This window comes from Chelonoidis abingdonii, chromosome 24 (assembly GCF_003597395.2).
Source record: "Chelonoidis abingdonii isolate Lonesome George chromosome 24, CheloAbing_2.0, whole genome shotgun sequence".
Classification (NCBI taxonomy): domain Eukaryota; kingdom Metazoa; phylum Chordata; order Testudines; family Testudinidae; genus Chelonoidis; species Chelonoidis abingdonii.
In genome coordinates, this window is record NC_133792.1 from 21,486,425 (window position 1) to 21,620,470 (window position 134,046).

Here is a 134,046-nt window from a genome sequence, read left to right on the forward strand (position 1 = left end):
TCAGACACCAGGAGGAAGGTCCTGTGGTGAGGATAAAGAAGGTGTTTGGAGGAGGCCATGGGGAAGTAGCCCAGGGAGGTGTAGCTGTCATGCAGCTGTTACAGGAGGGACTATAGACAGCTGCAATCCACAGGGCCTGGTCTGGAACCTGGAGTAGAGGGCGGGCCCGGACTCCCCCCAAACCTCCCAACTCCTGATCAGACACAGAAGTTGACCCAGACTGTGGGGAAGATCACTGAGGTGAGCAAATCTGCCAATAAGCGCAGGACCCACCAAGATAGAGGAGGAACTTTGTCACACCATCTTAATTGATTAGTCTCGTTATAGTTGGTATGGCAACCCATATTTTCATGTTTGCTGTGTATGTATATCTTCCTACTGTATTTTCCACTGCATCCATCCAATGAAGTAGGTTTTAGCACACAAAAGCTTATGCCCAGGTAAATTTGTTAGTCTTTAAGGTGCCACAAATACTCCTCATTCTTTTGACTATTTAATGTATGTGCCAGTATTTGTGAAAGATGTGGCATTGAAATGTGTGGAGATTGAAGATCCCTACTTATCCAAAGAACATTTACAAGGGAAGAGGCACGGGAAACCTTCCTCATGCTGCCGTGTTACTGTGCCTGAACCCCAAACAGAAGGACTACCCCAGTGGAGAAAGAATAGTTTACTTTCTGTAGTTTATTCAATCCTTGCCAAATTCTGCTGTCAGTGATACCAATGCAACTCAGTGAAAGGCAAAAGGATTGCCTGGATGCTACTGAGAGCAAAGTTCAGTCCTTTGATTTCATGCAGTCGACCCTAGTAGGTGCAGAAGTCCACCTTCTGTAGCTAGAGGAGATGCAATGCAGTGCATATTTCACACTCTTATTCCTGATGAGATGTGAGGAGAAGGGCCATGCCTTTTTTCAGGATTCCAGTGCTTCTCTTGAAGGCTGGCTCAGAGAATTCTTCCTGCTAAAGAGTAAGGGAGAATGCAAATGGAAATTGCGGGAGGTGGCCAGCATTCCACATTGGATTTAAATGTAAATAGAATTTAAAACAATTGCACTCCCAAATAAACTGCTTTATCAACCATATCCCTTAGTTCTTCAGGAAGTAGATGCTGCAGGCTTCCAAGACAGAAAAGAACCACAATGTCTGTTTCATACCAACCCCCAAGAGCAATATTTAATGACCCCTTGGAACAAAAGGCTTTCAAATAAGCCAAACAACTAAATCCTTTCTGTTGAGATCTGCTGACTGTCACATTGCTAATGATACAACCAACCAACAAGATTTAATTTTAATCTTGCAAGGAGTTCAGTTCCTGGAGTTCCTCTTTAACTTGCTGAGGTATCATGCTTTGATCTCTCTGAAAATGTAACAACAATTATTTTATTTACACCTTAGTTCAGAAAAAGATGATAATATTTTTCTGCTTTACACCACAGTTAACATATTCCTCTGTAATTATAATATACATTATAGCTAGACACATTCAAGGATCTCAAAGTGCTTTTAAAACATGATGTAATCCTCACAACCTCCCTGTGAAGCATGGAAGCATTAATTAATCCCCTTCTGTAGAGTGCACAGAGTTGGACCCAGGATTCCTGATACTAGCTGCCTGTTCTCATTAACTTGCTACCATTTGAAAGCAATAAAAATGGACAACACCGCGGGGAAAATTAGGGGGACATTCCTTTTGACTACATGGAAACATGGAGTAGGAAGGCCTTGAGAAACAGGTAGATAGGAACAATTTGCAGATTTTCAGTCACCATTCTCCTGAGACTTGTCCACATGCATATGAGTCCTCCCAGCAGGGGTGACCTTATAGTTTGCAGGCCCCAAGTAAGAGACAGGCCTCAAGGTGGGCAAAGGATTGGTCAGCGGAGATGCCTTCTCTTCCAGTTTCACTGGCCCAGGGACTGTTAGTCTATGCTGAGGCACCCCAAAGCACAGGGCCCTAAGCTGTTGTTTGTGATTAAGGTTGATCCTGTCTCCCTCACCCAATACAGGTTGCACTCAATCTGCTAGGAAAACCTGCACACACAGACCTAGCATCATGGCTGGCTTTGTCTCTCACGCCAGGAGTAGCTGAAGCTACCATTTAAACAACAGCACCATCTACTGATTATAAAACATTACAGAACATTATATAACACAGATATTATTTAGATTAGCTATCTTTTTGGCATGTCCTGACACTTCATGAAGAAGCTGTAATATTTGCTGGCAGTAGTTCTTTGCCTCAGGAAGGAAATCTCTTGGCTGTAGAAGAGACACTGTTTTCCTTTGGAAAACTGTATCAGAGTTTGTGAAAACAAGACAAAAGTAGGCAATGACATTTTAGGCACTTTAACCTTTAGGAGATGCCTGTTCTGCTTCTGTACAGATCTTGGTGCTATTAACTACTGAGCAGTGCATGTGCAATTTTTCCATTTCACAGCTTTTTTCAATCAAGGGAATAAACTTTAAACTGTCTTTTGAGCTAACATAGTTATTATTAATTTCTCATAATTTCCGTAGAGAAACCTCTTTCTATCTTAAATGAGAACACTTCTCACTTCCCTCAGTTATAGCAGTCCCTTATAATGACCATATCCCATCAGTTGACTTCCAGCAAAGCGTTGTCCGGGACACTCATGGCTTGATCAATGGGGAAAAATCTGTGTGAATAAGTGAGTCTTTCACCACACTCCTGAGGTTGTAAAATTAGGGCTTAGCCTGATCTCTAACAGCAGTCAATTCCTTAGCCATAGCTCCTCTACTGACAACACTCTAAACCTGAGGTGCCAACACAGTCTTCGTCAGCTAAAGCATCCTATTTGCTGACTGGGGACAGAAAGAGAAGTAGACCCTAAGATATCTGAGTCTCAAGATTTCTGAAGGGCTCTGTGATCTTCTGCACAATAGAGACTAAAGCATGGTGGATCTTCTTGCAAAAAGCAGCTTTTTCCCACTTCCCTTTCCTTTGGTTTTGTAGGATTTTTTAATGGTCTTTGATATGTCTGCCTTTTCTTACTCAAAGGGATCTGATTTGTTTGGATACAAATTTTGTTGCCCAAAAATCCACACACCAAAACAGCAGTAGGAAGATAGCCCCATTGAGGTATAAGAAGAAATCACATCCAAATGCCCCTCCTATTGGAAAATTTTTATTGGTGTGCTGCAAAAGTAGGGCTTGAGCTTCCATTCCTCATGAACACATAATTCCTACCAAAGTCTATGGATATTCCATATGAAAAATGGTTGTGGGCTGTGGCACTGGAAATGTACAAAGGATTTATCAACAATTAGTGCAACAAAGGATCTGTTATAGTGTTTACCTAAGACTAAGTAATGCTGATACTAAATTATACTTTGCTCACAGTAGGGAAGAAAGATGGATTTATGGTTAAAGCACAAAACTAGGATCAGATGAGCTGTTCTACCTCAGCTTAGTGACATACTTGCTGTATGTCGGTCAGCAAGTTACTTAAACTCTCTGCAGAACAGTTTACTCAATTATAAAACTGGGATAAAATATTTCTTTGAGGTGTTGGGAAACTTATTTAATATTTATAAAGTGCTTTGAGATCCTAGAATGAAAGATGATATAAAAGTGCAAAGCATTATTATAGTTTGGAGAACGATGTTTCATTATTTAGTTAATTCCATTTGGAGTGAGGTTGTCTGAATATGTACTAACATCACCCATTTCCTCTGATGGCACCAGCTCTAATCCCAATAATAGCAGCTGTATGGCCATAACACAGATATCCAATATTAATAACACAGTATTGCTTATTCCACATGAAGCATCCATTTTCTAGGTGAAAGTGTTAGAGTGTAACCTGTTGTTAACATAGGATACTTACTCCTCCCTTTCCTTGTTGTAATACAAGTGATCCAAAAGGAGAGCTACAGAAAACTTGACCATTTTTGACATTTGTGGAGCAATAGAGGATTCTCATTGCCATTAATACACTCATTATCAGTTAACATAAAAGGAAAATTAACCTACATTAATAAAAGCTTGGAGATAGTTGTAGTTATTAACTTGCTTCTGTTAAAAATCATGAATGAAAAAAGTAAAAATATTTTGAAATTTTATGTTTGTTGAAACTGTCTCTCTACTTCCATCCTTGTCTTTTTCTTTTTCTCCCTGTGATTTTGTGCATATATGTACTGTATATGTATATACTGCTAAGCAACAAGGAAGAACTACATGATATTTCAGGAACTATTTAGAAATAGTAAATGTGGAAGTTACTTCTGCAAGAGTTAATCATTTATTTCTTTCACTCTTTTATACCTTTGAATCACTGAAATGACTAATTGTTTGGCATTTCCTTCTTTTCTATTTTAAGTTGCTGAGCTTTTCCACCACTGTTTTGCCATTTCAGTTTTGCGGTTTCTGTAGGAATTTTCTTCTGTAGCTAGTTTTTATTTTGTTCCTCTTTCTTGGTGTAATAGCTTATTCTCCTTTCTAGTTCTTTCATTGGTGTACAGTATGTGGGCCAAATTGTGTCCCCATTTATGCCTATGCAATCGATAGACTTCAAATGATAGTAAATAATGGTGTGAACATATATGGACCAATTTCACTCCTGGGTAAGCAGATGCAAATCCACTGAATTCTCTCAGTGAATGTTGCTGCTCCACTGAAATCAGTGAAATAACTCAGGGCAGATTTTGGCATTCTCTCTCTCAGCATTGGCTAACTTTTCAACTCTACCTTTGGATACATACAGCAAATTGGTTTCAAATGATCTCCCTTGAGGGCAGGAGAAGGAGTATGCGCTACCAGTATCTAGCTGTCTCCTCTATTCATTTACCTGCATGTCTATGAATACCTCAGTATATTCCTGTGTCTATTATTATTGTGTCCATTGCTTTTCTAGATCACTAGTTCAAATCAAATATGCTTGGCCTATGGAGATTCAGGGTTATTCTGGGGAGAAGTGGGGAAGGTAGTATATACTGTCTCTACCCCTGCATGGCCATCCATCCCCCATGGCCAGTGCATAAGGGGGATGGAACCATGGCTTTGCTTACTCTTTGCCCCTCTCCACCATCATGGTTTTGTTTTTGTAATGAAATTTGTTTCTCACATGGCAGAGCTTCTGGGTCAAATGAACCCTCATGAACCTCACAAAGCCTTACAGGGCTCATGTAATGACAGCTTTTAAGGCAACTCCAGTTTTATTTTGGGTCTCCCTTATCACACTGGATTTGGATAAAACTGAATCTCAAAGCCAAACTCCAGGCATACAAAACCATACAACCCACACTGACTCTAAATTCCCCATGAACCCGATCATTAAAAGTGTTTGTCTTTGAGACCAATGTATTCCTACTTTAGCTTAAAACCTCAATACTACAGTTATGCTCTCATGCATTATTAAGGAAGTAGCACAGGTCTGTATGACACCACAAAAAAGACCACTGTAGCACTAGAACTATCTGCAAAATACCACAGTGTCTTCCTTTCAGACTTTAAGAGAATTTCATCATCTTCCTGAATGATATGACAACACCTCTGCACACCAGACCTTCTCAACATCTGTGACAGAACATATGAGTCAGATTATCTTGCATGAAATAAGACAAGATTGGTGTAGTGTTTTCCAACCTATCAAAGGCCACAGTGGAGATAAACAGTGATGCTGACAGCTGTCTGTAATTTAATTATTCCTTCTTATGATTTATTTTAAATATGCAAACTATCTCCATCAGCACCTGTACCTGATATTTCACATAATATTAGTCTTCTCTCTGAATACCACTGACAGGAAATGTATGTGTGTGCACGGATTTGGAAGTGTTAGCTACTTCCTTGGCAACAAACAAAGATATAATAATAATTATATACAGTGTTGTAGCTTATTAGAGAGACACAGTGAATGAGATATCTTTTATTGGATCAACTTCTGCTGGTGAGAGAAGCTTTTAAGCTTACACAGAGCTTTTATAGAGATTCATATTTTCAAAGCACTTTACAGATGTTAAGTAATTAACATCACCAAATTCCTTTCCTCTTTCATTTTGAAACTTTGCCCTCTTCCTGACACTAGCTGCTGGATTTGATGGTTAGTTATAAATCCATATCACATACCTTTTGTCAACATAACCCTTTGGGAAGGGTTCTTCCTGGCAAGTAAGTGATTCAGCTCCTTTAGTGTTCAAGGTGCAGTTGTTTGCCTCATCAGAATTAGAGCTGGTTGAAAATTTTACAACACAAGGTTTTTCTGTAGGAAAAGGCTGTTGCATCAAAATTGAAACTTTCTGCCTGAACATGTCAATTTCAACAAAATTTCATTAAAAAAATGAAAATGAAGCATTTCAATAAGGATCTTCTCAGAATGGAACATTTCAATTTTTCATTTTAAAACAACATATCATTAAGAAATTTTTGGTTTGTTCTGATTTGGAACTAAAATTTTGAAATTGTGGAATTTCCCACAGAATTAAAATTCTGGTTTCCATAAAGCTCCAGTCAGGAGACTTTTTTACAGCCAGTCCTTTTACTTCTTACTCAGGTATAACTCCTAGAACTGTCTGTTTGATAGGACTAAGGAATGTAGGATATAGCCTTGCTTTTCCAAGTGTTCCAATAAGTGAAAATCCAAAATTCACCACTTTTCATTTTTCAGTATGAGTCCAGCCAAAACACCATTGGTGATTCCTGGGTTTTCAGTAGAGTTTGAGACTTTCAGATGAAGAAGAAATAGGTGGAGCAAACCAGCATCACAGAGAGGGGGTTTGCAGTTATCTATTGGAGCTGGGCTATGTGGATCTGGCATCTAGATGAATAGCAAGGTAAATGAGATAGGAATGAAGTCTCCCCTCACAAAATAAATAAATGAAAGTCCCATACTATGAAAGCAGAAATTTGCTTGTGTAGTTCTGTAACAGCATTAGTACCTGACCTTATACCATACGATACTGATTACTGATAATGGCAAAGAGCCCTCCTACTGCTCTGGTTCATACACCATTATATACCGGTTGTAAAATCAAAATGAAATGAAACTTTCTGCTCCCTGAAAATATTCTGGCTAAAACCTTTTTGCTTAGAATATGAATAGAACCTTTTTTCTTTAGCTTCAATGATCACCCAGGAGAAACACAATGACAATTGGTTTTGAACATTACCCATGGCGTTACTACAGTTTTCTACAACTCCAGCAGTTATCGAAGGCATTGTTAATGGAATAGGAATTGTTTTGTAAAGTGCCACACCCTGGTGGCATTGGGTCAGTTTATCACAGTACAATGCTTCTGTCAGGGTGGGAAGGCACACTCCTCTGATGCAAGGTGTAGAGAAAGAAAGAAAGAACACAGCCAGCTGTGTGGGTGTCTGTCTATTTGCCATTGCACGGCTGTGGTAGGTAAGAAAAGCTTTGCAAAAAATGTAATTAATTAGAACGTAAACTGTTTTTGAGAAATATTGAAAATGGATCAATAGATCTCATAGATGTTGCTATGTTAAACGTGTCACAAAACTCAGATTAGAACTAATGAATTTCAATAGGCCACATTCATCTCTAGGGCATCAATGGAGTTTCATGAAGGATGAATCTAGCCCTGTTTGATTTATAACACAGTACAGAAGAATAATAAAGCAATGATTCCCTTTGGATACAACACAACAGAACTAACCAACCATTTAGATCAGGAAGTGGAAAATAATTTTGCCATTTGAAACTCCATGGGGAATGCAGAATGTAAGTACCCAAAGCCTGGCAACTGAGGTTAAAACCTCTGTTCTTGCGGCAAGTTGCAAACTGATTCTTTTCCTGGTGCTACAGTGGAAGCAAACCTTTTATTTTCAATCTATCTAGCTTGTGTTTAAAGCTTTCAACCTTGTACTGCAGCAGAAAAACACACACAGTCATAATCATTGAGTATAGAAGAATGAAACAGTTCACTCAGAAACGGCTTTGTAGGGGTGACAAAACGAGCTGCTGTTTCTTTACCACTGGTTAGAATTACCACTGGCATCACCATTACCACAAGTAAGTCAAATGTCTGCCTTTGATTTTTAACATGACAGTGTTTGAGAGTTTGTTTTAGATTAAGCTAGAGTTCTAAAGTTTTGAGGTAAAGTGTAGTGCTTTTTCATGATAACAGTAACTATACTTATCATTTATAAAGGAATTTACATACAGTACCCACAATTATTGTCCCCATTTTAACTATTATTATTAATCCCTTATTAAACTGACCCAGAAAGATTATGTAACTTGCCCAAAATCACATAGTCACTCAGTGGCAGTCTCTCTTCTTCAGTGCTTAGCCGAACAGTTGGCTATAGCGATAGTTTGCCATTTGTTCCGTTCCTGCGTGGCTACAAGGACTTAATGGCCCAAGAGTCCAACATCGGAACAGACTTGATGAACCCATGTAATAGGGGTTTGACTCAGTGGCAGTGCTCAGATGAAAACTATAGACACTCTGACTCCAAAGCCAATGCTCAGAAACTGCCTCCAATGTAGGATACTTAAAAAGGTCACTGCCAGGTTGGTAGGCTTCAGACTGAACCTATATTGATAGTCTGCCCCTTTTATAAAATTTTCCCATAAGCACAGAAGGATTTTTTAAAAACTGTTTTGAATTGCTCTCTTAACACGGATATAACTGTACAGATCTACTACAGATTAGGTGGTGTATTTTAAACATACAATCTGTCCCGTGATCTCTGATTGATTTTTTTTTTTAAATCAAGCAATTTCTCGAATTGAACACCAAAGTCTCATTGCTTTTGCTGAAAGAAACATCTTCATGCTAACTCTTGTAGTAGGTATGCTTGGTGTGGGGCGTGGCAGGCCAGGAGTGATATGCATTGATGGAGGACTAGAATAATATATGGAATTGATGTCTAAGGAGTCTTTTAGAGCTGTGCACATGTGACTATTGTAAAGCGTCTATCTACTTTATGCCTGGGTTGTGTTATTTCTATTGTACCTTCATTTACATCAAAATAAAACGTTATTTAGGAGAATGCATTTTCATCCAAAAATGTTTACAAATTCCCCGTAAAGATTAATAATTTTTATGCAGGATAAGTCTGTTCTGTTAATTTAACATTTTGGAACATGGGGGAGGGGAGGAAAATTCTCTAATGGCTGAGATGTAGAAGTAAAAAGAGGAGCCATCCATTGTATACAAAATAATCATATGTCATGCATTGGCAATACAACTTCTCATGCAGCTTACCCAGAATTGTTATGACATCATTACACAATATATTTACAGAATGATGTGATGATCTAACAATCTTAACTGTATAAATCTATGCTATCACTATATTATTTGACAGGATTTCTGTATGTATAGATCCAATGATTAAAAGTTACTTAACATCAAAACACAACAAAAAACTAATAAAACAAATTCCACATTAAGAGAAAGTTAAACAGTATTTGAAATTAGTAATTTGCAGTAGTAGGAAGATGTGGCAGAAATAAATTCTTTTTAGAAGGGTCTAGGGGAATAGATTGAGAAATATTTATAAAATATCTGCCATCCAGTGCAATCTGGCTCACGTCACAGGAAAAATAAAATAAAATATAGAAATAATATTGTTCTTTATAAGTATTTTTATGAGTCAGAGATAAAAGTAATCATTGATGGAGCAATGTTCTAATCTGGAGCTGGAGTACGGAGAAGCAAGGTTCAGGCATTATTAAAGAGAAAAATTGCTTAATACTTTCCTTACATGATAACTGCATCCATACTAGATACATTCTTCCTGGTATAGAAGACATCAGGTATCCACATAACCCAAACACCATATAAAATACTTGAGTCAGATCAGGATGGAATTTCCAGGAACTAGACCAATTACATGCCATCTCTATCAGTGCTTAATTTGTAATGAAAGAGTTGCCGCAGCTCAAGCAATTATGTGCTGGAATTCAAGCAATTTTTTTAGATTCATAACTGATGCAGCCAGCCCAGAGGTGCCGAGGCTACAAACTGCCAAGCCTAGAGGTGCCAGAGCTCAGCTCTGGCAAGCCTGACACAAATTAAGCACTGCTTTCAATGTAAGCTTACTTTGCCTAGCTTGATTACTTGCCACTTTCTTTGTATTTGTTGGTTGATCTCCCAACCCTAGCATTCTTTTAATGTAATTTTGTACTGAGAATTTAGAACGCATGAAGAGCTAAATGTAAACCCTAGAACAGAGACACTGACTCCATTTTAGCAACTGAGCAACACAGATAAAAAAGAAATGGATGTCTGATTTGTTTCTCATACTTTATGTGTACATTTTCTTTCATTCAGGAGAAGAGATGAGATACAATACAGCTGGAAAGTGTGTGTGTGTGGAGGGTTTTTTTTAAATTTTCCAGGCTAGCAGCCAAAAATCAAAATTGTGTAACTTTTATATTGCAGCTGTTGCATCATATTTATCCATAACTGCTATTTAACTTCTTGGGCTTTTATATGATATATGAACAAGAGAATGTAGAAGCCACATTTTTTTTCTGCCAGTAATCTTCAGATTGAGAAAAGATAGTAGCCATATGAGGGATAGCACCCACTTAAGAATGGGAACCAAGCCCTACGTGAATCAGGAGGGCTGTTAGGCTCAGTCACTTATTTGTAAAAGCTGAGGTGTTGTAGGAAGCCATGCAAAAGTTAGTAAGCTGCAGACTGAGCTAAAGAAGAGTATGTAATAAGATATTAAGCAAATGATAATGCAAACTACAGATAAACAAGTGGCAAAAGAAAACCATATTCCCTGAGTGAGAAGTTATTTAAATTATAATTATTAATCTAGCACCACCAATATCCACACAGCTTTACAGGAAATGCCATATAGCCCCATGATCCATTCATTCCTTGGACTCTCTGGTGATGTTGCCAACAAGGCTGCCAATTGAAGCCCCTGATCCTGCCACTGACTCTGCATGAGCGGACCCCATAACCAGTTCAAAGCCCCACTGACTTCAGATACATGTTTTGGGCTACTACAACACGCAGGACAACAGCTCAAATGTGATAAGATGGAGAGGGAACATTAGGAGATGCCATCAGGAAGGAGATCAAAATAGAAAGGCTTCAGGAAAGAATTAGAGGGGGTTAAAGGAGAGGAAGAAAGGAACTGGCATTCTGCATGTTGGAAATTATTCCAACCATGAAGTGGTAGGCATGAAAAAAGACAGGGAAGATAGACAGTTGTTCAACATCAGAGTATTTCCATGTCTTCCCCACCTCCCCATCCCCCACAAATAAATCCCTAGGCTGATACACTATACCAGTCAGAAAATGAAGAGTTGGTCACTATGCTCCTCAGTTCTTTTGCAAAATCTGTCAGACTATTTAGTTTCAGTTGCTGACCTTGAAAAACAGCTGAGGCTGAATTTAACTGGCTCAGTCTGCTACTTGAAATGATCAAGGTTCTTTGGATTCTGTAGTCAGTCTGTTACTGTCTAACATAGGTGTGCTCAGAGTCACACTCAGATCTCATCTCAAGGGTTTCGTGTCCTAACAGAGTAATGCATCTTAGTGTTCATGTTTATATTTAATTGTTTTTAATTTTTGCTCAAATTTGGCAAAAGAAAGATTAATTGCTGATATTGTTGGATCACCTGTACAAAAAGTTCAATAAAGGTCATGTTATACAGGTGCTTTAGAAATGCCAAGTGATTGTGAGTATTAATTGTTACTGTTAGACACAACCCTGTGGAATGAAATCCTCACTAAATACATAGAACAGATGGAGCATGAAGACCAGTAATGTACATTTCTCCTACTGACATAAAAACAGCCATACTCGGTCAGATCAGTGGTCCATCTCACCCAATATCCTGTCCTCCAACAGTGGCTAGTGCCAGGTGCTTCAGAAGGAATGAACAGGACACTTTACTGAGTGATCCAGACCTGTCAGCCAGTCCAAGCTTCTGGCAGTCAGAGGTTTAGGGACACCCAGAGCATGGGGTTGTGTCCCTGACCATCTTGGCTATTAGCCACTGATGGACCTATCCTCCAAGAATTTATCTTTTTTTAACCCTGTTATACTTTTGGCCTTCACAACATCCCCTGGCAATGAGTTCCACAGGTTGACTGTGCATTATTGTGTGAAGAAGTACTTTCTCTTGTTTTAAACCTGTTGCCTATTAATTTAATTGGGTGACCACTGGTTCTTGTGTTACATGAAAGGGTAGATAAGACTTCCTGATTCACTTTCTCCATGCCATTGCCTTTCGTGATTTTATACATCTCTATCATATATCCCCGAGTCGTCTCTTTTCTAAGCTGAACAGTTCCAGTCTTTTTAATCTCTTCTTATATGGAAGCTGTTCTGTACCCCTAATTTTTGCTGCCCTTTTCTATACTTTTTCCAATTCTAAAATATCTTTTTTGAGATGGGGTGACCACATTTGCATGCAGTATTGAAGGTGTGGGCGTACCATGGATTTATACAGTGGCAAATATGATATTTTCTGTCTTCTTATCTATCCCTTTCCTAATGGTTCCTACCATTCTGTTTGCTTTTTTGACTGTCATTGCACACTGAACAGATGTTTTCAGAGAATTATCCACAATGATCTCAAGATCTCTTTCTTTTTACACATAGTTGGAATTATGTTTTCCAATGTGCATTACTTTGCATTTTTCAACACTGAATTTCATTTCCCATTTTGTTCCACAGTCACCCAGTTTTGTGAGATCCCCTTGTAACTCTTTGCGGTCTGTGTTGGACCTAACTATCTTGAGTAATTTTGCAGCAAACTTTGCCATCTCACTGTTTACCCCTTTTTGCAGCTCATTTATTAATATGTTGAACAACACTGGTTCCAGCAGAACTCCTTGGGGGTCACCACTAATTACCTTTCTCCACTGTGAAAATTGACCATTTATGCCTACTCTTTGATTCCTATCTTTTAAACAGGTACTGATATATGAGAGTTCCTCCCCTCTTATCCCATGACAGCTTAGATTGCTTAACAGCTTTAGGTGAGAGTCCTTGCCAAAAGTTTTCTGAAAATCCAGGTACACTATATCTACTGGATCACCCTTGCCTGCATTTGTTGACCCCCTCAAAGACTTCTAATAGATTGGTAAGGCATGATTTCCCTTTACAAAAGCCATGTTGATGCTTCCCCAATTCATCACATCCATCTATGTGTCTGATAATTCTGTTCTTTACTGTAGCTTCAACCAATTTGCCGGGTACTGAAGTTAAGCTTACTGGCCTGTAATTGCCAGATTGCCTCTAGAGCCTTTTAAAAAAAAATTGGTGTTACATTAGCTATCCTCCAGTCATCTGGTACAGAGGTTGATTTCCAGTGATAGGTTACACACCATAGTTTAGTAGTTCTGCAATTTCATATTTGAGTTCTTTCAGAGTTCTCTTGAGTGATTACCATCTGGGCCTGGAGATGTATTACTGCTTAATTTATCAATTTGTTCCAAAGCCTCCTCTCTTGACACCACAGTCAGGGACATTCCTCAGATTTGTCACCTAAAAGGAATGGCTCAGGTATGAGAATCTCCCTCACATCCTTGGCAGTGAAGACCGATGCAAAGAATTCATTTAGCTTCTCCACAATGGCCTTGTCTTCTTTGAGCGCTCTTTTAGCACCTCTGTCATCCAGTGGCCCCACTGATTGTTTGGCAGGCTTCCTGCTTCTGATGGACTTAAAAAAAAATTGCAGTTAGTTTCTGTGTCTTTTCCTAGGAGCTCTTCAAATTCTTTTTTAACCTGCCTAACTAGACTTTTACACTTGACTTGCCAGAGTTTTTGTTCCTTTCTATTTTCCTCAGCAGGATTTGACTTCCAGTTTTTAAAAGACATCTTTTTTTCCCTCTAACTGCCTTTTTAACCCATGCTCATGTGCTTCATCCTTGACCTGGATGGTCCATCAATCCCCATGGTCCATTCAGTTCTTGGCCACTGCTGATGATTCTAATAAGGCAGCCAATTACTTCCAAGTGTAGCGATGGTTTTAGTGGAGTCTGGGACCTGTAAAAAAAGTTTGTCAGTTGTTTCTAATTTGTATATAGTTCTCCAAAATTACAGCTCCTGACAGGACCATGATGAAAGAGCATGTGCCAGGCAGGCAGCTGGGCTGTTGGGCATATGAGGACTCCAGAGACAACTTCAGCAGGTCACACAACCCAGTTCTCCCTCCTGTAGCGGAATCAGCCAAGGCCCCATCAATGTTAAGGCTGGCCCTGGATCCAAAAGCCCTTAGGAACCTAGATTAAGCTCATTAATTTATCTACTTACACCACTAGCACTACTTGCTAATGCAAATCATCCTCAGCAGATGAGATTACACTGAAATGAAATGGGCTCGAATAGTTCACATCCAATTAGCGCGGTTGTTGTGTCCATTTGTTTCTAGGACCACAGGAAAGGGCTGCTGCACAAGGAGGTGGATACACCCTCTCTCTCCTTATGCACCTAACCTCACCGGCTTCCTCCTGTTGCTTCTGCCTCCGTCCTGGCTGCTACACAGACACAGCGCAGCCCGGCTGCTGGCCCAGCCCCACGCCAGGATCCTCCTCCTGCGAGACGCGGCTGCTCACTGGAGAACCGAGCCGCGAATCAGTCGGTGCCCACGTGCAAGGCCCTGCCCAGTCCCGCCCTAGTCCTGCCTGCCCATTGCCAGCCCTTCTGCGCCAGCTTCCTTCAGCCAGCCGGGCGGTGCAGTAACTCGTCAAGTCGCCTCCTGCCTTTAAGCAACAGCTGCAGGTAGGTCCGAGACGAGAGCCCCACTGCGGGGATCGGGGGGTGCTTCGGGCAAGGTGGAGGCGGGTGCCTGCGCTTGCTCCGGGCTCGTCTCCATCGGCCGCTCCCTGCTGGAGACAGCCCCGGGCGCAGCAGCTGCCCTGTTCCAGCAGGGCAGAGCGCGGACGTGTCGGTCCCTCCTCCCCAGCTGCTGGGGGCGGAGGAAAGAGTCTTCGCAGTCCCGTCTGGGAGGTTGGGGGGACAAGGACCCAATCCCGCCTCCGGTGGGGACAATGGGAAGCTCCGCCTGGACGCCAGCGACTCAGGATGGAGCCCTCCAGCTTCCACAGAAGGGCAGGAGCTGGGATGCAGCCGAGCCCCGGGGAGCCCGTGTGGCCCCGGCACATGAGAGCCCTGGAGTCCGGAGCTGGGGTTCCGTCCCTGGGTAGCAGGGAGCCGCCGTGCGCCCTGGGTTACGCGCCTGAGCGCAGCCAGTAGGGACCCACCCAGTCCAATCCTGATGCGCTGCTGGAGAGTGCGGGGGGCGATCGCTGCTGTCCTTCACCCTTGGCTGCTTTGATGTATCTAATAAAAACCCGCCACGTAAGATATTCCACGGGTGTCCGTCCAGCACCGGATAGTACCAGATCCTGGCGAGGAGCTGGGTGCCCTCCACTCTCCCTGACTCCCCTGGGAGGGAAAGGTGCGCAGCAGCCTGCAGGACCGAGCCCAGATTCTATTCGGAGGCATCGTGAAATCTTACTCATTAACCAAGAAAGGAGGTATATGTTGTTATTTAAATAAACTCTCCTTCCTGAGGCGCTGGCACTATTTCAAAATCTGTAATAAAGTAAGCTCATATGCAAAAAGTTCAAAACTGCCCCAAGTTACTAATGGTACTTTCTGGATAGCTAACTTTTCTTTTTGGTACACCAGTTTTCACTTAATGGTGAAACTTAGGTGGTGTATCTACACTTAAACAGAGCCACTCATTGGAATTGAAAGAATATTTACATATAATTTTAAATAGCCAGTGAGCAAACCTTTCATGAGTAAAGGGACACTTAAAATGTAATCAGTTGTACAACTGTTAACAGATAACATTTTGTTTTCAGTCTTAGCAGCAGAATGGACCCGGCTGCTTTTTCGATGCATATTTGGGGGGTTCTTTTTGGTAATTATGTAGTAGCTTAAGGGTAATAGCTGCTGCTGTGAATTTTATATGGTTGTAAATTCTAGCAGACAAGATGGAAGGTCACTGTGAGTCATTGCTTGCATATGCACACACCCACATCAATGGGCATTACTGAAGTGGTTTTGGATGGCAAACCATAGTGGAAATGGAAATAAAAGCCTGCAGCAGTTTTTCTGTGTGCCTTAAAAACAAACAAGCAAATAGAATGTTCTCCTTTTGAGAAAATATAGTAATATCGCACAGCTGATTGAGTAGCTATGGTATCATTTCACTTATTTATTGATATTAATGGCTGACCAGTGAGATTATTTCAGAGGCACAATAAGGTATTTCCTATTACTACAGTGAGTATAAGTACCTAGACAGATAGACTGAGGAGAGCTCGAAGAAATTATTAACTGTAGAAATGCGAGCTGATTCAAAATAGAAATTACTTTTTTGTAGCCTGCTGAAAATGTACACGGCCCTGTACAGTACATGAAGTAGACAAGCTCCCTGTCCATAGAATCTTGCAATCAAAGAGCAAAGAGAATATATTTGCTTAGGTAAAACATCCCCTGGCGTGAACAGAAAATGAATGTTAAAAACCCCTGTGTTTTGTGTGGTATGTGAGATTAATGACAGGGCACCTGCTATGTGATTTGGCATTACATAGTCCAGCAACACATCATCATATATTTTGCGATGTAGCTACATGATAGTTTCTGTATTTCAAGGAATTTAACTTTGTTTTTTTAAATTCTCATAAAATCACTGATGTTACAATTTTTTTCAAAATACTGAAGATGTATGTTCTTGTTGCCCAGAGGCAAAAATAGCCTGGTGTAATCTGGTACAGAAATCCTGGAGAAGCTTCTACTCCATAACATCCCACTGCTGTTATCGGATATCTTAATAAGAAACCTGTGAAGATTGTATTGGTGGATTTGCAGAGGAGATCAGCGGGTAAAGGGTCATCTTCCTCTGCTTTACAGCTGATTTAGGATAGATGCCAAACACTGGTAAAAATAGCACAAGTCTGTTCACATTGGTGCGGGGAATACTGGGGGCTTTGTGTTTGTTTTATGCCTGGAGTAAGTATGTTTTGAAAACACTATTTGAATAGAAATTTCAAAGATGTATACACTTAAATGTATTTAAAATGTTTCCTAGGAAGAGAGTTAAAAAAGTTATGGGGATGACTTGTTTCAAGGAGGCCTCATTAGTAAGTAGATCCTCTTTGAATAAACTGCTTTGAATGTTAACTTGCTTTTGGATGTAAAAATCCAACTTTGCTAACAAGGATCCTACCATCATTCTTTTTCCTGAGTCTGTTATTTCTCTAACTGATAATTGCAGTTCTTTCCACCCTCCATAGCCAGCTTCATGCATGATGCAAGTTTATTGGCAAAAAAACTTCCCTTTGCTGGGGCGTGGCATGGCTCAGCACAGGGTATTCCTACTTTAGGATAAAAAGGGGAGCTTTTATAGCATCTTTCCTCCTCTAGGTTTCTCAAACTACTCTACAAAGTACACCTCTACCCCGATATAACGCAACCCAATATAACACAAATTTGGATTTAATGTGGTAAAGCAGTGCTCCGGGGGGGCGGGGCTGCGCACTCCGGCAGATCAAAGCAAGTTCGATATAATGCAGTTTCACCTATAACGTGGTAAGATTTTTTGGCTCTCGAGGACAGCGTTATATCGGGGTAGAGGTGTAATGAGTTAAATACTGTTTACAATGACTGCTGAGGCAAGTGAAGCCACATTTTTGTGACCTGGAATAGTTCTCACACAACCTTAGACTTTGCAGCCAGGTTTATTAATTTTTATCTATGGGAAAGTTTACACTATAGTCCCTTTGATAATGAGCAGAAGAGATCTCAATTTAACATGCCCTTAGCTTCTAGCATTTCAGCAGGCATCTTGCAGAGCACTGCAACGTATGTAGTGGCTACAGTCTTAAATTTTAGAATGGACTCCACACTGTGACCTCTGTACCTGGTGGTGAGAATGCTGGCCACTGTGTCAGAGTGACCCTATAGTGAGTGTGAGCCATTTAAAATACTTAGTTTATCTCAACCATCTATTGGCTTGATCATCCTGTTACTAAAGTCAGTGGGAGCATTACCATGGATTTCAGTGGTACTCAGCCTGAAGACAGTCTGGTTTATCTGGAAGCACCTGTAGTCCCAGGAGAGTGGGGATGTAGTTATACCTCATTGAACAGCAATGATCAATCAGTGAGTTTGAAGGTGAATATTTTCATATGCATCTAAAAGTTACTGGGGAGATTTTCAGAGACACAGCTGGCGTTGAATTTCAGTGGGAGCTAGGTCCCTATGTGCCACTTGTGTTGTTGAAAAACTCCCCCATAATAAAGTTTAACTTGTAAAACAAACATGGCACAATGAGTGGCTATTTCCCACAGCCTGATGACAATCAATGTGTTGGGAGGGAAGAGGGAGAAACTGAATCAGAAATCAAGACTTGCCTATTTCTAAATGACTAAAGAGTAGCAAGGCAGAAATGACAGAGAGTTCTGTTTGTTTCAGCTTTAATCTTAACGTAACCTAAATTCAACCCTTGATCATCATGATGTTTTAGCCTGGGACTTTCATTACCAAAGCACAGACCTCTACCAGTTGAGCTGAAGGAGGGGCAGCATTAGCCAACTGCAGTAGTGGGAAGTTGTCCTCTATGGACTAATTCCTAGAAGGGGGGGGCAGCATCTAGTTTCAGTCATGGTACAGGCTAGTTTAATAATATAGAGATGTTGCTCTCAGTTCCAGCTATAATACAGGTTGTCTAGCACTTTCCATTATAAAACCTTGTTTTATAAATATTTTGTGTAATATATAAGCAAATCTCACAACTCACAAATGATTAGTGTGTCTGCCAACATCACAAAGTTGGATGTGACTGCTGCAAAAAGAGAAAAGCTAACAAGATGATAATATAGAAAGCAGTACTAATATTTTAAAGAACCACCTCGACTAACTGCTTTATATGGATTTGAATACAACTTTTTTTTCCCTCTGGTGCAGGAAAGTGATCTGATCTAGGGACTTTTGGTGGGAACCATGCCATTCCTAAAATAGCTGCCATGTATTTGGTGGTTACATTTGTTTTTTCCATTCTCTTCACAAGTATGATCTTTCTGGTTTATAATCCGAGTTTGAACATCAATGCAGCTAATCAATAGCTGTCAGATGGAGGAGCATGCTGGGTAGGGATGTGCCACAACACACCAGTGTATCCCCACTTTTACTTCTGCCTCAAGAAACAGCTGTTTTTGAAAGGGGGCAAGAGTTAACCAAATTGCATTTAAGCCAGTGGAACTTTGAGTCCTTCATTCAAGTCAAATGCAAATCACCGTTAAGCTTAACTATCAAGTAACTTTTGTAAGACACTGAGTAACACTGGACAGCAAAAAGCAGATGTTCTAAGTTAGTTTTTGTTCATTCATACAGCATTTAGGAATATAGGAATTGCCATGTGAACTGTCTAGTCCAGTATCCTCTCTCTCAGCTTGGCCAGTATCAGATGCTCCACAGGAAGAGTGAAGAAACACAGAGTGTGGATGTTCTCATTTTCTATATACATTTCTAATCCTATTTTGAATCCTGCCGAACTCCTGATTCAGTGATGTCTAGTGCCACTGAGTTCCACAAGCATCAGCTGGAGTACTGTCTCCAGTTTTGGGCACCACACTTTGAGAAAGATGTGAACAAATTGGGGAGATTTCATAGAAGAGCAACAAAATGATATGACATTTGGCAAACATGACCTATGAGGACAGGCTGAAAGAACTGGGCATGTTTAGTCTAAAGAAGAGAGGAAGGGGGGGGGGGGACGTAATCTTCAAATAGGTAAAAAGCTGTTATAAAGAGGACTTTCTAATTATAAAGATAGTTAAACACTGGAACAGGTTACCTAAGGAGTTTGTGGAACCCCCATCACTGGAGGTTTTTTAAGACAAGACTAGACAAACACCTGTCAGAGATGGTCTAGGTTTACTTAATCCTGCTTCAGCATGGTGGGGCTGGACTAGATGACCTTTTGAGGTCTCTTCTATCCCTGCATTTCAATGATTATGTTCTACATAATCTCTATTTGTAAATTTGCTGCTTTTCAATGTCATTGGCTGTCCCCTTTTTCCTGTGTTATGAGAAAGGATAAGTGGAAGTACCTGATTATCTTTCCTGTGCAATTAATTATTTTGTATATTTCTGTCATGTCTCCTTTTATTCTTCTCCTCCACATAAAATTAAAGTCCCAGTCTTTTCAAGCTCATCATGCGTTTATCACTCCAAACAAAAGTACGAACAAACAATGTTAGGAGGCTGAGGGATAGAGAAAGAGCTTAAAATGGTTATCAGCTTCTCCATAAAGAGATGTATTTGCATTTGGGTCCTGTGTTAATTGAAAGGATTCCAGAGACTAGATTTAAAAAAAGAAAACTCCTTGAATGGGGATGGCACACAGCACACAGCCCATGTGTTGTTTTAGGATGTCAAGGATTTTCACAAATATGACATGGTTTTGATGCAGAAGGGTCCACAGGACAGTGATCATGTTAAAAGTTAAACACTTAATGCTCAGGACAAGATGTAGCTACTTGGACAAGTGCAGCATATAGTTCAAATACATAGTATTAGCAGCCTTGCTATTTCAAAACAGATCCTGCAACCTGTGTCATGCCCTCTACCCTGACCAAGACCTCAGAGAGGGGGATTTATATTTGTTAGATCCCAATTCTGCTTCCTCCAAGACCCATTTCAGAGCAGCATCCCCTTGGAACTTATTGGACATGTCCACTAGGAATGCTGCCACCTTAAAATGCAGCCTAGGTAACTTATTTTCCCTCTCACATGGTCCACAATGGAGGAGTCAGGCTACTGCTCAGCAATCAGGCAGCACAGACTGTGGAGTTTATCTGAGCAAAAAATATCTGTCTTCCCAAAATAGTTCTCTGAGCAGAAAATAGCTTTTAATGTAGCACTCTGAAAAAGAAAATGGAGGGTAAGACAGAAAGGAGGAGATCTGAAATGCAGCGTGTTACCCATTGTACCCACTCTGCTTCCCAGGGCCGTCCTTACCCATATGCAAAGCACGCAGCTGCGTAGGGCTCCAGGGAATTTAAGGCATCACATTTTCTGGTGCCCTGTGCAGCTGCATGCTGCTCCAGCCCCTGCTCTGCCGCTTCCCACCCCTGCTCTGCCCCAGCCCTGCCCCTACTCCCCTGAGGGCTGCTGCAGGGGATGGGCCTGCACTCACTGCGTGGTAAATGGAGCGACCCGGCCTCAGCCTGCTGTGCCCCCCTGGCTCCCAGCCACACTGCTTGTGAGTATTGGGGGGTGGTTCCTCCCTGCCCCCCAAGCCTGGAGCCAGGGGAGTAGAGCGGAGCAGGTTGGGACCGGGGGACAGTTTTTCCCCTTCCCCTCAGCCCTCTCCCCTTGGAGGCCTGGGGCAGCCCCCCACAGAGGCCTGGGGCTCCCCACAGCCCTCTCACTGGGGGCTGCGTAGGGTACCAAAATAGCTAGGGACAGCCCTGCTGCTTCCTACACTGATTTGCTGCTCACCTCTCCATTCAAGGCACAGTCCTAGAAAAGGTGGAGGAGGAATGTTTTTTTGCAGGAAAACGAAAAGCAAAAGCAAAAGAAGTCAGTGGGACAAGCCACTGCACAGAGTCCATGCGAGCAGGACTTGGATTCCAGAGAACGTCCTCCTGCTTCACCCCTGCTTCCTGAAAGGTCATGTTGGCAAGCATATGTTATTTACACCACATCGTGCAATCTCAGATTTCCTGACTGGAAGAGTACGTTAGTCAGGCTTTTTGTTAGCACGCTGCTCGATCACTTTGTCTACTATCACTGCACCACTATGTTTGTGTGCACTCTTCCATTTGTACCTGTTCAGCTGGTAGCTGTTCCAGCATACATTATTTATTTAATTTTTGTATTGCACCAGAGGCTACAGTCAGGACCATTGTGTAAAGTGCTGTACAAACACACATGAAGATGTGAACCCCGCCCAAAAGAGTTTACCATCTTGTACCTCTTCTGCCAGTACAAATCTGTACCTGTTCTGTTTGCAGAGTACTGTTTATTTACTGGTACCTGTTTTATTGAGATAAGAACCCACCCTGAAAAATAATTAACTGGTTTCCCAGTGCCCTCTAGCAGCATTGTCAGGCACTCAAAATCCTAGAGCACCTGTCTCAAGGGTACCTAGGCTATGAACATTTTTAAGCACCTGTCTCTAGAATTTAACTGCCTGTTCTTTGACCTGATTCATTCAGATGTTGAAGGTGTGCCTAGTAATGGTATTAAGTAATAGCAGCCACCTTGGGCGTTATGGGTATTCTGCATCCAGCTAGGGAAGGCAACAGATTGGCTAGTATCTGTACAAACATTAAAGTCCTAGGGACATGCCTTACCTAGGTAAATAACTTACGAACCTAGCACAATGCTAGGCTGAGGGGAAAGGAAGCTCTAGCATTTGGCTGTCTTCCACAGGGACTAATCTGCCTAATTGCTGTTCTGCCAGCATCTCTTAGGGGGATTCATTGTAGCATATGTCACAAGGTTATGCTGGAAGGGCTTTGTGAAGCAATATGGGAACTCAAAACATCCCATCAGTCCATAGCTAGTCAATATCACACCATGAATGTGAATGGTAGCTTGCTGTGGTATTGTATATAATTCTGGCTAGACACAGTTCTCTCCATTTGGAACTGCACTGAGATGCATCCAGTTAAATGTGTGTGAAGGATATTCAGAGTAGGAGTCAGTGATCCTGAGAGGACTCAGAGAAGTGATGGGGGGAGAAAAGAACTTGCTTCTGTGGATTCTCAAGAAAACTGGTTCCTTCCTACCTAGCTGGAAAGATAGCCACCCCTCCTGCCCCAGTCTATAGGACAATCTGGATTTTTGATCACCCTCCTCCCCCAGGAGGAGCCTGGAGAATCCCAATTGATCTCAGCCATGGAGGTTTCTATTCTGTGCACAGCCATCACTGGAGAGAGACTTGCTTGTCTATATTAGGAGCTAGTCGGTGAGTCAGTGGGAAATCATCCAACAATGTTTAAATATATGGGCTTAGTAAATGTTTTCACACAAAAAATGATAGCTACAATTCAAAACAAAATATATAAAATGCAGAAGGAAGTGAATCATGCAAAAGAAGCAAGATCTTTCAGATTGGACAGAGCCCCAAATACTACCTGAAATCAAAATCGTTAGGGCTTTCTTCTCTCTCGCTTTCTGATCCGAGTAACACTTTGGTTCCCCAACACGAAAAGTCTGAATCATGTTAATAAAAACCAACCAACCCTCCAGAGCTATCTGTGTAATCACCATGAAGAGAACTTTACACACCTTAATATGAAGAGGAACTAGGTCAGGGGAGGCAACCTATGGCACGGGTGCTGAAGGTGGCACTCACACTGCCTGTGTCCTGGCCACCGGCCTGGGGGGCTCTGCATTTTAAATTTAATTTTACATGAAGCTTCTTAAACTTTTTAAAAACCTTATTAACTTTACATACAACAATAGTTTAGTTATATATTATAGACTTAGAGAGAGAGACTGTCTAAAAATGTTAAAAATGTATTATTGGCACACGGAACCTTAAATTAGAGTGAATAAATGAAGACTCGGCACAGCACTTCTGAAAGGTTGCTGACCCCTGAATGGGGTGGTATACTGTCTATGTATTAATGATATTGCCTTCTAGTGACTGGCTGGCAGAGATGATCAGCTAGCTGGTAAGCACTACCTTAGCTCAGGTTCTGATGGACTTCTTTTTGCAACTAAACAAGGGTTCCAGTCCTGGCTGCTCAAATATGTATGATGAATGCAGTAGTTGTGTCTAGGTTTGTTATATCAGGGGAGAGAATTGATAGAATATACTCATATAGTCCTTTGTATTTTCAGAGCAGCATGAAACATCAACTTTATAAATCACCGCAACAGTTCAATGATGTTTGACTGTCCAAACTGAATGAAATGCAAGAAGTAAACAAATAGCATAAAGGCTGAAAAATAAATTAGAATGTTTCTTTATCTTTTAATAATGTCGGCTGCTGCTAACAAAAGTTCAAATGTGAACATGATTATTTAAAAGGTTATAGTCTAACAAAGCCAAGATTTTGGTGCAAGTAATATGACGGAGATAAACAATAGACTTGTCATATATGTCAGAATGTTTTGTTAGTAAAACACACCCAGTTACTGTCACAGGAACTCAAGAGTCCGCAGAGCATTTAGTTTTTGTATCTCATTGTAGGATGATGATTTTGCCCTGTTAGCCAGCTATAATCTGGGGATATTAAGTGGAAAGATAAAATTGGTTTACATGCAGTGGATTGGAATCCACTAATCCTCTTTCTGAAAGACCAGGCTATTTAATACCATGTCTACACTGCAGAAATAATCAGGTCTAAAAATGTTACCCAGCTGTATTGCAAGAGTGTTATTACTAGTGTGGAGAGAAAAAACTCCAAACGTGTTCAGGAGCACAATTTTCATCAACTTAATGTCAGCAAATTAGTATCATTTTTTCAGAGGCTAAAACATGTTTTTCCTTTCCACTCAGGGTGAGAAAACTGTGCTATACCATGTTTGGAACACAACCCTGGATCTCATTTGTGATTGAGCTGATTTTGTAGGTTAGAAGGGTTTGGAAAAGAGCAGAGTGACCTTCGAGTTTTCATTTGTAGAAGAGTCTTCAGCTCTTTCTAAATGCACATCCGACCTCTTTTAAAGTTCTGAGCGTGATTGTTCAGCAAGGTCCCCGGCTGTGAACGGGGGTAGAACTCAGAATGTGGGCTGAATGGTCACCTCTGATGCTCCTGCCATTCACCATTGTCCCAGCCATTGCAGTGAGTGGAAAAAGTGCTGACAGATGAGCACTGTTAGCACTGAGGAGCCAGCATAACCACATTCCCTTGATGGAGAGGCGGTAATTTAGCTTCTTCCCCACAAAGGCCTAAAAATGTTTACTTTTAACTTTGTTTCAGAAGTGATGAGCCACCTGTTATAAGGATTAACAAAAGCTAACCTGCAGCGTCTGGTTTACAACAAAAGTTTGTGTGAGGCACTGAACAAAAACAGTAAGAAAATCCCTGCTCCAAATTGCTTACCATCGAAACAGAGGAAAAAAAGAGGCACAAAGAACTAAATTGACTCACCTCAGGTCAGTGGCAAGCCAGGCATAAAACCCAGAGTATCTGAGGCACAGCCCATATTCTGTTCAGTGGACTACACTGCCTCTCTAGTTACACTGATTACACTCGTCCAGAATAACTCCATGTGGAGACAAACCCTGAAAAGCAACTGATTAAATCCTAGCCCACTTTTCAAATGCTGCTTTTGAGGAAGGAAGATACTGCAGCAAAAGCAGGGATGATGAACTAAAAGGATCACATGGGGCTTGGCTACACTCGAAACTCCAAAGCGCTGCCGCGGGAGCGCTCCCGCGGCAGCGCTTTGAAGTGCAAGTGTGGTCGCGGCGCCACCCAGCACTGCACGTTCTCCACCTCCCCGTGGGGATTAGCTTGCAGCGCTGGGAGCCGCGCTTCCAGCGCTGGGGCACTGTTTACACTGGCACTTTGCAGTGCTGTAACTTGCTGCGCTCAGGGGTATGTTTTTTCACACCCTTGAGCGAGAAAGTTGCAGCGCTGTAAAGTGCCAGTGTAGCCAAGGCCTTGTGCTTGTGTGCCCGGGGGATAAGGACTTGAGAAATGTTTGATTGGTAGGCAGTCTGTCCGTTTAGCTTATCTTTAGAGCAGTGGTTCTCAACCTGATTACTGTTGTGGGCTGCATATACACCTCTCTATGTGTTATGTAGGCTGCATCTTATGTATGTGCTACCTGTATGGCCCTGAGGATGTCACATGAATCACAGTTGTGTGCTGATTGGACTGCAGGCAGCCTGCAGATTGAGAACCACTGATTTAGATGAATAAACCAAAAACTAAATGCAAGCACTGAGCACTTATATAGTGGTTGTTTTAATTCTTACTACCTGCTCCCTGCTCAGATCAACCCCCAGCCCGCCACTACAAGAAACTTATTATGGGTTTTTAACATATATAGGTTTGAGCTTTTTTAAGTTAAGAGACTGAATACGTTCAGTGCTGCTTTATATATTGTAAAGGTCTTTACGAGGAGGGAAGCAGAACATTGGATGGGGATGGTTTGGGGCCCGGTTGCTAGCTGGAGAGGTGGGAGCCGATTAGCGAGGTCATGGCCTTCACCTTGAGTGTCTGCTACTGGCAGTACGGCAGCTTAAGGTGCAGGCACAATAGGGACCAGGCACTAGCGCTCAGAGCTGGGCTTCTGCTGGGATACGACAAAATAACAGCTAAATGTGTTTAATCACAAATAGATCTTCTACAAACATAACAATTGGTTATACCCCTCTCTCCCTTGATAAGCCGATAGCAGTGGTTTGTTGTGAGAGCTCACAAGTCTGAACCACGTGCATCCATCAGCTTTGTGTTTTATGCTACAGTTACTGTGAAGAGCCCTATTTTGGGCCTCTGCAATTGCATTTCATCTCACTCCTCATTCTGGGCACTTCTGCAATGGTGTCCAGTTCCTTTTTTCCTTAGAATCATTTATTACTTGTTCATTGATTTGGTCGGGAGGTTCGTGAATTGAACAATAATGTCTGTGTTGCTGGGGGGGTGTACAGCTTTGCCAGCTCTACCATGCCAGGAGAGCAAGTAGTCGCCTGAGGCTGCAAAACATTGCTCATGTTTGTTTGTGTTGTGTGACTGGGGGTTGGTGGGATGAACATGTGCCAGTTTCCCTCCAGTGGATGCTGTGTAGAGCCTTGGCACATGTGTCCTCCTCCTATATCAACACTCAGGCGCTTTTGTTTTTTTGCTATTGCCACCTGATCTAAGAGTGGTTTATAACATGGCAAGATTGTTGGCTTAACATGGAGAATTGTATCTCACTGGGTACTTATGTCTTCCTCTAAGATGTGAGCTATTCTCAGCATGTTGGCAATGTGAATATCTAGGTCATTTGTGCATAATCTGGCTGCAGTGCAAAGTCATCCTGAGCTACCAAACCAAAGACAGATTCTTGTTTACATACTTAACACAGCAGGAAGCATGTAAAAAAAAAAAATAGCTTGGGTGATGTAGAATAAATAACCAGGTCTTCTGTCCTTTGGAGAAGATGCTCTGGACAGATTCCAGTAAGATGTGTTTACACCTGTAATCAGGGACAAAAACTTAAATGGATTTGTGTGTGTGCGCACTTTTGCAGAATAACTGTTCAGCGGGTGTGTGGTCTAGGATCTTTGAGTGAACACAGATCCAAAGCTGTTTTTCCTTTATTAAACGTATTGACAAGTGTGTGCTTCATGAGTAAAGAGGAGGTAGGATTTAATATTCACAGCTAAAGCAATCACTGATCACATAAGCGATTGATGAGGCACTAGTGCCTGCTTGAAAGCTGGAATTCAGCAAGTGATGCGAAGGAAGGGAAAGAAGTTCTTGAGGCCAATGTACAGGTCTTTGAGATCAAGTCAGGAGGTCCAGCCTCTCTTCCTGGTTCTGCCACACACACTCCCTTTGTGACCTAGGACAAGTCTCTTGGGCCAAAAATGGCCACTGATTTTTAGAACCTCAGCTTTTGAGATGAATTTTCAGAGATGCTCAGGAGCCCTGCCCTCAACACTCATTTTAGTGACACTCCTTTAGTAACATGGGCTCTGTGTCAGAGCCCTTCTCTTAGCTGACTGAACTTCTGGTCCTGTGGGAAATCATCTGCATTCAGATAAAAGGCAGCATTAAAATTTCACTGTCTGGGCACAGGATCAGCTCATGTGATAATGTTTAGAAAGTATCATGGAGAGTCTAAAAAATTGCTGAACAGAGAACCTTTCAAGTGGGGAGTCTCTTTGAATTTGGAGGACAGTATGGAAAACAATGGGTCTGATTCTCCATGGACTTGCATGTTGTGTCACCATTTACATTATGCCACAATAGGGTAAATGTCACAATTCTGACTTGGGAGCTTCATACTCTTCCCTTTGCATACATTCAAGTGACCACACAAGATGCAAAGTAGTGGACAATGAGGACCTCCATCTCTGTCAGCTCTCCTAAAAGAAAAGTTACAGGCTAAGTGCAGATCGAGAACACCTGTTTACCTCAAGCCTCTGCTTTGGCGAGATCCAGACTTGCACAAAAATGTTCCTTTCTTCTCTGAAGGAAGAGCCAGCTCTCCTCTGACAGATTGCACAATGCCTCAGCCACTATTGTTGGGACAGGCAAGAGCACTAAAGCAGGTTGCAGCCTCTTCTCATTGCTCATCTTATACTAAGGAGATTTGACGTTCCCGTTTCTGTATACTTGCACCAGGCTGGTCACACCTATTGGCCTATAGGCCACATACCATGTCATGCCTTTTGTGTATCGCTTAGTGATTCTTTATGCAGAACTAGAACACCTAGTCAGCATTTTAGCACTGATTTGCATTTGAATACAATTTAGGATTTGTTTGGTCACAAATAAAAGAAAGCAGCTGGCTTTCTGAGATCCTGAGGTGGTGTGTGTACTGTGCATTTAAGAGCACGACTGAACTCCTACTTATTGTGTTCACTAGGGTAGGGCTTTGTGGTTGAGTCAGTAGATTCTCAGCTGGATGTGACTGTCTCTCATCCTAGATGTGGTCCTAGAATGGTCACAGAGGGTCTAGTTCTTTTCTCCCATGCCAGTTTGAGCCTGGTGTAACTTCAGTGGAGTTGCTCCTAATTTACAACATGCAAGTGGGAAGAGAATCAGGCTCTTAAGTTGAGATTTTAAACGTTAGCACTTCCTCCTGAACCCTTGTGTTTAATAGGTGGGTCTTACTTAAGTGACTAAAAGCTAGCAGCAAAAAACTAGTAGTTGTTGGAAATATCGGAATAGAGTTGGAATTGTTAATCATGAGGCAAAGAACATAAGAATGGCCATACTGGTCAGACCAAAGGTCTGTCTAGCCCAGTATCCTGTCATCTGACAGTGGCCCAGTGCCAAGTGCCCCAGAGGGAATTAGCAGAACAGGTAATCATCCAGTGATCCATCCTGTCACCCATGCCCAACTTCTGGCAAACAGACACTAGGGACGCCATCCCTGCCCGTCCTAGCTAATAGCCATTGATGGACCTATCCTCCATGAATTTATCTAGTTTTTTTTTAACCCTGTTATAGTCTTGGTCTTCACAACATCCTCTAACAAGATTTCCACAGGTTGACTGTGCCCAGACTATGCATATAATAATTTGGCCTGTTTCACCTGGCTATTCTCATTTGTTAAAAGGATTCCACGGGAATGTTAATCTGTGAATGCAAAAAACAACTTTGCCTACAACAAAGATATTGCTATACTTTGGGGGAAGGAAATTTTAACTTGTTCTCTACAGGATTTAGTTTTTAAAGTTGACGGAAGAGCTGTTAAAAGGACACCGTCGACTTGAACGATGTGAGCTTCTGATAAAGCCGCCTTTAGTCGGTGTCCTGAATTTTGTTTTAAATGTACATTTGTACCATTCATTTTATGTATCTCACTAGTGTGTTGGTTTTCATTAGTATGAATTTTTTCAAATGTGAAAAAAAATACAACAAAAAAGTTTTGGACTGTGTGTGCAAAAGGAAAAAGGTAGCATTGGACTTACCCACCTAGAAGGGTGGGTGCAGCAGTTAACTACTGCTAGCATGCATAAGCAGCAGCCAGTCCTAGAAACACCATTAGCAATGCTGTTCCTCAGACAGCAAGAGACAAAACTAAAACAGATTATGGGGTCACTGTGGTTGTCCTAAAGATGCTTTCTTTACAAGTTTCTCAGCGTGGAGATTGTTTTTAGTTGTGTGTGTGTGTATGAATTGAGTGCTGCCTGGAGACCAGAGACAGATCTAATCTACTGTTTTAGATATTTTTCAGTGCTTGTCACCTTGGTGATAAAGCTGAAAGAGACCATGCGGCCTTTTCAGTGTCTGACTTAAGACTTAGTCACTCATGCTATATGCAAATTTTGCAAAGAGCTAAAAAAAATAAAGACAAATATTTGACTGTTTCCAAGGTGCGGTGTCATCAGATGTTAATATTGTACTGAATTGCTCTCTTCCACTATACTGTCTTGTGTAGAGTGACCAGATGTTCCTATTTTATAGGGACAGTCCTGATATTTGGGGCTTTTTCTTCTATATGCGCCTGTTTCCCCCCCACCCCATCCTGATGTTTCACACTGGCTGTCTGGTCACCCTAATCTTGTAGGATGTCACAGGGTTTCTTTAAAGCTGCAGAGATGCTTCACTGATCCCACAAATTCCCTCAGTTTGTGCAAATTCATCAAGGCTTTTCACCAATCACAGGTGTAGAACAGAGATGAAGAAAAGTGAGAATTTTTAGTATCTCAGTGATTACTATGCTATGTATCTAGAGTCTTGAACCTACCTAGAGGCTGGATTATGGAAAATAAGCCAGGCTCAATGCCTATCAAAATGCTTGCCAAAGAGTTTCCTCTTATGCCTTCCAAACCAACTTGTCAGTTGCAGCTGGAAGTACTGAGCTAGCCTGCTGGTGCTTTTTGTTCTTGATGCCTTTTATCTAAATAACTATTTATAGCCATGCAAAGCAGCATTAGTTGGTAGACAATAAGTCTGTGAAGCCAGCCAGGGGTTATTCCCAATAATGGTGCCACGCAACACTGCCCTCCTGTCTTTCTAGAGGAACAATACTCTTGTGAAGCATGTATGTAAACCTGCAAGCTGAGTAGAAACCAATGTGCAAAGTATGGACTTTTCAAATAGAAGGCAAAAATCAGAATGCAGCAGAGGAATTACTACAAGCAAGGGTTACTAGTAGGAAATTAGGTAATGTAAAATAATATAGGATCCGAGTGTCCATGCAACAACAGGCTCCATAGACATTTTATTAAAAGAAAACACACTGCTGATCATAAGTAATTATACCTGTGACTCTGATGGCTTTTCAAGAGCTTTTCTGGTCCCTTTGGATAAAGTGGATCAGCCAGATTGTACAAGTGTTTACTAAGCCAAAAGGAAAAAAAAAATAAAACTTCTAGAATATTAGCAAAGCCATTCATGCAAATGTGTAATTAAGGCTTTTATTTTCCAATGGGTAGAACGTGTATAGGACAGACAAGAACATTGCAGCTATTACATCTCCTGTGTAACTAGTTTGGAAAAAACCTCTCTCTTTTAAGGAAACATTATTCTATGAGCATTTGTCAGGCAGGACTTTCGGACATGTCTGTTCGTTGGTGCAAGTCACCTTTTTATTCTTGAGCCCAGTGTTGTTATTGTAATAATTCGCAGTGCCAGTTACCGTTATTTTAACCAGGTAGTTAATTGTATTCTTCACAATGCAAAGTTTTAAGTGATGAAAGAAAAATGTGATACATGATTAACTCACGGTCAGAGCTCTGTAAAATGTTCTCGCCAGGCTCAAGTCATTGTGGTTTCAGCTTTCATTACAAACTCAGACCAGGTTCCTTAAAAAGTTTCTAGCAAACCTGGTAACAGCTTATGAGCTTGTGTTAACACCATGCCGATATCACTGGTTCCTTGATTCAGTGCAAAGACAGGAGGAAGTCAGGGGGGTTGGCTGAATTTTGAGTTGGTTTTAGGGTTTGTTCTAACATGCAACTTGGGGCAGAATTTTCTGAACTGAAAAGCCTTATTTTAGTACAGGTCTACTTGTCCTGGCCACTGACTCATTGCTTCCCGTCAGATGGGATGCATGCTGGGAAGTCTCCACTTCTGGTGGAAAAGGATTATACACTCAGAGCCCATACCAGTTACGATAGATGGATTCAGGATATGTGGCAGAGAGAGAATGCAGTGAGTGACTGGTAAATGGGAAACAGAGTGGCTCTCCAAGAGACTTTCCAATGCACTGACATGGGAAGTGTCACCCTGAAGGTGCACAGTGCCCCAAAGGGGGTGAAGAGGAGGTGGGGCCATGACTCTGCCTCCCCTGCACATAAGCTGCATGGAGGGGTTTGTGTTGCACTCCAGAAAGGCATATGTGCACCCAGGAGCTCCCTGAGACAGAGCAGCCCCTAAGGCTTCCTTTGGAGTATGCATCTCTGCACTGCATCCAACCCAGGGCTGTACAAACGTGGCCGTCTGAATCTGTGGTGCTATAATGCAGGGGAGCGAGAGAACTGGCTGACTGCAAAGGCAGGTGTGGGCCTTCAGGGTGCAATGTGAGCCGGTTCCTAAGGGAAGTTACTGCAGCAGGAATGCTGGTTGTACACTTACTGGAGTAAGGCTTGCTATTCACTACTGTAGAGGTTAAATCTCTAGCCTGCTGCCTGCCTCCCTCCCGGCTTGGGCTTGTGCAAATCCCAGTTTGACAGTCTGCCCCAGGGAGGGTCCTTTTCTGCTAGAAGCAGTCAGGTGTCTCCTGTAGCTTAGGGTAAAGAGAAGCCACAGACCCAAATGAAGTGCACAAGAGTGCAGATGTGACAGTGTAATTCACTTCTGTGCCGGCTGCAAATTCCCTGCGATTCAGCTTTCTTCCAGCAGTGATCGAGGCCTCCTTTATCATCTCGATTTAGCCAGTTGTGATTTCTTGTGGTCCCACTTTGCCTAGGGGAGTTCAGTCTGCATTTGTCTACATTAGAGCCAGACAGTGGCCTTGTTTGCATTGCTTATAGCACAGCTTTGTTTAACAAAACAACTCCCCCCAAACCCTCAGTTTCCTTGTTATTGTAAATAGAATTCCTTTCACTGCAGAAGCTAAGGGCTTGTGGGCAAAGTGTGCTGGTTTCTTTGGGATATTAAAGGAGAAGCTGGCTGCTTAGCAATGAGTTAATTTCTCTTTTTAAAATGCAAAGCAGTCAGCTTAGCTAGACTGCAGCCTTCCCTCTGCCTGCCGGACAGACTGTACATGGGTCCCATGTTTGAAAGAGGATGACACTCCAGTTAAAGAAGCAGGCAGCATAAAGCAAAAAGAACAGCATATTGTAGCTGGTCTTGTACAGACTGGACAGGATGCCTGATGCAGCCCAACAAAGCCAGCTAAAAAGAGGTTTCAGATTTACCTACTTCCAGGTTCTTCACTGCAAATGGGTAGGTGCCAAAATTTCTGATATCAGCCAATTACTTAGCTTCATGAAAGGGAAGTAATTTATAGCACTTACTCCTTGCTAATGAGACACAGCAATAAAGCTCAGATGGAAATAAATTAAGTGGCTGGTTAGCCCGGTTACTTTTCAGATTTACATAAAGCTTGCTAGGACCAGTACAGAGTAGCGTTTTCAAAGTCTAGAAACAGTTAAAATCCAAGTAAAGAATAATAAAAAAACCTCAAGTGTTTTTTTAAAGTTATTTGTATTTTTGTTTTAAATATTGTGGGCTGGCCTGTGCTGCCCTCACCTGGTGAGCTTTTACTGACATGGGTAGTCCTATTGACTTGCCACAGCAGAAATGGTGTGGTAATTTACTCTATCTTCAGCTGCTTGGAGTAACCAACCATGAGAGTTGGGTCTCCCCTTTCTTAAGGGGATGCATCCAAACAATGAATCACTGTGTATTATATAAAGAGGGCACTGTAGCACCTGGCAGAGCAGTTATTATGCATAGTCCATATGTACTAAAGAAATACAATCTGTACTAGAACTGAAATTTCATTTCAGTGCTCATACCAAAAAAGTTTAGAGGCTTTAAAAAAAAAAATTCCCTACAGTCCTAGAAATGTAAAGAACTAAGAAGCAGACATTTTAGAGGTTTTGTGATATGATGGGGATGTGGGTGTACACTAGTCCAGTTTGACTGGACACCCTAAAAATCCTGCCTTCTTCAAATACATGTTTCTCTCATAAAAAATGTCTAACAATAGTGGTGCCCACTGGAATAGAAACGTAAACTGTTGCACAAAGCATTTTAACTCTAAAGGAATGTTGGCCCCCTCCCTTTCCAGTTTATTGTTTAAGAAACAATCAACTGTTTTCCTACATGTTTGGGAAAACTAATTTTGTTGCTCATACCACCACTTCCAACTTTGTCTACCCCCCTCCCCCCAAACACATACACTCTTTCTCTTTCTGAAACACAGACACTTCTCTCAGCTAAATCTATACACCAAACAGATGTGCTCTCCCTCCCTGTTTCACAACATTTTTACCAATAATGTAATTTATAAGCAGATGTGGAACAGTAGTTTTCCACCTCTGCCCCCTCCCTCACCATGTATTATCCATAAATAAAGGCAGTGAAAAGCCTTAATCTGTGGAATGGCTGAGCTGTAGAAGTACCATCCTTTTAGTCTTACTGCTTTCATAGCCGCAGCTGTTCTGAGGAAAGATCTGTGTGCAAATATTTGTTTCTTCATAAACTTGACTGTTTGGCTCTTTGAATAGCCAGTCCCCTTATTCCAGTGTAATTAAGAAACTGGAATCTCACTTTAGTGAATTTTAATTTGGAAACCGTTAGAATATTTTTATTATTTTGCACATATTGTGCTGTGGCAATACCACCAATCAGTTGATGTTTTGGTAGAATTTGTGCATTCCTTAAGCTTTGGTGAGCCTGCTGGAATGTTTGTGGTCAAATGTAGATCAGAAGCTTGTGTCTAGCAGAAAACTATCTTGTTTCATGCATTGGCTGCAACATTTTCCCCTTTCTCACTAAGCACCAGCTGATTCTCCAGCGCCTGTTGCCACCTTTCAAAAGGAGGTTTTGGATAGCAGCAGTAGGAGTTGTAGGTGGTGTTTGCGGTGAGGCAGTAGGGAAGTGTTTGAATTAGAGGTGCCGGGATAGGTCAGACTAGAGTCATCGGAAAGTCTATTCCCTGTAATTGACATTGCAATGGGATACAGCAGGGAAAGTGAGCAGATGTGAGTCTGGACTATACATGTCCAGAGATCATGTCATGGGCTTGGGCAGTGGTAGCGCTTCTCTATCCATTTTGTTTTTATTTGCATAACTGAAGCACTTAAGAGCTCTGGTGAGACTATGTCTGGAATGTCACATTCAGCTCCAGATGTGTTACCAGAAACATAGAGACGAGTTAGAAAGAATTCAGAGAAGAGCAACAAAATGAATAAGATGCAGAAAGATCAGATTTGTGGGGGTAGTATGAGAGTATCCTCAATGGAGGATAGATCCACCAATTACTATTAGCCAGGAATGCAACCCCATGGTCTGGGTGTCCCTAAACCTCTGACTGTCAGAAGCTGGGAGTGGACCAAATGGGGATGGATCACTTAATAAATTGCCCTGTACTGTTCATTCCGTCTGAAACATCTGGGACCGGCCACTGTTGGAAGGCAGGATACTGGGCTAGATGAACCATTGGTCTGATCCAGTATGGCCATTCTTATGTAGCTTGGCTGAATGAAAGCTGAGTGTGAAGCATGCCAGTCTACAAATATATGAAAGACTTAAATGCCCAGAGAGAATTATTGAGGGAGGTAAAAAGCAGGGTATCATTAAGAGTAGTGGGGTGGACTTAAGAAAAGGAACTTTTCAGTTGGATACTAGGAAAAAAAACAACAACCACAAACACATTGTGGAATTGTCTCCAGAGAGAAGTGGTGGGAGCTGCATCCCATAAGAGTTTTGAAAGGAGACTGGACAGCATGCCAGAGAAGATATATAGTAGGGGGACATTGAGCCCATCCCCAACAGCCAATGAGCTAATAAGCGTTCGTTACATCAACTTCTCGGATAGGTCACATTTTTTACCAGCCGTAACATTGTAACCGAAGTCCTGCATTTCCGGTCCAGTCGCTAGTGCGCAGACATCCACCTCAGAATGCCCCACTGCAACTGGCCCCTGGTTCCTAGCCACTAGGAGTGGCCAAGAATTAAGTAGGCCCAGGAGACTGAATGCCCCTTCCTTGGAGGGAGTGTGTTCAGAAGAGAATTGGGGCATGCTGGCAACGGCTGTATCGGGGTGGGGCAGAAAGGAGCCTAACCTGGATCACTCTGGTGCTCAGCGGAAGTCCTCAGTACCCAGGGCAGCCAGCCTACCTTTCAAGGGCAATCACATACTGTGGAAGAGTGGCCTCACCACTAGCATACCCCGTCTCACAGCTGGGTGTAGCATAGCAGTTCTTTCCTCTCTAGTGCCCCAGGCAATGGCGGCTGCAGTGGTCTGCCTCTTCTTGCAGCTCAGCCAGGTCACATTTTAGTTCCATCCCTCCTGGGGTAACAGCAAGTCCAACGCAAATCCAGTGTCCTCACATTGGGGCCTCAGACCCACAGTCCGTACCTGAGGGCTTTAAAGCACCTTATCCCTCTGTGTCAGGGGCTTCACACCACCTTCCCAGTGGTGGAAGGAGAAATCCAGGCCCACCCTGCACAGTGGGTTGCAATCCAGGGATCCTGGAAACAGCCACAGTCTGCTCTATCAGACACCTTGCCTCGGCCTTCCTGGACCCCATCCTACCCTGAGCCTTTCTTCAGGCCCTTTCCCCAGCCCCTTGCTGGGCTATCTGTACTTAGCAGAGCCTCCCAGGCTTTTCACCAGAGGTCTGCTTTCTGCCCCTGTATCAGCATCAGCTATAGGAGCTTGCTCCAGTCCTGTGCCTTCAGGTATCTTTCCCCACACAGGGCTTCCTCCTTACCCTGCAGGGGTGTTTCCCTCAGCTCTTGCCTGTCCCAGAGAGCACCTGCACAATTCTTCCCTTACAACCCCTTCTGCGCCAGACCTTCTGTCTTTGTAGCTCCACCCAGCTCCTCTCCAGCAGGGCTTCATCTTTCATTAGGCCTGGGGCACCCTCCAGGTTCAACCAGATGGGTTAATTGGCCTTTTGGGCCCACATTAACCCTTTCACCACTTGTGCAGGGTGAATACCTCACCACAGTTCACTGAAAACTTCTTTTGAAAAAGCAAACTCCAAACTGGAAGACTGATGTACCCTGCCACTGAGCAATCAGACAATTCAAGCTTCCTTGTAGATGTTACTTTTCAGTTGCTATGTGTCTAGGGCACTGTGTGCTGTAATTAGTGAGCATATCCCCATAATTATCTCAGTAGGAAGGTACACATTTATAAGATGTTCTTGAATAGACCTTTCATGCTTACTGAGATGTTAATCACACAGCTGGCTTCCATAATAAGCAGTTGTCTTCTGCTGTTTGTTCAAAACACAGGGGCTTCTTTCCTTAAAAGCTTTTGTTTTCATCCCTGAGCAGCCAAGCCTCCTCCAGATAATTCCCCAGCACTGAAACTGTGTATTCAATGCCATGTGTTTATGGAGCTTTGCTGTCCTTGAATGCATTTTCTGTGTGTAAGATGTTGGGTTTACTCTGCATCAGTTGTGAGGGTGATTTGGATGGTTATACTAGTATTTGCTTCATACCACTTCTTTGCCAGGCTTTCCACCAGTGACATCTTCTCTATAATCTATGCACTGACTTCTGCCACATGTCAGCAACAAGCTTTGAACCCGTCACACCAAAGCTCAGTTTTCTGCCAGTGAAAGGCATAACTACATTTGCTGACAGCTGTAGTAGGCTGGACCAGCCACGTGAATATTACATGTACTCCTCACCTTATGTCCTAAGAGCACCATAAATTATTTGCTCACTATGTGCGTCACATTATTTTTGTTTCATTCTCCTTTCCTTACCCATTTCCTTTGTCTACCTTTATGCTTTCCACTTGTCTAATTGATATTGTAAGCTCTGCAGGATAGGGGTTGGGACTAACATTTTCAATCACACCTAAGTGACTTAGGAGCCTCAGTCTATGGGAAATAGGACCCTATGTCACTTTTGAAAATGGGATGTAGGCTTCTGAATTACTTAGGCACTTTGCCTTGGATCTTTTTCCCTCAGTCTCAGTGGAGTTGCATGCAAAGTTCTGGCACTGTATAAATGTTTATGAATAAATACTTGAAACTCTCTTTCCATCTGCAAGGGACTTGTCTCTCTTTCCAACATTGTTGCTCATTTGTTTTTCAGTGTAGTCCTCTGGATTTGGGCGAACCACAGATGGAACAGCTGTAAGAGCCATTCACTGATGGCTTCCCAGCACTGCTCAACTTGCCTTGGCCAACACTTATGATTCCAGCAAAATGTTTGCTGCCTTTCAGACCCTTGATGCTCTGTGTGAGCTCCCTCCCCAGGGACTGGAAAAAAATCAGTCCAAGCCCAGCCAGATGAAGAAATTGTTTTTATTCTCTGTTAAAAATTGAGAACTTCCAAGGAAATTTTGTTTTGATACTTACTGTCAAAGTCTATTAACTGAGCAGAAGCTTGCCAAGATCTGAAATACTTAATAGCCAAATGTCCAGACACAGAGCACCAGCTCGGAAACTATGGAACAAAAAAACATAGTGTTCTAGCAAAACAGAGAGAGATTGAAAATGATTTTCATGAGGAGAGGAGAAAGCTTTCCTATGTTACGGAGTGTGTGTGTGCCCCTCATCTTGATCCCATTGAGGTCAATGGAAGTTTGGCCACTGACTTCAGTGGGGGTGGGAGGAGCAACAGATCCTTGTTTAAGTATCTTCCCAGAAAGTTGGGTAATGAATCTGAAGATTCCACTCAGTTCTGCTCTAGATACATGTAGCCTCAATATAAACACATAGAGAGATTCATTTCCTCCCTGATCTAGGGTAGACATGCCGTCCCAGACTCTATAGCATGGTTACAACAAACCTCTGCATAGGTTTTCAGTAGTGGTTGAACCCAGAACCTTCAGCACCACAGCATCACCCGTAGCGCTTGGAACTGTAGGAGTAACTCCATCATGTGGTAGTGGTAGTAGGCTATTATATTTTAATGGACTAGCCACTTGAGGGGCATATGACACACACAGTTCTAATGTGGCCCAGCAGTGCAATCAGTGAGAAATCTTATTATAGGGCACTTATTGTTTTGTACACTACTTGGATGAAGCAGGCTTATTGCTGGCACTGTTCACCTCATGCAGGAGACAGTAGGCCTGGTTCTCGAGTCTTTTGACGTCAGCTCTACACTGTTATTGTTGAACTCAATAAGCCCAAAGACTGCTGGATGCATGTCACAGTTATCTTGCTCAATCCCGAAAAGCATACGGTGTGAAATTATTGAGCTAACTTTGCTCTCCCATCTTGTCTGGCAAGGGAAGTCCTTTTGCCAGCAGACGAGTGGTCCTTCGTTGTTGTACCTAGAACCCCTCTGCTTCACACCAGTTTCATTGTAGCTGGTTTCAGAGTAGCAGCAGTGTTAGTCTGTATCCGCAAAAAGAACAGGAGGGTGCCAAAGTACTCCTGTTCTTATCGTAGCTTGTGTAGAGGCTTAAATCCATGTGCAAGAGACCAAAGCATTTGTCAAATGTTGCTTCTTCCTTATCTATATGTACAGGGAAATATGAACACATCATCCTCATCCTCCAACCCCTCAGCCGGCTCCCTTTAGCACTCTCTGTCCTTTCCCACAGTTCACTGACGCTGGTATGAGAATCTTTTCCTCCACAGGCCTTGCCATCTGGAACGACCTTTTTGTTCCTCAGCATCTCATCAACTCTCTGTCTATTTCCAATTCTCAGCCGATACATTCTTGTCTCCATTGCTGATGCCTCTCTCTGTTATTGGCCTTTTGATGAAATATTTAGCTTATTTGTCCATTATTGCACCGCCCACTGTAATGAATACCATATTGCCTGTATTACTGTCTTTTGGATTGAGCCTCCATAAATGACTGCACAGAATAAATCTGTGTAGCCTCCAAGTGGACCGTGTGCATAGGCATGTTACACCCTTATATTTCAGAGGGAGCTGGGGGTGTTTCCTTGTGATAAAGCACCAGCTTATGCAGCACATCTTTATTGACAGGGAAAGAAAGAAGGGACTGGGGCTCCTCAGTTCCTCTTCTGTTGGAGCTGAAAGAGTGAAGAACCCCTTTGCTGTTAAAAACGCTTCTTAAATTCCAGTGCAAACACCGCTAGAGTTGCATTCTTCTCACAGCTTTTTGTACAATGGCTCTGAGGTTAAGCTACGCAAGCTCTGTATCTGTCGCAGAGCTTGGCTGTCTCATTACAGCAGCTGTTCTTCTTTCAGCTGTGGTAAGTGACCAATCGTATAATTAAACACCGTAAAACTTTTCCTCTGCTAAGAAAATATTTGCAAGGGTCATGTTCTCCTGCGTGGTTTTAAGCTTTCCTAAAAGGCTTCCCTAACTAAGCTGTGCAGCCTATGGAGTGGAAACTGTAAGAGGGCACTGTTTTAAATATCCGTTGGATGACAGGGTTCAGTTTAGATATGGATTCAGCAGCTAACTTGCTGTATTGCTTTCCAGCCTGCAGCATTTTGTATTTCTGCCTTGTGAGCTGAGCATAAATTTTATTTTTGTCCATTAACTGCTGTGAACTTTCCTCTTTGTTGATGTAGTGGATGCTTATGATGTAATCTTACTTCTTTCTTCTTCGCCTTCTAGGCCTGCCCTGGTAGAGGGATACAGACCCTTCTTTAATCTAAAATACATCAGGATTGGTTTATTTCTTTTTAATATTGCTATCCTGAATTCTTTCTAGTTGTAGCCATAGAACTTTATTGTCTCAAAAGAATTGATAACACATTGTCTGTGCTTAATAAATAATAATAATAATGTAGAGGCAGCAATGGCAAGTTCGAATTGCAAAGTTTGCTAGGGACAGGGTAGTCTGAAGGGAGTCAACAGCCATCAGGAGTAGTGATTTATTAGTGTAATTCCTAGAAGCCATATAAGAGCGTTGGAATAAATAGTGGATCATAATATCATAGAAGCATAGACATTAGGGATGTAAAAGTCCTGTTAGATCACCTATCCACCTCCCTGCCAATGTCAGATTGTTCTCTGTCACGTTTTTTCCAACCTAGCAATGATGGGACTTCCAGTGTTTGCCTGTGAGAGACTAATAGATCACACATGTTATAGGGAAATATAACAGTGACCTTGCAAACCATGTAAAATATATAGATGAAAGGAAAATATATATAAATTCCCTGGAGCCTTCCAACTTATGGAATGTTTCTATAAAGGAACGGATAGAAAGGGAACTTCCGTGTCCTTTGCCTCCACCCTTCCATACAAAGAAACTAATCAGCAGAGAAGAAAGAACTGCAAAACTGAACGGATAGGGAGAAAGTAATCAGATAACAGGGAATAGAGACAAAAAGAGGCTAGGAAGGAAGTCAGGAAATGGAGGTGGGTGGACATGGAAAGTAATAAAGGTCAAGCAGGATTTTCCTTAGATGATTTCAGTGCAAGAGCCAATGGAAACTTCCCAATCGTTGTTTGGAACCGCAGTAATTAGGAGTCCAGAAGCAGTCTTAGTTCAACAAGAGCTTCATTGTACTGCACAAGCCTAAGAGAATTCTCTGTTTCATTTCCCTCTCCCAGCCTGTCAGCATGGTGGAACACGCTGAGTTTCTGAAGGCTGGAAAGGAGCCGGGCCTACAGATCTGGCGGATTGAGAAATTTGATTTGGTACCTGTCCCAAAAAACCTGTATGGAGACTTCTTCACTGGAGATGCTTATCTGGTTCTGAACACCATCAAACAGCGGAGTGGGAACCTGCAGTATGACCTGCATTTCTGGTTAGGTAAGGTCCGAGGGGCTTGTCTCTGTCTTAATGGAAACTGTCAGTTCTTCCAACTCCTGGAGCTAAACCCGGGAAGGTGAATGTTCTTGAACTGTGTTCCTCTCACTGGTCCAGGACTCTTGGGTAAACTTGTCCTGCCACGAGGGAAAAGGAGGCAAAACTGGCACTGTTAAGGCCATTTAATTTTATATTCCCATAGCGCCTCTCATCCTAAAGTGTTTCACACTTTCCCTGAACAATGCACTACTGACATGCAGCCACCTCTGGGGTGGAGGGCAGCAACTAATCATTGCCCTGCACAACCACAAGAAGGGAAAATGTTGTTCAGTCTCTACAACAAACCTTTACACTTTTGTAAAGTGCCATGGGGTCTTTAATGCCCACATAGAGACCTCAATTGAGCTCTCATACAAAACAGGCTTCCCCGCCGCAGCTCTGCAGTGCTGTAAAGTGGAGTAGCCTGCTAATGATCAATGGGGTTCTATTGTAGTTCAGTGCGTTGTCATATCTATGTTGTAGCAATGCCAGATCTCCTGAGAGAGGGATTCTCAAGGGTTCCTGACAGTCTGCAGAGCCAGGCCGCCGATGCACTAGTGCCCCCTAAGGGTATGCTAGATTGCCTGACTTTTGGGCAGACTGAATGCATCTTCTTGCCAAGTCAGCTGATGAGACTGTCAGTGGTAGTAGCGCCTAGCTCTTATCCAGAGCTTTTCATCTTTAGATCTTTACAAAGGAGGTCAGTGTTGCTATAGCTGGTTTACAGATGGAGAAACTGAGACTCAGTCCCTGCCTGGCTGTAATCAAATACCTGTCAATAAAAGTTTTCCAGAAACTCGCCCTCCAGGGAATTGTTTGCACAGTGTGAAACAGCTGAATGAGAAGGCGCAGACCCTGCATTCACTCTGTGGTGTCTTCCTTCGATTTCTAGGGGATTTCTGTAGTCAGGATGAAAGCGGTGCAGCTGCCATATTCACTGTCCAGATGGATGATTATCTTCACGGGAAGGCTATCCAGCATCGGGAGGTTCAAGGGCACGAGTCTTCAACTTTTCTGGGATACTTCAAATCCGGCCTGAAGTACAAAGTATGTATTTGCTGGACATCCAGCCTAGCAGGTCTGAATCTGAGTAGGACAGTTTCCCAGCCTGTCCACGTCACCGAGGAGAAGTAAGGATTGCCCTCTTGTCGATCACCAGCTGTTTTCAATGACAGGGCACAGAACAGCATCTCGTAGTAAGAGAGCCCGGGCTGGATTCAGTGAGACAGAAGTGAAAGCCCCAGGCAATTGTAGGGATTGGAGTTTTGTTTTTCTTGGAAGAAGGGAGCTGCCGCGAGGTGTCTGCAACTGATTTGGGAAATAGAAATCTGAGTTAATGGCAGATGCCTGGCCCTGTGCATTGATTGTACCCTTCCCCAGCTACTCAACTAGCTATGGCCTTTCCAATGTCTCTTTTTCTATGCCCAGCATATTTGCTCTGCTAGCTCTCTTGGCAGCGATCATCGGTAGTATTATGGGAAGGTGGGGGAAAGCATTGGGGAATCATTCTTCCATAGTGGTGCAAAATGGTGGGATAGGAGAAGGGTGGAATTAGATTGTCCAGAAATAGTCATCCATATTAGCTATCCAGTGGCACAAACAAAGCAACATTACGCCAGACTCTTCCACAGTTGGCTATTTTTTTCCTTGTCCTGGATTTTCCTACCATTTTTTGTATTTGCTTATTCATAACCCTAGTATTTTCTATTCCTTTTTCCTTTTAATTTGGTTTCACTTTTGGGTGAATGGCTTAAACCTACTGCCTAAATTATCCAAGAATAGAACAGAAGCTTCTGCCAGATACAGACCTTTAATCTGTGGATGTATCAGTTTTGAAAGTGTTTTAAACCTCCCCTTGGGCAAATGCAGTGAAAAGGACAGGTAGCAAAAAAAGTGAGTTTTCTCTTATTGCGTGAAAGAATATGTGAAAGGCAGTTGTCCATAGACAGACTGCTCAAAGGGAGGCAGCGTGTTTTAGTGGTTAGAGCAATGGGCTGGGTGGTCAGGAAGTGTGAGTACTATTCTCAGCTCGGCGCTGATATGGTCTTTGTAACTTCCTCTTTTGAATTCACTTTGTTTTCTGTTCACTCTTTCTCTTTGCAGTCCTGAGTGTGAATGGTGGAGTCTGGGTAACCGGAATAGCCGAAGGGGCATGTTACTCTAATACACACAGTGCAATAAAAAGCCCAACGTAGACCTAGCTTCCTCCACTTTCCGCTCACCCCCTTTATATTCATACTGTGAGTAGGAGTTACCTTCTTCTTTGTTCTTTTAGGCTGGTGGAGTTGCTTCTGGCTTCAAGCATGTGGTTCCCAATGAGGTGACTGTCCAAAGAGTCCTTCAGATCAAAGGCAGGCGAGTGGTTCGAGCTACTGAGGTCCCTGTGAGCTGGGACAGTTTCAACAATGGAGATTGTTTCATCCTTGATCTGGGCAGTGTAAGTCTGCTCATTAAACACATGTTCGGCAAATCTTCGGGGAATGGGAAATGTCTTGGTGGGACATTTGTTTTTCTTCCTAGTCTGTGTTAAGCTGTGTGAGGCTCCCCAAGATCACCAGTGATTTCACAAACTGCACAGCCGATCTATTAACTCTCCTATTGCCACGGTGGAAAGTGAGCTGTATTTTCCTAGTCTGATGAACTTTGGGACTCCAGGCCCCTAGATCTACGTTTCTCAACCCTTCACCAACTGTTGCTGCAGGCTGCCCCTTCCTACCTGCATGAAAAGGCCCTAATGCACCACTGCTGCTTAGGTCAGGCCTGTTAACCCAGCCATTGATGTGTTCTTTGCATTATGCTGCCTAAAGAAGCCTCGTGTTCCTGAGATGGGGCTCTCTGAAATGCCATACTCTTTATCTGTACCCTGCAGGACATCCACCAGTGGTGCGGCTCCAAGAGCAATCGGTTTGAGAGGCTGAAGGCCACCCAGGTGGCTAAGGGGATCCGGGATAATGAGCGGAGTGGCCGTGGCAATGTCTACGTGGTGGAGGAAGGGTCAGAGCGGGAGCAAATGCTGCAGGTCACTTTCTTTGTATTTCACTGAACATCACAGCAAAGTCCTGTCTGTGCAATCAGCTGCAGGGATGATGAGTGTGGCGTCTGGATGAAAGGACGGCCTGCACAGACATGTGCAGTACAGAATGTGTGTTTTGATATACAATATCAGCAGGAGAAGTGCTGTCGAATGGCTACAGCACAAGATTGTGAGTCACAATATCTAGGTCTAACTCTGGCCTTGCCACTGACTTGCTGGATGGCCTTGGACAAATTGTATAGCCTGTCTGTGCCTCAGTTTCCCCATCTGTTTCCTGCATCATAGTGTAGGAATTAATGAATGTGTGTGAAGTGCTTTGAGATCCTCAGAGGGAGGGGACTATTCAAATGCTCAGTACTAGTGTTGTTTCTGCTGGCCATTCTCTTGTGCAAGGGACAGAAAACAGTTGGAGATCGGAACATACCAGTTTTGATGTAGTTGACCTACATTTTCTCTTGTGTTTTTTTTTTTTTTTTTTGTGGTCAGAGCATCTGGGGAGCAGAAATTCTCTTGGATCAACACACATAGCTAGCAGATTGTTTTCCTCTCTCTCAGGTTCTGGGACCTAAGCCCGATCTGCCAGAAGGAGTCGCTGATGACCTCAAAGCTGACGCATCCAATAGAAAGCTGGCTAAGCTGTATAAGGTAACAAGAAGCAGATGGCTCCTGACAGAGGAGCCCTGCAAAGGGTGGAATCATAGAATCATTGAAATGTAGGGCTGGAAGGGACCGTGAGAGTCCAGCCCCCTGTGCTAAGACAGAATCAAGTAAACCTTGAAGGGTGTTTGTCTAACTTGTTCTAGCTAGACAGAGCTGACGTGGAGCAGAGGGGCTCTGATTCTCACTTGTGTCGCTAGCTATTTATGAAGTGTTAGCAGAGAAAGTTTATGCAAGACTATCTCAGTAGCCACCATTGCTTTGTTGCCTTGCCCAGGCCTTACTGACTCCCATGTGAGAGCTGGAATTGTCAGGAATGGAGGTGAAATGTCACACATGCCAGCCTGCTGGGAGAGCTTGCAGTTGCTGTCCATGAGAGAAGGAAGTAATGTGAAATGAATCAGCCTAGCAGCTGTATTTAGTGGGGGAAGAGGGAGCCCTCCTCTGTCCTGTCAGGAATGAACTAGAATCAAGGAGCTTGGGACCCCAACTCTGTTAACTCCTCTGCCCTGTCATGCAGGCTGGCTTGACAGCTAATATATATATATGGAGATATACCTATCTCATAGAACTGGAAGGGACCCTGAAAGGTTATTGAGTCCAGCCCCCTGCCTTCCCTAGCAGGACCATGTACTGATTTTGCTCCAGATCCCTAAGTGGTCCCCTGAAGGATTGAACTCACAATCCTGGGGTTAGCAGGCCAATGCGCATACCACTGAGCTATCCCTCCCCCCCGGAGGTTTAGTGCTCTGGCTAGCCACAGTGTGGGCAACAGCAGGGAAGACTGGTCCACAGGGACCTGCCAGTGTCCCTCAGCCCTGCCCTGCAGAGCCCACTTCAAGGGGCGAGAAGAGAGTTTAGTGTCAACCCGCTGGCAGGTGATTTAGTAAACAAGTATGACGTGGTTTTGTGATGTCCACACTTGTCCATTAGTAACTCTAGAGTCTGAGTCCCCCAGATGCATTTAATGTGGACCAGCAAGCCCGCCAGTGGCTTTTCCTCGGGATAGTTATCAGGATGCTGAAATAGCCCTTTCCAGTCTTTAGGAAACAGGACAGTTCTGCTGGCAAGGCCCCTTTGGCTGCATTGGCACTGAGGACATTGGAGAGATGTGCTGGCATTTCTGTAGTCTCATAGGAAGCTGCAGTCATGGGAGAAATCCCTGAAATCCTTGGGGCAGACCACCACTTTGTATCACATCACTGCTGTGCCAAGAACATCATGTTTGAAGGACAGGAGGCGTGAAGGAAACCAATGCACCCAAGTCCCAATGTCCACCTCCAACTGCTACATGTAGCTGTGGAACGTTGAGAGGAGAGGGACTCCAGGTTCTTCCACAGAGTGCCTCTGAACTGATCCTCATGTTGCATTATCCCAGGTCTCCAATGGTGCAGGGAACATGGCTGTCTCTCTGGTAGCAGACGAGAATCCGTTCTCCCAGGCTGCACTGGACTCCAACGACTGTTTCATTCTGGACCATGGCTCTGATGGGAAAATCTTCATTTGGAAAGGTACCCTGGGGAGGGAGGAGTAGATAAAGGCAGCTGTGCATGGGATCTATATTCAATTCTTGGTGCCAGCTTTCTGCAAGTAGGGAGTGAGGAGGGAGTGCATGGTGCTGGTCAATTGCAGTGTCTCCAGGGAATTAAGGAACAGCGCACGGCTCAGAAGGGCATCTCGGGAGACTTCGCAGAAAAAGTTAAGAAGTTCTGAGTGGAAGAGAAGATCATTTAAATTCATGGATACCCGTGCAGGGATCTTTGTGTAGGGCGCCCTGGCAGGGATGCGGGTCTGCATGTGGCAGTGAGGATGCTCATGTGGAAATGGTTCCCCCATTAGCTGTGCCAGTCTCTCTCCCTCTGCGCGATCGTGATGCCTGAGCACCAGGGGAGAGGGTCTCGCTGACTGTCTCTCTCTTGGAGCCTGCCAGGCAGGGTGTAGCCAGTGCAGGATCTCCGGCTGTTGATCATGGATGACTGGGATGGTGCAGGGCAGGGGAGAGGGTTTTAGACTGTGTCACTGGACCATATGCTACAGTACTTGACACATACAACTATAGAGTCGTAGAATTCAAGGCCAGAAGGGACCATGAGCCCTCTAGTTTGACCTTACATCACAGGCCACCAACACCGTTCACCCTGCTCCACATGCAAACCAGCCACCAGAATCTGACCAAAGTGTTACAGCTGTCAGAAGACTAAACTAGCCTGTGCCACAGCCAGAGAACAGGAGGGACCGAGGAGCTCCAGTGCCAGAGGCCCCCAGAAATGGCAGAGAATTGATTTAATGAGCTATTCCAGGTGATCCTAATCATTCACTACATGACAGATGGTGGTTGTTTTCTCCGTGATGTCACCTGCAGGTGGAGTCCTTCTGCAGTGCAGGGGATTTAACTTGTGGACTGGGTGACTCGCTTTCCCCTCTGGGCATGAAGGAAATCAGGGGGAGTGTTTTGTTTTTAAATCAGAGTGTATTATTTAACAATCATCAGCACTGCCCTTTTCGTTCTTATTAAAGGCAAGAAGGCCAACTCTGAAGAGAAGAAGGCAGCCCTGAAAACTGCTTCCGAGTTCATCTCTAAGATGCGGTACCCCAAACACACCCAGGTAAGCAGTGCCAGCGGGGGCTTGGGTGGCTTCATGCCTTGTCCTTGGGCTGACGCTCAGACACCACTAAGGGTGCACCTCAAACTCTCCTCAGCCAGACACCTTGGGTCCAGGAAGGACTCAGAATGACTCCCATTGGGCATGAAGAGAGGCTGACTAACCTGTCCCATGGGGATGACTTGTCTCATGGCTTCTCCAGCATTTTCTCAAGAGAGATGCCTCCTCTCCCAGCCCCACTGTGCGGTGGTAACCAGTGGAACACACTCTTGAGGTCCATGGTTTTATTGCGGTAGCACAGACTTTCCAGGTATATTTGTGCTTAAAACAGGCTTGAGCAGACACATGGGCGGGGTGAAAACTAATACTTCTCAGCCAGTGGTTACTTTGCTGGTGGAAAGGCTGTGGGAGCCAAGCAGTGGGGTGTGTAGAACAGCACCTCTCTCCTGGGCCTAGTGGGAGGGAATGATTGCCAAGTCTCCCCTTATGGGGCCAGTGAGACCAGCGGGCACCTCAGAGGCTGCGGGTTTGCAATTATCAATTCAGGCTGCCCTGGGATTGCTCTTTGTGGCTGAATCCCTCTCTGGGGCATCTGCTGTGGAGTCGCCCTAGGGATTTATATGGCCCCGTGTCATCCTGAAGCCAGTGCCTGTGTTACAGCTGGGATTGGCTAGAACTGCAGCCCAGCCAGGCTCAGGGCAAGACTCCCCCTGACGGGCTGGCTCCCTCGTTTCAGATCCAAGTCCTGCCCGAGAGCGGCGAGACCCCCTTGTTCAAGCAGTTCTTCAAGAACTGGCGGGACAGGGACCAGACGGAGGGGCTGGGCACGGCCTACATCTCCAGCCACATCGCCCGGGTCGAGAAGGTGCCCTTCGATGCTGCCACGCTGCACAACTCCACAGCCATGGCTGCCCAGCATGGCATGGAGGACGATGGCTCTGGCAAGAAACAGGTAGGGGGGTGACACGAAGAGAGAATGGCGGCACCAGCACCCCCAGGGGCCAGTTTGTGTCCCCTCTTGATTATTCCATTATCTGCCTCCTGGCAGGGGAGGAGGGGAGGGTGACGGTCCAGGAGTGCATTAGGGGCAGGGGGACTGCCCAAGGGAGCGTCTCCCCTCTCCATCTGGACTCCTGGGTTTGTGCAAAGAACCCATGCTGAGGTTGTGCTCAGAAGGGCTAAACGCTGAGGCATCCTCTTCTCTCTGCTGTGCAATCCCAGTTCCGAGCTGAAAACAGGTTCTGGCCAATGCTTGCTCCTTTGGAAATGTGGGGGGCCAGCCCAGCTGAAAGCTCAGCCCAAGGTTGCCCTAGGCTGAAGAAACTCTTGGGTACCACCAAGCCAACAAGTCACCCAGCTCACAGGCACTCTGCCCCAACTCACATTTACCCCAAGGATTCTGAGCCTTTTGGTGCACCTGGCCCAGGTTTGGGATTTGTAACGAAACCAGGCAAATTTTGCCTGGATTCTGGGCCTCTCTGGAAAGGTTTTGCACAAGGCTGTATGAGGCTCGTTGTTTTACCACCTTTCCCCAGCAGGTGGCACTGCAGGGCCATGGCTTGTAGGAGGTTGAATATGTGAAGTCGACAGAAAACAGAAAAAATGTCCCTTGTTAATGTAGCACAGTTTGTTCTGTCCTCACATTTCGTGGTTTGGGGTGTTTGCCCTCCCCCTTCTTGCTGCTGGTTTTGTAGATCTGGAGAATAGAAGGCTCTGCTAAAGTGCCCGTGAATCCTTCGCTGTATGGCCAGTTCTACGGAGGGGACAGCTATATTATCTTGTATGACTACAAGCATGGTGGAAAAACGGGACAGATTATCTACACTTGGTAAGAGGGATTTTCTGGAGAGAAGCCAAAAAGCAAATGCCCTACACTGTAACTGCATGGGACTGGAGTCCACTGCGGTGAGATCAGGTCATTACGGGCTGCCACTTATCCCAGGATCCAGCCAGAATTAGATTTCTCCCGGGAGAGGCTCCACCTGTAGGCCAAATGTTAGTAGGGGGATGGGAGGCAAGAAGGAGTCAGTGCAAAAAGGAATCAGGCACACAGTGATTGGGCCTTCCAGGCAGTCCCCAATGGCACTGAGAAAGTAGCAGCCACAGCCAGGGGAGGGGAGCTCTCTCAAGTGGCTTACACCCCATCATGAGCTGTGTAGCTGAAATCTTAAGGGAGTGTTCCCTGTGTGGAGGCTGCTAACAGCCACCGCAGCTGTGTTGTTAAATCAGCTACCACACGGTTGGGCACAATGGAAGAACGTGGATACTTAGAAAACCCTGCTCACCTTGTAAAGGTATCGATCTCCCTGATTAAACATTTCACTCTCTGTATGTTAGCGGATTCCCCTCCACACTTACAGTGAAATGCTGTGCACATTGGTTAACAACCAGGAGTCCCTGGCCTTTTCCTGACCTCTCTAGGGCTTAGGAAATTTCCCTGTGACCTGAAGACAAGGCTGTTAGATTTTGTTCTGTATTTTTCAGGCAGGGTGCAGATTCCTCCCAGGATGAGATTACAACCTCCGCATTCCTCAGTGTCCAGCTGGATGAAGAGCTGGGAGGCAGCCCCGTGCAGGTAGATAAAACCACTGCTTCTGTAACTAATGACGTGTGTGCCTTTGCCATGGCAAGCCAGTTTCCAGCACCCCTCTCCCGTGAGAGACACAGCCCTTCTGCGCCTCACTGTTAATAATGCTCAGGGGTGAATAAACTTCGCCTCATGACAGTTGGTGTAAAGTGTCAGTAGCTGACACTGCTTGCTGGCAGGGAGGACAGGAAAAACCTTGGATATATTTAGCTTTCCTTTCTGTAGGCTGCGGTACTGATCCGAAGTGCAAACTTCCAGAGTCAGTGTAGACATCTGTTTTGATTCTTGGCTGTATTTAAAAATTAAAAGTGCAAGCGAAAAGAAATGTGAGTGAGAGGAGAGCCTCTGGCACCAGAGGGTAAATGCAGGCAGTAGAAAGAGCCAAAGAGCTCCCAAGAGCCAAATAAATTCCCCAGGGTTTCTAATCTGGATCCACAGTGGGGTTAACCTGTCCAGAAGGGCCATGACACAAAGGCTCAATGCAGCATCTCTCTCATATAGCTATAAATTTGGCCTTTCTAAAGTGCCTATTTCTGTAGTATGTAGGTGCTGTTCAAGGGTTATAAAAGGCAGTGCAGGCAGCGTAAGATTTGACAAACCTCTTCTCTGCTGCCCCTCAAGAGTGAAAGGCCTGAGGGACTCAGGGAAGTGACTGTTTGGCAGCAGGAAGCTTAAACATGCAGTTTGTCTGTCTTTAAAGGGGAAAAAAGTGTGTAACTCATCAGATCCCTGAGCGTGTGGTTCATAGATTTCTCGTGACTCTAAAGGAGAGGTGGGGACTGAAATCCCATGATGGTTTCAGGATCCTCCTCAGAGCAAATGTCACATGTGTGGTGAGAGTCGGTTTCCCCTTATGATACTGGATGGCAACAGGCCTGTTTGCACATTTATTTCCCTGTGCAGTTCTCTGCTGCTAGACCCCAGCAATGGTGCAGCAGCCTTCGCACACCCTGCCATGCCAGAGCTGCTTGGAAGAGGCTTTGTGCCAAGCAAAACCAGGAGCCCAACCCACGGACTAGTAAAAGTTATTGACTCAGCTCTTTCCAGTTTTGCTTCCTGTTAGGATCAGCTGCGTTCCTGTTAGCATCTTCTCCAGAGGCAGCTATAGAAGTCCCTTGTCACACTGCAGAAACCACCTGAAAAGGTGGCTTCTTGCACTGCATCTAAATCAGGTGGCTCCGGTCCCACTAAACGAACTTGACAAAGAATAGTAAAGATGAGGTGGCTGTTCAGCTGCGTAGCCAGAAGGCACCTAACACTCTTTACACTAATGTTTATTGCTGCTAGTCGGGTCAGGCTGCCGCATGTAGGGTCCCTGCTATGCAATTTTGAGGGCCTAATTTACACACAGACCAGTTTCTATGTGAGAAGCAGTGGTTTGGTTCCCTGCTCCCAGCGGGCTCATGCTCTGAGGGAGAAAAGGAGTGGCCTATTTGGGAATCCCTGGCTGCTCTGCATCATCTCATATGTGACTCTGAGTTTCCTTCCCTCCAGAAACGAGTGGTGCAGGGAAAAGAGCCAGCTCATCTGATGAGCATGTTTGGCAGGAAACCTTTGATTGTCTACAAGGGTGGAACCTCCAGGGATGGAGGCCAGACAGCCCCAGCTGCAACACGGCTGTTTCAGGTCCGGTCCAGCACCTCTGGAGCCACCAGAGCAGTGGAGGTATGTGATGGGAAAGCCAGCCAACCCCGAACATTGGGTTCGCAGATAGCAGTTGGAATATAAGATCTTGTCACATCACGTTCCCTCTGAGAGCAGAGGCAAGGCCAGGTTAAACTTTCTGGCGGACTTGTGCTAAATTGAAACAACTTCGGAGTCTAGATAAGCTATCGAGAGCTTCCCTTTTTCTCATGGGTAAGTAGTAGTAATCACCCTGTTCCCATGAGTTTATTAATACCATTTTATGTTGTTAAGGGCTTTTCTCCAAAGTTCCCAAAGGACTTTGCATACGAATATAAAGTGAGACTTTCACCCACCACTGAAGAGTATCAGCCTCTGGGGTGGAACGCAGCCGTTGCTTTAACAGCACATAACAATGGTACTTAACAGCTAAAGGCAGGAAGTGACAAGTATCTTGTCTCCAAATAGAATTTGAGCCAGGACTTGGGTTCATCCCCCCTATTCTTGCAAAAAATAAAAAAAAATTTTTAAAAAATCCTGCTCATTAGTCATAAATATATGGTGTATCCAGCAGCCTCCTAGCTCCATGCTAGGATGTTGGTTCATTACTGACGCAAGGGAAAAATGCCAACTACAGAATCACCAATGCCAGCAGGATGGAGTTTGTTCTGTGGAGGTCTCCCCTCTGAGTACTTAAGTATCCTGCCCTACCTATTCTGGCTGCAAGTCATCACACGCCCACACACATATATGCCCTCACACACCTGTTTAATCTTTTCATGCTTGTTCAAGAATCTTTCTGCTTCAGTGACTTGACTGCAACTGGCAGCGTGATGTTATCCCTGAGTCACTGGTGTTTGTATGGTGGAGGGTTAAAGTTTGTTCTGCAGTGCTGGGGGCACTGATCATAGTCCTTATATAACTGTCAATGGCAAAAATATCGACCCGTTTGATAGCTATGGTGCTGTTGCTTTCCAGCTGGATGCTGTTGCCAGTGAACTGAACTCCAACGATGCGTTTGTCCTGAAAACTCCCTCCGCTGCTTACCTTTGGGTTGGCCAAGCAGCCAGCGACACCGAGATATCTGGGGCACAAGAGCTGCTGAAGATTCTGGGAGCTCGCCCAGTACAAATTGCTGAGGGAAGCGAGCCAGGTGAGGGAGGCCTGGCTGGGCCTCACAGATTCCTTACATGGTAGCTGGAATTTCTTGCTCTCCTTGGCAGTTGCTCAATGGGTATTTACTTTGGGCTTCCCACATCAAGGCCAATCAAAGAGGTAAGCAGCGGTTCTGCCTCTGGGAAGCTCATCCTCCTAGGCTCTGCACCGAAAGAGATACGGGTATGTCATACATGGGGGAGTCCACCACTCAGCAGGAGGTTAAGAGGCCTCCGGCTTATCTGGGAGAGGTAATGGGAGTAGGAGCGGTTTTAAAATCGCACACACCCAAAAGAGGGAAGGTTGCTCTGGGGACCCATTGAAAGTTATCAGGTCACTTTAGCAGGCAGGGGCCTAAAAATTTGTTTCACCCCATCTCCACACATCTCATTGCTGCTAGAGACTGATTCCCCTCCTGATGCCTTTGGTAGCTACTAGGGGAGAGCCATGGTTGGAGCCAATTCTAAACAGCCAGAGAACAATCAGGGGAGAAAGTCAACCCCACCCCTTCATTGAGATACAAAGATTCTAGCCTCCTGACTACCTGATCAAGGTGCAAGCAGGAAGCTGACTCGGACTCTGCTGTACTTAGTGATGCTTCCTTGTCTGTGGCATTGGCCTCCCACGTCAAGGATCCCGTGCGACTCCCTAGGCTGCTTTAGTGTCATGGCTACGTGTGGCTGCTTCCCTCACAGATGTATTCAGGAGCAGATGTGCCACTGAAGCAGCACCATTGCATAAGTCACTGGAGTTCGTGATCAGACTCTGCCGTAGTCCCTTGCAGTCTGTGGGTGGGCAAGGAATGGACCTTTGCTGTCCCAGTGTTTTGGATAAAGCACATTATAGGGAGCACAGGAGGTGTCCTTTCCTGTCCCCCTGCCACTGCAGCCCCATGGTTGAGCACAGTCTGGTTCATTGCCCAGGCACGGAATGGCTACTCCAAAGCACCTTCTTTACACTCATGTGTAGCGGCCACTAGGGATTTTTGCTATAGGCATAAGAAGAGCAAACACACCTCGCCATACTCTGTGCATGAGCAGTATGTGCCTCTGTTCCGCCAGGTGTCAGACAAGCAGAGGGCATTAGCAAAGTCCCAGCGTGGGTAGCCCCGCACTGGCGTGATGGCGGGTGGACATGGAAGGAGTGTCAGCATACTCTTCTCTCTTGCAGATAGCTTCTGGGAAGCTCTGGGTGGAAAAGCAGCGTATCGCACCTCCCCCCGGCTGAAGGACAGGAAGATGGACGTTAACCCCCCTCGCCTCTTTGCCTGCTCAAACAAGAGCGGACGCTTCATTGTGAGTGTGTGATGGACTAAGAGGCGGCGTTCCATAAGGAAACAAGCCTCCAGTTCCCAGGACTGGGGAAAACCCATCTCAGCCAGGCAGTAGGCTACAGTTCTGCCTCCCAGGCCAGTCCCCAGCAAACACACAGGGGGCTCCTCCCCAGGGGGCTCTGCAGAAGGAGCGTGTTAGCAGCACCCTGCTGCAAAGAAAGCAGCCAGCTCTAAAGCCTTGTTTTCCCTACACCGAATCCCTGCAGCAGCGAGCTAGGTCTCCTTTGCCTGAGGCTAGCAGTCAGGCTCTTTTGGCTTGAACTCCAGCACTTGCTGAGTGACAGGGGTTAGAATTAGGAGTACGGAGTGTGTGAATGACTAAGCAGCACCAGAGCCTAAACTCTATTGTTTACCGGGGTGAACTGTGAATGAACTTGTGTTTCTATGGAAGAAACAGGCTGCTAACGCTGACCAGTAGGCAGGGGCGGCTCTAGGCATTTCGCCATCCCAAGCACGGCAGGCTGCGTTCACCGGCTTGCCTGCGGGAGGTCCGCTGGTCCCGCAGCTTTGGCGGACCTCCCGCAGGCAAGCCGCTGAAGGCACCCTGCCTGCCACCCCTGTGGCGCCGGCAGAGCACCCCCTGCGGCTTGCCGCCCCCGGCAGTAGGTGTTGTGTGATCAGGTACCATGCAAATTCCCCCTCCCTTATATGCAAATGCACCTTGTCACCACCAGAGCACCCCTTTGGGCCACGATGCGGCATTGCTGGGCTTCTTCTCTAGTGCTGCACCCCCATCATCTGTCATCCTGGGCTGTAGCACTCTCCAGCTTCCATGGCCTGGCCCTCTGGGCTGGTCTTCTCTCAGTTCAGCGCCCTCTGGGGTAACAGGAAAAAATCAAAGCTGTACACTCTGTGTGCCAGGCCTTCAGTCCCCATCTGCGACTAATCTGTCTTTTGCCTCTTTAAATCTTGATGCTTGTGCTTCCTCTTGTTGCCTGATCCTTTTGACTAGTCAGTACTACGTGTAGTGATGGCCAGTTGATCCGAAGGCAGAACGGTTCTTGTCCCAGAATCAGGTGACGCAGAACTAAAACCAGTGAGTTCAATAGCTTGTAGGGGCCCTTTAGGCATATGGCAAGGACACACCCACTCAGGGCAAAGCCAAGCCTTAGAGACTTGTATTAAAATAAGGACTAAAGTCAGAAAAGTTCCAAGCTACATAAACAGATAGGAATATTACAAGACTAGGGGTGTCTCTGGTGTCATTCTTTGCAGAAGCTCTTAGATTTGCATAATGAGGCCCTGGTGGTAAGAGACAAAGGACCAGCGCTGTCGCTGGCATGCCAAATGCATCTGATGGTCCAGACTTCCCAATGCCCAATAGAGTAGAAGGGACAAATGGTGGAATGCCGACAATGGTGGGAAAAGCTCCCTTCTACATAGTAATTTGCCCTGTTACAGGGTCTGAACATCATCATGAATATTCATGCGAAGGCTTAGCCTTCCATGGCCAAATCTAACTTCCTCACATTATTGGGGTTACTTATCTTATAGGTTAACATATTAATACATATTAATACCATTTAACTCATTATATTAGTCACCTCTTGTGCAAGCAGATTTGCAGTTATCACTTCCATGAGCTTGCAGTTGCCATTTACCATTAGGTTTCAATTCCTGCTATTAAGCAAACTATTCCTAGTTCCCCAAAATCTAAGCATTACTATTAGGCCATATATCTAGCCCATGGTCACAGGCTTATTCTACCTGACTATATTCATGAAAACTTGCTTAAACTACTGTCTGATGGGATACAGGGCTGTAGTTTCCTAGTGTTACAGCAAAGGCTAAGCTAGCCCTGCGGGCTACACTCTCTAACTGGGAGAGAAGGGGAACTTACCTTCTCTTCTAGGCTCCAGCCCAGGGACCCTGTGTTGTGCAGTTATGGGCTGCTTGTTCCAATCCACTGCCACTTCCCTGGGTTGCTCCTGCTTTTTCCCTTTTTGTCAGTGTCCCTTACAAGGCTGCAGACTCCACTATTCCCACTCAGCTCTGTCTCCTCATGCAACTTCTTCCCAACCGGCTACCAAGGAGATTCCTAAGGCCCTTCCCAAGGCCCCTCCCAGCTTCGTTGGCAGCAGCTGGGCTGTATGGCAGGCAGGCAAGTAGCCTTTTTCTCTCCCTTTCTGTTTCCTTAAAACAGGAACCCACCCTCCCCCCAAGCTCTCCTTGGAGCTCGGCTGGTGATTTAGGCCAGCTGTAGGGCCTTAGCCAGCTTCTCCTTCAGCTGACACCTTACCCCCAATTAGACCTCAAGTTTGCAGGATTCAGCAGGCAGCCTTCTCCCACCAGGTCTCCCCTGCTATGTGTGAGGAGGCAGCATATATGCTGATCCCCTTCCCAAAGCTCATCCCAATTGGCTGGGAGAGAGGAGAGCATTGCCCTGCCCACTGTGCAGGGCCCCTGGTCCCAGACCCTTAAAGAAACAGCAATGGGTTTTCTTCCCAAATTCTATTTATTCCCAGGACCTCTTCCTGTCTTCCAATATTTCCTAGGTCCTTGCACACCTCTTCTTATGTGATATGTCCATTATTGGAGGTTTGTAACCATGGTAGTCCATTCTGTATGATCCTCCACTAATCTCTTTGTGGATGAATACACCTTTTGATCCACCCAGGATACCACATTGTCCAGCCAAGATCATCTTCTGCCTTGTGTTCTTCTGCCATCAGCTTTCCCTTCCAGCGCCTGTAAGCATGCATCTCGCCCCCTGAACCTCTTAAAATGTGCCCTACAAATCCCAGTCCATTTTAATTGGTTATGTGGTCTATCCATCATATTTTCAGAATTCTTCCATAACACCCGAATTTGAAAGATTGTAGTTTCTTTATTATTTGGCTGTTTGAATGTCCATGTTTCACAGCCATACTTTAACACAGATCAAATGTACATTTGTACATCTCAGCTGTCCCAAAATCTTAAAGGGACAGCCTGTACCGTCACACACCTCATTCCCCAGTGGTAATATTAGCGCCTCCATGAACTGGTTTCCCCATGTGCCATAAAATGATACAAACTTGTATGGCTCCCCTGAAGGATCTGATCTTCCTCTAACTTCATTCTTTTCAGATTGAAGAGGTTCCTGGAGAGCTAACCCAAGATGACCTTGCTACAGATGATGTTATGATCCTTGACACATGGGACCAGGTACCTTCAAATATATTGACTAGGGGGGAAGCAAAGAGAGGCTATTGCATATGAACCATACGGCTTTAGGCTGAGAGACCCACAGTCAAAATAATTAGAAATAGAAAAGATCATGGAATCCACCTCCCCTACAAGCTTGAGACCAGGTCATCCAACAGATGATGGATCAGGTATTAAACTGTATTAATTTTAACCCAAAGGTTGAGGGTAGAGTTTGGCTCCTGCCACTTCTTTGGTCAGATGATGGACCAAAGGAGATAGGCTATGGTGGATCCTAGCACAGTCTGTTGTCTCTCTCAGACTGTAAGCTCATGAGGGGTTGGTCTCCTGCCTTGTCTGTATCTGACTGAGCATGTTGTCAGCATTCAACAAATAATTATATCAGCTACTGGTTTCTTAAGGAAAAAAGACGGCTTCAGTGTGAAGATGCAGTTCAAACACCAGCTGATTCTCCCGTGTATCAGATTCGCATGTAATTGTTCCTACCCTGGAGACTGGCTGAAAGCTCTCTCTTAACCTTCGCCAGCAGTAGTCTTCACTTTGTGTAGCGGAATGAGTAATTCAGTCAAAGTAGCATGGATTTATTCTAGTTCTGTATCATGCTCCCTGAGACATTTTGCAGACATCTGTTTCACGTCAGATAGAGGCTGACGCTGTTTGTTTGATTTTTAATCTGTAGGTCTTTGTCTGGATTGGAAATGAGGCTCATGAAGAGGAAAAGACTGAGGCCATGACATCCGGTAACAATCACATGCCCCTCTCCTAAATAACTCTCCTCTGTTGATCTTCACCTCCAGTTTGATCACTAGGAGTAGAGGGTTGAACATTTTGAAAAACACAAATCTTCATGGCAGCATAAAATTGACAGACTAGTACATTTACAAGGAGTCACTTATGTCTGTAGGAGTCTGGAAGGATCCCTGTAGCTCTGCCTCAGGAGCTACTGGTTGTCATACACACTGCACTCAGCTTCCAGCAGTGAAAAAGTAACCGTTAGGATAAATGAATGATTTTACTTATGCCTGTGAGAGAACCCATAATTTTCTCTCAGGTGCCTGCCCTTTAAGCCATACACCTAAATGCACAGCTGAGCAGTACAGTGGGTAAACAACTTCTTAATGGAAGGTTAAATCCCTAATAGGAGTTAAGTGATCACTTGGGTGTCTGACAGGATAGGATGGTGCTTTGCTGTTTAAATAGTAATATTCATTAGGAGTCCAGTCATGTAAATCACATGTGAAAGGAGCAGTTTATATCTCTGATTGAACCCTGCCAGCTGCTTGGCTTGTTGTTGAAAGCAGCTCCTGAGACAAGCTGCCAGTAAACCTAGATAAAAACCCACTAGCAGCATCACCTATTTAAAAAAACATTTTAGAAACTAGAGCCAGCCTGACATTATGCATCTGTTTTGCATTTAGCTTTTCCAGAGCCTCTTTCTCTGATTGCTCCATATGGAGATGTAGTGATTTTATGGGCTCTTCTTACTTGTGTATTTGCAGCTAAAAGGTACATTGAGACTGATCCTGCCAACCGAGATAAGAGAATTCCTGTCACTATCATCAAGCAAGGATTTGAACCTCCCACCTTCTCTGGCTGGTTCCTGGGCTGGGATGATGATTACTGGACTGTTGATCCTCTGGAGAGAGCCATGGCAGAGCTGGCTGCCTAAGCAAAGAGAATCCTTTTTTAAATAGAGCAAGTTTGGTGCCTTCAATGCCTACAGAGCTACTTCCTCCTGCAGGAGACACATTAATGTGGCAACTGTTTTTAATAGCCAACTAGCTGTGCAATAATTAAAAAAATTCATGATGAGTCCTATCACTCTACCCGCTGCTTTGAACGTGGTGTTTAATACAATAAAGCTTACATGGAATGTGCGAACACTAAAAGTGTTCCTGTTTGTTTTGTTTCAGCTACTTGGAAGAAAACTGGGTTAGGCAGAAATTGTATAGCAGTGTTGGTCTAAACTTTGGACTATCTTGAAATAGAGACTTAAAAACCCCCAAACTGTCTTCCTTGTGCCACTTTCACAAATGCATTAGCTACCATCTGTGAGGTCCCCATTGGTGCAGATCTGATACTAATGTTTTTTTATTGCACAAAACTAGGCCATGATTGGGAAGCAAATTATGGACTTTTTAAAGTTTTTGTTTTTTCGTTTTTTTTTAACTCCAGTGCTTCTAAGCGTGTGGAAAAGGACTGAACTGGTAAGATTATGGAATGCAGCAATGAACTAGGAGCTGCCTCTTGTTTACAGTAGGTCATAGAAGCAACTGAGATTTGGTCCACTTGCTTTAGATGTTTTAATGAACTAATGCTAGATCCTTGAAGGAAATGATTCATTTTATTAACTTGTTGCTATTAGCAGGCTTGGAACCCCAGCACTAAATGCTAAAGCAGCTTCATGTATTGAATGAAATGCTGAATCCCAGGGCTGAGGCTTGCACTGTGCAGACAGCGCAATACCATGCAACTACACCTATGGATCCAATGTGTTGCTACTTGGTGGTACTCCCAGGAGAGCTGGTTTCATTAATACAACGCAGCATGCTTTTCCTCTGCTGAATGCAATAATCCCTCTGGCCTTATTACTGAGTGAGACTGAATTATCTGAGCTGGGCTGTTTATCATCAACTGCTGTTAGCATCATTCCCCTGCGAAAGCATGTTGGTGTTTCTGCCACAAGAGAGATGCTCTGCAGGTTTCAGCCTACAGCAGCACTCTGGTATTACAGAAAAGGCTGCTAAAAAAAAAAAAGCAAAAGCAGCATAATTGTTCCATAAAGAATGTGCCTTTAGGGAAACCTGTAGCAAGATCTCTGGTGGAAGAAAAAGTAGAAGATAAAGCAGCTGCTGATAAAATCAAGGCCAGGAGAGCATCTCTGGATGTAAAGTGCAAATAAAAAAGTCGTGAAGAGCATTCAGCTAGAGAAGGGAATAGTGCTGCAGTATCATGGCTTCCCTTCACACAGCTGTTCTTGAGTCTGTAAATGCAAAGTGTCCTAGCAGAATATTAAGTGGAAGGTAGGCCAGCATGTCTGCATATGCTCTCATGTGGGGATGATAGTTTCACTCAGGCTGTAATTGTATCAGACTGGACATTCCCTCTCAATTCTCAAAGAAAATCTATTGTCATTTTTACATGAGAACAGCATAAAGTCCCTATAAGGATTTAGTTTTGAAGGCAGATACACCACAATTGGCCTCTAGTTTTTAAAACAGCCTAGTAACTGCTACTCGGTAGAACTACATTCAGCTTTATTGGTCCTGTTTCCTCCCTATGAAAAGAATGATCTGGGCTTCAGCTCACTGTAAAACCCAGAAAAGTTGTGTGTTTCCTTACAAGTGAAGCAAATTGTTAACAGCAAATTATGAGGGTATCACCTCCAGGTATCAACTCGTACAAGAAGTGGTTTATATGGAGAGAGAAAGTGCCTTTGCCCTGGCTCACACTCCTTGCAGGAGTACAGAGTACTTCAGGAAAGGGGCAAGAGCTTTTCTCCTTTGTGTGAAACAATGGAGTGAGCTAAGAGGGAAGGTGCAAGCAAAGGTTCATAAACAGCCTCAGTGCAGAACGTTGAACAGTGCTGGTTTAGAAGAAGGTGCTGCTTAGAATTAGGCACCAAGTTACTGTCTGTGTAATCATGCAGCCGCTCTCTGGGTCTTTTCATAAATCCCTAAAAACCTTTTCCCAGCACCCACAGTGATTTCACTCACTAACTCCAGAGCTAATGGCATTTCCTACCAACTAGCCAGTGCAAGTAGAGCTCAACTGCTAATTCTTCCCACTGCAGAACAAATGCCAGGCACTCCAGTGCACTGAGCATTCAAATTAGACTTTGTACTGATATCCTAGTCAGTCAAACAGTCCAAGTCCTTGAGAAAGTGAGTGGATAGATCAGAGAGGAATGTGGAATTTGTTTTTTGTTCAAGAGGAGGGCTGAGCTGTCCAGCTCTTGTCAACAGTACCCCTATGGATGGCAGTCTAAAATGGCAGTAGAAAAAATTAAAGGCTCACATCTGTATTCCCAAAAAGAGTTAAACATCAGCGGTATGGTTCAAGTCTCTTATGTTGTGCATTACAAGTGAAAGGAGCTGGTGCATACTGCTTAACTACCCGGTACCAAAACTGGACTCTTCCACCATAAGCACCTCTTACATTACCCGTATTACAGCTAATAAGCCCTCATTAAAAGGATCGCATACTACATTTTGTCGTACCGGAAATCCTGACTCATAGCATGTAGGTATAAGAACAAGACAGACGAGTAGTCACAGACAATGTAGACCAGAGTGCTGCAGGAACAGTTCTTAATGCACATTATCAGTTTGTGGGGCAGTAAGAATTCATCCAGAAAATGCTGGTCAAGAACAAAAGGTGCTTTTTGGCTCTTCATTCAATTACTAAATAGAAGTGATGAAAACACAAAATGAATCACACCTGAGAAGTGATTACACAAGGAAATACATACTTTATTGAGGGCAGTGTGATAACAAGGGCACTTCTGGAATCCACCATTTTCTTTATGTTTGCCTTTGTCCTCCATGCCAACTACCCATGTTTACAGACGAGGGGCCCATTTCAGTGGACTTGTTCCAGTGCAGAATCTGGCTCAACATCTCACCACAATCTCTAATTGCATCCGCTAAACAGGTGCAAGATATAGCTGTGCATTTCAGAGATAGGCACATGAAGGCGAGGATTAGCAGAACTGAAGAAGCCACATGCTTCTGGTTTAGCTATATATGCAAATCACCGTGAGAATTTTTATTTCCTGTTTGCTCTCTCTGTTGTGATCATTTGCTTCCAGTCAGATGAGACAGAGATTTGTAAAACCAGTAGCACTGCTCAGAGCAATATCAACTGGAAACATCAAAGCAATGAAACTTCTAGTATTACACTAGAAAGGGAGTCAGAGGGAATCCAAAACACAAATAAGTAATCCAACTGAGATCAGAAAAAGAGGGGAGTTGACTGAATTTTGAAATAGTGGACCAAATAGCGAATTCTCTTTTCTTGCATCATTCTTTAAAACTGGAACATAGAAATGTTTAATTTGTACCACACAAACACTGCACTAAGATTAACAAGACAAAATGTAAAAGGTTATGAAATCTTCACACAGTATGCAATCACAACTGTAAGTGTTGAATGTCAAATGTTGCTTTTCAGCAGAAAACAAGTAAAAATAGTCACCAATTTCCTCTAACAGACAGAAAAGCTGTGTATAGATCTTTTATTAAAAAGGAAGTATAAGACTTTAAAATTGCTTTATCTGCAAGAGATGCAAGGCTTGGGACTAACATACGGCACTTCAAATTGTTTACAAGCATATTTAAAATCATGACAAAAAAAGACTACTTATTGACAAACAAAACTCAGATTTTTTTTTAAAAAAGGAACATAGCTTTAAAAAGTGGATGCACAAATAAAGGCAGATCCAGAGACATTTAAAATGCTTTAAAAAAGGCATTAATCAATACAGACAGACACACAAACCATGAGAACTGGATAGCTTATACAAACATTGTATCCATAACTACAGTGTGCGCATACCTTTTCCGCTGTTACAGCAAGGCAGGGGTGGGAAGTTTAATTTCAGCAGTGCTGGCAAACTGCTGCATCTTGCAAGAGGGAAAACTGCATTTTAAGAAGCCACTGACCTGGTTTTCAGAGAGATTGAGTATACACATTGTTTTACTTTAGCAATTGGGCAGAACTGAAGGAACAGTCTGTGTGGCTACCAAGAGATTCCAGCTTACATTCCCTCCACACCCAGCGCCAGGGACCCTTTTCTCTAAAGGGAACATCACCACAGAGAGTGAGTGTGACTGATGTGAGGTAACCACTTCTCTGGTGTGTGATCATCTCACAGCCCTTCCAGAAGTGAGCTCTTCACACAAAGTGGTCATCCCATTTGCAAATGGGATGTGTGTGCAGATTACAAAAGCTTGTGACCCACGGGAACATTAAAACAAGCATCTGTATTTAAATTAAGAGCAGAGTTTGTTTATATAAATTGCAGAAGATTGTGATCAGTAACACTCACATACACAAGTATCACCCTTTAAAGATCCCCTCTGCTAACATTGCTTTAAGCTTTAGCAGCTAATTTGCTTTCACAGACCAGTCCTGCTGGGGAAGATCCCTTTCCCACTACATCCCAACAAGTTTAGTGTTTTGCACCCAGGATGCCCTGCAGCATGTCTATGGGCAGGGGGAAGACAATAGTGGAGTTCTTCTCCGCAGCGATGGTGGTCAGAGTCTGCAGGTAGCGAAGCTGAAGGGCAGCAGGGGACTCTGAAATAACCATAGAGGCTTCTTTCAGGGCCCTGGAGGCGTTCATTTCACCCTCAGCCGCAATTACCTGAGGAAGAGAAATGCATGAAGCAGCAGGTCTAGCACAGTGCTAAAATGGAGACTAGTTTGACTATTTCAGTCTCTTCCATTGTAAGACAAGATAGTGCTCAAATGAGAGAGCTTCAAACAACAGTTCTGGGCACCTTTTGTGCAGATTTGGTTTACAACTTCAGAGATTTGTACCTTATGAATAGGGCCCTATCAAATTCACAATCCATTTTGGTCAATTTCAGGGTCACAGAATTTTAAAATCCATAAATTTCATGATTTCAGCTATTTAAATCTAAATGTCAGTGTTGTAGGGGTTCTGACCCCAAAATGAGTTGGGGGGAGGAGTTTCAGTACATAGGAACGGCCGTACCAGGTCAGACCAAAAGTCCATCTAGCTCAGTATCTGTCTACCAACAGTGGCCAATGCCAGGTGCCCCGGAGGGAGTGAAGCTAACAGGCAATGACCAAGTGATCTCTCTCCTGCCATCCATCTCCATCCTCTGGTGAACAGAGGCTAGAGACACCATATTTTACCCTTCCTGCCTAATAGCCATTTATGGACTTAGCCACCATGAATTTATCTGGTTCCCTTTTAAACGCTGTTATAGTCCTAGCCTTCACAACCTCCTCAGGTAAGGAGTTCCACAAGTTGACTGTGCGCTGTGTGAAGAAGAACTTCCTTTTATTTGTTTTAAACCTGCTGCCTATTAATTTCATTTGGTGACCCCTAGTTCTTGTATTATGGGAATAAGTAAATAACTTTTCCTTATCCACTTTCTCCACATCACTCATGATTTTATATACCTCTATCATATCCCCCCTTAGTCTCCTCTTTTCCAAGCTGAAGAGGCCTAGCCTCTTTAATCTTTCCTCATATGGGACCCTCTCCAAACCCCTAATCATTTTAGTTGCCCTTTTCTGAACCTTTTCTAGTGCTAGAATATCTTTTTTGAGGTGAGGAGACCACATCTGTACACAGTATTCGAGATGTGGGCGTACCATGGATTTATATAAGGGCAATAATATATTCTCAGTCTTATTCTCTATCCCCTTTTTAATGATTCCTAACATCCTGTTTGCTTTTTTGACCGCCTCTGCACACTGCGTGGACATCTTCAGAGAACTATCTATGATGATGCCAAGATCTTTTTCCTGACTCGTTGTAGCTAAATTAGCCCCCATCATATTGTATGTATAGTTGGGGTTATTTTTTCCAATGTGCATTACTTTACATTTATCCACATTAAATTTCATTTGCCATTTTGTTGCCCAATCACTTAGTTTTGTGAGATCTTTTTGAAGTTCTTCACAATCTGCTTTGGTCTTAACTATCTTGAGTAGTTTAGTATCATCTGCAAACTTTGCCACCTCACTGTTTACCCCTTTCTCCAGATCATTTATGAATATATTGAATAGGATTGGTCCTAGGACTGACCCTTGGGGAACACCACTAGTTACCCCTCTCCATTCTGAGAATTTGCCATTAATTCCTATCCAGCACTACTACCCTTACTTGTGCGCTGCTGCTAGTGGCAGTGCTCCCTTCAGAGCTGGGCAGCTGGAGCATGGTGGCTGCTGGCTGAGAGCCCAGCTCTAAAGGCAGAGTCACCGCCAGCTCAGTGCAGGAGTAAGGATGGCATGGTCTGGCATTGCCACCCTTATTTCTGCACTGCTGCCTGCAGAGCTGGGCCCTCAGTCAGCAGCCGCCCACTCGCCGTCCGCCCAGCTCTGAAGGCAGCAGCGCAGAAGTAAAGATAACATGGCATGGTATTGCCACCCTTACTTCAGTGCTGCTGCTGGCGGGGCACTGCCCTCAGAGCTGGGCACTTGGTCAGCAGCTGCCGCTCTCTGACCACCCAGATTTGAAGGCAGTGCAGAAGTAAAGGTGACAATACCATGACCCCCCCTAAAATAACCTTGCAACTCCCTTTTGGGTCAGGACCCCCAATTTGAGAAACACTGGTCTCCGCTGTGAACTCTGTATAGTACAGGGTAAAAGCACACAAAAGACCAGATTTCATGAGGGGAGACCAGACTTCACAGTCTGTGACATATTTTTCATGGCCGTGAATTTAGTACTTATGAAACAGCTCCCAAGACCCTGCCAAACAACCCCCTTCAAGAGCCAGCAGAAGGGACTATAACACACGCTGCTGCTGCACTCTGTAGGCACTTCTTGTGGGTATTGGTGGAAATTATAGTGCAGATACCTGAGCAGAGCGGCCAATTAAACCTGACTCCACTGCTCTGGAACAAAGTTATACATTAAACATGGCTTCTACTGTAAGCTAAATCAAAGCACAATATTCACTGACTTTATTGCTACACCCTGGGAGGGATAGGATGGGATAGAGAGTAATAATAAGCTCATCTTCATATTTCAGTGGCCTAAGATTCACTTTGAATATCAAGCTGTGAAATAAGCTGAGAGGTAGATATAAAGTGGTTGTCCTCAGATTTAAGGGTGACTGCAACATACTAAACAGCTAAACCAACAACATCAGATCTCATGATTATAGACCTTGCCGGCTAGTAATCCCACTGGAGGTCCAGATCTGAGACTGTGAATCAATATTAGATCCCTTTAAAGCCACAGAAGCCAGACCGGATAGGATGAGGGTGGTGGCATGGTGAATTATAGTGTACTGGTTCCTGAGTGGGGCAAGGTAGGTATGTGGAGGATACTTCTTTCTATATAATATAGTCCACTCTGATTATTCTTGCAATGGGTCTCCATCCTTTTAACCATCAGACTAAGTTAAATTTGCAGATTTCATACTGTTTAGCTACCCCAGAACAGGTCTAGGAATGACCATTTGGAACATACAAGTTATTGCCTAGAATCGAGGCCTCTTTCTTGCTGACCTCCCAAGCTCACCTTCCATAACTCCTAGCACCTGGATCCAATGAAATACAGATTTGCTCTCGTTTTTATTTCCCCACAGAAACATAAGAGAGTCTGAACAATTTTTAAACAGGAATATACAAGTGGCTCAAGAAGTCTCATTAACTATTTCCCTAGGGGTAAGTCTCTCCTCTGTCTGTATATGATAATTAAGGCTGTTTTCTAATCTGAGTATTTTTAGTAAAAAAGTCACAGACAGGTCACGGGCTAAAAACCAAAAAAATCATAGCCCCTGACCTGTCCATTATTTATACTAAAAATACTAATGATCGAATCTTGGAGGGGTCCGCTGTGGCGGAGAAAGCTGGGGCGGAAACCCAGGAGGCCCGCTGCTGCTCTGGCCCCTGCTAGTGGGAGAGGAGTCCCGAGGAGGCTGCTGCTGCTCTGGTCCCCACTGGGAGGAGGGAGCCCTAGGGGGCCAGTGGCTGCTCCAGCCACTCCAGGACTGCTAAGTCCCTGGGGCCAGCTGCATCGGCCACTGCTCGAGCGGTCCCCGGGGCCAGCTGCCCGGGGCTGCCAGCGCAGCAGCCAGTGCGGCTGGCTACAGGACCATCTGAATGGCTGGCTGCAGAGCTGCCCCAGCAGCGGCCAGTGCGGCTGTACCCAGGGCTCCCTGAGCACCTGGCCCCGGGCTGATTTGCTTGGGCAGCCCTGAGGTCAGCCACACTGGCTGCTGCAGGACTCACAGGGGTCGCAGGAAGTCACAGAATCTGTGACCTCTGCAATCTCTGTAACACACAAATAGCCCTAGTGATAATAAATAAGAAGCTGGATGCCAAGAGTCAAAAGGGAAATAAAAGGATATCCTTAAGTCAAATGTAAGTTCCATAGCATCAAATGGACTATGGTGAAACCTCCCATTGCTGAATGGTGATCTTCGGGTTTCACAACGAAGATTTGTTTTTCTGATCAGACGAGGCTCTGAGCAGACTATTGACATATTCCTATAGTGAGAGACAAACTGAACCTCCGTCTCAGACTGGAGTTCTTAAACACAACCTGCAGTTTCACACTCAAGCTAACTCGGTAAATACAAAACACATAAAATGCTTCCTGGGTTCCCCAGAGGATTGGGAAACCACCAGAGGGAGACAGTTCCACAGCACAAGGTCCTGAAAAGCTTCCCAGAGCTTAGCAATGGGGCTGAGTCGACATAGCAAAACCAGAAGTCTCAGGGGATCTTAAATGCTTTACATCAGATTTTCCCACCCTACACTACAACCAAAAGAGAGTAACACAACCAAATGGATGAAGAGTGCTGCAGAGTACTTTACAAACATTTAGCTTCATGACTTCCCTAAGGCATTTGTCATAAACAGATAGCTAAGGGTTAATGTTTCTTTTACCTGTAAAGGGTTAACAAAGGGAACCAAACACCTAACCAGAGGACCAATCAGGAAACCGGATTTTTCAAAGCTCAGGGAGCGAAATTTTGTGTGTGTGTTTCTTTGTCTGTGTCTCTGTGCCTCTCTCTCGGCTCTGAGAGTGATCTCTCTATCTCCAGGGCTTTAATCTTCTGTTTCCCAGTTGTAAGTACAGGTATAAGACAATATAGGTTTTTATATTGTTTTGTACTTACATGTGTGTAGTTTGCTGGAATGTTTTAAATTGTATTTCTTTTTGGATAAGGCTGTTTATTCATTTTCCTTTTAAGCATTAACCCTGTATATTGTCACCTTGATACAGGAGACCATTTTAATGTCTTTTTTTTCTTTCTTTTTTATATATAAGCTTCTTTTTAAGACCTGTTTGATTTTTTTATCTGGTTAATGGCTAAGGACGAAGGGAGGCGGAGAATTCTCTTTGTGTTTAGGCGAACTTACTAAGCTTAGGCATTGTGTTCAGACTCTGATAGAGGGTAGATGAGAAACCTGATCTCGTGTGGTGTGTGTGTGTGTTCAAGGAATTGAAGCAGGGTAATCTCCTAGTGTACCCAGGGCAGGAAGATCTGGGAGGAGGTAAAGAGGGGGAAGGGAAGTGGGTTATTTCCCTTTGTTGTAAGACTCAGGGCATCTGAGTCTTGGGGTTCCCCAGGGGAGGTTTTGGGGAGACCAGAGTGAGTCAGACACTGGAATTTCTGGCTGGTGGCAGCGCTATCAGATCCAAGCTGGTAATTAAGCTTGGAGGGTTCATGCAGGCACCCACATTTTGGACGCTAAGGTTCCGAATTGAGACTTATGCTTTATGACAGCATTATACTCTTTTTTTCCCGCAAATGGAGAAATGGAGACAGAGTATAAGGGGCTTGCCTAAAGCCACAGCAAGTTAATAGAAGAGCTGGAAACACTGCAGAAGTCATGACAGTCTCACACTTCAGCCGCTAGGTCACATGATCTCCCAAGACTCCATTCTATTTAAGTTTTTCGAACTTGCTCTTAGGGAGGAAGGTTGGGATTTCAGGGTTCACAAAAGTGAGACAGATGATGTGACCCAGGATGAGTTCTGGCTTCCAAAGACAGCTCTACCAGAATCTTGCCCTGCATACCCCATGCTATTCTGGCTGAGGATCTCCATCCTCAGGGAGAGCGTCACGTGACGTTACTGATGAAAACGCAAAGTATGTTGAAGCTACTGTATTACCTTGGCTCTTGCCTCCCGGGCAGCTTCTGCTTCAGCAGCCATTGCTCTCTGTAGCTGGACTGGCAACTTTACATCCTTAATCTCCACACGTTCCACCTTAATTCCCCATTCATCTGTTGCCTCATCGAGTGTGACCTGTTAAAGAGGCCAGACAAAGATGCTAGATTCATTTACTTGGCTACATTATAAAAATCATGGGTAAAAAAATAACTAAGTGTTTAAACAAAGATACAGAACATATGAATTGAGTCAATACATAATATTAATATTTGGACATCTCCTGGCACCTGAGAATCTCAATGCACTTAGCTGATGGTTGTGTCATCATTGAACCATGTAATATCAAACATTTTGAGAAGGGTGCACAAGCTGGTGGTCATCTCTTCGAACTATAATGTAGGCCTGAAATACTGGTGCCACCCACCTTTCAGGCAACAGTGGTCCTCCCTCTGTCCCAAGATTCTGTCTGCATCAAGCTGGGGAGGGTCTTCTCAAGGGTCCATGAACACAATTCTAGCATCCCTTTGCAGCTGTCTTCCCAGCTCAGGGCAGGGTCTTTTTATTAGAGTCAGGCAGTAGTTTTGCCTCTTTGGGATTATTTTTCTTTACTCCACCTTGCCACCTACAATTTTTAAAGCTAAAAAACTAGATCTCATTGGCTCACTAGTCCATTATTGCCTTATTTGCATGCTGTCACAACAGCTCTCATGGAAGCTTTATACAAAACCCCAAATCCAAGGTTCATCTAGATATGCTTGGCTCTTCTCTGTACTGGTGTACAAGGCTGACTCTGCAAGGTGCTTACAGTCCTATAGTTTAGCTTCTCCGACTAGAGAAGCAATACACCCAACACTGCTCATACCTGCATGCTGTGTGCAATTTCTTCTCGATCAGACAGGATCTGAGAGAGGTTCTTGGTCCCTAAAACGTTCCTCAGGGTGGTTTGTGCAAGGAGCCGGGTGGCTGAGTCAGCATTTGTGATATTTGCAACAGCAAGGGTGGCATTCTGGACTTTGTAATAAACAACTCCATCCACATTAACTGTCACAGAGTCCTTGGTAAGGATCTATAGGGAGGTAAGAAGTCTAATAATTAAGCAGAACAACGACAAAGAATGAAAAAGACAACAGAAGAAACTCTAAATATACTACTATGAGAGAGAAACGGGCCTATTTGAGTGGGGCCTAGTCTATAAGTTTCTATTTTCTTTAGGTTCTGTAGCTTTTGCTTCTTTCAAGCTTAAGTAGGATTTATATTAATAGAATCTGACAGGTCTTTTGCTCGGAGATGACTTTCATCCAATCAGGCCACCAATTGTTTAGCACGCCAATATTTTGCCAGCAAAAAGCCCAGAATATTTTAAGGAATACTAAGAGAATGAAATATGGATGAGTTTAAGTATGAGTGAAATAAGAAACAAGAAGCTATCACATCACTGTTCACATCTAGAACATGTAGAAACCCAGAGGTACTTGACAATCTGCAACTCCCCAGGCAAGGTATAAACTATTGAGCAGAGACGACATTCTTTGGTTCCCTGAATTGCAGTCCTGCCTCTGATGTTCTAAAAGACCAGTGAACTGAAGAGTCATTCTCTTTGTTTTTTATTTTAACTTTTTCTTTTTCCTTTTGTGGTTTGACAGGGAAGCCTATCACTCCTAATTATGATTTTTCCTTTGACACTTTCTAAGATGTGAATGAGCAAGTGTGTGTGTGTAAGAAATAGCACGTGCATATCCAAATTTTAAGTCCTACTTTAAATCACTTTGTGTTAACATGGACAATACAAACGTGTCTGTGCAAACTACTCTGCTCCCAAAGGGAACTTATGGGTTGTTAATAACTACGTATCATAGCAGAAATAAACTGGTCAGGGAATCAGTCAGCTATAAAGTCACCTAGTAACAGGGCACCTCCTTAGGTTTCCAGGAAGTGTACGTATAAAACTGATCATGTGTTACATTAACTTCATGAGTCATGTCTTGACTGTGTTCATTCAATGAGCTGGTCAACAGTTGATTCCATTTTAACTGTAATTTTGATTTGATACTTGTGCTGTTTAATCCTTAACTAGTTCAATAAAAATATAGTAGTTTTGATTTTAAGATTGTCTTTTATTCATTTGTAATAAAATCCATAAAATAATAAAGCTGTTTTTTCTTTCAAAATTGCAACAAGAGTCACAATATTTTCTCCAGGGTTAAAGGTAATTTAGTAAAGTATTTAAGAGGTACAGCTCTGTACCTAAATTTGTATCTTCATCCCTCACAATTATATGCTGGTAATACCATGTGGGGAACAATCCTGAGTCTGCCAGGAGGGGGTAAGTCCTAAAACTGTAGGTTATTTCTATTTTGAAAGAATACAATGTGTAGGGGCATACATGTGTATGTATGTATATTTACATATACGCATACATGCGAATGAACCATCTCAGGCTTAAACTCCTTTAGACTAGGAGGAATTTGGGGTCAAGCTGCTTGTCACTGAAAAGTAACTTTTTGCTAGGTTTGCAATAAGGTGTTATTGACCTCAAGGTCATGAGGTGTTAAAAATCCCCATATAGGTAAACAAACAAACAAATAAAAAACAACCCCAACCGTCAGTAAAATGAGGGATTGACACAAAATATACCTGTCCTGCAGATAGGAAGCTTTGCTAGTTCCAGAATATTTCCCAGCAGCAGAACAGACTGATCTGTCATAAGCGAAGTGGCGAGATAAAAGGACAGATGCCATATATCAGAGAGTGGGCAAAAGCTCATATTAGCACCCTGGATTGATCAGTAGTGCGAGGCAGTGTACATCATTGAGTGTCCAAATCCCTAGGTCCTTCTGGCAGGGGAGGCTCTGGGAACATTCAGAAAGCAATAGGGCTGAGAATACTCCAAGGTTTTTATTTAAATGCAAAGATAGGAGTTTGGACCATTCCATTTGCACATGGTTAAGGATTGCTCTCTGGTTAAGAGCAAAAAAGCAGACTATCAAAATAATGTATAATGACAGATGACTTGTTTGATATTTGTATAGGTGGGGAGGTCACTTATAACATGGGTGCCATCTCATAGCAGATAACAGAGTGCTTGTGATTCTCACATCCATGGTACACTACTTATGAGACCACACTCATCAGATAAGGTGCACCTGACTATGAGTGTCAATATATAAAACAAGAACAAAGTAGGTGACCTACTTAGTAACCAGATAGGAAAAAAGGAAGTGGTATTTTCACTCTGCTCTTTAAAAGAAATGCCTCAAACAGGAATTGCCATGTAGGTGTGGGTAAAACAGAAGACAAAGCCATTAGTCAGTGCTTATCTGACAAAATAGAAATGGCGATATAAACCAATCTAGCCTGTACCCTCTCTCAGCAGTGGCCAATGCCAGCTTCTTTACAGAGAAGTGTAACCCCCCCAATAAGATATCTTGCCATATGAAGTTATACAACAGAGAGAGGTTTCTGACAGTTAATACCCAAGGCACTGATAAGCCTTGCAAGTATTTTCCCCAATACGTGCAAATGCAAATGCTTTCCTTCTGAATAATTCTTTTTGCAATCTTATTGCTGTACGACATTATGGAGACAAATAGCTTAATTACATATTGCATAATCCAGCACTCCAAGTATAGCAAGAGGCAACCAATTTATGTGAGTTTATAACACCCCCATCATCTACTTAACACAGAGAAAGGACTTTGATTTTTTTCCATTCTCCGCTTTAAAGCACGTGTTACAAAAGTACATACATAGAAATAGGAAGGTTAAACACAATACTTAACTGTGCTCCTTCCTGTCTGAGCATAAAACAGTTTTGACTTTGGCTGGATGAGGAAGTTTTAAATTGCTCTACTATTGTATGTGCATAAATACAATGTAAACTGCAAACACTCACACGATAACTTAACCAGACTCTGGGGCAGAAGCCCTTTTCTCTTCTTCATGATCAAACATTTATATCACTTCTTAACGGGTTCAAATGAGAGAGGAAAATACTGTGGTTTGCCAGGGAACACAGAGCTCTGCATTCAGATGCTTCCACAGAAATGAAAAGAATAGCTGGAATGGTACTGCTTAAAAGCAGCATTTCCCAAGCAGCAGCAATGTTATGACTTTTTAAAAAAAAAAAAATTGTTAAAGCACTGAATTTGGCTTTCCGGGTAAACTGGAGGAATGGGGAAAAAACACTTCAAAACTACTCTAGAAAAGCTTGTGAGGAACCACTCACATCAGCTAGCTACTTAAGAAATTAATTTTCCCAGGGAGAAGGCCTAATGGATTTCATCTGGTCTGGCACCAGTTTTATTTATTGCTTTTCTTATGGCTGTTGATAACGGAATAAGACATGGATTTGCCGAGCATCCACTGCATTTTAATTGGACTAAGATGTCATATCTGGACTGCAGTGGGAACGGTATGCTGCAGAGACTTTCCAAGCCAAGTTCTAATGACCTATTACATTTGCATTATTATTTAATATTTGTAAGCAGTGCAAGAGACACGCTTGGCACTTAATTGAGAGAACAAAGACACTGACTTTCTCCAAGGAGTTTTGTAACAGGGTGCTGGTGCAAAGGCACCTAATTAGCCTCTGCTCAGCCAGTCCCAATCAGGGGAAACAGATTGGGGCTGGGGAGAAGCCTGATGCCTGGCCCTTTAGAATTGGCTGCACCTGCAGATTCAAGGGCAATAAAGGCTTGCTGGCAGCCAGAAGAAGGGGGATTAGCCAGGGGAAGGTCAGTCTCCAGGCTGCGGGCAGACTCTGTTTAGGAGAGATTATCAGGTCTGCAAGCTCTTTACATAGCACCATACTGGTGGTCGGAGAACATTGTGTAAATAAAGCCATGGGTGTTGCATAACTAGAAGTCCCTCTGAGCTTTTTGGGGCAACCGGTGGGCCCCAGGAAGAGGAAGTTTATATTTAAGGATAGATACAACAAAGTGTGACTTCGGGAGAGATGATCTCTGGCAAGGGAAAATGACATACAAAATAAAGTCATGAGGCTGCTTAAAATGTTAGTTCCTTTTAAGATGATGATAAAAACACACTACACTGTGCTGGGCTGGGAAAAGTAGAGTCCATGTCTAAGGGATTGCGGCTCTTGAGAAGGCTCATGGACAAGGGGGCATGTGGTCTGCTTGGCCAGTTACACTTGCTGCCCTTACACCTCAGGATACATTAGTTGCAAACTTGTTGGAGCAGTAACATCAAAAAGAAAGAGTTTTGAATGTGTCATATCACATTGCTCAGAATCTAAAAACACACATAGTTCCACTGGCATGTTTTACAAAACTGATTATTCAATACCAACAGATTTTAATAGGGCAATAGCTGGAGAGAATTCCTTGGAAAACATCTCCTGGCAAATCAGGAAATAGAAGGGGGTTCAGAGAACCTTAAAGAGAAGAAAGGGGTACAGAGTGTTGAACTCTGTTTACATTTGATAATAAGTAAAGAAGATACATAGAAAAAAGGGAAAACTTACCTCCTGGGGAGGTATATCAAATGAGATTGTCCTCATATCCACCTTGATGAAGCTGTCTGTGCAGGGCAGGATGAAGAACAGACCTGTACACAAAAATCCACCCCACGTAATGAGACAGTGGACCATTTACACACATTTATTTTAGGAGCAATTTGTGATCATCTCATCCTAATTCAATGTTTCTAGATAGTGCTGCTATACTTGTCAGGATCCTAGCAGCTTTTGATTTTTTTTTTTTACTACCAGGATTTTGCATTGCCGTTAGTGGATCTTAAATTGGGTTCAGACATTATCAGGGGCCAGATTCTCAAGAGCTTAGCATTCTCACTTAGGATTTTTAAGAGATACCAACAATGTGTGACAATGTATTCACCTCTTCTGAAAATCTGACTCTTGTTTAGGGAGTTGAGCTCTTTTGAAAATCTGGTCCCAATTGGCTACTTGTAGGAACTAGTTCTTGGAGGCAGGCTTTACTAACATTCTATGGCACTTCTAAAGTACACAGATAAAGTTTTCAAAAGTGCCTAAGTGACTTAGGAACCTAAGTCCCATTTTCAGAAGCATCTAGGCTCTTAAGGCACGTAGGCATTTTTGAAAACTTTACCCCACATATTAATTTTCAAAAAAATACGTTCATTTGATTAGATTGCTTGTTTCATACATTGTTCCCTGTTCGCCCCCACAAATATACATAGCCCAAGGAGGGCTGGATGAGACTCACTTTGTGGGGAGGAGATAGGGAAGCTAGGCAGTCACTGCCTGTAACATACTACTCACTGGATAAGCAGAAGCCTTCATTCTCAATGGCTATAAATCCAGTGCCTTTAATGTAATTCATTTAAGATTAAACTACAAGGACTCCTATTTTATCACTCCCTACAAAATTATAACAATTTATAATTGTATGTATTTATTAGGCACGTTAGCCCTCAGACCCTGAGCACCCTAAAGGTAGAGCATGTTCCAAATGAAATCACAACCGGTGTAAAGAGTAAAATCCTATATATCCAAATAGTTTGGGGGACAGCAAATCTCTGTATAAACAAAGAGCTATTCAATGTAACCAATGCAAGTTGAAGACATTACCTCCACTAAATAGAATTAGGACTACTTGATAAGAGGAGTTTTACTAAAATTAGTTTGAAAGACACGTCCAACATCATACAGTTCCTTCAGTAAATTAGAGAGGGAGATAAAAATGTCTTCAGTTTTGCTCAGAAAATTGCCACCATTAAACTCCAATTTATATTGAGGGAACTTGACATATAATATAAATTTTGAAATATTTTATTTTCTAGGCAATTAACATTTACTTTAAGCTAAGATAGGCCATCCGATGCCTCTTTTTGGGGTTAAATTTCAAAGAAATCCATTCATTCATTTTTGTGAGTCATTAAAAAAAAAGTACCAAGCTAATGAAGTGCCTTTACAATGTGGTTTCATCTTGCAGACCATCATATAACTGAACCACATGCCTTATGCTGGATCCTACACAGGACTGACCTGGTCCTTTTGCTCCACCCCTTCCAATGCGTCCAAGTCTAAAGATGATGGCTCGCTCATATTCCTTTATGATCTGTAATGAGAAATCAGATGTTTAATACAAAAAAGTCTACATCGAGAATTTAGATATAATATCTTGGCTTCCAAATATATTAAGGATAACTCTGAACCATCTCAGGTCTTGCAGAAGGTAACATGCACACTTTTCATGTCCTCACCCCAGTTATTCTAAGCATCAAATACTAAAGAGGGTTATCGGTCAGAAAAATATTCTAAAGGATTAAATCTTCTGGGGCGTGGAGGAATTTTTCAAGGATTTTCCTGGAGGGGGACAAAACATTGGAAATACACTATCAGGAGCACTACTGCACTGAGGTGGGCAGATGGACTAGATAGGGTCTAATGGCCTTTCCATTTCTAATTTTTCAGGTTGTGTTGTGTTTTTCTCTTTTTAATAAAAGGTTTATAATTTTCTCTGCCCCAACTGAAATGCATTCAAAAAACTGAGATTAAGCCAAAGTATAAGCATTTCCCCAGGGTCCAGAAACCCCAGGCTCAGGGAATTGAATGACAACACAACCTTGTAAGTGCTTGTCATTCCATTATAAATGTAAGGAGTGGCTTCTCAAATTAATACTTGTTCTTGTTATTATTTTGACCCTCCAATGCAGTTTAGACGGGGATGAAAATTTGGGATTCCTCTCTTCTCTTGCAGCCTCTCAGCGTTTTCCCTTTCCTCTTCTCTCCTACAGAGTAGTAATTGAGATGCCACTGAAATTAGCCTTCTGACTGATATTACAGAAACATGGCAATTCTTGTGTGCTGGGCTTGAATACACTGAGATGTTAAGGATTGTCCTTAACCATGTGTTATTTTCAAAGTAAGAGGGATCAGGACCAGCTGGGTTTTGAGACAAAACAGTGAATTGGACAATGTTGTTAAAACTATTAGGAAACATCCTGCACCTTTTTAAACTTTAGATCAAGCTTTCATGTGAACATCTTTACCTTTATGCACAACCAGATTGAGATTGGAAAGGTAATAACGACGAAGAAGAATGAAAAGATCACTAGCAGCCATCCACACACACCAAGGCCAGCATTGGTCTCTTCTGGAAGAGAAATGTAGATATTTTAATAGTTAAAGCAGAACCATCTTTGTTCTATTAAATTATTAAAATTTAAAAGATACAACTACACATTACATGCTATAAGTCATCATGAGAAACATCCCTTAGGACAAAGCCAAACCTCATTAGAATTAGAGCACGTTGGCCACATTATGGACTTAATTCTGTTTTTGCTTCCAGTGATGTAAACCTCAGAGAGCAGAATTCGGACAAGTGAATGAAATCATAGAATTGAAGTATGTTTAATCCACATACCTTAAAGATATGAAGATATAAATTTAAGACACTGCAATATTTTACCCAAATCAGTTTCCTCTCTCTCTGTCAGGAAAGATTGTGAAGTAATACTAGAAACCTGTCTGTCAGGCTGATTTAGAAGCAAGAAGAACACATTGCTATGTTCCCCCAAGAAAGGGGTAAAAACACCAGTTGCTTTTGCAAATGATTCTAGTGATTTACACCACTGAATCCTGAGTAACCTATCGCAGAAGGTGCAAAGTGCTGCAGTTGCCCCCCACCCCCGCGCCCACAAATCACCTGAAGACCTGAGAAGATGCCCATTCTCAGAGCTGTCCTATCAAAAAAAATTCTAGAAAGTAAGTTGAGATACAATGCTTAGGGGGCTAGCTTGGCCCCTCAGCAAAGGACATGTTCCTGCTCAGCACTTTCCTGCTGAAAGGTCCTCATATTCGAGGAATACGTGCTAGTCCTCTGCTGTGAAATGGCTGCTCTCTCTCTCACCCAGACTCCACAAAAAAGGTTTCCTGGAGCAAGGAAGAACAAGAGCCAGTAGTTCTGAATGGTTCAGAGCTTGAGAAGAGTCTGCCAACTGCCATCAGGGTGATGCTGAGCTGTCAGTGCAGACAGTGAAAATGGACACTCATTGAAGAGGAAATCCCTCATTATTCCAGCTAAGAGTCTCAACTAGCAGCCAAAAGTCTCTGTTGCCAACTGTAGAGTTCCCAGGTCCTGCCCCTACTCCACCTCTCCCCTGAGACTGCCGTGACCTCGCTCCTCTCCTTCTTCACCTCACAAAACAGCTGATCAGGAGGTGCGGGGGGGGGGGGGGGGGGTGCTGATCAAGGGCTGCCGGTGGGTGGGAGGTGCTGGGAGGGAGCTGATGGGGAGGCTGCTGATGGATTACTGTGACTCTTTGGCAACGTACATTGGTAAATTCTAGCTCCTTCTCAGGCTCAGGTTGGCCACCCCTGCTCTATATAGTTCCTACAAAAAAGTAACTCAATTGCTTCACAAAGGATTAGCCTGCATGTTCCCTGCGCCCTGCTCTATCAAGTTCTGCAGGTCAGTATGGTTCCCGTTCATAGATGAGGACACTCTTAGAGACGTTAAAGTCTATATTTTCAAGTGTGTCCACTGATTTTGGGCACTTAACTTTAGACAACTAGGGCCCACTTTTTAGAGGGGCTGACCACCCACAACCCCAAATGAAATCAGTAAGAGCTGCAACTATTCAGTGCCTCCAAAAAATCATACTCCAAGGGTCTCAAATTGAGACTCCAAAATGTGAAAATTTAGGCCTAAACTAATCTGACCAACCTCACACAAGAAGTCAGTAAAAGAAGCCCTGAGGCTTAGTTTCCTCCTTCAGTCAACAGATCAGCTCTGAGGTATTTTTTGGCTTTCAGCTAAGACAATGTAACTTGTCTTGAAGGGGGATGGACGTCACAGTTCAGTATTACTCAGAAACGTAGGACGAACTAATCAGCCTCCTGTCCTTAGCCACGAATGAAAAGAAACATCAAAGACAAGTTAGCTCAAGCTCTAGAATGTGCTCACAATACCAACTCGGGGCTTTTTGAAGGAAAGACCCCATGACCTATTGCTTAGTAGCTCTGAGTAATAAGGTTATCTGTGGGTAATGGGGACATACAGAGGACAAGGAAACTATTGCTGCAATTTGGTAATCAAGGAAATGATAAACAATTGTGCACAACACTATTAAGCAACCAGCTGTCAGAACCTGGTCATTCAGGGTGTGTTCACAATGCAATTAAAAACGCACAGCTGGCCCATGCCAGCTAACTCAGGTTCACATGTCTCAGTCTCAGGGGCTGTTTCATTGCAGTGTAGGTGGTCAGGCTCAGACTGGGTCTCCAGGACAGTGATTTCAATATGATTTGGTGGCACTAAAGTCACTTGGAGAAAAAAAAAGAAAGAGAATATTGTAATATGTTTGGTGTCCCGTTTAAGCCCTGTGCCTTTTGCTTGGACAGACACTACATGTCCTCAGATCAAGTATATTTAAAAAAAAAAGGTTTTGCACAGCTTTATATACAGCATTCACCCCTGGACTGAGTCCACCCACCCACTTCTATCAGATTCTAACTACAGTACCGTAGTGCTTGGCAGAGTGTGACAAAGAACAAAATCATTCTTTTCATAAAATGCCCACCAAATAATTGACAACAGAACTGCTAAGAAAAAAGGCGTGCAGCATACTAGGTTCTGGGATGAAAGCAGCAACAGATGAATAAAGATACATTTTCGTTTCAGCACAGGTAACTATAGAATGGAGCTCTACTTCCACTGGAACAAGAGAATCAGATAAAGATAGATTAACAGAATGAGCTAGATCTGGACTGAGATTCTGAGAACTGGGTTCTGTTCCTTGTCCTATCACAGCCTCCTGGTGTGACTGAAGGTGCCTCACTTTCATACCTGTAAAATGACACTTCTCCCATCCCAGAAGCATATTGTGAGGATTAACCTGTGGGTCCATGAGATCATCTGATACTACAGCAGTGAGCACCATACAAAAGCTCATCAATTATTATTAATTGTATTAACGTAGGGCATAGGAGTCTTAGTTATGGACCAGGACCCCATTGTGTTAGGTGCTGTACAAATACAGAACAAAAAGAGTCTCTGTCCCAAGAAGCTTACAATCTAAGCATAAAATAAGAGACAACAGATGAATACAGATGGCGGGGGGGGGGAGGTAGAAGGAAAGAGTATTGGTCAACATGACTGGCAGCGGCCTCAGCACATAGCAACCTAACCTAAAATAAAGGATTTAGTTTTATCATACAAAATATGGAAATCTATACTTTAAACCTCAGTACAACAGAACCCCATTTATCCAATCTAATTGGGACTGGACCTAGACTGGATAATCAAAAATCCAGATAAACCGGAGAATTGGAAAATAAATTGCTGCAGTGCCATCTAGCAGCTACAGAAGAGATCACACGCTTCTGGCCCTGAAGTCCTCGTTGTCTGGTTAGTGCAGAGAGCTGGTTAATGAAGGGTCAGATAAATGTATTTGTACAGTAATGGATTTACTGTATCTAGTAAATAAGAGGGACTCTCTCCTAAATAGAAACAGGTAAGTGGAGGGAGACTGAATTCTGCAAATTCAGAGCAAGTTTATCTTTGTTTCCACAAAATAGTTCAATGAAATCTGGTTTATGCAACCAATCAAGGAACTGCCAAAAACTGGCTGCTTAAACAGGAGGTGGAAAAGAATTTATTCAGTGTATTTTGGGTCACATCTTATACCAAGTAGTTGCCTAATAAGGATGAGCTCCTGTACAAGTGTTACTGTATTGAACGTCAATATTCTGCTCTCCCTACACATTTGGAACTCCTGTAAGAGGAATGCCAAGGGGACAGCCGCTCTTGTGTGGGGGAGGTGGGGGAGAATACGAAAGGGGACTACTATCACATGGATATATGGAGGATTTTGCCTTTCCAAAAGCTGTCATAGACTCCAAAATCTGACAGAAAACACACAGCTAGAAGCAGATTTTACAGATTTGTGGTCCTCATACCCACACATAATTACTGCCACAAGTGTATGTTATCTACAATAACTTATTAGATTAATTACATAAATCCTTGCTCAGTATGTCAAATTATGCTGAATACCTTAATTTTCAATTAATTTGTAAAGCTGGTGAATTTGATTATCTGTTCTATTAAGACAGGGAAGGTGGGGAAATCAGCTTGTGCAGTTTTGTTACTCTATTTATTATATATATATTTCCTTATATATTGAGAAGTCACCAAAGAATGACTATAATATATATCTGTATGTTAATGGTCATTTTAGTCAGCTTACTGGAGATGCAGAACTGGACGTAGATATGTTATATGTCAGCAGCCAGGGCCGGTGCAAGGATGTTTTGCGCCCTGAGTGAAACTTGCAGCTTGCGCCCTCCCCCGTCCCCGAGCCCCCTCCCTGAGGCGACCCCCCCATGGGAGCTCTCTCCCCGCACCCTGAGGCATTCCCTCTACCCCAGCTCACCCCTGCCCCACCTCCTCCCCGAGCACGCCGTCATTGCTTCACTTCTCCCACCTCCCAGGCCTGCAGCGCCAATCAGCTTAGGCGCCGCAAGCCTAGGAGGTGGGAGAAGTGAACCAGCCACGGCATGCTCGGGGAAGAGGCAGAGCAGGGGTGAGCTGGGGTGAGGAGTTCCCCTGCATGCTGCCCCCCCCATTACTTGCTGCAGGTGGTCTTCTTCGCGCTCCCCTGCCCCAGCTCCCTCCGCCGGCGGCGACAGGGGCGGCTGAAGATCTGGTCGCTGCGGTCGCTACCGAAGAAAATGCCGCCCCCCAAATCCTAGTGCCAGTCGCCTAAATGGTTGCACCAGCCTTATCAGCAGCTAAAGTGCTGCCATCAGTCCTTCTTAAATTTGGCCCTTCTGGTTTCTAAGAGCCTTCAAAATGTAACATCTGTATCTTCCTCTTCCTTCTCCTCCACAAAGAAATTGTGTATAGTGGACACAAAATGCCTGTATATTCAGGAAGGAAATACAGTTTGCCAAATCAGCAAACAATTTCCTGCAGTTCTTGGGCAATCACTGGGTTATTCAACTGTGTCTTGACCCAGTGTATTTAGTCTTTGCTTATGAGTATTCAGATTTTGAAAAGGATCATAAAAGGTTTTGGCTTAAACCTACAAAGAAGCAATTTGTTGTTGTATAGAATCAGATTTTTCAGTGGCTACACAAGCTTTTACTCTTCTCAAATCCCAGGAAACTTTCCTCACAGTCAGACTTTCCGTCCCACTGCTGCTTCTCAGAGCTATCAATAAAGAGGTAAATGGAAAGCTTTTCTGGATGGAAGTTGTTTAATGTGTTTGAGAGTTCAGCCGACTTTTTAAAAAGGCATTTAAAAACAGAATGTTTCAATTCACTTATCCAAAGTCAAACCCCAAATAAAACTCAGTAGAATACAGTTCTGCAATACTAATGGAAATCACATGAACAAACACACCTTTACTGTGAGAGCAGAAAGGTAGTTTATGTCAGTACTTTATTGCTGTATCAATATTTAATAGCATATTTCAGTGATAGGATACTCATGAGATCACAAGAGAAGTTGTCAGGATGAGCTCAAGATGCCGTTCAAAACAGAGATAGTTCATGCCCTGCTTAGCTTTTTACACCCAATGAACTCTACAGAAATTAGCTCATTTGGGAATTCCTAGCATTTATTACAGGATTCATCAGGAAAGGAGTGCTCTAGAGACTAATCATATATCTCACAATCATACACAAATTTCAACAGCATTTCATATGAAATATTAGTAAGAATGAACATTTCTATATCACTACATAGTCAAACCTTACAGGGACAAATATTGTCCCACTCCATCTCAGGAGAAGAAAAAGTCATACACGCACACTGCATGATCACTAACACTTATTGTTCAGGATATATATTTAAGCTTTAATATACAGGAATACTTTAGGCAACTGCTGAAAAACTGACTTTAATAATCATAATGAACAAAGAGAAAATCCATTAGATAATTCGTCCACAGTAAGAGACTCAAAAACAGTAGTGTTACATGCTGGTAAAAATGCTTCAGTCCCATCTACACTTCAGCTTCCACCACTGCTACCACTTACAGAATTGCATCATTTTGCAGAGCCATAACTCCCTAGAGAGGTCAAAGTCTACAAAAGTCAGGACCTGTATTACAGCAACTGCCAGCAACAGCAAGCTGTTTACCACAGTGTTACCTAACTCTGCTCTGAGCAGATTTTCATAGGCAGAAATATCTGAGTTCCATGTGTGCTAGCAACTTAGCACAGGTGAAACTTCACCTATTGTTGTAATACAAACTCTAATTCTTCTGTTTCAGCATGTGAAGAGAAAAAAAACTTGCTCGACAATTCTTTGAAAGGCAGATCCTGCATGCCTGTTAAATAGCTTCTGGGCCATATCATACCCCAGTGGTTCTCAAGCTTTCCAGACTAGTGTACCCCTTTCAAGAGTCTGATATGTCTTGAGTACCTCAAGTTTCATCTCACTTAAAAACTACTTGCTTACAAAATCAGACATAAAAATACAAAAAAGTGTCACAGCACACTGTTACTGACAAATTGCTTACTTTCTCATTTTGTCTGTATGAAATTTTAGTTTGTACTGATTTTGATAATGCTTTTTATGTAGCCTATTGTAAAACTAGGCAAATATCTAGATGAGTTGATGAACCCCCTGGAAGATCTCTGCAGACCACTGGTTGAGAACCACTTCCAAACCATATCGCTTGTTTAGCATTCCCAGCTTCCTGTTGATGTCTCCTGTAACTTTTCCAAAATACATATTATTTACAAACAATACCATTTGTTTTGTATTTTAGTTCCTTCCATTGTTTATTACAAGAGACATTTACAAGAAAACAAGGTCTGTTTCATTAACAGTTGGTCTTCTGTTGCTTACTCCCTATTTAAAAATCAGTCACCCTCTGTTTGAAACATCACAACTTGGTTTTGTATATAGAGTTATGGGATACAGATTAAGAAGTCAAGTTCAGCATTCAGAGATCTACAGATCCCCTCAGGAACAGAGATACTCTGACCAATAGACAATATAGCAAGATTGGCAGTCTCAGTCCAGCTAAGAATGGAGAGTTGTCCATATTGCAAAAGCCACCACCATTGGAACCAATTTACCCCTTAGCAGCCAGGCAGAAATAGAAAAGTGAGGACTGAACTATCCACTCATCCCTAAAAGAGAGTCTCTCTATAAGCTAGTGTTGAGGTAGAAACTTGTATTTATACTGCCCATGCTGTACCTGTACTTAAGACAGATGATTTAACTCTCCAGGTACGTCAGTTCAACACATTTCACTAATATCAATTTTTTAAAAAATTAATGGGATTAGGACTGAGTATCTGCCCCTCTAGAATGCTTCCATCCTATTGGGGCACACCCACTGATAACTACTGGGTTTGTTCTTTGTTCCCTTGCGCAAGTGTGTTATTTTGGTCTCTAGTGATCCTCTCCTAGCCAGTTGGGTAGGATCCTGTCAATCAAAAGGACAATGATAAATTTGAACCCTTAGAGCCAGCCACCGACCTTTTACACAAGCTTCTCTACTTTTCTTTGGTTACAATTAAGCAACTCTATCTTCTTATAAGCAATTAATACTCCATTCTGCATTAATGGCTGGGCAATGAATGGATTTAATGATGGCAAATTGTACTGAATTAAAATAATTATAGACATCAGTCAGTCATATCAATTTACTGTATAAATACTTCATCTACTACAGCAAAAATAATTTACAGCCAGTATCTTAGCCTCCATGAGAACATAAAGCATACAATAACTTCTGAATGACTGATAACTCAGAATGTGAAACGGTAAAAGAGAAATTCACTTAATCTTATTCCAGACACTTATTCAAAATGCCTGGTTTAGTTATTAATATCCAAGATACACAAAGAATGATATAGATCTTTTAGTGAATACCAGAACTAGGCATTGGCCCCATGCCTAACAATACAAACAGGCATGCTGATATTTACACAACACAAGCTGCTCAACTAAACCTTTATATTTAAACAATCTTATGAATAATTTCCTTCACCCCAAACTGGCTACAGTGCAGAGCAAACCCATATTTAGTCGTATTCTGGCTGTCTCAATTTCCATTACATCATGTATTTAATGACAAAATAAACCGGTTTTCAGTAGTCAAATTAATATTGTAGGATGATAGACGTGGAAAATATCTGTTACATTGAGTTCATCCTCTGAAAACCAACTCCGGGAGGTCATACGAGATGTTAAAGTGATAAGAACAGATAATACAGGACACCCAAAAGACCAAAGAATGTTGGATAGTCCAACTTTTTCTAGCATAGCCCAAACTGCTAGTATAAAGCACGACTGAGAAACAGAAAAAAAAGTGGAAATTGAAGAAGAGTGATCTGTCCCTAGCGATGCAAGCGTGCATGTGTGTCAGTACCAATTAATATCTGGTTAAAATAAAGTTTTATGAACTTCCATTATGATTATTTTGAAAATCTTGCTGTCAGGGTTGTTTCACACCCCACCAATCCTATGGAATAGAGTCACCAGACAGCAAATACGAAAAATCGGGACGGGGCTGGGTGGGTGTAATAGGAGCCTATATAAGAAAAAGACCCCAAAATCAGGAGGTGGGGGATGTTCTGCCCGGGAAGCTGCGAAGAGTCTGAAGCGAACTTTGCCCTTGTTCAGCCCCGTCCCGGGGGACTCGTGTTCACCTCGAGACCCGCCCTGGAAGCGGGGCCCGGGGTCACGCGGGCCGCTCCTGACCGGCCAAGGGGGAGGCAGCGCCCTGAGGGAAGGGGCGCGGAGCGCGAGTCTCTGCGGGCTGGACCCTGAGGGGCGATTCCCGCCTCCTGCCCGCCGCGCGCGCCTTACCGCTGAAGGTGTCCGGGACCCGCCGGCTGCGGTCGATTCTCGCTCCCTGCTTGTCTGCCATAGCCGCGTCTGCTGCGAACCGCTACCCTCGGCTCCGCTCCGCCGAGTGGCCGCACCCCAACCGCCAGCCCCGCGCTTCCCTCCGCCCTCAGCGCTCCAGGGCCGCCCCCTGAGCCAGGACCCGCCCCGGCCCCTCTCGGCAGGGCCCCCAGGGCTCGGGGCGGAGTCCGGGGCTCTGGCGTCTGGTTGCCTTGATGGGGAGCCCCTCATTTTCCCCCTGCGGGCAGAGGCACAGGGGTTTCAGGGATGGGGGGGCAATAGGAGGTGGGGCTATGGGGAGACAGATACCGGGATATGGGGTGTCTGGGATATGAGGTGACAGATACAAGGATATGAGGGGCAGGGATAGGGAGAGACAGATACTAGGATATGAGGTGTCAGGGATATGGGGAGACAGATACCAGGATATGGAGGGTAGGGATATGGGGAGACAGATACGGGGAAATGGGGTGTCAGGGATATAAGGTGACAAGTACAGGGATACGAGGGGCAGGAACATAGGGAGACAGATACCGTGATATGGGAGGCATGTATAGGTGGAGACTGACACGACACAGGGTTATGGGGGTGTCAGGGATATTGGGGCAGAGATATGGTTTACAGGAATATGGGAGTGTCAGGGATATGACGGGCATCTCCTGGGAGCTCTGGGGTTGGGTTTGAACCCATGTCTCTGTTAAAAGTTATCCCTTCCGCTTTTCACTTTTCGTGTTGGGTAGTCACTGTCGGTGTCCAGTGCAGGGTGGAAGGGAGGGTGTGGCTGAGTCAGGTTTGCAGGGAGCAGCCAGAAAGAATCATTTTGCTACTGACATGTGAGGGTAGATTAATACCCCCTCTTACCCAATTACTGGTCACACTGCGGGCAGCGCACTTGGGGTGACTGTTGGCCCTGTGACGTGGGAAGAGATGGAATTGTTCGGGCCAGAATGTTCTGTGGCAGTTACGATTCCCTGGGTGGGAATTGGGCAGAGGGGCCCTTGGATGCGGTGTGGGAGGTGACAGCTGGAGAGTTATCTGGGAAATGAGCTGAAGGACCTTAGGGCTTGGTAGGGAGCAGACACGGATAAGGCATTTGAGAAATGGGCCTTAAGGGGAAAGGAAGAGGAGAGGCATATGGGCACTGGGCCATTAGAAGAGGAGAGATTCTTAAAAAAGTGCAGTGACCACAGCAGAGCCCTCTTGACAAGGGGTGAAAAAAGTGAGATAAATTGGACAGGGTGTAAGCTTAAGTGTGTGAGAGGAGCAGAGTCTGGGACATGAACATGACGTGAAAAGAAAAGAAAGGGAGAGGACAGAGAAGAAACCAATCAATCCAAAGAGAATATGAGAGCACTGAAAGCAAACAGGCTATGAAATTACCTGGGAAGGTAAGTGAGCCTCTAGTTTGTTTGAATATGAACATTTCTGAGAGTTTAATAGTAAATGTTTCCAGTGGAGGGATAAATGGGCTCAGAGGATAATGCTATAAGTAAGGTGTTTCTGTGGGGACTGGGAGTGGGCTCTAGGTCATCTCTTTCACCTAGAGTCCATGGCCATTTAGGATAGGATTTTTAAAAAAAGTGCTCAGCATTGTAACACTGTTCCTGTTGAAGTCAGTGGCCGGGTGGGGGAAGGGAAAAAGGGTTTACCATTTTCTAAAATGGGAGGAGAATTAAGGCAGCTTGAACACTTTTGAAAATGCCACCTATAGGGTCTTGGCCTTAAGTGGCCCATGGGGCTCTTGCTGTTTCTCTCTCTTACTGGGTTGCTGCTGGAGACACTGCTTGCTTAGCCTAGTAAAGTGCTGATTCTATATTCCCTCCCCCGCCTTTTTTGGCAGAAAACAGAGCCATGATCTTGCAGCTTTCCTATGAGATTCTTCCCATGGTAACAACAATAGAGCCATAGAAGCAGGTAATTACATACTCAGCTGCTGCACTGAAGCAACGCTGCTGTGCAAGGTGTCACACCTTTAAACATTTCAAGTCTGAGTCCTGGCATTAGAAGTTGTTAGAGGGCTATATGTGACCTGTGGCTATTCTTTTATCACTCTTGGATGATGGGGAATACATGTTTTCCACAGCTATGAAAGTGGGGAAGGAATATACACATATATTTATTGAGTGGCATCATTATATTTACAGTTTATAATCACTAGCTTACTGGGTAATTTTGCTTCATTTTCTTTATCTGCAAAACTGAGATAATGATACTTAGCTCCTTTGGAAAGTATTTTGACATATATGGATGAACAATGCTATATAGTAGCTAGGTGTTACTAGTGTAATTCAGAGGCTTAATGTGAACTATAATATATAATAATTCCTCTTTCTTTGAATCTTCCCTTGGAAATGCCTTGACTTTTGCTTTCCGTTATATGATTAATAAAGCCATGGGGACTAGAGTTTCCTGTTTATGTAGAGTGACTTGTAGCTAAGTAAAACGAATGCATGGTAAGTGATATGTAAGCGTCTCCTCTATATTACGTGCAAGGGAAATTACATTCTTTTTTAGTTTAAAATGAAATATTTTTTTTGTCCACTGCAGCCTTATTTCAGAAGCATGTAAATCCCAAGATGACATGAACAGCATCGCTGCAAGAGCATAATGGTAAAACTCCTTCCCACCGGGCCTAAGATGCCTGATAAACAGCCCTTCTCATCATCAATTGGCATGAATTTCTAATTGCATCACTTTACTAGTAGATTCCAGACTAGCTCTAAGTAGCAAAAAATCCAAATCAGGGATAAATGAAAACAAAGACCAAATCTATTTTATGGTCCTGGAGTCCTGATAACTTTTTTGAATCTCCCTTTTCTGATCACCACTACTAATGTGTTTAAGAATATTGTCTGTGGAGAGCTGGGATTAATATGTTCATAGGTGTTGTCACCTAGGGAGGGTTCTCAGGCTGGTAGTGCTTCTATGCTTTGTTTTTCATTTCACTGTTGTGTAAATTTACCTGTAGTTCTTCTTGCAAAAGATGTCAGACAAACAGCTTTGGAAACTGTATGTCTCTTTATCCGGAGAGCAGCTACAGCAGGATATCAACGTGAGATAATCAGATGCCTAATAGTTTAGGGCAGGGAGTTCTATGACTTTTCATCTTTAATATGGAGACAAGAAGTCTCAATGTACATTACTGCATCCTGATCAGAACATATCTTACAGCAGACTGGAACACTGCATATTGGGGCATTTAGTATCAAGAGGCTATACCACCATATTAAAGATGAAGGAGACTGCAGTCTTCTCTATTTTGTTTGTACAAATTAAGTACAGTCCCTTGGACTTCTGAGAAGTTGTCAGTGCTGATCTCTTTTGAGAAAATGGATCCATCTCTGCTGTAGGGGACCACTGTGCTGAAAGTGTGTCAAGTGGTAAGGACAACTCTTAATGGGAACCTCAGTAGGTTCAGAGGTAAAGGAGGATACCCCTGAAATACAAGGAATAGATACTGTGAGCTGGTGGTTTACTTTAGACCAAGTTTCTGCAATGAATAGTAAGCAGATAACTGCTAGCCCCTCTTAAAATCAATATCAGTAGTTAAGGCTTGGGCATTTTCACCTTAGAAAGACTAAAAAAAATAACTTCATGAACACTAAAGTATCAAGCTGTTGTATGGAGTCTCATTAACATCTCATGCATTTAGCTACAAACTAATACATACACTTCTACCCCAATAGAACGCAACTTGATATAACACAAATTCGGATATAACTTGGTAAAGCAGCGGGGAGCCCTGGGCCCTTTAAAGCGCCACCTGAGCCCCGCTGCTTTACCCCATTATATCTGAATTTATGTGGAGCCCTAGGCCCTTTAAATGACCTCCAGAACTCCGGTGGTGATTTAAAGGGCCTGGGGCTCTGGCCACTGCAGGGAGCCCCAGGCCCTTTAAATCCCCACCAAAGCCCTGCTGCCAGAACTCCGGTAGTGATTTAAAGGGCCTGGTGCTCCAGCCGCTGTGGGGAGCCCCAGGCCCTTTAAATCCCCGCCGGGGCTCTGGCAGCCAGGCTCAGGTGGTGATTTAAGGGGCCAGAGGCTCCAACCTCTGCAGGGAACCCCAGGCCCTTTAAGTCCCCGCCCGAGGCCCACTGCCAGAGCTCTGGTGGTGATTTAAAGGGCCAGGGGCTCCCTGCAGCGGCTGGAGTACTGGGCCCTTTAAATTACTGCCAGGGAAGCCAGTCCAGTCCGACACAGCATACTGGCTCTTGCCAGTACACCGTACCGGACCAAACCCGATATAACATGGTCTCACCTATAAGTGAGATTTTTTGGCTCCCGAGGACTGCGTTATATCAGGGTAGAGGTGTATTTATTACAGCATTTTGCTCAAGAATTTTAGAGTAGAAAGCCTTTTGTCTGATTTCTTAAAGAGGATTTCATCCGATTCCTGTTAAAGTCAATGGGAATTTTGCCATTAACTTGAGTGGTACTCATTGATGATGGGGAAAAACGTAGGGATGAAGACAAAGGTATTGTTGTTCTGTGGATGGTTGCTGCCATCGAGTGCCTCCTACCATGCACTACAGCCATGTAATTGCTAGAAAGTTAACCAATCTAATCAATAGTTTGTATATGTATGTGTTTTCTTTAAGCTGTGTAGCGGTGATTTATATTATAATATTAGTCAAATATCATGTTATTTTCATCCTTTCTAATCATATCATACTTAAGAGAACATGCAATAATAAACAGGTCTAGCTATTTCCATCTATCTGTACATAGGTCTTTCTTTCAATTTATCCTTTCTACTTAAATTCATTTGAAGAAGGCTGCTGATGTTTGTAAGTAGGAATTATTTTCTCTGAAACTGATTTTTACAAATATAAATTTATTTCAATTTTAAAAAGAATCTATCATGTTCTCTAAGTATGTATGTTTTTAAGGACATATTTTTTAGTATTAAAAACTGACTATGTGAACTAAAGCATTCAACATCCAAACCCAAAACAATTGGCAGAGTACCCTGAAAATCAACAAGTTCACCCAGCTTTCTTCCCCTCCTGCCATTCCTATCTATTCCCTCACCTGTGGCTCTTGTCCCTTTCTCCCCTCTCCTATTATCCATCCTCTGTCTTCAGTAGGATTACCAGATAGCAATTGTGAAAAAACGGGACAGGATGGGGGGTAATAGGTGCCTATATAAGAAAAAGTCCCCAAAAACAGGACATCTGATCACCCTAGTCTTCAGCCCCCTCTCCACCTTCATCGCCTAGATGCTGTGTGGGTACCAGTAAGAGTGCTTCATCCTTTTTCTTTGTGCTGCCTGGGTGCCACCAGGGGTGAGACCACCAGAGAGTCAGTCTCCCTGCTGCATTTCTAGTAGCCAGTGTCATAGTTGGAGGAGCAATTGCAAGGAAAGTCATGTTCTGCCCCCTGGCAACCCCAGAATGGAGCATACTCAGGCCAGTCACACACAGGCAATCTGAAGAGTTAAGCATGCTCAGTTCAGACAGAATGCTCAGAGAATGTGGCTGCTAAACTCTAGCACAGGGGTAGGCAACCTGTGGCACGTGAGCTGATTTTCAGTGGCACTCACACTGCCCGGGTCCTGGCCACCAGTCCAGGGGGCTCTGCGTTTTAATTTAATTTTAAATGAAGCTTCTTAAACATTTTAAAAACCTCATTCACTTTACATACAACAATAGTTTAGTTATATATTATAGACTTATAGAAAGACCTTCTAAAAACATTAAAATGTATTACTGGCACACGAAACCTTAATTTAGAATGAGTAAATGAAGACTCGGCACACCACTTCTGAAAGGTTGCTGACCCCTGGTCTAGGATGGCCAAATGTCCTGATTTTATAGGGACAGTCCTGATATTCAGGGTTGTATGTTATCCTCTGTCCCGATTTTTTTCATATTTGCTATCCAATCACCCTATGGATGCCATGCACTTTAAAATGCATTGTTGTGTAGGACAGGCTATTTCAAAGCATTGTACTGACATCCATTTTGCATTGCATATAATATTAAATACCATAAAATTTTCTCACTGGGTGCAGTTCTTATCTGCATAGAGGGGAAACACTAGGATTCTTTGAAACATATCTGTGTGGTTTTGTAAAAGCAGCAAAGAATCCTGTGGCATCTTATAGACTAACAGACGTTTTGGAGCATGAGCTTTCGTGGGTGAATACCCACTTCGTCAGATGTGTGGTTTGGGTGCAGAATTAATTTCCAAGATGCAGAGATCGGGCCTTAGGAATCTCCAGTGAATCTTGTGAACTTTCCCAGACTGATGGCTAGATGGTGCTGTTGTGTAATGCAATAAATATTCCTCTGCCATTTCCGTAAGATGGCAGGTTAAACAGGACAGTCACCGGTGCCTGTTTATTTTAATTTTCTTAAGAAACTGAATTTGATGCTGGCTAAAGGTGCCATATTATAACATCTTTTCAAAGTGATGTCCAGAGAACAGCTGTAACATAGGCCATAGCAGTGCAAGTTTCCCTACATCACTTACTGTCAAAGTGCTTCAGCCTTGCCCTAGAGTGACCACTTTTAGGCATGACAGAGTAGTTCAGTATCCATAGCTATTAAATTTTGTTCCCTCTGCCATGATATTACCAGTAAGGGTATCAATTGTGATGGAGAGTCTTGTGGTGTGATCACCTGATCAAGTTGAAAATGGACTGTGTCCAAAAAACTCATGGCACATAGAACAGACAACCATCAGGTGATAGTTTACAGGTAATCGGTCATACAGGTCACCATCCACCTCCAAAACACCTTTTAACAGAAATACATAACCAAACTAACAATTTGTGATAAAATAAGATTTATTAATATTCAAGATTTACAACAAAATAAAATAAATCATTTAAGAACTATTGCCAATTTGTATTTTAAGAAGATTTTTTAAAAAAAATAGCAACCTAAATTCAGTAACTGTTGGAAGATGACTTTAAGCCCTTAAATTCATAAAGCCAGATCTATTACTATATACAAAACTCAATATTATCTCAAACATACCCATCCCTGTTCCAGATCCAGTCCCAGAATGCCAGTGTTGAGGGTGTTTCCTGCTTCCCATTGCTCCATGTCATTTTCTGGAGCAGGGCTAAAACAATTACTTTTTGTACTATGATCTCATGTTCAGCTCCTAATGGACCTCTTCAGATGTGCCTCAGCATCCTTTGAACTGATGCCCACAGCACTTCTTGTGGGTACTTCTGGAATATGAAAAGAATCAGTTGCAGAGTCCAATTTAGTGAAATGCCGGAGCCAGGGAATGGAACAAAGGCCTTGGCTACACTAGCGCTTTACAGCGCTGCAACTTTCTCGCTCAGAGGTGTGAAAAAAACACCCCCCTGAGCGCTGCAAGATACAGCACTGTAAAGCGCCAGTGTAAACAGTGCTGCAGTGTTGGGAGTGCGGCTCCCAGCGCAGCAAGCTAAACCCCATCAGGATGTGGAGTATGTGCAGCGCTGGGAGAGCTCTCTCCCAGCGCTGGTGCTGCGACCACACTCGGGCAGCGCTTTGAAGTTTCAAGTGTAGCCATACCCAAAGGCTCAATGAAACCACCAGAGATCTGATAGCAATCTCTCTGCTGTTGGAAGCTACAGATATGGAATGCCTGTTTCTAGGCATACATTCTGTGAAAGTAGAGAGAAATCCAGCTGCTTGTGCCTTAACCTGATGGACTATAGAATGTGAACATCACTGAAAATAAAACAGGGACTGTAGCTTGTTTCTGGATGGGTTAGCCACTTAGGAGTACATTTTCAAAGTGTTGTGGGTGGAGTTTTGGGATGAACATCAATAGGAGTCATGGGGTTAGATCTCATACTACAAGAATCTCTCTACAGTGAAAGCAGCAAAGAGTCCTGTGGCACCTTATAGACCAGGGGTCAGCAACCTTTCCGAAGTGCTGTGCCGAGTCTTCATTTATTCACTCTAATTTAAGGTTTCGCGTGCCAGTAATACATTTTAATGTTTTTAGGTCTCTTTCTATAAGTCAATAATATATAACTAAACTATGGTTGTATGTAAAGTAAATAAGGTTTCAGAATGTTTAAGAAGCTTCATTTACAATTAAATTAAAATGCAGAGCCCCCTGGACTGGTGGCCAGGACCCGGGCAGTGTGAGTGCCACTGAAAATCAGCTCGCATGCTGCCTTCGGCACCTGTGCCGTAGGTTGCCTATCCCTGTTATAGACTAACAGACATCTGTTAGTCTATAAGGTGCCACAGGACTCTTTGCTCCTTTTACAGATCCAGACTAACACGGCTACCCCTCTGATACTCTACAGTGGTTACTCTTCCCCTCCACTGCACTCCACCCAATCCCCCTTTAGCTGAATGGAGGTTGATACAGGGCAATCGTTTCTTCCATCTCTTTGGTGCTCTGCTCTTGTTCAAAAGAGGAGATATAATAGTGCCTTTGAAACATCAAATAATCCTTAGCATTGCTATTAGGTAGGTATATATTGTAATATCCACATTTTACATGGGTAAATTGGAGGAAAGGATAAGCAAGTTGTCCAAAGCCACACAGCAAATCAGCAGGAGATCTGTGCTTAGAACTCAATTGCTCCTCAGTCCCTGATCTGTACTCAGGCTGTAGACCATGCCACCACTCTGATTTTAACAAATAACAGTAGGCCGTGGAACTTTCTAAACACAGTGTTATACTCCAGAGACATCAAGATATCACACTGTAGTCAGACAATGGAACTACAGACTCAATTCTGGGGGATCTTTGTCAACAGAGAGCAGACATGTTGGTTTCTAAGTCTCTCTTGTCTGTGCTGGGCAAAAGTGTGCCTCAAACTATTGACTGGAACCCCTTAAGGTTCCTCCACCTGTACGGTCTGTCATGCTCATATTCAGAAGACATTTTTCTAGTTCTTGTTATGCCCATTAATTGCAATGCTTGTGGTGAGGTCTGGAGCTGTGGTCTGACTGAACCAGTCTAGCCTTGTCCCTTTAAAACAGACAGAGGCAGAAGAACAAGAGAGCTAGGCCATGAAATCAGTGTTGTTTGAAATGGTATCTCATATAGTGCAGACCTACTCTTTTTGTCTCAATTTTTTAAATGACTCAGCAAAGCTGGCAGTCCCAGTTGGAGCCAATGTTAAAAGAAAATAGTTATATGAGTTATTGTGATTTGTCTCATGTTTTTTTTTGTAGATGTGTAATCACAATAATTAGGTTAACCATATTGATTTTCCTCTCTTAGCTGGTTCTTGGTGAATTCTGTTTCATAATCAGCTTGCTGTCTGCTCTATATAAGCTGCTCCAAAGCCTGGTGTGGTGAAGGAAAAGAAAATCTTTGTTTATGCCTAAGAGTTTGAATTACAGAAAGACATGTGCCAAAGTGCAGCTGTGCAATAGGTTGAAAAAAAGACCTTGCTTTGTCTGCATTAAAAATATTATTTTCAGCCCCGTTGTGCTATTGCTTAAATACATTTGAACCTTTTATAAAAAGAGAAATCTGGTAATAAAAGCAGGCAACTAGGAGCTCTTGGTTTCTACTCCCTGTTGTGCTACTGACTTGCTATATGACCCTGGGCAAGATACTTAAAGCTTTCTGTCTCCTCCAGCAGGTTATGACTGGCTTTAAAACCAGCAATCCACAAAGAATGCATGTGATTATTTTGTTTGACAACACCTACATGATTCAGGAATTCAAAAGACAACTACCATATCATAAAAGAGAAGCCCCAGCTAGTTCTATCAGGTAGTCACTTTAGTCAGAGCAATTTGTCCTGGTAGCAAGTGCACTGGGATGAGGGTCATTTTACCATGAATCTGGGAAAATACAAATTTACAACTAAGTTCAAGTCACAAGTGCAAATGCACATGGCAAATGCATACTGATTTATTTTTTTTTAAAGAGCATGTGGCACAGTTGGAAGACTCTAGTCAAGAAAGACCAAGGACTCTAGTAGCAGGAAGTGTTGCAATCAGGATTGAGGTGCATTGGATGGGAAGTTTTCACACTACTTGCTCATGGTCTTGGGTGCTATAAAATAATAATTCATGGGATTAATAGTTTATCTATCTGTCAGATAGGGGTATCAATACCCATGTATTTCCCAGAAGTGTTTTGAGGTTTCATAAATGAACATTCTGCAAGGGACAGGCAGATCACAGGACAGGTGGACAAGAGAATAGTGTGCTGCCTTCCCAGAACCAAGACACAAGATGTCACTCTAAGATTGGATAGGCTTCTGAAATCTATGGGTAGTGATCCATTAGTGCAGTGGTCCCCAACGTGGTGCCCGTGGGCGCCTTGGCGCCCACTGGGGCATTTACGCGCACCCGCCTAGTGCCAAGCAGCAGCAGGGGAGAGAAGCTGCGGCCCCGCGGCTGCTGGGGACCGAGAACTCTGGGGCTGCAGGCTGTGGGTGCTGGTGTTCTCGGTCACTGGCAGGCGCGGGGCCACAGCTTAAGCCAGAGAGAAACCGCGGTCCCACGCCTGCTGGAGACAGAGAACTCCGGGGCTGCAGGCTTCATTCTATGTTAAAGTAAGAATAATAAATATATTTGGACCAGCAGTTCAACAACGTTTTACTTTTTTTAAATAAATAAGATGAAAACTGTTTATAATATTTATTTTGTAAAAACCCCTTAATTTTTCTTACAGGTAGATAAAAAAGAGCAAATTCACATGGTAATTTAATTAATTATTGCCGATTAATTTAATTAATACCTTTTACATGTAAAATTATCCTTTTTTATCTTATGGATTCATATATTATGTAATATTAAATATGATGTTTTTCATATTATTTAATGTACAAATACAAAATAAGCTTTGAAAAATTGTTGGCGCCTGCCACACTCTTCTGAAAACATGAATGTGCTACTGGTCACAAAAAGGTTGAGGACCACTGCATTAGTGATTCATACTGGCACTCTTGACACTGCATCAAGGATTATCTGGTAAATAATAGATGACTTCAGGGAAGTGTGCTGAAAAAGACTATCCAAGCAAGACTATCCTGAGATCCTTCCTGTCCCATGAGCAAAGGAAGACAGAAGGCAGAAAATTCTGGAAGTAAGTTGCTGGCTATGTGAGTGGTGTAGGCTTTGGCTTCGTGGAACATTTGTGGAACACCTTCAAAGGGATCTGTATAGTTTGGATGGCCTCCATCTCAGTAGAAGGGGGACCAATCTCCTTGGGCACAGGCTGGCTAGAGTAGTCAGGAGGGGGTTAAACTAATGACAAAAGAGGAGTGTGACGGGGCGGACTAGGTCTGGAGGCCCCCTGCTGGAGGCCTCTTGGCCCTGCCTCACCCTCCTGCCTCCCAGAAAAAAGCAGAGGAAAAGTCCTCCAAGCAGCTTAGAGTGGCTGCAGGGGAAGCAGCCAATCAGGGGCCAGAAGTTCCATATTAAAAGGAGCAGCAGAGGCAGAGCAATCAGTTGTTGCCTGGAGCTGGAAGAGGAAGAACTGGCTGGAGGAGCAGTGGGACTGTGGACAGCTCAGTGCAGGCAAGACTGAGTCCAGGGAGGGCTTTGGAAGACCAGTGGAGCTAAGAAGGAGCTTCTGGCTGGCTGAGGGGAGCAAGAAAGGCCTGAGCCCAGAACCTAGCCAGACCAGGCAAGGGTACTGTGATGGGCCCTGCTGGTCTGTTTAAAGACTGAGCCCAGGGAGGGCTGCTGAAAAGGACACACCAACTGAGGGTACGGCAATGGGCCCTGTTGGACAGTTATAGAAGGCAACGTCTCCAGGGAGGAAGCCTTGGTGGTACTGCCCAATACCAGGGTCGTGAGAAAGTAAAGACTGTATACCCCAAAAGCTGTTTTTTGTTTGTTCCATCTAGAGACATTGTGTGCGACTCGGCCAAACAGCTGAAGACTTGCTGAAGAAACCACCGACCAGAAGAGGAGTGCTTGTGAGAGGTGGGTGCTGACCCCATTGCAGGGAGGATAAAAAGAAGGAAGATATAAGCGCTTAGTCAGCACAAACTAAAGAACGTGAAACGAAGAAATCCCTAAATTGTCTATATGCTAATGTTAGGAGTCTGGGAACAAACGAGGAATTGGAACTGCTCATTTATTAGCATAAATTCAATCTAGTTGGTATTACTGAAACCTGATGGGATGATTTGTACAATTGAAATGTTAAAATTAATGGTCCCAATCTATTTAGGAAGGATAAAGTGGGAGTGGGTAGTACTATGTCAGAAATGGCATTACATGTTTGAGTCACTGATAAACATTCAACTCAGAAGAAAATGATCTTATGTATCATTGTCCTAACAGAGAAAGTGCAAAATGGGGTACTAATTGATGTCTGCTACTGACAGCCAAATCAGCTAGGGAACAGGATAGGTGCATATAGAGGCAGTCATCTACAATGTGTAGGAATAAAAACTGTGTGATCATGGCAAGTTCAACTTGATTGACACATTAGGAGGCCTCCTGCTGTCAGTACTAAAACATCCTTTGAATTTCAAAACACTATAGATGACAATTTCCTATCTGAAAGCGTTGCTAGCCACATGGGGAATTATATATTAGACCTTGTCCTAACAGATAAAGAGGAACTTACCAATAACTCTTAGTTTTATGATAACTTAGGTACAAGTAATCATAACTTGATTATATTTATAATGTGGAAGCAGAATAACGTTCAGAACAGCAATATATATATTTGGTACTTTAATAGGGCCAATTTCACGAAGCTGAAAACAATTGAGCTAAATCAGCTGGGAGGAAGAACTTAATTAGAAAAATGTGAATGATAATTGGAAATCGTTTAAGAATTCCTTAGTACAAGCCCCCGTCCCACAATCAAGGAAGCAAGTGGTGTTGGTTTAAAAAAAAAAAAGTCTGGTTTAGAAAGGGAGCGAAGGCTACTGTATTTAAAAAAAAAAAAAAAAAAAAAAAAACCCTCTTATTTATATAAAATTATAACAAATGGACGAAGGGGAAGTTGATCAAAATAAATATAAATCAGAAATTAGGAATTGTAGAAAATAAATAAGAGAAGCCCAGGACCACAAAAGGAGAAATCTGTGGTCAACAGAGTTAAGAATAACAAGAAAGAGGTTTTTAAAATATTAGGAACACAAAAAATCATGACAATGGCATTGGTTTATTACCAGATTGAAATGGTAGAATTATCAATAATAATGTGGAAAAAGACTAGTTGTTTAATAAATATTTCTGGGCCGGGGAGGGAGATAATATAGTCTAACCATAGGGTGATAATTCTTTAACATCCTCCAGAGATATTAGTGGGATAGAAATGGAAGCTACTAAAGTTAGACAGACATTTTTTAAATTAGCAGGTCCAGATAACTTGCATCGAAGTTTTTTTTAAAAGAGCTGACCAAGGAGCTCATTGAACTGTTTTTCTTTCTTTTTCCAATAATTTTTGGAAGACTGGAAGGAAACTAATATGCCAAATTAAAAAAAATTAAAACTTTAAAAAGGATAAGTGGGATGACCTGGATAATTATAGGCCTGACAGCTAATGGAGCAGCTGATACTGGACTTGATTTAATAAGGAACTAAAGCAGGGTAATGTAGGGGTTTGGTTTTTTTTGTTTTTTTTAAATTACATGAGTTTATGGAAAATGGATCCTATCAAACTAACTTGTTATCCTTTTCTGATGAGATTACAAGTTTGGTTGATAAAGGTAACAGTGCTGATGTAATATACTTAGGCTTCTGTAAGGCATTTGATTTGGTGCCGCACAACACTTTGATTAAAAACTAGAATGATATAATTTTAACATGGTACACATTAAATGGATTAAAAACTGGTTAACTAATAGGTCTCAAAATGTAACTGTAAATGGGGAATCATCATTGAGTGGGTCTGTTTCCAGTGGTGTCCTGCAGGGATAAGTTGTTGGTCCTAGACTAGTTAACATCTCTATCAATGACCTGGAAGAAAATATAAAATCATCACTGATAAAGTTCCCAGATGTTACAAAAATTGAGGGAATGATAAATAAGGAAGAGGACAGGTCACTGATTCAGAGCAATTTAGATTGCTTAGTAAACTGACCACAAGAAAACAATGTGTTTTATTATGGCTAAATCTAAATGTATACATCTGGGAACAGAGAATGCAGGCCATATTTACAGGATGGGGGACTCTACCTTGGGAAGCAGTGACTTTGAACAAGATTAGGGGATTGAGGTGGATAATTAGCTGAACATTAGCTCTTTTGGCTACATCTGGAATCAACAGGGGAATCTTGAGTAGGAATAGAGAGGTTATTTTACCTCTGTATGTGGCAGTGGTACAACAGCTACTGCAGTACTTATGCCCACAATTCAAGAAGGATGTTGATAAATTGGAGAAGGTTCAGAGAAAATCCATGAGAATGATTAAAGGATTAGAATATATGCTTTACACTAGTGATAGACTCAAGGAGCTCAATTTCTTTAGCTTAACAAAGAGAAGGGTTGAGAGGTGACTTGATTACAATCTAGAAGTACCTGCATGGGAAACAGCTATTTAATAAAGAGCTCTTCAGTCTAGCAGAGAAAGGTATAACGTGATGCAATGGCTGGAAGTTGAAGCTAGACCAGGGCTTTCAAACTCAAATGACCACGAGGGCCACATGAGGACTAGTGCATTGGCCTGAGGGCCGCATTACTGATACCTCCCCCCTGCTGCCCTTGGCCCTGCCCCCACTCCACCCCTTCCATGAAGCCCCACCCCTGTCCCATCTCTTCCCATCCCTTCCCTGCCCCCATTCCAACCCCTTCCCTGAAATCCCCACCCCAACTCCGCCCCCTCCCTGCCCCTAGGGAGTGCAGAAGGGGTGTGCGGTGTGGCAGGGGCTTAGGGCAGGTAGGTGGGGTGCAGGAGGGGTGAGGGGTGCGGCAGGGGGTCAGGGCAGGGGGTTGGGGTGCAAGAATGGGGAACTGCGGCCAATGGGAGCTGCTGGGGGCGGTGCCTGAAGCACCATCAACACACACACACGCCTAGATCCTCTTAAATGGTTGCACCGGCCCTGACTGCACACAGCAACTGGGTGTTGTAAGGATCAGTTCATTAACACAGGTGAAGTACTCATAGGCTACACTGACAGGGCCATTGGAGAATCTAGCGAGACTAGATGGTATTCCTCTACGCGCCCCCCCCCCACCCCAATTCAAATGGAGAAAAAAGTCGCAGGACAATGAACAAACAGATGTCTGAGTATTTGCAAAACTGACTTTCAGTAAAATTGCAAGTTTATGAACTGATTTTTTTTTGACGGGCACAAAGCAAGAGCCCCCGATGAGTCGCTATGGCAACTAGAGTTTAAGACTCTGTCTATGAGAACAATCTGTCTCTCCTTTTCTCATTGGGGTAGAGAAGATATAAATACAGCACTGGCAAAATCAATATTTGAGTGTTTTCTCAATGTACAGTTAGTACTGGGGGACAAAAGCTGCCATATAAATGTCAGGTGACAATCCTTTCTTAATAAATACCATTAGTGAGTTCCTTCTGGAACAGTGTCTGGAATAATGCTTTAGGACCTCCACCTCAGTCAGAATAGCTATACATTTCCATTCTGTCACTGTTCTATTGTATAATTTATTTATTTACACTTTGTGTGAAAGTGAGGGTATAATATGCTTTGCCATCATAATGAACGTAGGTATCGTGTAAACCTCCTATGTGAAACTCTGCCAATTCTCAGTCCTGCTGGCTCTTCCAGCTCCGCCCCCTCTGATGCACCTCACTCTCTGCTATTCCAGTCCTATGCCCCCACAAAGCTTTGCTAATGCCCCTCAGTTGTGACCTACAGCAGCCTCTGCTATTCCAGTTGTGGTTCTTTGTGAAGCAGACTCTTAATGACATTGTGCCATATTGTGATGTGCACAAATTGTGATATGGAAACATATCTGCTAGTGCCTCTCAAACTCATACATTGTGATATAAGAAAAGCCTGGTTTCCAGAAATGAAAGTTATGACCCATTAATTCATTTTGCTATTTTGGCCCACATTTTGATATCGAGTTTTTACATTTTCTGATTTAACTCTCTCAACAAGGACCAACTCACATTGTACATAATGAATTCTAAGAATCTATTCAGCATTACATCCTACCAGGTTCTTCAGCAGTTTGCAATAAAAACTGATCTTTGCTTAATCAACTATTTGTTCGGAAGCCAGTGGCACCTCGTGCTAGCTGTGATAATTCCTTCACAATTCCATGGGCCATACAAATAGCTTCATTATGAAAATAGCATATGGTCGTGCTTACAATTGGTTGAGGCTAGGCTGTCTTTGACAGTCTTCTAATACTGGCTGTCAGAGCAAATGAAATAACATATATATCAACTTTCATTCTAATGAGGAAAAATATTGAATTAAGAATAGCTGAATACTAACGGCTGCCATCTATTTTCACTCTTACAAAAGAAATCTTGCCCATCTGCATGGTGCCAGGTTCTGATAAAACAACAGATGGGTCTCGCAACCAGCAAGAATGAAATGCCCTGGAACTTGATTCAAAGGCCTGTCTTCTGCACTTTTTATGTACATGGTGGATTTCCATGGGCAATTTAAGTGTGTGCAGAGAGAGGATGGGAGGAATAGATCATTTTGGGACACAACTGAGTGTGGATGTGGAGAAACTGCTCTGGTTAACCTGTATTTCTTTATCTCTGTGTCTTCACATAGATTTGACCAAATCATTCTTTTACCGGTGAAACGGATTTGGATATAAAATAAGAATCAATCCAAGGTGTGAACATGTCCCTTTTTGGAGAATTGAAAAAGTTAAACTCATTCTCACCTTCCTATTGTTTTTCATTTTCTGTACTTGTGTGTTTCATCAAAGGGAATGTAAGAAAATACATCAGGAAAAGTTGTGAAGGTGGTATCTGGCTAGAAGCAAGAAGCTGAGAAATCTTAGGGGGGCTGACCCTCTTCTTGAGATTTGAAGCCCAGTTTTAGAGATCTAAAAGATTTGGATAGTTTAGAAAAACAGCCAGAAATGTGGGTGCTCCTATTTCTCTCTGGAAGTCACCATTCCATGGCTTCTATTGGGGTTTCTTCAAAGCCATATTTTTACCTAGGTGCCACTTCAGAAACTGCCTAAGATTAAGCATATGTGTAAATGCTGTCTTGACAAGGGATTCTTTCCTGAATCAGGGCCTTAAATCTAAGAATGATTTGCAAAACAATAGAAATTTGGTGGACTAGGAAGACCTTTATTTCTTTCCCACTGAGGATTAGAACAAGAGGTGACTGCAGCATCTTGGCTTCTTTGGTTAGTTTTTAACAATTAAATCAGAGATTCAGAACCAGAAAGTATTTCATTAGAACTGTTGCTGACCGAGAGAGACTTTTACTGAGATCCACATCTTGTTTGGTCTCATTACTGGTGAGAGACTGTAGCATCCAGCCCTATACTTCAGCACTAAATACAGTAAGGACGTTCATTCTCAAACAGCAGCTAGTGAGCCAGCCTTGAGTTTTCATATTAAAAGCTTCCAGAGATTCAAGGTGAAAAGTTTCTGTGAATTAGACCATGTTAATGCTATTTTAAATGGAGCAGGTAGCTTATTCCAGTGGTTGGAGGTGTAACATACAACACCAGCCTGTTGTTGTTTCTGACTTTAGTCACTTTTAAATTAGCAGACATGATTCAGTGAAAGGCAGTTCTACCACTTGCATTGTGTAAAAGTGAATGGAAATAGGCAGGGGCTAACAGCTTGGCAGTGTCTCATCGTAAACCAATGACACTGCCTTAGCTCTGTGAGACTGGTAGGCAGTCCTCGACTTACGACGAACAGCCCTTATGATGTTTCTGAATTGGCACCCTGATTACAACATTTATTTTGATTTTATGATGCTCGGTTCTGCAATGGAGTGGATTGCAGTTCCAAGTTACAACGTTTCGACTTACGATGCAGTTACCAGGAACCAATTGTCCCATAAGTCCAAGGATGCCTGTATTTAGCTGGCTGCAATTGTCCCAGTGATGGGTTCTAAATTCAAAAGAGAAGACAAGCCTGCAGAGTTTTATTAAGTACTGTCCGTGTTTGTAGTACCACTCCAGGTGCATTTTCCTATCCAGTCTTCAGAATGCTGGACAAGCTGAAATTCTAGCCAAATGTTTGAAAGAATCAATTACATTAATGAATTGAAAGAGTGGGTTTTTCCTTCCTTGATTTATAATCTAATTTTTAGAGACAGAGACTCTGCAGGTAATCAGGATTTTGGAATAGTTCTTGGGAAAGAGAAGAGGCCAAAGAGCTAGAGCAGGCAACAAATGCATGTCTGAAACCTGACCTACTGGGGTCACAGATGGGTTATGGGAGATTTTGGTATATTTTCCTTTTTTGCGTTTTGTTTTTGTTTTTAACTTCCTCCCTGCCTTGGAAGAAACTGGACAAGCTCATAAATCTTTTCAGCAGTCTAGAGATTGCAAGATAAACCCTTACCCCCTGTAATTATCTCCTGATGTGTCAGGACAAGGAGAAAAATCTCTGTCATACAAGGAAACTATTGCAGTTCAAGGTCAGCTTCCTTAATTCCTTCTCATAAATTGGTTAAACTCAAGAGGAAGTCTCTCCTCAATAATGATGACAGAACCATCTTGGCAATATGTCACAGATACTGATGATGAGAAGAGAGGAGACAATGGCTGAAACAAGGAGTAACAGAGATCCAGATTCTCTGCAGACAGAAAACCCCAGGAATGCTTAATTGACTAGCATGGTGCTGGGCACATTAGAAGTGCCTTGAAGAACATATGTGGAGAGCTCCCATGTTCTCTTTGATAACATTGTAGTCAGATGCTTTGGGTTGTTGGATGGTTAGAATGTGACCCCAGTCTGTTGTACGAGACACCCTTAGCTCATGGTTAGAACCACCTTTAATTCACTTGCTCTACTCTTTTGGTTGCACTGCTCTGGGAAGATGGCCAGTTGAGTTTGTCTCTGCTTCACTTTGCTCTGTTGGCAGGAGATAGCCAACACCAGTAGTGTCAGTTGGTGTTATTGTTCATGCCAGGGCAGTGGCTGTGCAGACCTGAAGCATTTGCTGCTTTTTCCAGTGGAAAAATGTCTCATGACAGGTACGATAAAAATTAAGAGCATGTTCCTGCCCTCTTTGGCCTCTTCTTGAGGAGTTGCATAGGATGTCAAAATGTCAGAATTCATTTTTTAAATCTCTGGCCTATCCTTTGTTGCTGTCTCTGGCTAGCTTATGTCTGAAGTCTAAAGAAACCTAAGTTCCTCTATTTGGGTGAGGATGTGCTTCCAATATCTCCATAGCTACTGGATTTTTATATTTATCTTTCTCTCCCTCTCTTGGCGGTAGCATTGTGATATGTCAGCCTTCTGTGTCTCTGCACTGGGTCTGTCTGCAGTAGCAGCTGTTTTCTGTGTGTGGCTTCCCGTGGTGGTTCGGCACTGGCTTTACCAGTTAGAGGAATCCCCCATGCAGTAGTTGGACTCTCTCTGACTCCTGCATGTGTTGGCAGCTGAGACACAGACAGATTCCCACGGTATGTAGACAGCAGCAGGACGAGATGAGCAAAAGTGGAAGCTCCTGTTGCATTTAGGAGGCAGCTATGCTGAGCCCTTCTTTGTTATGCAGTATTTAAGTGTCTTGATAACCTAATAGTCTCACAACCTTGTATAAACGTAACAGAACATTACTTATTGCTACTTAGTGTTGCACCTCCTTCTGGGGCAGCTGATACTGTTTTGTGTCTGTGTGAAACACGTATGTCTATGACCCGTTCCACAGAGAGGGCAAAGGAGTCTAGACTACTACCAGTTAAAGAAGTTGTTGTCCTATAGTTCATGGTAGCTGAAGAACCAGGAATCTAGGCCCAGCTCCCCAGAGGTGTCTTTGTGATCTCTAGATTAATTGGGACACTTCTCTGTAATACACTGCCTCATTGCAGTCTGAACTGCATTAACCTCTTCTCTTCTGGTAGCAGAACTTGCTTATCTAGCATTCCACACCATCATTCCTTAGTCCTGCATTTGGACATTCAGACTTCAACTGTAAGTCTAGATCTTCATGCAGTGGTTCCTCCAACTCGCCATTTTGTCAGGCTCTGGCAGTGCTTTATCCAGGCTTCCATGAAAATTCTAATGCTTTAAAAATTTGAACCTCAAAATTCTGCAACCTGTTCTTGCAGCAAATCTAAACTTTAGCAGGAAGAAGCCCCTCGGGTTAGTTACCTTTGACCTTGCACCTCTGCAATAGGAAGGGGAAGCTGGTTGTGGATGCAGTGGGGAGCTTACTGTAGGCCACTGCAGAGTTACAGGTCTCGCCAACACTGAAGGTTAGAGTTAGCTCAAACTGCAGTTCTATTATAGTTGTCATTGCTGAAGTTACTGTTGTTCCAGCCTCACACTGATTGAAGAGAAGAGATCAACTGTTTTATGATGTATTGGTTGTTTTACAGCATGGGCTACAATTAGGATGGGGAGCAGAGCTTGCCTTTTAAGAGCATTTCCAGCCATTTGCTCGTCCCACCCCTTGCAGCCTACAGATGGTGCCATAACAAATGGTGGAGGGGATTACAGTCACCCCCTACAGCCCCTTCCTGTCCCTTGGGCTTCACTTTATCACACACTTGTACAACATGCCATTGGATCTGAGGATCTTCTAGCACCATCCGAACAGTAATGAATACAGCCTCCCACCGCCCGTGACACAGGCTTTATTATACCCACTCTGCAAATGGATAAACAAAACTTCAAGTGACTTACCCAAATGCACAGCAAGTCAATACCAAGGCTTTGGTTAGAATCTAGTCCCTTGCTCTCACCACTAGCCCACACACCCTCAATGGCTAATGTAGTTCCTTAGCCACTAAAACTTCCCTGATAAGTTCTAAAACCTCTCCATCAACTCCAATGAGGTTGAGAAGCTACCATATACATAAACCATATATATATTTAACTAGGAGTTGTGATGATCTGCTTCAATTTTTCAGTTACACTCTAGACACTACACACCAAGTATATAGTATGTAATGTTGTACTGTGTGTTAAACCAGAACCCAGCAGAACCAAACAAACATGTTTCTTTATTATCAACAATGATATTATTTGGAAGGCAAATAGAAATGATTATTTAACCAAATGTGATTGCCTCTGACAACTTGTTTGGTGAACAAGGTAGCATTGGCTCAGTGACTGGGTAAATTTGGCACAAATTATGATGAAATAACTTCATTTCTTGTAAAGGGAACTCTTCAAGGGGGATATTGATGTGCATAGTAAATCTCACTAATGCAGCACTGCTTCCAAGAGCTTTTAATTGAGCTTTCTTTAAAACTGTCAAGATAGCTCTTTAGTCCATGATGTTTATTGCTTGCCTTTGTACAATGTACATTGTGCTTGTATTATCATATAATAAGCTGCTTGGCATCCAATATGCTGCATGAAACAAACATTGCATCTTATTTCTATTGCTTCAGCAAGACAATTTAATATTCAGGGCATCTGTTCTCATTATTCCTAGCTGAAGTAACATGAAGAACCCACAAGAAACTGCACCATAAAGGGATTATATCTTGAAGTTTCTTGACAGGTAAATTGCTTTATGGTTTCCCTATAGGGCTAATTTTTTGCCATATTTTCAAACTTGTTGAGCGGGAGGCCTTTATTTTAGGGTTATTACAGCCAAGTGTTTTACTTAAAACAATTAGAGATTCTTTCCTGCTTTACAGTTTTACATAATGACAAGAGGGGAGTTTGCCAAATGCATAAAACTGAATAAGCTAATGGGTGCTGTGCTGTTCTGGCTTAGTTGTTTTTAATCAGTGTATGTCAGTCAGGAACTGTTGTTTTATCTGTAATGCGCTATCCACATGTCCCTGAAAGTTAGCTCTTTTTTACCCTCTGATATCTTACTTTGTACTGTAGTCTCATCAGATTTCATAAAGTAAGCAGATTTGGGCTGGGTCAGTGTTTGACAGGAAACCTCCAAGGAGCACCCATGGGACTGGGGAAACGGTGCTTGAATTCAGTCTGAGAAAGTCTTTGCTCAGAGTCGATAGTAAACTAATGCCTGATATTGTAGGGAATCTTGGTGAAAATGTGAAGCGGAGCGCCTGACCTCTCATGCTGCACTTAAAGATCCCATGACATTTTCTTGGGACACATTTCCTGTGTCCTGTCTGAATTCCAGTTTGGGTAATTGCACCATACTTCTCTAGATTCCTCTGTTGGTATCACTTGAATGCGATGTCCTCACTCACCTCCTGCCCTAAACAATTGAGATGCTGCTCTGTGCTGTTAAGCAATTGCTACACTTCACCCCAAGGTGATGAAGTGATTCCTGTATAGCTTGTACTGAATTAAATCTGTAAAGCACTATGGGATCTTCTGGAATGACAGGCACTCTGTCAACGTACCGTACCATGGTATATTTTTACTTTAGTACTTGTAGCCTGACTGGAGCTGAGGTGTAAATAGCAGTGTGGAATATGGCCAGCCCACTGTCTTCTTTCCTCCCAGGGCAGATCTGCCATTACCCGCAATTGACTCCTTTACCTCCAGCAAAACTCCCATAGAGCCAGTGAGTATTTTGGCTGGGCAAGGAGTATAAGATCCTACCCAAGTTGATTACAACCCAGCAGGGCAGCTGGAGAGAGTTGCTGGTGTGTTTGATTAAGGGCTTGATGAGGAAAAAATTGTGGAGAAGTATACCCTTCCTGACATGGAGCCCAGCCCAAGGGTGAAGGCAGAGGCTGTGTCCCTGCCACACAGACATTCCTGTTGTTGTGTTGTGTTTTTGTTAAGCACCCACGTTATACAGTGCTGAATTAATCATTCATAGAGCACCTTTCTGCACAGAAATTCATCTTGATCAGTTTTCCCAAGCCATGTATTACCACCTCACAGCCAATCTCCTGCTTTAAATGCCTTTCAATCTCTTCTATTCCTCTGAAAAAACATTCTGGCACATTGGAACATTTCAGGATATTTTCATTGTTCAAAATAGTCTGTGTGTGAAATGTAGAAAAGATTCCAGTTTAGTAAAAGGCATTTGCTTCTGTTTAATGAAGCCACATTTTCCACAGCTGGTTTGAATTTAGTTATGAGACAGATTCTGTGCAGGTGAGTCTAGAAAGTGATGATAGGCTCAGCCATTTTGGGATAATAGAAATTCTTCAACTACTGCCTCCTGATGACCTGAAGGAACAGCTATTCTAAGTGGATGCTGCCCTTTTGGTGGCCAGCAGAGGGCACTATTGTCAAGGACCAGCTCACTGCGGGCATGAGCCTGCAGTTCTTTTCCAGACTCAATTCCTGTTGTCCTAACCGGGAGTTTTGCACTGTGTAGATGTTTCAAGATCAGGCCCCTGGGCTGTGATGTGCCTCGGATTAGTTTCATTCTGTACACTTTTTGTCAGAAAAGGGCTCAGTTTTCTGAGTCCAAACAGAAAATTCTCCATCCACCTGCCTTACCAGACGAACAGATTTGCTTGATGCACAAAAAAATGGCCAAACACGGCATAGCTGCCTAACGGGTAGAGACAGAAAGGGTTTGAGTGGGTTATTGCTGGGTGAATTAGCACCCCAACTCCTTCTCTACCATGTTTCAAGTCTCTATCTGCATGCCACTGATAGCCATCTTCAAATATCATTGCTTCCCTGGGAATTACTGTTTTGCATAGCACTTAACAGATGAGATAGTATCCCTGTCCCAAAGACTTCCTGATCTAAGTTAACACCATTATTGCAATGGAGAAGAGCTAACAGTCACTGAGAGATGAGGAAAAACGAAGCTGAGGCAGCAATGAGAACCTGAGGTTGTTTTTGGCTAGTAATACCTGCAACTTGTGGAGGTTCCAAAGCAGTGTTGGTTTTGCTGCTATGTTTTGGTGGGGAGGTGGGATGGGGTTTGCAGACCCAGCGCTAAAGTAAAAAGAGCGGTGGAGAAGTATTGGGCCACGAAGCATGCTGGGTATGTGCCCTGTGGAGGGAGTTCTGGCTGGGGGAGCATGGAGGAGAGACGCTGCCACCGCTGAGGCAGAGCAATCTGCAGGGGAAGGACCAGGACTGAGTAAGATTTGGCTGAGATCCCCCTAACTAAAGGGGGAGGGACTGAACTCCTGAGGGACAGCTGAGAAGCATCCTGCCCCCCAGCTGGAGCCCTGAACTACCAAGACTGTGTAAACAGAAAGCTGGCGCCACACTCCAACTGAGGGGAAAAGAGGGAAGATAGGAAATGGCCCAGGGGAGTGATCTGGAGTGGCAGCCAGAAGGCACTGAGCCAATCCTCACCTCTGGGCTGGGACCTGGTGAACAGGGAAGGCCCAGGTCCCCCTATTCTTTCCCTGGTCTCTTGAGAGAGCCTGGAGGACTCGGGGGGGTGGGGGGGTGGGGTGACAAACTGTGGCTTTTCCCCCAGGCCTCTGTACTACCTGGAAGAGCCACCTCCAAGGTTTGGGGAGAGAGTTCATCTGTGGCCTGACCACTAGGCCTGATGGCCTCCAAGCAAAGCCAGGACAGAAGAATTAGGATGTTAATGCCCATTCTCTTACAGCAGATGGTGCTACTTTTCCTCCTCACTTCCCCCTGCCCCCAATGCCTAAAACCTATTTTCTCTAATCCACTGGCTCCATGAAGAACAGTAACCTGCAAAAGTAGTTTGCTTTAGCGGTTTGATCTTGTTCCTCATGAAGTCATCAGTACAACTCCTAGTGACTTTAATGTGAGCAGGACTGAGCCCAGGATCATACCCGAGATGGGCAAAATAGCTCTGCTGTCCTCCCCATATTTCTCTCTTTGAGACTAAATCCTAATGGAAAGGCTTTTTGAACTTTCCTCTACTACAGTCCTCATGCATTTGGAAAGGATCTTCTTTTTCCATTGCTCAGCATATAGGATCCTTCTTTGGCTCTTTCCTTCAGTAGTTTAAAAATAGCCCCAAAGTGGCTAAACAGACAGAGAGGCCCCAATGCTGAAGCAGTTAGTATCGTGCCAACATTTCCATTATAAACTGCATTTCTTGGGGTTTTATTTCTCAGCTGCAGTAGTTTGTTGTTGTAACAAGGTGTCCACTCAGGAGTAAATTGCTTTGAAACTTGTTTTCAGGAGTCCATTTGCCCATTTTTGGGCTATTATAAGGCAGGGGAAGGAAAAGGCCTGAATAGTTTAGCTGACTTTTAGCCCTCGTGTACTGCAGAGAAGCATATTATTTTTCTCTGAAATTATGCTGCTGCCAATATTTAAAGGATCCCAGTACATTTAGCTATTGTGCTTAATATTTCTTTCTGTTGCAATTGCACACTAATAAAAACTAGAAAATCTGCATGCCCCATCTGAGTCTATTCTCTTTTCCTAGTGGTATGTACTAAGATGGTCTTTTAAACAACTCTGGACATTGAGCTCCCCGGTATACTCAACAACCAGTGGGAGGATACATGGACGATCAAGCTAATATTTGGCAAGTGAACATTTTAATGTAGGAAATACAGCTTAGGGTGCTCCTTGCTCGCAGTGTATCAATATTCCAGGCACGTGCAGTGGAATCTTCAAATGGCTTCCTTTGTGCACTTTGCAGAGGGCTTAGGTGGCAGAGATGGGGTGAGATTTACCCCTTCCTGAGGTCTAATACATGGCCTATGAACTACAATATTGCTCTAATTAGGGCATATGAGAGGCATTAGTGGTACACAGGCTTTGTGCTGGTCCTCTGCACAGGACTGATGCGTGAGTTACATCTGTGCTCAAGTTATTGTTGCTGGTTTCCCCGGGGTGGTATTCTCTCTCATACTATTGGCTGTAGGAGGAAACGGCAGCACACTTGTACCTAGTTTGTGCTGAAGCCCTATGTAAATTCTGCATTAGTCTCTCCTAGCAGTCTAGTTCCTTCCCCTGTGTGTGTGTGTGTGTGTATATATATTCCTTTTACTATAGAGCCCACTGTGGGTGGATGGATGAACTATTCAGTATCTATTCTATCTTGGTTTATTTAGCCAAGGTGCACGGTATCAACTGAGCAGAAATTAGCTTACGAGGCTCTTGTAAATTGTATTGCATGACACTGACAATCATGCCTATGTTCCATTTGCACTTACAGATTTCAACTTCTTGCTATATCCATTTACATTTAGTGTAAAATATTAGCTACATGATCCCATCTGCTATTCAGCAGCTCCACACTTGAACCGTTTACAGGCTTTCATTATTTACATCTTGTCAGATAGGGTTTGCACTAAGAGCACCAGTAATCTGCAATTCCCCTAGGCTGTAAAGTAAAATTTCATATTAATTTCTCACATTTCTACTGTACATTGCTAGCTTCCCAAGGAGTAACATTGACATTGGCTGGAGCACCATCAAGTGGATACCCCTTCTGGCTGAACATCTTATGCAGCAAGCAGGAAACTGAAGTAAAAATGTAAGTGCAAAACATATGAACAGGAGAAGGAATCAGTTCTTGGAGGGAAACTCTGTGGTCTGAATTTTCATGATGTGAGGAGAGGGGAAAGATCTCAGTCCACAGAAGACTTTTTGTACTTCTGTTAATTATAATACTCTCCACATTATCATCTCATCCATTGGAAGGTCTTCATTCTCCTTGTATGTGTCCCTTCCTTTGTAGCCAGTGACTTCAGGAGGGGAAAGTCGGGAATGATGATCAGTTAGAGCTTGTTGGAAAATAGAAAAACAATTTTTGAACATTTTAAAAGTTGCTTCCCTTGCACATGGATTGAAGCAATTTAATTTTTTGCTATTTTTAACTGACTCTTCAGAATTTTGAATCTTCATTTTCTCTCACTTCTTCCCCTCTTTTCCTTAGGATAATAGTGTATAATGTCTAGGGGTTGTTCATTTTTTCACTTTCCTTTTTCTACTCGGTAGCTTTTCAAAATTTCTCCAAGTTTGGAAAAGCTACAGAGGGGCAAAGTGATAGCGCAAAATCCTGTCTCCATTGAAGTCAATGAGAGTTTTGCCATTAACTTTAATAAGGCCAGGTTCTAGTTTCAAGATTTTATTTTTCATTTTGCTATTCTTTACTTTTTCCAGAGTTGAGAAAGTTTTGAAAAAATAGAGTGAAAAAAGTAGCTGGAAAGCCCCGATCCCAGGGATCATTCTTTTGTGTTCAGTGGCAAAAAAAAAGGGGGGGGAGAAAAGAAGAAGGAAAATATCCAAAAATGGATGAATTTTTATAATTGAAATACAAATTTGAACTTGAAATGAAACTTCTCATTTTAAAATTTCTTGTAGAAAAAATTTGAAATAATTTTCAACAAAATGCCAGGTTTCAGCAGAAAGTTTTTTCAGCTGAAAACCTTTGACTAGATCTGTTGTCAGCAGTGACATCCTGCCATAACAGGATCTATGATCTCAGGGATCTCAACTTGTGAGTACTAGATCCTTGTAAAATATAATCTAATGCTACCTTCACTCTCATGTTTAGCCTTAAAATGTCTTCAACATAGCACATCAAAATCTATAAACTGAACTTAATGTTTCTGCTTTTTGATTTTACTCTATGCAGAATAATGCACCCACCATCTGGATCTGAATGCCTGTTTATTACCCATCCGTCCTTCCTTTCTTTCTCTGTCACTCAGTGGTTGCTTCCTCAATGCCTGACCATTCCTACTGTGACAATAAAAATGAGCTTTAGGGTAAGATTTTCAGAAGTACTCAGTATTGGCCTACCTCTGCTCTCTTCAAAGCCCTTTTATTTAGTAAAATGCTTTGTGTCTGAAAAGCCAGGAATCATTTTTTCTATCACCCTATAAAGCAGAATTGCTGTGCTAACTCTGTTTTACTGTATTGCCCAATGCTACCCAGAACAGACTTAAGCTGCCTCACTTGTTTTGTAAACATTCAGTTTTCCCTCTCCTAAACAATGGGAGAATCTGGGTTTAATTAGCCAGGGAAAAAGGTCTATCTCATACACTGAATAGGTGCCTACCTATAAGAGTAACCAGGGTACTCTGAATGTTACTGAGCTAAATACATTTACCACATTAAAACAACGTAACTGCAGGAGGCATAATTTTCTGATGCTCGCTGAAGGGCTTATTATGTAAGCAATGGCTTGTAAATAGAAAAAGGAATAATCGAATGAAATGGCCCCTATGTACAGTTCATAGGAACAACTGACACTATTAACATGGACTTTAATAGTATTCTTGTCAGCAGCAACAACCTGCATACATCTGTGGTTATGATCTGATCTCACATACCTCGGATTCTATTAGGAAATGAAAACTTCTCTCTCAACACTTCACGCGCCATTGTTCAAAATGTAGGCAGGAATTGTTCCTGTAAGTAGAACGACCTAAACACCAGGTATGCAGCTAGCTTCATGAACTGGAGTAGTGGGCATTCCCCTAACAGCACAGGTGGAGGACACCTGGCAACACTTCCTGGTACATCATCCACATTTGCATGAATGTTGATGCTCATGGCAACAGTGTGAAGTCCCCACAGGTCTTTCAGGACCTAGGGAGGAGCCCTAGAGTTCTCACCAATGGTGAGATTCTGTGCAGCACCCAACACACAGCCCAGGAGGAGGAAGTGCTACAATGGCTTTAAGCCACCTTGGTGCGTTTCTGATTCTGGGCTGCTCCGCTGGCTGGAGTGTGACCCCTGGCTTAGCTACAGCAATGTCCCTAGCTGCCCTGTGTCTGGCTTACTGCCATGTGCAATAGATTACCTTAGTCACAAGTTAAAATTCATCTGAAATGTACCTGCTTGGGACAAGTAATATCTTTGTGGCATGCCTGTAGCAGAGGGAACAGGGTCACTACCTATCTTCTGTGTGGGGGAAAAGAGCAAAAAAGGGGATTTAACAGGAGGGTGCAAGGCACAGAAAGAGTGACGAATGTGACTTCAATTAAGTATCAATTTGCCAGTGAATAAGCATAATATTTTGAAAGGCATCCATATATTTAAAATCAATTGTCATTTGAGAAGCAATTATCCCATTAAATCTAAGTGTTTTAAAAGCAATGTTTTCTTGGTTTTCAAGTAATCAGGTACTTATCACAAAGCTTTAGCAATTAGGTGACAGATGAATACAGTAGCAACATGGAGTGCTTTTCCAAGTGCATTTATACTGTCTCTTTTGTACTGTCTCCTTACCAAAGTGTTACTCTCTCACCTCTCAGGATATATATTTTGATAGGTGTTTAACCTGTTCTTAAAACCTTCCAATGATGAAATTGGGGAAAAGGGGGCGAGGGGAGGGGAGGGGGGACGGATCCCTACAACCTCCCTAGGTAACTTGTCCAGCACAACTATCCTTAGAGTTAGAAAGTTTTTCCTAATATGTAACCTAAACCTCCCTTGCTGCAAACTAAGCCAGACATGTCACTCTAAAACAGTGTCTATTGTCAATGGCTTGTCAAGGCTATGGATGTGTCCAGAGCTTGGCAGTGGGTAGTGACCATTCCCAGTTGTTTCTAGATTAACTCCTTTGGTTGTGTCTAGTTTTTGTTTTTATTAGTTCGTTTGGACAGCTTTCATCCTAAAGTGGCAAATGTGAAGCAATGTGTAAGGAGGGGCTAGCTGCTCTCCAGACTCTCCACACACATCAGCCTAAGAGCCAGCGACACATCTGACCATCTTTTCCCTTCCCTGCTCTTCTTCTCTTAGCCTTTAGATGGAGTCAGTTGTCCTACTGCTGGACATCCTCGGTACTCCCCAGCTTAATAGCTCTTCCCATTACTCACTTCTGCAGTTCTGTCAGCCCTGTGTCTGAAGCACGTGGAGAAAAATGATGATAAATCTTGGGTGACTGGCTTCTGAAGGAGGGTCAAGAGTATTTCCAGAGGAATCCAAGTGATTGCTTGACATTTGTACGTACACACACACACACACAGTCAGTTATGTGGCTGTGTTAAACTCCTTAGCAGAATGATAGAAAGTTTATGTTCTTGTCAGTGTCTTCTCACAAATACTGAAATGGGCACACCTCACTCTCAATTTCATCATGTGTCATGAAAAAAATGAAAGAAGTTCATTTAAAGTTAGACCTCTTTCCAGTGTAAATAAGTTCAACTTTGAGCAAAAGGTCACTTTGAAATGCGTTTTTGAGTTTTTGCATGTACTCGTTGCCACAATAGCTGTGTTGTCAAATGTCAGCAAACACTGAAATTGAAGGGATACAAAATGAAACAGCAAAAACATTCATGCAAAAATTAGTGGATTCTCATCCTCTGTACCAAAAAATCTTCCTGCTTGTTTGCTTTAAACTCATAGAAGAAAATATATACTATAGAGGAAAGGGACAAAGTGCACAGGCAGTCTGACTGTGTGCTTACATGCAAATTCTGTCTGGCAGGGTGAGCATATGTCTTGGTGTCCTGTGATCAAAAAAGAAGCACTTCCTTATGCCTCTAAATACATGAGCAGGTACTTCCTAAATGATGGCACAAAGCCACCTTGCATGTCCTGAAATTGCTTTGTGATTCAGAGCACAATACAATGTGACTCCACCAAGGCAAGGCACTAGCAAGCTTGAATTTGGCCACCAGCTGGGCCTGGCCAAAAGTAATTTTGAGTCAGGAATAACAGTGTTCCCAGCTTGTGCAACAGGAGGTAAGGAGAAAGGACTTGAAAAAGAAAAATTATTTCAGTGGGTGAGTTGTCACAGGCTATAATAGGCTGAACAACGAGCACAGCCCAATTAAACTGATTTGGACAAATTTTCCTAGCAGGCTTATTCCTGCTCTAATGGCCATCATTCACTGTCAGCAAACTCTGTCTCCTTAAGATGGATATAATTACTGAGATGTAATGTCAAATCTGACAAGCAGCATTTCACGTCGAGCATCATCTCTAACTCCCCATATGCTCCCTTCACTGACTGTCCTTCAGCAGCAGGTCCTAGCAAGGCTTTTCCATTAATGCCAACCCTGAGCCCATTTACTCTGTTGCAACTCCATCAACTTCAGTGAAGAGGCTCTAGTGCTATGGGGGCAGTGTTTGGAGCACACATACTGTACTTCCACTACTGGATTTCATTGCTTGGCATGTATGTAATGCCTCCTAATGGGTACTGCTCCCCCTGGGCAATGGTACCACTTCCTGGGCAGCAGTGCTCAGTGAGAAGCAGGAGACGGGAGTCTGCTGGCACCAGGTCGGAGCTCTCCAGAAGAAGTCTGGTTCCAAAGTGAAGAATGAGTGAAGTGGGGGATCTCTAGGGACAAGCTAATGTTTACAGTCTGCATTGTGGCTCAGGGATTAGGTACGTAACTTGGAGATTCAGAAAAGCAGGATTTCCCTATATATGGCTGGAATCAGATTAACCCCAGGATCAGATGTCCATCGCGCCTCTGGCACCATATTCATCAGCTGTATTTTGGAGAGTTTATATCCTAATTTATTGTAAATTGAATACGACATGTTAACTTAAATAACATTCACTTTATAATCGAGAATTGCTTGACGTACTTAATGTCATAAAGATCCAAGTTAGTGCAGCTTAGATCTTTTCAATATAGTTTTAAAGCGCTCATTGATTTTTACGTAAGTACAAATTCTCCTTTGGCAAGTCACATCGTGCTTCATGCAGATTCCGCCCAGTGTCAAGTTGTAACTTTGAAAGGGAACAAATCATCAATTAGTCCCATGCTTGCAGTTTTAAAAAATGTTTCCAGAACTAGGCCCTGACTGAGCAGCACACTTAAGCATATGCTCAAGTTTCATTGACCTTAGTGTGATAACAGCATGTGCTTAGCTCAACTGGGGTCCTAATGAGAGGGGAGTGAGAGGCGCATTCCTGCTGCTCACAAACAGAGCAAAGCAGGATGATCTTCTGTTAAGCCAGCCCTTCTTTTTTTTTAATGTGCCTCTTTAAAACACGAGTGGATCTATACTTCCTAAAAAATATCCTGAGCCCTTAAGGAGAGAGTTAAACTGGAATTCTCACGCCTTCTGCTGGGTTTAACCACTGTACTGCAGGATTGTGCTGTGTTAGTTATCCAGGTGAAACTTTCAAATCATAGAGCTGAATGAAGTGCTTTTGGATGTACTTACTCTCCATGGGGCCCAGTGCACCTAGAGCTGGAGGCTCTAAGAGGAAGGTTGTTCTTAGTTGCTAATGGAATGTTTCCACCAGTCAGAACTCATTAACCGCCTGGTCTGTGTTTGACAGTGTATTTGGGTGCATTAATAGTTTTCAAAATGAGCCTTAATGCTAGGTAATCATTGGAGCTGAAAAGAAAATGCAGCATCTCACTGGGGAGGTTATATTGTTACTGTCCTCAGAAGAATCTGCAGCTCTCATCTGAGCAGGCCAACATTTTTTCATTCTTCTTCCAACACTTGCAACAAGGAAGCCATATGTCCTTCCCACTGGGACACAGGCTGTATGAGGACAGTGGGATATTGTGGGAGCTGCTTTGAAGCAGGGATAAAACATTGCCCTTGTACCAATACCTGGCCCCAACCTACTGTAGCAAAAGGCATTTTGTTAGAGGTGTGTGCAGTCAGCTTCCCTGATAGAGAATTGCAAATAACTGCATCCGTGCTGGGTTTCCTCATCACTGCAACCTAAGCAGCAAGGGATGCCCTCAGTGTTGTCTACATCACACAACTTCAGATCCAGCTTGAGGATGGGATTCACAGATGGTTCCCCTCTGAGATTCTCTCTCACATCACAAGTGAAAGCGAGCTGGGGTATCTTCCACTGATGTTCTTTGGAACCTCACTACACAGTTCAGCCCAACGGTGCTTCTCTCCTTTGCGAGATGCCTAACATTATACTGGCACAAAGGCCGTCATTCAATCTTTTTTCAAATGACCACTAAATTCACTTCCCAAAGACATTGGGGGAGAGGGGAAGTGTAGGACTCTTATTATACTGACAGGCAACATGGAGATCGGTTTGTAACTGGAGAGCATTTTAACGGCTATAACCTTGATCAGGTGAGCCAAATAAAGACACTCTGGTCCCCGTAGTGCTATGAAACTTCATAATCAGAAAGAACTCGAAGGCATTAAATGTTTCTTTTTATGGATGGGCTTCAGAGCTAGATGTTTTCTGAGCTGTACACTCTGCCTTTGTCTCTTTGTCAGGTCTTCTGTGGCCATCCCCTGCCATCTCGCCGTGTTGAGTAAATCAAGTCAACCAGAATGTACTGTTGTTAGCTTCTGGGCATTGTCTTCATGGGGAGGCAGCATGCTCCAGGGCATTGCATGCTGGACTGGGAGTCAAGATCTGGTTTTTATTCCAATGACTTGCTAGATGTCACAACCTTAAACAAGTAATTTTAACCTCTCTGCCTCCAATGCGTATCCCCCTTTGTACAATGCTTTGAGAGCTGTGGACGGAAAGCACGATGTAAACGGACTGCAATTATTTTGTTTCTATACAGTGCTGTAATAAAGATCAGTGGGCAGTGTCACTTGGTTGCACCAAGCTGTTGTGTGGTTCAGTGTGGCTGCAGTAACCACAAGTCCCCTTTATCACTATGTAGGTGCAGGTGAGTTTCTACAGTGACTAAATGTTTAGGGGCATATTGGATAATAGTTCCTCAGGTGGTGCTGTCAGTGTGATCAAAGCTGAATTGTAGGAACTGCAAAGTGGTTAGTTCTATCTCTGTGGTCCATTTCATCCTTAGCCTCTCTTCATGTGATGTGAGGTTGAGTTAGAAAATTGTCTCTTACTGTAAACGCTTACACAAGCATTCCATGGCAATGTCCCCAAACTAGCTTAACCATACAGTGTTTACAGCCGTTGCTGTTGAGTAGTGTAGGGTTCCTTACATGTTGAGCATGCAATCTCTCTGCTCTAGTTCTGTCTCCTTCTCACATCCCAGTCAACCCTCACCTAGTCTGCAGTCTGTAAGGTACCCATCAGAAGTGTGCTTCGTCTTTTTATAAGGGTGTGGGAGTGATGCAAAACTCTGAACAGATTTGGAAACTACTTCCTCTGTTATGAAGAGAGGATTTTCTTCAGCTCCCCACAAGAGGGGGTTTAAGCCTTTTCCAGGAAGAAGATAAAGGGATAACATTAATTTAAAGTGTTCCATGTAATGGAGCAGTAACTAATGTCTACCACACTCTGTTAAAGGGCTGAATGAATGGGTTCTCCATTATCACAAGTCCCAAGCTGACAGTGTCATTAGATGCTCACACAGGGCTCGTTCTGAAATGCTGCCATCCTGGTTTTGTCACTGTTGCTCACTTTTGGGGGGCCTCCATAATCCCCTCGTGCTTGCAGGACCCCCTGAACATTTATAGGAGGCAGTGCACTGAGGGGAGATGTGACCTTCTGGTGTGCACACAGGAGCCCGTTGGAGTGACCAGCTAGAAATTATGAAAGATCAGGACAAAGGGTGGGGGATAATAGGCGCCTATATAAGAAAAAGCTCCAAATATCAGGACTGTCCGTATAAAATCAGGACATCTGGTCACCCAAGAGCCTGTTGGAATGTTCTGCCATTGTGCTATAGCTCTGGGAGTCCTATGGACTGTAATTTGTGTGGGAAAGACCAAATCACTGCTCAGACATCTGCTCATTGACCACTTACTTCATCATTAGTTGGTAGAGGGAGCAGCGACATCCTCCTCCTTCTCATCTCCAAAGTACCCCTACATTAACTCCTTCACTGCTGGTCCACCACTGCATCTGCTGTGCTGCTATTCTGTTCCCAGTCCACTGAAGTCAATTGACTTTCCAACTTCCCTTGCAGAAAGCCAAAGGAATCATGTCATAAATGGTCTAAAATGGTTCCTGGAAGAGGCTGAAAGGCTGAGGGAATTGTCAGTGGGATAGGATTCCTTTAGATTCTGGGCTGTTAGGTTAAACTCCACCAAGATTAACAGTGAGTGAAATGTTTCACTTGCTAGCTGTTTGGTAGCCTCTGTGTGCAATGAGTTTGGTGGATCTCGGTCCAGAGAACATGTGTCAATATCATTAAATGTGCTATCACACTTGGTGCTAATTGGCTTCCTTTGTGGCAGTGGCATCTGAGAGGGCAAGGACTGAATGGGCTTGGGGGACTAAACTCCTGTCTCGGGGTAACCAGTTTGCACCAGCAATGAGGCGTGTCAGCAGGTCAGTGTAAGGCAGGGGTTCTCAAACTTGGTTTGCGGCTTGTTCAGGATAAGCCCCTGGCAGGCCGCGAGAAGCTTCGTTTACCTGAGCGTCTGCAAGTACGGCCGCTCGCAGCTCCCAGTGGCCACTGTTCACCATTCATGGCCAGTGGGAGCTGTGGGAAGTGGCGGCCCGGCCTGCCAGGGGCTTACCCTGAACAAGCCACGAACCAAGTTTGGGAACTCCTGGACTGTAAGGGAAACTTTCAGTACAACTTCCTCTGCTGTACCTGTTTTGTGATGAACAGGGGACTTTAATCTCCAGGCTAGTTCATTTGGTAACTTTTATAAGACCTGCAGCCACTCATCCACACTGTCAGATAATTTAAAATGCACTTATCTGCATGAAATTGGAGAGGGTCCTGAGAAGAGCAACAAGAATGATTAAAGGTCTTGAGAACATGACCTATGAAGGAAGGCTGAAAGAATTGGGTTTATTTAGTTTGGAAAAGAGAAGACTGAGAGGGGACATGATAGCAGTTTTCAGGTATCTAAAAGGGTGTCATCAGGAGGAGGGAGAAAACTTGTTCACCTTAGCCTCTAATGATAGAACAAGAAGCAATGGGCTTAAACTGCAGCAAGGGAGATTTAGGTTGGACATTAGGAAAAAGTTCCTAACTGTCAGGGTAGTTAAACACTGGAATAAATTGCCTAGGGAGGTTGTGGAATCTCCATCTCTGGAGATATTTAAGAGTAGGTTAGATAAATGTCTATCAGGGATGGTCTAGACAGTATTTGGTCCTGCCATGAGGGCAGGGGACTGGACTTGATGACCTCTCAAGGTCCCTTCCAGTCCTAGAGTCTATGAATCTATGTGGGGCCAAAATGGGGCTACTGGTTTTGTTTCTGTGTATCAATTTACCCTCTGTAGCATATTGCCTAGTGGGCCTTGTAAGCATCCTTCCTACAACACGGAGGCTCCTCAGCAGCTAAAATGAGGGATTAGAGGCATTCCTGGGCTAATGTGAAATCTAACTTTTCTTGATCCTGCCTTTCATCTAATGATGCCTGGCTGGAATGGAATGCCCACCCAATTCTCCTCGTAAATTATTCTAGTGAGACTGGTCATAGCTCTGTCCTGGCGAAGTGTTGTACACAGTCTGTGTACATGTGTGATATCAGCATCTAATTTGAAAATAATAATCATGTACCTGAAATGACACCTGGCATCCCAGGCCTGCTGTCATGTGCCAGATCCTTGGTTTTGCACCCACCAGTAGTTTGTGATAATTAGGGAAATGATCTGACCTTGTGTGTGAGGAACTGGCAAATATCTAACATAATGGAATATGGGCCCATCCTCAGGTGCTCCTGGATGAAATGGCTGGCGTAGCTCCATGCTACTGGAGTTGAAATGGCAGTTCTGAACTTGGCAGTGCTGAATAGTAATTGCTTCTGGCCATGCTGATTTAGCCTTTTGCATGACCTTTGGACTAGCTATGGGAGGTGGAGAGCAAAGGGGCATGCAACCAATCCGACCCCCCAGTCCCCTAGTAGCAAGTGAGAAATCTGATGCTAGACCAGCTAAATGGTGACACTTGATAGGTCTGACTCTGAGTAGCTTTGCAGGTGACCTACCAGGAAATACAAGCCTGAGAGGAAAGTGCTCAAACTTGTAATGCTATGGGGGAGCCTCTCTAAAGTTCTCCTGGTGATAGTCTTGGGCTTCCAAATGCTAAGAAACCTAGTCTACCACCAGGAACTCCTGAACTTGTGCACTGCAGGCGGTTTGCCTATGCCACCTGTTGGGTAGGTGTGTGTCTTTCATCTGCAGGCAAGAGGGAATTGTTCCAACGGCTTGGCTCAATGAGAGGGAAAACAAGTATGAATATCGGTGACCTTGTGGCATTGCACTGACAACCCAAGTAAATGATGTTGATTGAGGCTGAAAGGCTCTGCTGTGTAGGAACCAGCCATGGGCTTACTTTTCACCCTTTACCTGTGGCTGCTCCCTTCTTCTGGGGGCCTGTGTGACTCTTGAAATGCTTGGGAGAGTGAATGGGGCAAAGTCAGGTTCTGAAAATTACGCTATGCAATTGCCTGTGAAAACAGAAGTTACCTTTTTGATTAAAATGTAATTTTTGGAGTCTACAAATAGCATGGCAGAGTGGGGCATCACGCCAGCTTCTCTGTATTTGAGCTGCAAGTTGCTAAAGTGAAAATAGAAAAGTTAAAGAACTGTGACTCTTATTGAAACTGTGAGAGATTTCTTCTGGAGATGAAAGTAAGGAATACAGAGAGAGGCCTATCTCTATCAAACTTCTCTGAAGCTGTGGATTCAAAAAGGGGGTTGCATTAATAGAAGCTAGCAGCTTTTAATCTATTCTAAAGCTGCACTGTTATGAAAAACCTTCTGGCTGAATTATACATTCACTTATCCTTAACCAGAAAATCCATTACATATGGGCCATGGGGATAGATCTTAATTTAAGATCAGATAAAAGAGAGTCCAAGGCAAAGGCACCCAGAGCATGTGGCAAAAGCTTAGAAAACTAAGTTGGAGGGATCCAATTAAGGACTTTCAAAAAGATTTGAAATGTTGAAGTTAACGATTTAAGGGCTGAAGGAAAGCCATGATAAAATTATCTTGTTGCTGGTGCCAAGAAGGGGATAGGTGGGCAGGCTGGGGAAGCTGCCACTTCCAAATGACCTGCAGTGAAGATGGGAAATCATCAAATGGACCCTCTGCTGGAACCAAACGTGAATCTGGAAGCAGAGTCCTGTGTTCAGTTATACCCCGAATAGGCATTCCTGCTGCCAAGGGACAATGCTGACTTCTGGGAGCAATGCAGCGATGGGGGCCCTTCTCTTTCCATCTCAACTCCAGGGTCATAGGCTAGGGTTTCTGTCCCAACCGCTGCAAGCAACTGTGCACAGTTTTGGTGTACGTGACGGCCTGCACTGAGGAAAGGCTCCACAATAAACTTAGGTTCTGTCACATGGAGACAAATGCTACCACTTGCAACAAAGTGTCCTCACTGTTTAACCCCCTGCTTATCGTCAAGTTAGGCAAATGGCTATTGTATGTCAGCTATGTACCCAATAAGGAGCTAAACCATATTGCTTCAAGCCTAAGGATTACAAAAGAGGTTTGCTGCTGTTATGTACTGGTAAATCGTGCCCTCACAATATCTGCGCTGGAGAATGGGAGGACCAGATGCAGAGAACTCAAGCAAAAGAGTCTGCATACAACACATCTGCACTCCGTGGGACTTTGACTCTTGCAGGGCAGAACAGTCTTACAGGGAGATCTGCAAGTATGTAGCTCCACAGAGAAGTTGTGGGGTAGGGGGGAGTTGCTGCAGAGAGGCAGCGGTGAGGTTCATCAGTGTGAGTAGGCGTCCTAGCTCTGACTCATTGCTATACAATTGTGAGGTTTCCGTCTGCTTCCTAGCAGCTAGAGGGAAAGATTTCCAGACACCCCACTTACTCTCCTTGTTGGAATCTCCACAGAGGTTCAAGATCAAGTGGGCTGTGGAGACTGTGCTCAGAAGTGGGATCTTCAGGTAACTGCTGACACACAGTAGCAGGGTGATGTAAGGGAGTCTCACCTTGCATCTGTCCATACTCCCCTCTCCAGGGGTGTCCGTCCAGCCCCTTTCGCTAGCAGGAAAACTCACTGTCATGAAGTTAAATGAATTGCTGAATTGTCCCTATTGTAACTGGTTTCCACTCATTCCTTAGAGGGCTCTACAAATATCTCCATTTCTTTCTATGCTGGCTGCAAAGCATGATGCTTTTATTCAACTTCTTATAACTCTAAACCCCAGCGTGGGTGGTGGTGCACAGCATCGTAAATTGCATTGTCCATCTCCTGAGCACTCGGAGCTGCACTGAAACCACCCTTTTGTCAGGAGGGGGAGTCGAGAGTGTTTTTTTCCCCGTTAACAGCCCAAATAAAAGTGGGGTTTTAAAGGCTCTAAGAGATTGGAATCTAACTCAGTGGGAGACTACTGTAATCAGCAGAAACGAGTCATCTCTGCTTTGAGAACTGATTGTACAACTACTATAGGCAATGCTTAAAAGACCACTTTGGAGCATTTAGAGAAAGGGAGAAAGGAAATGTCATGGAACTGAAATGATTAATTAAAAATGTGGAGAGGTGATTTCTTGCTGACTGCTCTCAATTGCCCTTCGCTGGGACTGCAATAGCTGGACAGCAGTTAAAATGCATTTTAAAATTAAAGGGACTCATTGAATAGTTCTTGGCATGCAGACAAAGGGGCAAAATTGGAGACTGCAAAGGAAGGCATGTCTGACAGAAAACATGGTGGTGTGGCATGGTCTGAAAGTTTTTCCCACCTGAGTTTGGAATGGTAGCATTACTGTGAGTGAGTGATTCAGGGCATGCTGAACAAGTGCAGTACGGCATTTATAGCACGCGACGCTGTCACCTGTTCTGTATGAGAGCCATTTTACAGAGAAACCAGGCTGCCTTGAGCCCAACTGGCAATGCTTTGGTTGAAGAGGAATATTATAGTAATATATATGTTAGAAAACTCTAAAGATAACCTAAAATAGTGTTTCTAAATATAATGTTGCCATGGTAAAACCTGACACCTGGGGACCCAGCACGGTTAGAAGCTAGCGCTGTGTATCCCATTAGAAAGCTAGGAGCCTGCCCATACCTCGTGTATAAAGTTCCAACTTCTAGCCTTGCTGGCTCACAAGGTACCTGACCTTAGACCTGGCGCTGGCAGGACTCAATGGCTATATTTACACTGCAAAAAACCCCAACAAATCTGCAGCAGCTAGTTTTAGAGCCCAGGTCAGTTCACTCGGGCTCATGAAGCTCTTGATATGGGGCTAAAACTAGCAGTGTAGATATTTCCAGTTAGGTTGGAGCCCAGACTTCAACACCCATCCCTCAAACAGGGTTTCAGAGCCCGGGCTCCAACCCAAGGGGGACTCTTCTATTTTTACCCCTGTAGTGCAAGCCCTGCAAGCCTGAGTCAGTTGACCCGGGCTCTGAGACTTGCTGCCATGGGGTAGGGGGGTTGCAGTGCAGACATACCCAGTGTTTCCAGGCCAGCAAAATACAAGTTATTGGGCTCGGTACAGGAGTAAGTGGATGAAATTCTCTGGTCTGTGTTATACAGGGGTGTGACATCCAGCAAAGTACAATCTAGAATCACTGCGTCCCTTTAACTCTCCAGCCCAAGATATCTTTACACTGCTTTCCTAGTGAAAAGCAGACCTGTCCAGACTCTGATCACTTCCAGCCATTAGCGTGTAAAGTCACTACCAGATAAGTTACACGAATGCTTTCCCAGCCATTCATGAACTACATCAAGGGCAACACCCACAAATTCTTAGTCCCAGACTTGCACCCAAGAAATGTACATCTTGCACTGCCTAGTACACTACTGAACAATACAAGCTTATTAATAGTCCATCAGAGGAAATAAACATGCACCACGCTTTGTTAACCTGAGTAGAGATTTCCCAAACACTAGAGAAAGATAGGTTTTAAGTGATTGCAAGTGTTAAGGCATAAATGTCAGCATTGGTTACAAAGGAAAAAAAATGATAAAACTGCAGTCTAATTCTTAAACTTTACCCAAGCTAAATATGATTTGAAAGCAAAAAGGTTTCTCTCACCCAAAAATGTACAGCAGTCCATCCTAGCTGGGAAGGATTCCAGACAGGACCCTTCCCCATCATTTAATGATGTTTCTATTGTCTTTCAAGTGATCTTGCTGCTGTGAATAGAATGAAGGGAGGGAGAGGTGGCCTTTCCCCCCTTTCTTATATTCCGATGCTTAGTACTGGAAAAGTCTTTGCTGGGTCATGGGGTCAACAGTTCCATTGCATACATGCTTTGCCAGCTGTCCTTCAGGTGAATTGTAAATACTTTGTTTATAACTCCTCTGCTGTGAATCTCCAATTAAATGGATAGGTGCTAAAAGGCCATTAACTGGTATGTCAGTGGCCTTTGTCTCTGAGAAAATGCTCTCCTCAGAATTACAGTATATTTCAGTAAAAATCATAAGTAAAATCTCTTAGCTCCACATACAATGTAGAAACACACATTTTAACAGGACAATGATGTTCAGTAGATTGAGTGTTCAAATGATACCTCACAAGGCATACTTTGTACAAAATATATCATAACCATATAAAAGTGATGGACATGGGGTACAGGATGTCACATGGGGTACACCGTGTCACACGGGGGTCAAATTAAATAATGAATGGTCCCTTCAGGCCTAAAATCCATTAACGAATCTAAGCCAGGATCTTGAGCTAGGGAAATTGTGGCTAAACAGAGAGTTTTAACTTTTCAGTGTGAGCCAAATTGTAAATCTCAGCTGTGGAGCTGAACTATCAGGGCTCAGGACGTTCTGGAATCCATCCAGGCTTTGGAGTGTGGGCCATCTGTAATAGTCTCGTGTTACCAGTCTGGTACCTTACAACAGCATTACGTTTTCTTTCTATATACAAATCCCAGTTCCCCATTTCTGTGACTGGCTCTGGTGCCAACCAGGAGAATGTTCTGAAACAGCCTTTTAGTCGTATCTATGAGCACAGATTTTGAAATCTGAAGCAGTGTTTTCCTTGGGCTTAGAGAACAGCCAGTACAGATTTTGTAGTAAAAGTTTCTGAGATTTGTCCAAAGAGTCTGTAACCCGGCAGTCAGTGTAACTCACCATCTTTTCTTATTGTTCAAGAGCAAGCTCCAACCCATGAGTTAATTGAAGCTGAGTGAACTCAGTGATGGGTTCATGCCGAATACTATAAAAGGGAATATTGAATTGTTTTGTGGAGAGGCCCCTGGGCTCAGTGTTCTATACTGAGACGCAGCTGCACTCCTGCGTGTCTCTGCAGCATGGTAACTTGTATCTGAGCTTTGTTCAGCAGAGGGAGAAGTGAGAATAGGGGTAAGGGGATTCCTGAAATTAATGAGCACTGTTTGGGGGTGTTACTGTATCAAATGATGGTATTTATAATGTGCTGTGCGTGGAAGCTTGCTTAGATACCCACTGACAAAGACTGGTGTCCTGTGTATGTATTCAGCCTGGTTTATGCTTCATTGTGCTAATCTATAGTGCAGCACAGGAGGTGGTGGTGAAAGAAAATGTTATTGCTATGCATGACTCAGATCATAACATGTATGGGGGTGGCCTGGAAGGGTCAAAGCAGCCAGCATATGTGCTGATTCCGCCGTTGGCATCATAAGTGAAGGCTGCTCCCCAACTTCACTGGCAAAACCCCAGGAGAGAGTACGGTCATACGGCCTGCCTTCCTTTGGAGTAACTCCCCTTTCCAGTTCAGGGGACGCGGCTGGTACAGGAGCTGTAATCATCACTATTGGCAGTGCCCCATTGTGTGTCATTTTAAACTGTGGAAAGTCCTTGTCTAGGGAATGTTGGCGCTAGGTGTTTGGAGACAGATTCAGGAGATGGGGGCATGTGGCTTGTCCTTTAACCCTTTCATAAATCAGTTAGATGACAGGATTTGCTTCATTACTGTGCTGAAAACCTGTCCTGTTTTTTTTCTGGAGATCTTACTCTGAAACTGTAGACCCTTGAGAGACCAGAGCCCTTATACAATCGAAATGCCAGAAGATCCCATGGTGATAGTAGGACCCCAGCAGAGCGTAGAACAGGGTTTCTCAAACCGGGGTCACCGCTTGTGTAGGGAAATCCCCTGGTGGGCCGGGCCGGTGTGTAGGCATCTTACCTTTAGGAGCTTTACGTGGTGCAGTCTGTAATGGGAGCTGCTGGAAGCGGCGTGGGCCGAGGGACTTACTGGCCGCCACTTCCAGAAGCTCCCATTGGCCCAGAGCAGCGATCCGCAGCCAGTGAGAGCCACGATCAGCCCGGCCTGCAAGGGGCTTTCCGTACACAAGCAGCGACCCCTGTTTCAGAAACCCTGGTTTAGAACAATTCCTGCAGTTTATTGTAATTAGCTTTAAAAAGGCATTGCCTAGTCTGGAGAATAGACTGCACCTATTCAATGACAAATATTACAGACTGCACCATGTAAGGATCCTAAAGGTAAGAAGCCTACCCAGAGCCATTTAAACATAGAGAGAAACATATTATTCACTGAAGACCAGAGTTTTCCATGGTAACCATTCCAACAATAACAACTTACTGTTGTCTAAAGATTCATGTAACTTAACCAGTAATGAGAATTACAGCCCCCTCAGTACACTAATATCATTCCCATTGGTATTCAATATGTTTGGAGAATAATTAATTAATCATTCACATATACACAGACAGCCATGTTGCTGGGATGGGCAAAACCCTCCAGCACACTGTGCTCTCAAACTCTCCATCTCTGTGCAAAGGGGTGCACGCTCTGCCCTTACCTGATATTGCCCACAGGGCTGCCCCAGAGATTCCTGTATTTGCAGGATTCAGCCAGATCTAGGAACTTCACTCTACAATGCCATCAACTGTGGTCATTCTGGCTGGCTCAATGGTCCTCAGTAGGCTATGCATGTTTGATTCTGCTGTGATTTTCCTTTGATTAAAAATATCCCTAGGAAACTAAATACAAAAATCTACATTGAGTATTAACTGAGGTTACAAAGTCAATCACTCAGAAGTTAGGAAATACTCTATTTACGGTTGCCTGTGTAACCTTAATTTGCCCCTCACATTTATATGCATTACGGTAGTTTTTAATTACAAGATCACTTTTTTTTTTCCATGGGACCCCTGTCTCCATTCAGTGCATCACATGGTACCTGCTCTGGGGATGGAGCAGGGTTCTGTACTAAGGAGGTTGTTTCAGAAGTAGGAAGGTATATAGTGAATGAGGCAGGACTGCTGGAGGAGAAAGGATGGTCCATTTTGCAGAGGTGATAAGCACTCACAGCAGCAAATGAAGTCAATAGGGGCTGTGCTTTGAACATAAAGTACTATCAATTGTGAAGCACACTTAAATTGGGTACCCAAAATTACTTGACTTTATTCTCTCTGTGCCTCAGTTCCTCATCTGTAAAATGAAAGTTATTCCGCCCCCCCCCGCACTTCACAGAGAAGTTGTGAAGATAAATTATTTAATGTTTGCAAAACACTCAGTACTGTAATGATGAGTGCCATAGAAAAGCCCATGAGGAAATTAAGAATTCTCTATTTAGATCTGGGTTTGAACAGTGTGCAGTAAATGAAGCCTGTGTCCTGTGATGGGGCCTGATGATAGGGCTCAGATGGGCCTGAGAGGCCAATTTATGCTACCTGCCATTCCTCTCTGGGTAGTAGAGAGCAGAGGAACTGCAGGAGGGAGTTTAGACCGTGATACTGATAGAAGAGGGAAGCAGTGGTGAAAAAGACTCCTGAAATAAGCTTTAGAGAAGGCCAACTCCCATGCAAATGGCCTTGGGGGTAGATGGTAATTGAGGATTCAGACTAGGGGCAAGACTCCAGGGAGGTCACTCCTGGGAATCAGTGCTCTGCAGAGGACAAAGCTGGGAAGGACCCAGAATGATCTCAAGTTCAAGCCTAGGGAAGGGGCAAAAGTTGCTTTTGGTGTTTAATTTTGCTTTTGAGTTTGGTTGAGAGCCTCCAGGGAGAAGCCCTGTGGCCACTACTCTAACAGAATAGCGGAACAGAAGAGGAGCCCTGGCGGGGCAGAAGACGTTAGATGGATGACTAGTGCTTGTGTGAAACATCTGCTTGTAAGTTTGATACCATGGAAGGGGAGAGCCTTCAAAGTGACCTGATTGGAGTGTTGAGTCAACAAAAGAGGCAGACCCCCTCTTAGGCCAGTGTTGGCTGTTCCTAGGAAGCATTAGAGAAGGTGAGCCTGTCATGCTACATTCAGCCAGGCGGTGTTGTGCTGGCAGCGAGCCCACCTTTCTACAATCCATACACTGAACAAGGAGGAGAAAATTAAATATTAAATAGCTGCTTATTAAGTGATCACTGTCCATTCTGTGCACCATATGAAGCATGGTCATGTGAGGAAAAATAGTACGTTGTCATGTAATTAAAGACTATATCATAATGCATATGCACAAGGGGGCCCAATTAAGGTTGCATAGACAACCCTAATAATTTGGGGATTTTTTTTAACGTTGGGTTTGCAACCTCACTAAAGTTCTTCTAATGTAGGTTTTTGTGGGTGTGTATAAGGAAGATATATAAAAAACATAGAGCAAATCTATGGCTGCTTAATGCTCCTGAGTGCCTCAGCTGTTCCTATGTTCAAACTTCACCACAACAGAGCTAGAAATCTGATGTTCCTCCAAAGCAAGAAGTCCTAATAACTAAGCTAAAGGAAATTCTCCTTTATTGGACAGCAGTGTAGAGACTATGGCACACAGATGAGCAGATTTACTTCTATGTAAGAGTGCAATAGGGTATTGTGACAGACCCAAACCAGTGGGTACAGGAGTCTGGTAGAGGGCAAATATACTGGTCACTGGATGAGTAGTTTTCTGTTCCCTGAGTGACCAGAGCAGGGGCTGCACTAGAGTAATCAGGAACCTGCTAGAACCAATTAAGGCAGACAGGCTGATTAGAACACCTGCAGCCAATCAAGGCAGGCTAATCAGGGCACCTGGGTTTAAAAAGGAGCTCACTCCAGTCAGGGAGGGGAGAGCCAGAGCAGAGGAAGTGCGTGTGAGGAGCTGGGAGCAAGAGGCGCAAGGAGCTGAGAGGGAGAGGGAGAGGGTCTGCTGTGCTGCGGGAGGACTAAGGAGTACAGGCATTATCAGACACCAGGAGGAAGGTCCTGTGGTGAGGATAAAGAAGGTATTTGGAGAAGGCCATGGGGAAGTAGCCCAGGGAGTTGTAGCTGTCATGCAGCTGTTACAGGAAGCACTATAGACAGCTGAAATCCACAGGGCCCTGGGCTGGAACCTGGAGTAGAGGGCGGGTCTGAGTTCCCCCCAAACCTCCCGACTCCTGATCAGACACAGGAGAAGTTGACCCAGACTGTGGGGAAGATCACTGAGGTGAGCAAATCTGCCAAATAAGCACAGGACCCACCAAGGTAGAGGAGGAACTTTGTCACAGTACATACAGAGTTGCCAGTACATTATAGTATTTTATATCGGTGTTGTAAGTTTTATAACAAGAAGCCTGCCGTTTGTTCAAATGGTTTATCAACCTTGAGTGAAATGTATGCTCCACATATCTCAGATGGTGAGAGGTAGTTTGATATTATAGTTAGAATAGGAAAACATTCTTGCCATTAGTTATCCCTTTTTCCCCCGCCCCCCCCCCCATAGCCCTCTTCATTCTGCTTGGAAATTATACAGTACCTCTGTATAACTGAGATAACATTCACGAGCATTTCAATGGGCAATGATGTTATCAAGGACCTCCCCCTCTCCTAAGCAACATACAATATAGCAGCATGTTATCCACTTATAGCTGGGAAGATGGCAAGCTCTTGTATCTAATCAAATCTCTTTCTAGTGGTGGGCTTCCTTTCCTGTCACATAAGAATCAGTTTGTTTCACCATAGAAATCAGGATTTGCAGTAACAGTAAAAAAAAAATCCCAAATAGGTGGTGGGGTTTCATATTTCCTTTAGATTCTTCCAAATGACTTGGTAAATGAAATTCAAATTGCTTTAGATACATTAATAATCCTTCACATCAACCCCCATGAAGCTGGTAAGTAGTATTCTTACTTACAGACGGGGCAACCTCCACTGACTTTGATGGGAGCTGTACTTGTTGAAGGCACCAGTTCAGCAAAATCCTAAAGCGTCTGCATAACTTTAAGCTAGTGAGTAGACCCATTAGCTTTAGGCGATCTACTCACATGCTTAAATTTATGCACATGCTTAAGTATCTTGCTGAACTGGTGCCAAATGGAGGGCAGAGATGGGCCCCTGGATTGTATATCCAGAGCAACCTATATGCTTGTCTACCATATATATGTCTATTGTACACACTATTGTATCTGATGAGGTGAATCCTTAGTTATCTCATTTATTTCAAATTGCTCAATTTCAAACCATGATAATGTGAATCTGAAAATATCTGATCTCTAATAGCTTGTGAATCAGCATATCACGTTGGATAGCAGAGAGCCTTCTCCCCAGGCTCCCTTATCTCTAAAGGAACATAGATGGCCATTTCAGTGCAATTCTTATGACCATCTCTTTGTCCAAAATGTTAATTATTTTTAATGCTTTTATTTAATCTCTGCATTCTAAAAGACAGTGTCTGTCCAAACTACTTAAGATGCTTCACTGGATCACAAGAGAGAATTTTTTGTTATCTTTGCGGATCTAATAAGGCCTTTCCTATCAGAGGTTTGGCATTGCCTTTTTAAATACTATTAATATCAGCTGTGATTACCATGCCTGGATACATAAAACCTTCAAATTGCTGCTATCAAGGCTTGTTTAACATTTTTTTTTATTACCATTAGCCTCTCCAATGGACATCAAAAGGGACTTCGAATAATTAATCTCCTATTTTAAGGACCTGGAGAGCAAGTGTTACTTTGGGTAATAACATCATGCGCCATGTAATATCGTGTAAACAACAAGGAGGGAGAGGAACTAGTTCGAGTGTTTCAAAGGTTTATAGCTAAGAACAGCTGTGCTGACCCTGAGCAAAGGAAATATTGGGGCTAACTTGAGATCTGTTTCTCATCAGAGAGATCTGTTCAATTGAGGAATAGTCTCTATGGCTAGTTGTGGAAACCATGATTGGAGCCATTCTGAATTCTGCTCCTTCAATAGCCAGAGGGGTCACTACTAAGGCCAGGTCTACACTGCGACTTTAAATCGGTTTAATGGCTGATATACCGATTTAACGCTGTATCCGTTCACACGACGTCGTCCTTAATATCGAGTTAACCGCCTCCTTAAATCGATTTCGGAACTCCTCCCAAACGAGAGGAGTAGCGCTAAAATCGATAGTGA

The 134,046-nt window shown here is 43.4% G+C and overlaps 2 protein-coding genes and 1 long non-coding RNA gene across 5 annotated transcripts; 2 read left to right on the forward strand and 1 right to left on the reverse strand.

Moving 5' to 3' along the window:
• The first annotated feature begins 14,576 nt into the window (after positions 1-14,576).
• GSN (gelsolin) lies at positions 14,577-59,456 on the forward strand. Of its 3 annotated transcripts, XM_032767516.2 has the most exons (18): positions 14,639-14,686; positions 17,010-17,061; positions 41,191-41,392; positions 42,321-42,475; positions 43,704-43,865; positions 44,298-44,447; positions 45,018-45,107; positions 46,498-46,630; positions 47,637-47,725; positions 48,459-48,674; positions 49,417-49,550; positions 50,207-50,297; positions 51,804-51,974; positions 52,911-53,085; positions 54,258-54,382; positions 57,490-57,567; positions 58,247-58,307; positions 59,067-59,379. In XM_032767516.2, the coding sequence occupies exons 2-18, from the start codon at positions 17,029-17,031 to the stop codon at positions 59,234-59,236; spliced, it is 2,235 nt and encodes a 744-aa protein (XP_032623407.1). In that variant the 5' UTR covers positions 14,639-14,686; positions 17,010-17,028; the 3' UTR covers positions 59,237-59,379. The 3 variants fall into 3 exon arrangements, with proteins under 3 accessions (XP_032623408.1, XP_032623407.1, XP_032623406.1); XM_032767517.2 differs by lacking the exon at positions 17,010-17,061 and having other exon boundaries at positions 14,577-14,686; positions 59,067-59,456; XM_032767515.2 differs by lacking the exons at positions 14,639-14,686; positions 17,010-17,061 and adding an exon at positions 39,617-39,874 and having other exon boundaries at positions 59,067-59,456.
• A 3,330-nt stretch (positions 59,457-62,786) lies between these two features.
• Positions 62,787-86,314, reverse strand: STOM (stomatin). Its single transcript, XM_032767582.2, has 7 exons — positions 86,185-86,314; positions 77,396-77,499; positions 76,389-76,461; positions 74,886-74,968; positions 70,266-70,469; positions 69,404-69,538; positions 62,787-63,934 (listed from the first exon to the last, which is right to left on the reverse strand). The coding sequence occupies exons 1-7, from the start codon at positions 86,243-86,245 to the stop codon at positions 63,740-63,742; spliced, it is 855 nt and encodes a 284-aa protein (XP_032623473.1). The 5' UTR covers positions 86,246-86,314; the 3' UTR covers positions 62,787-63,739.
• Positions 86,315-87,276: 962 nt separating this feature from the next.
• On the forward strand, positions 87,277-88,833 carry LOC142045888 (uncharacterized). Its single transcript, XR_012654792.1, has 3 exons — positions 87,277-87,611; positions 88,064-88,137; positions 88,771-88,833. It is a non-coding gene; the product is annotated as an uncharacterized LOC142045888 (long non-coding RNA).
• Positions 88,834-134,046: the final 45,213 nt, after the last annotated feature.

What these genes read in the sequence shown, in the direction of transcription:
- GSN (XM_032767515.2), top strand. Translation starts at nt 39,788, where the DNA reads ATGGCTCTGAGGTTAAGCTACGCAAGCTCTGTATCTGTCGCAGAGCTT. An exon ending in GGACAGATTATCTACACTTG is followed by an intron (nt 49,551 to 50,206) that starts GTAAGAGGGATT and finishes TGTATTTTTCAG; the next exon opens with GCAGGGTGCAGATTCCTCCC. An exon ending in GACTGAGGCCATGACATCCG is followed by an intron (nt 58,308 to 59,066) that starts GTAACAATCACA and finishes GTGTATTTGCAG; the next exon opens with CTAAAAGGTACATTGAGACT.
- STOM (XM_032767582.2), bottom strand. Translation starts at nt 86,245, where the DNA reads ATGGCAGACAAGCAGGGAGCGAGAATCGACCGCAGCCGGCGGGTCCCG. An exon ending in CAATCTGGTTGTGCATAAAG is followed by an intron (nt 76,462 to 77,395) that starts GTAAAGATGTTC and finishes TTCTCATTACAG; the next exon opens with ATCATAAAGGAATATGAGCG. An exon ending in CCCGGGAGGCAAGAGCCAAG is followed by an intron (nt 63,935 to 69,403) that starts GTAATACAGTAG and finishes TCTCTTCCTCAG; the next exon opens with GTAATTGCGGCTGAGGGTGA.